At 37.3% G+C, this 126,746-nt stretch overlaps 4 protein-coding genes across 4 annotated transcripts in view; 2 read left to right on the top strand and 2 right to left on the bottom strand.

Annotated features, from left to right (window-relative positions):
* The window catches only part of slc6a16a (solute carrier family 6 member 16a), a 38,724-nt gene extending 37,452 nt beyond the window's left edge, over positions 1-1,272 (bottom strand). Inside the window, exon 1 of the mRNA XM_056453233.1 lies at positions 870-1,272. The gene's annotated coding sequence lies outside the window, so the exon portion shown is untranslated. The remainder of the gene's footprint in view (positions 1-869) is intronic.
* A 4,102-nt stretch (positions 1,273-5,374) lies between these two features.
* On the top strand, positions 5,375-30,204 carry eps8l1a (eps8 like 1a). The gene is made up of 16 exons (XM_056453232.1): positions 5,375-5,473; positions 5,811-5,856; positions 9,995-10,097; positions 12,563-12,621; positions 14,218-14,365; positions 14,455-14,543; positions 15,969-16,043; positions 17,391-17,539; positions 18,427-18,571; positions 18,653-18,696; positions 21,253-21,358; positions 22,634-22,771; positions 23,831-23,954; positions 26,724-26,889; positions 28,166-28,298; positions 29,886-30,204. Exons 3-16 carry the CDS (start codon positions 9,995-9,997, stop codon positions 29,970-29,972), a joined length of 1,566 nt encoding a protein of 521 aa, XP_056309207.1. The 5' UTR covers positions 5,375-5,473; positions 5,811-5,856; the 3' UTR covers positions 29,973-30,204.
* Positions 30,205-60,324: 30,120 nt separating this feature from the next.
* LOC130220951 (kinectin-like) lies at positions 60,325-83,143 on the top strand. Its single transcript, XM_056453231.1, has 14 exons — positions 60,325-60,375; positions 60,483-60,551; positions 60,625-60,714; positions 62,802-62,911; positions 65,605-66,103; positions 69,240-71,582; positions 73,116-73,263; positions 74,300-74,405; positions 76,923-77,082; positions 79,977-80,084; positions 80,332-80,418; positions 82,564-82,669; positions 82,767-82,840; positions 82,926-83,143. The coding sequence occupies exons 1-14, from the start codon at positions 60,349-60,351 to the stop codon at positions 82,995-82,997; spliced, it is 3,999 nt and encodes a 1,332-aa protein (XP_056309206.1). The 5' UTR covers positions 60,325-60,348; the 3' UTR covers positions 82,998-83,143.
* A 17,497-nt stretch (positions 83,144-100,640) lies between these two features.
* kcnj12b (potassium inwardly rectifying channel subfamily J member 12b) lies at positions 100,641-109,590 on the bottom strand. The gene is made up of 2 exons (XM_056453230.1): positions 109,201-109,590; positions 100,641-102,685 (listed from the first exon to the last, which is right to left on the bottom strand). The coding sequence occupies exon 2, from the start codon at positions 102,609-102,611 to the stop codon at positions 101,346-101,348; it is 1,266 nt and encodes a 421-aa protein (XP_056309205.1). The 5' UTR covers positions 102,612-102,685; positions 109,201-109,590; the 3' UTR covers positions 100,641-101,345.
* Between the last annotated feature and the right edge of the window lie 17,156 nt (positions 109,591-126,746).

The raw sequence follows: 126,746 nt of genomic DNA, 5'->3' as shown, positions 1-126,746 counted from the left end.
GATTGCACAGCACTACACGATAAACACTGACTGAATTAAACTCTGACACCATTTGAGATGAGATTTAAATCAATTTCAAAATATTATTCTGTTTTCATTTAAGTGTTTACAGAGTATCAGATATACTGAAAATATAGATTCAGTACTGTATATAAAATCAACGAAGGCAAAACATTAAAAAACAAAGCTTATGCATCATAGAGAATAATAGTTAGACAATTGTAGAGTTGATCTGAATCTTTTATCTCAAATGGTGTCAGAGTTTAATTGACATTTAACATTAAAAGTTATTTTAAAAATATTCTAAAATAAATAAAACAAATTCCAAAACCTTCTCTCTGATAAGTCTTGTGCAATAACCAGGATATATTTGCTACATTGTTTGGTGCATGTTTTTGGTCTGAACATTTTGGTACTATTTTATGTTATAATTTCATATGGTTGAATTGTTTAATTCATTCGTATGGTTATTTTGTAATCGAGAAATTAAGCCTTGTGCAACATAAAGGGCACATATTTATGTCTACCGTTATCTGACATATTTTTGACTATAACAGGAGCAAATAATTCAATTGGTTTGAAACCGAATGTCTAATGAATGTCAAACTAACTTTACACTGCGGCTAAATAATAAGTAGCATGTCACAAGTTGTCACTAAACCAATGTGCGAATGTAAAACCAACCTCAATTTGCATATAATATGCAAGTTAGTTTTGCGTTATGGATACAAACTATTTTTAAAAAGTACCTCTAAGGCAATGTAACAAACCACACATACGCATTGCATTGAAGAGAAACGTACTTTAAAAGTTTACAGTCACGATCACTGAGAAGAAAACTTACAGCGACAAAGTTCTCCGACTCTTACCTCGCAGCTGGTTTCAGGGGGAGATTCCCTGTGGTCGTTTTTGTTTTGTTTAAACCGCTAATCTTCGACTGGCAGGCTCGGTGTTATCGATTCACTTAATAATCCAGTCGTTCAGACCCCCCTTGCAATATTTTTACCCCTCTCTTCGACTCCGCCACGTTGGAGGAGGACCCCGAATGTACAACTTTGGTAAAAGGCAAATGTAAGAACAGCGCTCTGTCATTGGAGAACAACTCGTGGGCTTTTTCACCTCTGCTGTAGTGGGACCCTCCCCTTCTTGACAGTTCTTTGTGTCACATTACAGCCCACTCTCCTCACTGGTTCCTTTTAAGAAATCATTTATTACGTGTATAAAGCGTCTAAAGCTATATTATGTCACACATGGAGCGACGTTGAACTGTAAATCAGTTTGGTAGTACTTGACAATGCATGACTTCTAAGTTCCGCCCCCCGCCACGCCTCTTGTTTATATTTCGAGAAAGCACACTGTATTCACGTGCATAATTAGTTTGCATTGAATGTGGCTAAACATAAGATGTTACATTCTCTTGAATGCTATGAGTGAATGTAATATAGTTATTGAGGGTAGTTCTTATCGTCCTAAACTTCTTGTAAGCATGCTGACATGTTATGTAACATTTCTCATTCCGCCAAGAAGGACAATAGCACTTTCTTAACACACGAGGGCGCCATCGCTTTATCGAAGCTTTCTGATATTCATAGGTTTTAACAGCATGTTAGAGTTCTGTCATACTTATTTTTGCTTAATATCCCCAAAAGGGCTTACTTACAGGTGTACGGATGTGGTAAACATTATTTTGTGTAATTTGGGATGTAAGAGGAGGTTTAAATGTAGAACCGGACCGATGGAGATTTTAAACGATGACTCGATTCATTTGAACCATTCACAGATTCGTTGAGTAACACTCATCTGATCCATTCGAGTAGGACTTAAAGTACGATATCTGTCAGTGAAAGTGCGAGAGGGAAGTTGTAGAGTTGTATTCAGTGCGATCAGGATTGTGTGTTATATTTTTTACTAAGACGTTTTGGGAAATTTGACCTGTGAAAATGTAACACGTACACGACGGCGCCATCGCTTTTATTGATGCTTTCTAATATTCATAGGCTTAAACCACATATTAGTGTTCAGTCATGCTTATTTTCACTGAAATGGTTTACAGACATACGGATATTAGGCATTATTCTGTGTAATTTGGGATGGAAGAGGAGGTTTAAACAATGGGTTTTAAATGTATGACCGATGGAGATTTTAAACAGTGAGTCGATTGCTTTGAATCATTTACAGATTGGTTAAGTAACACTTACTTTATTCATTCGAGTGGGATTTAAAATATAATATATGTCGACGAATTTTTTAGGGGGAAGTTGTAGAGTTGTATGCAATGCGATTAGGATTGTGTATAACATGTTTACTAAGAAGATTTGTGATATTTGACCTGCGAAAATCTAATACACGAGGGCGCCATCGCATTATCGAAGCTTTCTGATATTTATAGATTTAACAGCATATTAGAGTTCTGTCATGATTATTTTTGCTCAATATTACTGAAAGGGGTTACTTACAGGTGTACGGATGTGGTAAACATTATTTTGTGTAATTTGGGGTGTAAGGGGAGGTTTAAACATAGGACCGGACCGATGGAGATTTTAAACGATGAGTCGATTCATTTGAACCATTCACAGATTCGGAGTTGTAGAGTTTTATTTAGTTTAGTTTTATTAAGTTTTATTAAGAGTTTTTTTTTAGAGTTGTATTTAGTGCGATTGGGATTGTGTTTCACATTTTTCACCAAGAAGTTTTTTGAAATCTGACCTGCGAAAATGTATATGAAGAGACTGACGCACTGACTGCACAGATAAAGATGAAGGTTTGTTGAAAATTATAAAAATACAAATTATATCAATATATAAAGAAACAGGGTTACCACATTTTTACTATTATGATACCATTTAAGAAAACAAATGTTTTAAGGACAGTTAGCCCCCAAAAAAGTACATTTTCTGACCATTTACTCAAACTCAAATGGTTGTAAGCATTTAGAAATCTCTTTCTCCTGTTGAACACAAACAAGATATTCTAAATAATGTTGGAAACGAGCAGCCAATCATGACATCCATAGTAGGAACCCAAATTCTCAGTTTCATGCTAATTTTTATATGGTTATGCAAATCTATATTTGAATGCTGAGAAAAATAGATATGGTGCTTCAAGAAAGAGTCAAAACCCTTAAGAGTTTTAAAAATGTTTCATTGTGGGGTTTTTTTTTCAGATAATGAGTAAAATATTATTTGTGGGAAACATGATATGAGGATACTTTACATAAATTAGATAACCCATAACAAAAACATATATTTGTATTAAACAAATAGACAAGAACATATAATAATAATTATTATTATTATGTTGGGCGGCACGGTGGCACAGTGGGTAGCGCTGTTGCCTCACAGCAAGAAGGTCGCTGGTTCGAGCCTTTCTGGGTCAGTCGGCATGTCTCCGGGTGCTCTAGTTTTCCCCACAAGTCTAAAGACATGAGGTATAGGTAAATTGGGTAAGGTAAAATTGTCCGTAGTGTATGAGTGTGTATGTGTGTTTTCCAGTACTGGGTTGCAGCTGGAAGGGCATCCGCTGCATAAAACCTATGCTGGATAAGTTGGTGGTTCATTTCGCTGTGGTGACCCCTGATTTATAAAAGGACTAAGCCGAATAGAAAATGAATGAATTAACTATTATTATTATTAATATTAATATTATTATTATAAGAACATTTATGTCTCAAGTCTGTGCAGATTGTGAATTTTTCACAGTGAATTTTTACTCCATGTTTTGACGTCATCCGTTAATAATTGTATTGCAAATCTTTAAACGTACAAATGCAAGCCGTAGCGTTGCAGTTCTTAAGAGAAAAGGGGTAATTGCAAGATGTAAACTGAGAATTCTGACCTTTGTTCTTGGAATTTTGATTAACCAGCATTTTCATTCCAGGAAGGCAGATCCATGCACAGCGGAAATGCAGGTACATTAGGTGTCATGTTAACTTAATTCACAGTTCCTGGTACTCTACTTGGCAAAGTATCGACAGCAATAGTCACAATTCATATGAAAACGACACAATCACTGCAAGCCACAGATTATGTAAAATAAGATAATATCTCTCTAATTGTATCAGCCGATGTGTAAAGATGTGTAATGTAGCTGTGTGAACATAAACAACATCTCTGAATGTAAGACACTCAAAGTTCAATGCAAAGGGAGACATTGGCTTTTACAGAGTTAGCTTAGCAAAGGCTACGGCGAACATAGTTTGGGAACTACAAAAAAAATACATCCGGGATAGTGAGATCACAAACGCTTCAGGTTACGTGCATTCACCATGCGCATTCACCCCACGCAGCGAACGGGCGTGACCAGAGGTGGTGTAATGTCATAGCAGAGAAAGCTAAATTGGTGTCCAAACGCTGCTAGTTCCACAGAGCTTCTTCTGTTTGTTTATTTGGGCTTCCAATGGACATGACACAGAGAGAGAAGTGCTTACAGTTTAATTTTAATTATGCTCCAGAGAATTATAATAAAGATATAGCTAGCATTTGACAAAGGAGAGCTTCCACAATCTCTCCCAGAGTAGTGCTGGATTCATCTAACAACTTCTCAAAGAAGGAGCAGCTCCTTGCATAATAGAAGAAGCTGTGGATTGTGAGCCACAACCTGTAAGTCTTTTTATTTGTTAAAATGGATCTATTACATGCACAGTTTCTAGCGCTAACAGTATGTTGTAGCAAGGTCCTACACAAGGATGTAAACAATAGGAAATGCTGTTTGGCACCGCTAATAATTTATCTACAAATTCATATTTATCCGTCAAACCCCTGTAAACAGCCACAATCTTCAGCAGTGCTTCAGTGTCTCTATGGGGCCGCTTTCCTTGTGTTCTACATCTCAAATAACAAACTGGCAAAAGATATGTGAACATTTCATATTACTTACACATGCTTATTCCGAATATATGTGAACGACACTTGTCAGATTTTATTTTAGTTTTGTTTTGTTGATCATAAGCACGTGATCCTCTTGAAATTATGTCAATAAATCAACCACACAAACTATATTTTTAATGCCACAATTACCTGCATGTGTGTGTTTGGGGTGTGTGTTGTAGTGTGCAAGTGTGTGCCAGTAGCTTTTGTAGTGAACAATGGTTTTATAACTTGCGGGTTAATAAATTGACCTGAAGGACAGCTTTTGTACCCTAATTATTTACAGCATTCATCAAAATTATGAAAATAGAAAATGATTCTTATTTTTCTATCTAATGTTTGGGTCATTTAAAAAAAGCCACCAAATTTCAAGATTAAAAAACATTTTTAGGGGTGATTCCAGCTGTTAAAATTGTCATTTTTCACCCATAAGTCACCAGGAGGGTTAAAAATCTGAGTGACAGAAAACAGTGATTGAGGGAAAAAAAAATAAAGTGAGGGAGGGAAAGAAGAGAATGACAGATCTAGAAGAACAAGATTAGCCTGAACACACTGAAGCGACACAGCAACCTGCGCAGTTCATCGCTGGAAAGACAATCTGTGCCTCAGTGAGTATTACTGCATATTCATATTTTTATTTACTCATCTTTATGTATAATAATCTATAATGTGCATTGCTTTAAAAGTTTACTCTATATAATAATCTTCTAAAAACTCATAACTGCTCAAAGACCTGTTGTGTTTATTCTCTCTTGCGGTATGTCAGAGGAATGCGGTTGTCGTAGTGGATTAATACGCACTTCCACCCAGGTTTCATTGCTCTTCGTATCCTGAAACTCAGGAATGAGAGAGAGACACTCAGAGAGAAAGAAAGAGAGAGAGAAAGAGATTTCTTGAAGTTAAACAGAACAACTTGTTTTTCTGGTTCTTGCATTTCTCTATTAGGTGTAAACAGAAGATGTGACAGAAGCAGGTGTACACATCTAACACGGTAAGACCAGCCATTTAAAGCTTTACAGTGCTATTGAAGATAGAAAACACTATTTTAATGCTAGCAGATTGGTAAATGGTGTGTAATGATTGTGATGCACATTGATAATGCTGCTTTTACATGACTGGTTGGGAATAATTGAATCAACTACATTGTAAAAAGTGATTAGTTGACTTTATTATTTTTTTTAAGTGAATAAAATTAGCAAAATCATTTAAATTAAATCAACTTAACAGTTCCAAGTTACAACGGCTTTATTTTTAAGTAAAGTCAAGTAACTAATCACTTTTTACAGTGTATAGGAATGTTCAGCTGTAATCTCATGAGCTATATTTTGGGTCTTTGGCTATACAGAATGTGGGGAAATTATTAAAGAGACCTTTGTTAAGAAATCGTTAGAAAATAATAGTATGGTATAATAATTGCATATAGATTCAGCCACTCCTCCTAATCAACAGAACAGAAGAGCGTTTGGTCAACACTGTAATATATTCCTTCATGTCATCCCAACACAATTTGATTAAGTTAACTAAATTGTTTTTACAAATTTAGGTGGATTAAACATAAACAATTATTTTGTCCACCAAAAAAACTTTAAGAATTGTATTGGTTCAACTTATGTAGTTTGAGTAAGCGCAGTAGGTTGTAGTAGCAGCAACAAAAAAAAAAATTGGAGTGAATGTAGTGATTTTAGGTTTTTAACAATGGGTTTTCTGCTTGCAAATATGTGAGAGTTTGTACATAATGGATTGAGTATCCAGTGTAAACCTTAAAAATAAAAAGAAAGGTTTAACTTGTTTTTAAATGTAGGATTATTAAGACACAAAATGAAGAGCAAATCTTTGTCATTCTGTGCTGTTTGTAGGTCAGTAATAAAACAAGTAGATTTGTGACTTTTGTTTGTACTGATATCATCTTTTTTTAGATGCTTTATGAATCTCCATTTCCAAAAGGATGCTCCATATAATTTCCAAAACTGTGTGTCCAATCTGGGGCTACAGGATGCTGTGGCTATCATTTATTCATTTAATTAAATTGTTATTATATTACATTATTCAGTCATTCATTCATTTTCTTTTCGGCGTAGTCCCTTTATTAATCTGGGGTCGCCACAGCGGAATGAACCGCCAACTTATCCAGCATATGTTTTACGCAGCGGATGTCTTTCCAGCTCCAACACATCACTGGGAAACACCCATACACTCTCATTCACACACATACAGTACGGACAATTTAGCTCACCTACAGCACATGTCTTTAGACTGTGGGGAAAACTGGAGCACTTGGAGAAAACCCACTCGAACACGGGGAGAACATGCAAACTCCACATCGAAATGCTAACCGACCCATCCGAGGCTCGAACCAGCGACCTTCTGGCTGTGAGGCAACAGCACTGCCCACTGCGCTACCACGGTGCCCATATTATATGATATTATATTATATTATATTATATTATATTATATTATATTATATTATATTATATTATATTATATTATATTATATTATATTATATGATATTATATTATATTATATTATATTATATTATATTATATTATATTATATTATATTATATTATATTATGTATAATATTTGTTTCATTTGACATTTTTCCCATTCAGGAAAAGAGAATGTTTTACTTACCTCATTATAATACAGGGTGATTCTAAAAGAATACCACAACTTTCGGGTTGGTGTCACCTGAGTATCTGGAGGGGGTCATATTGAACATATATGAACTTGTTTTCTAATGAAAAAAAAACTTCGAGTACTCCTCACATTGATTAATTACCCAAGGTTTCATCATGTTTCTTTGATTTAATACAGAGTTTCAAAATTGTGGTATTCTTTTTGAATTACCCTACATAATATAATATAATATAATATAATATAATATAATATAATATAATATAATATAATATAATATAATATAATATAATATAATATAATATAATATAATATAATATAATATTCATTCATTTTCTTCTCAGCTTAGTCCCTTTTATTAATCCGGGGTTGCCACAGCGGAATGAACCGCCAACTTATCCAGCACATGTTTTATGCAGCTGCAACCCATCTCTGGGAAACATCCACACACACTCATTCACACTCATACACTACGGACAATTTAGCCTACCCAATTCACCTGTACCGCATGTCTTTGGACTGTGGCGGAAACCAGAGCACCCGGAGGAAACCCACGCGAGCACAGGGAGAACATGCAAACTCCACACAGAAATGCCAACCGACCCTGCCGAAGCTCGAACCAGCGACCTTCTTGCTGTAAAAGGACAGCACTACCTACTGCGCCACTGCGTCGCCTATAATATAATATAATATAATATAATATAATATAATATAATATAATATAATATAATATAATATAATATAATATAATATTTATAAATTTTTGTGGTTTTATTCAGCAGTTTTCCCAAGCAAAGGAAATGTTTTTCCATCCCAATATAGAATTAAACATGAAAATCTATCCAAAAATATTATATTATATTATATTATATTATATTATATTATATTATATTATATTATATTATATTATATTATATTATATTACATTACATTACATTACATTATATTATATTATGGTTTTAATATATTATATTTATTTATTTACTCAGAAAAAGAGAATGTTTTATGTGTGAGCCCCATGACCAAGAAACTCATTGGCCACAAAGATGTAAACAGTGTTTATTTGTATGAGTGTCGGCTGGAGGCCGCAGATGTGACTGAACGAGAAACAAATGTGGAGTAATGTATTGGCTATGTGTGGAATGTCAACCTTCTTTATCCCAGAGTCTTAAACAACGAACAAGTGAAACCGGCGAGCATTCATGCCATGAGCAGATCTACAAAAAACCCATTCATTCCATTTGTCTGGCAAAAAAATAAAAAAGTCAGGCGTGTCTTAATTATAGGGAGTTGTGGAAGACTGAGGCCTGAAGCATGTTATATTAAACCAGATAAAGAGTTTCTCTTAAGATGTTTTGTCCCACTCTGTTGAATGAATTCTGCTTAAATTGTCTAATGTTTTTTTTCTTCCAAGTAGTCCCCTAATCCTCTTTGTGGTGGAATAATGCATTTTCTTTAATGAATAGATTGAATGTTTGGACCCACAACGTGGTGAACTAGAAGTATAATTAAAGACGTGACAATGCAGGCAAAAACTCCTTTTATTTCCATGCATCTCTCTGCACTCAAAAATATAGATATGTTTTGCTCGTTCAAACTACTTATTTAAAATGAGCTGAAACAACACAATTCTTGTGATTTCATTGAGACAACTTAATTTTTTTGTACAATCCACATACATTTGTTAAAAGTGTTAAGTTAACTTAATCAATTTGTGTTGGGACAACAGGAATGAATTGTGTGGAACCCTGCATTTTTTACAGTGTGTTTTAGTGTAGTGTATTTTAAGTTTTATGTAAAGAAAATGTCTTACATATAGTTTTAAGATATTTTTCTGTTTGACTTTGTTTAATATAGTCAATTTGTGACTCTAGATTTCAATTCTAATGCATATTTTTCATGTTTTCCTTTTGCACTGAGCCATAAATCTCCACTTCAGCAGCTCTTATTCATCAGAGTCACAGTTTTATTCATAACTATGTTTATTTCTGAAGAATTCATCTCATCGATTTCTTCATATAGCATTGACCAGGTTGTTTACAACATTTTATTCTGCAAAAATGATTTTGTTTCCCTCCCTGCCTGAATTATGAGAAATAAATAGATATTCCCATAAAAAAATGCTGGCCCACACAATTCCTACATGTTGTCCCAACACAAATTATTTAAATTAACTTAATCTGTTTTTACACATTTAAGTGGATTGAACATAAAACAATTAAGCTATCCCCCCCCCCCCCCCAAAAAAAAAACGTAAGAATTGTGTTGTTTAACTCATGTTAAATAAGTAGCATTTTAAACAAGCCATTATTTGAGTGTATTCTCTGCAAAAACCCTTCATGTGTAAAAGATACAATTTTATATTTTGATCCTGACTTCATCCAATATTGATGACCCGATAAAGCCAATAAATGGCAGATATATTTTTAAATATTATATGACGCTGGCTAAATGACCTGATGTTTTTTCTTCTCTTTTCACTTTTTTTTAAGAGATGGCTGCTCCCCCAGTTGTACCCAGGAGTCAGCCAAAGTCTATCAAAGTATTGCCTACAAATGGTACAGCCGCTGATCTCGGTCCCACAGGTGTACATGCAAGTGTGTATATATTTATGCATATTGTACATAATAAGAACAGTGTTTCTCAAACCTGGTCCTCACACCCCACTGTTCTGTATATTGTATATGTATATTTCTCATGTCTCTTTTTTATTTAACACACCAGATTGAGATATTCAGCTTATTCGAAAACTCCATTCACAAACTATTTTCCAAGGTATCATCCAAAGTCGCAAATTAGACTTATGCGCAAAACTACAATTTTGCATGATATTTATTTGCAACAGAAGCACCGTTTCCATCTAATGACTCAAGGAAAACAAAATCATCCTAGTTGCTGATAAACTGGTCCCAAATATCAAAGAGAAAAAAGGTATTTTCTGTGGTAGGAGAAGCCACTGTGTGCCTTTTTGGAAGTGCAGATGCTGAAGAGTCCTGGAGGTATTGCTAGCTATTGACATGTTCCCTACACAATGTTAATTTCACCCTACTCCCTTCTTCTTCACTCTCTACCTGAGAACAGGAAACCTTTATTTCACTTCAGAACGTTTATTTATGGATTTATACAACGGCATTGGGAGCAGTGTCTTCTTACTAGAGAAGCGTGAATGACATGATATACACCGCAAAAAAAGCCATTATTATGCTTTATTTAAAGAAGTTAGTAAATCCATTGCAAAGTGATTAGTTGACTTTACTTATATTGCATTTTTACAATCATTAAATAAAAAAAAATCGAATGCATTTATGAAGTGTGCTTCACACAGGTGAGTGGGCTTGACAAACCACCTGAAGAGGCTCTTTTCTCTTTCTCATTCAAAGGGGAGGGAAAGAGGGAAGGGTTTGCATAAAAATGGGAGTTTTCGGTTCGAGCACGTGCTGATTTTCACAGAGGCAAAACAACACACAGACGCAGGGGAGAAAGACAGTGACTATGTTTACATGGATATCAGTAATCAAAACATTTGACAAATGACTAATTTGTCGACTTTAACTGCAGTTTGGCATTTTCACTTTCATTCAGGAACATTTCATGTATGCATGGACTTTTCAGTCCATAATACTGTAGTGATATTAACGTACTGTAAACTTAGTAACTAAATAATTTTGTCTATGTCTTTAAAAACTGAAAGAGTACTGCTGATGATACTAACTAACTTTGTCTCTGAAAACATAAACTAGGAACACTGATCGCACACTTACCAAATCTGTAGAGACAGGACAATCAACACCAACTGGAACAGTGTCTTTTTTAAAAGAAGACGAGTGGCAAATTCGGGTTTCACTATTTCTAGATGCGAAAAGCTCTCGGGTAAAAAGCATTCCCTACTAACGTATTAATGTTGCGTGTTAGCAAACCACTGTAAGCCACACGTGAGTCCAGCTGTGCTCTCATTGCGGGGAATTGAAAACATAACCTTGCAGCACATTTATAAACGCAACGCTGATGACCCATGTCTCCAAACAATTCTCCATCTTCTTCCACTTGTTTTAATTACGGTTGGCAACACAACGTGGCATCTCTCTGCCATCTGAACACTGTAACTGGTAAAAACAGTCTTCAAAGCTATCATGCATATTAATGAAGTTGCACCTCATACACAATAGATGATTTAAAAAGACTTGGAAGTCTTTCTCTTGAATTAATGATGAAAACTCAAAGACGTCACGTTGTACCCGCCAGTGCAGACATGGAGTCTACATGCTGGAATTCACACAAGGATCTCATCGCCGTGACGTAGCTTTAAAATTTATTTTCAAACCGGAAGAACGAATTTTCTCGAAATAACACAAAAACAACCAATTTTCACTTTTTTATAAAATATATGTGTCCTTATTGTGTTTTTAGCAGCTTGGGACACATATATGACTGTCAACATCTCAAAAAATGTGTTTTGGTGTTTCGTGACCCTTTAATTCTCTGATCACTAACAGTTCCTTTGTATAATTAGCACTTGTGTGTATTGCCTCTTCTTGTTGAATCACTGAATGCCTCCTCAATTGTAAATCGCTTTGGAAAAAAGCATCTGCTAAATGACTAAATGTAATGTAAAGGTACATTTCCATAAATTTTTTAAGTAAATGAATTATGGGCACAATTATAACAATTAAGTCAACTTAACCGTTACAAGTTCAAATGGATTTACTTTTTTAAGTAAGGTCAACTTCTTGTTTTTAAGTCAACGGGTTTACAAACTTTTTTGAATATTAAAGTAACTAATAAATAAAATAAAAATTAAAAAATCATACACTAATATATCATAATGAAACATATATGTTCTCTTAAAACTGAAATCGTGGCTGAATATTCTGTAAACTAATAGGCAGGGCACTAGAGCTCGAATAGAACAAACGTCTGACGTGAAAAGAGAAACATATGAAATGTGCAGAGCTGTGGGCTGCAAGGACCGGAATTGAGAAAAACTGGGCTGGATTGTGGGAAAATATATTTTTCTGACAATATTACTCTTCTGTATTTCATTGCTTTCTGTTGCCTATTTTAGTGAATGGAGGAGACAGAGTGAAAACAGATACACATCTGATTCATGCACAGAGAGAAGTTGTAAGTATGACTTTCATGGGACATTGCCTTAAAGGGATAGTTCGTCTAAAAATTTAAATTTCCTCAGTGTTTACTCACTCTCAAGTGGAACACAAAATAAGTTATTTTGAAGTAACCTGTAACCGTTGACTTCCATAATAAGAAAAACAAACACAATGTAAATCAATAGTGTCCAGCTCTTCTTTTGTGTTCAACAGAAGAAAGAAACTCATGCAGGATCGTAACAAGTGAAGGATTAGTAAATCATGGCAGAATTTTCAGCTTTGGGTGAACTATCCCTTTAAATTGCAAAACAATTCATATTTAATAATTAAAAAGTTAAAAAATAAATGTAAATTAATGGGTTGTATGAATTTACAAACCATAAAACACTTTCCGACCTACTGAAATAAAGTCGGCACACCTCGTTTACAAACAAATACAAATTTTACAGGTAAATCTTACATTGTAAAAAACATTCTTGTTACCTTTATTTTTTTAATTGAATTAAATTAACTTTCCTAGTCGTCTCAACTTAAACTAATCAAATCAAACTAACAAAAAATATTAAGCTAAACATTTTAAAACTTTTAAAAACATTTAGTTGAAATCTGATTAACTTATTAATTTCTGTATGTAAGTTTTTGACTTTTCTAAAGCATAAAAATACCATAATATGTTTGCAGATATTTAAGAAACATGCTAAGTGAACATTCTTGTTTATCTGAAAAACAATGCTGAAGTCAGTTATTCTGCTTTGAAAATGTGTTATGTGCCGGTTTTGGTTATTTTAACCCACCCAATGCCAGTTTAGCTAATTATATTTCAGCACCCCCGGTTGCCTTGTTAGAAAACAGCATATTTCATTCATCCATTCATTTATTCATTCATTCATTCATGCATTCATTCACAAAGGCTCTCAAAGTATGCGTCAGTGACGGAAATGATTAATAAAGGGACTAAGCCGAAAAGAAAATAAATGAATGAATGAATTAATTAATGAATTATGATTGTAAACATTAGGTGAGCAGGTTACATTTAACCCCGTGTACCAACAACATGATACGTGACGAGATTTGCAGTGATAAGCAATTTGGTTGTTTGCACCGAACAAAACATGACAGAAATTTAAATACAGCTATTCAGAAGCACAGAATAGTGCACTTACTGCACTAAGACGAAACGGTAAGGTTTATTATCTAATTAATACATATTAAACCTCTTTAAAATTATTAAATGTATATGCTGAATGCCGTTGCTTTTATATAGAACATGATTTAAATCAGCCTTTAGGCTTGATCATAAGACTCGGTCCTGTTGATCCTCAATCTGGCAACCTGTGCTTGCCTTTGTTTTGATCCAGAAATGCTGTTACTCAGTTCAACCACTGGGTGTCATATTTACACACTACACATTTAAAATAAGTTAAAGGAACATATTTTTTACAGAGTACACAGGTAGTGTGATATTGCTTACCTCTGTAAAATCATGACAAGATGTCCCAGAACTTGCATTAGGAAAACTTGCCATCATAATAGTGATGGCAAGCATCATAAAAAAGGCACTGTGTGTGTACGTATGTAAATCTAATAGTTTTCTCCTTTTGAACTCTGTTAGGAGCTGGTGAATCACTGTTTTGCGGATGTGGAGCGTTTCATGGCCCGTCTGCAGCAGACAGCAGAGGCTAAGAATATTCAGGAGCAGCTGAAGCGATCGAAAAAAAAGAGTCGCAAAAAAAACAAGACCAAGAAGAATAAAAAGGATGGTAAGAAAGATACTCCCGATGATCTCCCTACTTCACAAGCCTCTCCAAAACCTTCGTGAATCATGAATATTAAACATTTATTTTTGTAGACGAGCCTCCCCCACAAAAGGTAACCCCACCATCAGAACAAGAGTTTGTGGATATTTTTCAGAAGATCAAGTATTCTTTCTGTCTGCTGGTAAGATGGTGAATTTGACTGCAGGCTCACCTTTGTCACAAAATGAATGTGCTCACTGGAAAATTTGAACTAAGATACTTAACTGGATATTAATCAAAATCACATTGTTGAGAGAGATAAAAAAAACACATTTTATGATGTTTTAGTTCTGCTGACTTCCGCTGAAATAACTTACATTTAACAGTGTTCAGAACACATTTTTGTACTGTAAATGTCAGGCATAAAAAGGTTTATTGAAAGTAAACTGGCAGCATGTGTGAAATGTGCGTTAAAATAATAGTTCATTAAAAAAAATGAAAATTCTGTCATCAGTTACTCATTTTCTTTCTTTTGTTGAACACAAAATAAGATATTCTGAAGAGTGTGGGAAAAATATGGAGCTAATAATATGCCAAAACAATCTGAATTTGAATTGTGTTCATTTGAATTATTGACAATTGTAATTTAATAAATCTTCATTTTTATATGCTGTTAAAAATAGTTTTGAATTCGAATTTCTTTACTTGAATTAGAATTTCATAACTTGAATACTGAATATGAAATGTAAGACAACTGCATTTCTCACGGCTGAATTTTTTATAGACGCATTTTCATTGTTTGTATTCTGAATTCATAGACTGCAAATACCCGAAAATACATATGAGAAAGCTAAAATATAAATGAGTTTATTTTTAAAGTAGGCGATATGTAGATAAGAAGCATATATTTTTACCTATTTCCAGCCCCCCCCCCCCCCCCCCCCCCCCCCCAATCCCCCACCCTCGTTATTCACACCCTGCGATTCGTCTATAACTATGAATCAAGCAGAGGCAAGTGATTCTTAGTTGACTTTTCGGTGATCGTCTACTCTTCCCTGTTGATCACCCCTGACCTACTTTCTGCTGAATCTGAATTTCACAATCTGAATTTCTGGTTTTTAATTTTAGAACACTGTATTTGATGTTAGAATTTTCTCTTCTCGTAAGCTTGAAACTGTATTTTTATAAACTGGATATCTAAAAAATTCAGCCTTGAAAAATTCAGTTGTCTTGCATTTCAGATGTTCAATATTCAAGTTATGAAATTCTAATTCAAAACAATTTTTAACGGCATATAAAAATTCTGATTTATTAAATTACTATTTTTCGATAATTCAAATGAACACAATTCAAACTCAGATTGTTTTGGCATAGTATTAGCTCCATAGGAAAACAGCCATTAACTTCCATAGTAGTTTTTGGTTTCTACTATGGAAGTCAATAGCTGTTTTTTCCCCCAACATTCTTCAGACAATCTTATTTGGTGCTCAACAGAATAAAGAAATTCATAGTTTAGAAACATTTGTGTATAAGTAAATGTTGAGGAAATTTTCTGTTTTGGGTAAACTATTCCTTTAAGAACTTTTGCGTGTGTGTGTGTATCTGTCTGTGTGTGTGTGTGTTATAGGATCGCCTAAAGATGAAAATCTCCGAGCCCTCTTCTGAAGAACTCTTGCACCATGTCTTTGTCCCTTTGCAACTGGTAAGAGCATTACACACATAGCAGACACACAGATAAAGGTTTTGACGCTGGATCACAAAACCTGTCTTAATGGTCATTTCTTTGAAATTGAAAGGTATACATCTTCTAGAAGTCAAATAATTATGCTTTCAATTGATATATGGTTTGATGGAATAGAAAGATATTTGGCTAAGATACAGCTATTTTAAAATCTGCAATCTGAGGGATCAAAAAAATCTAAATACTGAGAAAATTGCCTTTAACTTGAACAAATTAAGTTCTTAACAATGTATATTACTAATCGACAATTTAGTTTTTATACGTTTACCGTAGGAAATCAAATCAAATCAATGAAAGTTGATATTTGCTTAATACCCTAATGAATTTTGGCATTAGAGGAAAAAATTATATTGACCCATCGAATGTATTTTTGGCTATTGCTCGTTACTTTATCCAATTGTTGAGACAGAGATGTTAGATTTTATGATTTAATTATTGTTGAAATTAAATTAGCCGTATTATTAAAACAAAGTATTTTAGTTGTGCTGACGTCACAAAAAAACTCGCATTTAACATTATAACATTATTCAGGACAGATTTTTTTACTGTAAATGTTGTACTGTTAAAAAAAACAAAAATATACCTGGGAGAATCTGCATCTCTAAGTCCGAGGCCATGGTGCTCCACCAGAAAAAGGTGGTTTGCCATCTCCAGGTTGGAGGAAAGTCCTTACCCCAGGTGGAGGAGTTCAAGTATCTTGAGGTTTTGTTCATGAGTGAGGGAAGGATGGAACGTGAGATTGACAGGTGGAATGGAGCAGCAGTAATGCGGTCGATGTACCGGTCCGTTGTGGTAAAGAAGGAGCTGAGCCGAAAGGCAAAGATCTCGATTTACCAGTCAATCTATGTTCCTACTCTCCCCTATGGTCATGAGCTTTAGGTCATGACCGAAAGGCCAAGATCTCGGATACAAGAGGCCGAAATGAGTTTTCTTCACAGGGTGGCAGGGCGCACCCTTATAGGAGGGTGAGGAACTTGGAGTAGAGCCGCTGCTCCTCCACATCGAGAGAAGTCAGCTGAGGTGGCTTTGGCATCTGTTTCGGATGCTTCCTGGACGCCTACCTAGGGAGTCTTGGGTTCTGCTGCTCTTGTGACCCGGCCCCGGGAAAGTGGTTGAAATTGAATGAATGAATGAATACCTGTGAGACATGAGTTTTGGTCCAGGATCATATTTTACCACTACAATTCTTATGCATAATTAAAAATTATAGGTTATTTGCACTGATTCCATGATTGGTAACATCGGTTTTTAATTTCTGCAAAATAAGGAAATTGTTCTGTAAATGGTCTGTTTCTGTATGTTGGCCAGATGGTGAAGACGACGGGTGGTCCTAAGTTGGCATCATCAGTCTCCAGTCCCGCTCTGACCAGTGGAGCAATCTCTCTACTCCAGCACAATCTCAATGAGCAAGAGAAAACACTATGGACGTCACTCGGACCAAACTGGACCCTGCCATAGTCAGTAGCAAAATTTACATGGGAATAATACTGGAAACATGTACATGCCCAAATGGATATATACTTTAAATTTGAATCAAAGGGATAGTTCACCCAAAAATGCAAATTCATTTACATCATAGGATTCCTGGAGGGCCGCAGCTCTGCACAGTGTTGCTCTAACCCTAATCAGACACAGCTGATCCAACTAATCAAGGTGTTCAAGACTACTAGAGCCTATTACACAGGTGTGAGTTGGAGGTGGTTGGAGGTAAACTGTGCAGATCTGCGGCCCTCCAGGAATTGAGTTTGAGACCATTGATTTACTTCATATACAAATGCATAGCATCATGTTGTTTCAAATGTGTCTGTAGAAAAGAAAAGGAAAGCTAGTTACATTTCCACCATCGGATTTCCATCCTAACATGAGGCGAATATTTTCAAAGTTTGTAAAAAGAAAAAATCCCAAATGTAAATTAGGTGCATCTAAGTTATTATAAGAGCAACTAACTGTAGTATTGGTAACCTAGCAACCAACTGTGTATGATAGGGCCCAATTAGTTTTATCAGGTGTGTTTAATTAAGGTTAAAGCTAAACTGTGCAGAGCTGCGGCCCTCCAGCAACTGGATTTGACACCTGTGCTTTAAGGGCTTTAATTATACTGTAAAACATGTAATGAGAGAAAGTCAAGACAACAAATGTTTATGTTGCATTAACTCATTTTAATAATCAGGTTTCAACTAAATTTTTTAGGTTATACAAAGCGTAACTTAATATTTTTAGTCAGTTTGATTGATATAAGTTGAGATAACTGGAAAAGGCCATTTGATTCAACTAAAAATTTAAGGCAGCAATAATTTTTAGAGTAAGGAGACCTGGTTATTTAACTGCGGTGTGTGTTTGTCAGCTCTCAGCTCAGCGAGACTGTGCCTCAATACACACCTGTCTTTTTGGATGGTTGGCAGCCGATAGCTGTAGGTGCCAATGGACAGCCTATCGAGGACCCCATAGAGTCCCAGCACAAACATGAAGGCCTTTTACAGACCCAGCAAGTATGAAGAGACACACTCGCTGAATAAACACAACCACAATGAAGCAAACACCTTCATCTGCTTTCATTTCTCTTTCCACAGGTAATTGATCAGGCACGTCTAACTGTACACCAGGAGAATGACGGGTTAGTATGGACAGCTTTGTGTGTGTGTGTGTGTGTCATCTTCATCTTTGTTAAGCTACTTTGACACAATCTACATTGTAAAAGCACTATAGAAATAAAGATTAAATGAATTGTATGTTCTATATAGAAGTCTGATATATGACCATATATTAACATATACAGTATATGAAATTATATCTACTATATTTTAACATTTATGTGGCGACACAGTGGCGCAGTAGGTAGTGCAGTCGCCTCACAGCAAAAAGGTCGCTGGTTCGAGCCTCGGCTGGGTCAGTTGGCGTTTCTGTGTGGAGTTTGCATGTTCTCCCTGCGTTTCCCCCACAGTCCAAAGACTTGCGGTTCAGGTGAATTGGGAAGGCTAAATTGTCCATAGTGTATGAGTGTGAGTGAGTGTGTATGGTTGTTTCCCAGAGATGGGTTGCGGCTGGAGAGGCATCCGCTGCGTAAAACATGTGCTGGACAAGTTGGCGGTTCATTCCGCTGTGGCGACCCCGGATTAGTAAAGGGACTAAGCCGAAAAGAAAATGAATGAATGAAAGTTAAAAAAAAAAAATATATATATATATATATATATATATATATATTCCAATGGTTAAAAAATATGTAAATGGTCATTTTTGCAATATTTTGAAATATATGTAAAATATTTACATTTATTTATGTAATATACACTCACAGGCCACTGTTTTAGGTACACCTGTCTAACTGCTCGTTAACGCAAATTTCTAATCAGCCAATCACATAGTAGCAACTCAAAGCATTTATTCATGTAGACATGGCCAAGACGATCTGCTGCAATTTAAACCAAGCATCTGAATGGGGAAGAAAGGTGATTTAAGTGACTTTGAACGACATGGTTGTTGGTGTCAGACAAGCTGGTCTGAGTATTTCAGAAACTGCTGATCTACTGGGATTTTCACGCACAACCATCTCTAGGGTTTACAGAGAATTGTCTGAAAAAGAGAAAGTATCCAGCAAAAATATCTGTGGGCACAAATGCCTTGTTGATGCCAGTGGTCAGAGGAGAATGGCCAGACTGTTTCAAGCTGATAGAAAGGCAACAGTAACTCAAATAACCACTCGTTACAACCGAGGTCTGCAGAAGAGCATCTCTGAATGCACAACATGTCCAACCTTGAGGCAGATGGGCTACAGCAGCAGAAGACCACACCGGCTGCCACTCCTGTCAGCTAAGGACAGGAAACTGAGGCTACAATTCACACAGGCTCACCAAAATTGGACAATAGAAGATTGGAAAAACCTTGCCTGGTCTGATAAGTCTCGATTTCTGCAGTGAATTTGGCATCAACAACATGAAAGCATGGATCCATCCTGCCTTGTATCAACGATTCAGGCTGGTGGTGGTGGTGTAATGGTGTGGGGGATATTTTCTTGGCACACTTTGGGCCTATTAGTACCAATTGAGCATCGTGTCAATGCAGCAGCCTACCTAAGTATTGTTGCCGACCATGTCCATCCCTTTATGACCACAGTGTACCCATCTTTTGATGCCTACTTCCAGCAGGATAACGCACCGTGTCATAAAGCTCAAATCATCTCAGACTGGTTTCTTAAACATGACAATGAGTTCACTGTGTTAAAATGGCCTCCACAGTAACTAGATCTCAGTCCAATAGAGCACCTTTGAAATGTGGTGGAACGGGAGATTCGCATCATGGATGCGCAGCCGACAAATCTGCAGCAACTGCGTGATGCCATCATGTCAATATGGACCAAAATCTCTGAGGAATATTTCCAGTATCTTGTTGAATCTATGCCACGAAGTATTAAGGCAGTTCTGAAGGCAAAAGGGGTTCCAACCTGGTACTAGTAAAGTGTATATATACCTAATAAAGTGGCCAGTGAGTGTATAAATCGAATATATGGCAATATATGCAAATAACTTATATGATATTTTATAAATGCAAAATCCAAAATCCAAACTTGTATGTAATACACAGTGCTCAGCATAAATGTCACCTCTCACAAATCTATTTTTTTAATTTATATTTTCTATAGGAATCTTTACAATATTATATTTGTGAATATACATTAGATGAGTCAGTACTGAAGCCAAATCTGAAGCTAATCTAACTAAATAACTTTTGATGAAGGTTCAAGAATTAGTAGACCTATATGTTAGAGACAATGTTAATTTTTTTTTTAAAAAAAGTGGAAAAATCAAGAGAAATGAAAATTATATCAAATTTAATTGACATTTTGTGGTTTGTCAAATTTTAGTAATATTTCCCTTGATTTTAAATGTACTATCTATTATTTCTATTTCTACATATGTTCAGGGACTAAAATATTATTTTAACAAATATATCTGTTTAAAAAATCTATTTTGTTCAAATAAAAATTGTTCAAATTTTGCACCAATATATGTTACCTATATTTACTGAGAAATGGATACAAATATTCATTTTCAAAATAGGGTGTACTTAATTATGCTGAGCACTGTATGTAATTTGCATAAATTGCTATATATCAGATTTTTGTGTGTGTTTCTGATGGTTTTCTTGTCTCATTGTGTGTGTGATTGTGTTTTAGGATGGAGCCTCTTCCTCCTCATGAAGAAAGGATGTATCGCTGCAGTTATGACTTTGTGGCACGAAACAGCAGTGAACTCTCAGTCCTACATGGTGAAACTCTGGAGGTAATTTGCACAGATATAACCTGTGCAACCCAGGACCTGATGCGTTTTATATTATGTACCATAATCTGCATTTGAAGTGGATTAAAAAGGTTTTTAAAATAGTCCTACTACAACAATAGGTGTTGTTCAATAGTTTTAGATCAACTTTGTTGAAAGATCCACTTCAAATGTTAATACTGTAGTTTATATTCACATATTTGAATTCAGCAAGGGTGAGTTTAATTCATGAAATGGGAATTAAAATAAAACTTTTGTAAAAAGATTTGTATTTAAAATAAATGCAGTACATTTGGACTTTCTTTTAAACAACAACAACAAAAAAGGAATAATGTGAAAAATGTACTCTATATGTATAATATATATTTCCCAAAACAAGTCCCAAGTGCAATATTTTTCCAACACATTTTTTAAACAATAATTTTAGTAACTAATTTCTAATAACCAATTGCCTTGTAGTTGGTGGTTCATTTTACTGTGGCGACTCCTGATAAATCAGCGACAAAGCTGAAAGAAAATGAATGGTCCCATGTCAGTGTTTCCTCTAGGATTTATTCCAGCTGTGGCGGCAGGCCTTTTACACAGATCTACCAACCACCTATGGTGTTATTTCAAGGTTTAAGGGTTGGGTTAAGGTGTAAGTGATGATCAGTAGTGTAATTATAAATGTAATTACAGAAATCAATTACAGATGTAATTACATGCAGGTATTTAATCAAGCATAAGAACAATGTATAAACATGTATTTGCACAATAAGTACATTGTAAGAAATTGTTAGTTTCAGTGTAAGTACATATTAGTTAAGGGCACTTAATATAAAGTAGGAGCAAATAAATGAATGAATAATTGCATAATATGTTACTAGTTATTTTGCAAGATGCTAGCATTTAGCTTAAAGTGCCATTTAAAGACCTAAGTAGGTTAATTAGGCAAGTCAAAATGGAAAACAGTGGTTTGTTCTGTAGCCAATTGGAAAAAAATACTTTCTTAAGGGGGTTATACTGTATATTGACCTTAGATTTTTTTACATTTCTCTTTTTTTCTTAATTCCAGCCAAATTAAAGGACATCAGACTTTCTTCAGAAGGAGAAATATGTTAAACAGCACTTGTGAAATATCTGAAAAAGACAAGTATTTGTGTCCATAGTTGGCTAATGGTGCTTATGGGAAATAATAATGACCTGACTTTTCCTGCTGTTAAAAGACATCAGAGATACACTCACACATATACACGTTCCCAGTTCACTTCATTGACTCTCTTCTGCTCTCTGTCTCAGGTGTTGGAGTCTTCAAAGCGATGGTGGAAGTGTAAGAATAATTATGGCCAAACTGGCTTCGTTCCACACAATATCCTCGAGCCCATCAATCACGCTGAAGTTGACTCTACTAATGTTGTAATGCGCAACCAGTCCACGGTAATAACACACACACACACACAAACACACACACACACACTCACACACAATCTGCAGTCGATAACACACCCGCATGCTTAAAGGGTCATAACCCCCCTCTTTCAGTTCAAGTCTACCTCAGAATTTTTTCGAAAAATGCTCCAAGATGGGCGTGAAGCAGAGGGAGGAGTGGGCGTGGCCAGCAGAGCAGGGAAAAAATGTGAGGAGACCCATGATTTTATAGTTTACAAAGTTAAAATGCAAAGAAACAAACATTAAGTAATTAAATGCCCTGCTACATATACGATAGGTTATTCATAATTTCATATAATATATAAGCTACACATAACCACAATTTGTTATATCATTATAAAGAGAATCATGTTTATATAAACACTAAATGTGGAGGACTTCTCCTGAATCCCCTGGTCTGAATGCAGAAACAATGGATTGCAGTGCAGCAGGTCTCTTGCCTTATCTATTCCAGTCATTAGCCCTGCCGTTAATCTGGAGCATTTTAAACATAGGCGAACACAGTAGCACAGAAAAAGGCGATGTGTCTGAATGGTAACAAACTCAACTGATAAAAGACAAAGTTCGCCATTCTCCAATTCATGCAACAAACAAACTGTGAATGATTGAAACAAATGCATGCGATTCTTCATGAACAGCTAACTACTGCGTGCCATGAGCAGCCGTGTGGTCTCACAGCTTGGCAGGTCTGTCATTAGAAAGCACGTGCTGTCATGAATAATTAAGAAGCAAGGTCTTCTCATAGGATAAGAAAACTCCGCTATGACTAATAATGAAAAACAGACGCATCATCACTCCAATAGCACTATGTCACTGATTTTGATCCTGCCCCAATAATGATTTTAATCCCAGAAGGTATTAGCTAAGAATATCAGATAAGAAATTAGCTGACAAAAGCTTGTTTTCCCCACAATTAAAGCTGACAGGTGCTAACATTGTCTTAATTGATGCTCAATACACACAAATCTGTTCAAATCTTTTTAAAAAAAGAACTCCCGGGTGTCTTGAACCTTTAATCACAAACAAATTTCTGTTATATTTGTGCAGAAAGCTCCCATCTCTCCGCTGAGAGGAGGCAGAATGTCGTACGCTGCACCCAAATCCGAAAATACAGTCCACACTGATCCACGGCCACTCAGCATGTCATCATTTGCAGATGATGGAGAAAAAGGTACTATTTTATATAGTTTAGTTTATTTTAGTGCAGTCAAACTATTAATCATGACCAGTTACACCCAAAATCTGAATTTGTGTTTATGTAATATACAGTTGAAGTCAAAACTATTAGCTCTACTGTGAATTTTTTATTTTTTCAAATATTTCCCAAATGATGTTTAGCAGAGCAAGGAAGTTTTCACAGTATTTCCTCTATTTTTTTTCCTCTGGAGAAAGCCTTATTTGTTTTATTTCTGCTAGAATAAATAAAAAAAAAAACATTTTTTGGTCAAATAATTACCCCCCTTAGCCTATATACAGTTGATTGGCTACAGGATAACGCATTTAAACTAGTTAAGCCTTTAAATGTCACTTTATGCTGAATACTAGTCTCTTGAAAAATCTCTTGTAAAATATTATGTGCTGCAGTGCTTCCCACAGGTTTGAAATATAGTTGCGGTGGTAGCCGGTGTTCTGTCGATTTGTCCTACCATGTCAAATTGTCCTACCTCCCATTCAAAAAGTAGGTAGCACATTTTGATGTCGCAATATACTACCCATCAGATTTTGCTACCAGTGTAAGTTTTAATGCAGTGATATGAAGCTGTAAGATCACCCTAACCTACCTAATCCCTAACCCCAACCTCAGAACCATTTAAAAACAGTGTTGGTAGCATAATCTGATGGGTAGGATGAAATGTCAGGACATCAGATTGAAACACCTTTGGGGACACAGCACATAAATGATCAACTACATGCGACACCAAAAAATAATGGGTTTTTAACTATATTTTTATTTATTATGGCACCTTTTCTTTTCTGTGGGTTAAAGTTATTTTAAAAAGCCTGTTGAAATCAAAGATTTCACTATTTCTCTTAGTTTTATGCTATTTAGGAGTCATGTGTACCCACTGACAGGTAAAGGCTGCTCTCTCTCTCTCTCTCTCTCTCTCTCTCTCTCTCTCTCTCTCTCTCTCTTGCTCGCTCTCTCTCTCGCTCTAAAGTTGATTTATTGACTCGACGTGCAGTACTGCTTAAGCATTTTAGATTTGTATAAAGTATGTAGTATATTAACATCATTAAATTAATAAAATATACAACAAATCAGAAATAAATAACACAAATAAAAAGGACTAAAAACAGACATTTTTGCTACAAAATTTATTATAATAACCACTAGAATAAAAAGTGTAAATTATTTAAATAAGGCAATTTAGTTGATTAACCCTTTCTAATGGTGTATCAATATTTTGCAGTCAGTATATTTTGTTCTCTCCAAGTATATAGTAAAGTTTATTAGTCGTTTATTAAATGATGAATCATTTAATGTTTCTCTCGCGGCTGTGCGCGCGCAGTCAGCTGCGAAAAGGGAATGATAAAACACATTCAAATAACAGCAACTTTAGAAAGCGAAAGTAAAACCTGAATCCCAGACATTTTAGGAGATTCAGAAACTACGTTTTTTGACGCAAAAGGCACATCACTGTGTGTCTGCAGAGCACGTGACTGTCTGTGGAAGGGTTTACAGTTCTCACGCACACAGAACCAGCAGTAGGAAATGTGCAGAGTGAGAGAAGATTTTCCACTAATTAATCTAGTTAATTTTCCACTAGTTAATCGATCACGAATGTTTGGCTTTCTTTAACGGATACAAAAAAAGTGTAAAAGGATGAAAATAATAGTATTATTCATGTGTCACCACAATATACTTGGGTGGATGTTAATATACCTGGGTGGCCTGCCCAAGTATATGTGGGAAGCGCTGTGCTGTCATCATGGCAAAGATAAAAGCAACCCAGGCTCATTCTGAGAACATAGTCTCGTGGACGTTTCTGGAGACCGCGAAATACGTAGCCGGGGGTACGTCCGGCTGCATTTCATTTTTTTAAGCGAACGCTGCGGGGCGGTGTGACGCCGTTCCTTTTGGCGCTTGCCGGCCTGCCGCTCGCCTCCGTGTGGAGGACTTTCCCGCTGCAACCAGTTTGTCCGGTTAGCTCTTCGTGTACTTTGGCGGACTCGAGGTGCAGAAAGGGGCTGAACACGACGACGACCGGGTTCGAGTCTGGGGAAGAGCGGTTCCAGAAATCAGGTAAGAAAACAAAATCCAAAAAATAAAGCGAACCAGTTCGTCACAGGGTGAGAATGTGGTCAAAATCTGAAAACGTGATAAAAATCAGACGAGGGCTTTTCTTTTCTGGACGGCTTTTGTGAATCGTCGTTGGTTGGGTTTAGGGACGGAGGAGGGTGGGTCAGCCGATTGGCCGGTCGCACGGTCAATCATTCTGTCATCCAGGCAGACAGGCGGAAGGTCGTTCGACAGCGGCCTCTAGCGGGTTTACGCGAGGACGGCGCGGGAGAAAGCGCGCACAGCGGCCTCTCGCGGATTCGCAAAAACTGCAAAAATACATACCTCCCGGGACGTATTTCGCGGTCTCCAGAAACGTCCTCGGGACTACGTTCTCAGAATGAGCCTGGGTTGGATAAAAGTTAGAAAAAATAAGTTGTTAGAAATGACTTATTAAAACTATTATGTTTAGAACTCTTCTCTCAATTAAACAGGAATTGGGGAAAAAATAAAAGATACATTTTATTCTAATAAATTAAACTAATAATGGGCTAATATTGCTGACCTCAGCTGTTTGTAAAATCTTTTAATTGTTTCAGTTTTTGTAATTTTAGTACCTCAACATAAATATAAACAGCAAATGTCATGAATGTCCAAATATAACAGATTTGTCATTTATTTAATATCTTACTGTAATATTGTTGTGCTGTGTGTTAATAGTTGTGTTGATGAATGATGAGCTCATACAGCGATTGGCCAATGGGAGGCCAGCATCAGTACGGCCAATGGTGATCAATAAAGCCAATGAGACGACGGCGCCGCTGGATTATCACTCTCCTCAAGCTGAGGTGCAGGAGTGGCTCAAGGCTAAAGGCTTCAATGAGAAGTGAGTGGCACACATATTGATATTGGTGGTTTATGAGCACTCTCCAGAGACGTATTGTATTGCATACAGTACAAAAAAACACTTATTGTGTTGCGTTACCCTACTAACCCTAAACCCTCACAGGAAATCTGTGGCAAAATGTAATGTGAAAAGACCCTGTTAAGGATGACTAGTATGTGTTTTGAATTACGAGGACACAAGGCATGTTCTCATAAACTACTTTAATGGAGTACATACTCATGTCATCATTACGGTGGCAGAGAGAGCTTAATGTGCAATAATTTAAAAAAAAACATATGCAATTACAAAAAACACCAGCAAATTAAGAAAAGATCTTCGTCTGTCTGACAGCACACATGCTGCAAATCATCACAACGCTCGACTAACACATTTAATGAAACACGCTGCATTTCCTCACAACACTTGCAAATAGCTCAGAACACAACATAAATGTTTCAAAAAGACCCTAAAACGTGATGGTCCCGGCAGTTTAGGTTATGGTTATTTAGGCTAATAAAATACAAAAGAATACAGGAATACAAGAGAAATCAGGATGTTAAAATAAACAAACAAAAACTCAGCTTTCAAAGATCGCCTGCAACTTCACTGAGCAACAGTCACAGCACATCGGCATCAGTCAGGTTTATGGGTCCCCTTGAAACATTTCCATTGTGTTCTGTTATTTTTGCAAGTGTTGTGAAAAAATCCAGCTCATTTTATTCATTTGTTTGCGTTGTGTGGAAATGGGCATCACGGTGGCGCAGTGGGTAGCACGTTCACCTCACAGCAAGAAGGTTGCTGGTTCGAGCCTCGACTGGGTCAGTTGTCAGTGTGGAGTTTGCATGTTCTCCCCGTGTTCGTGTGGGTTTCCTCTTTTCTCAAATATTCAAAACAAGTCCAATGACATGTGGTATAGTTGAATTGGGTAAGCTAAAATTGACCGTAGTGTCAGTGAGTGTAAAACATGTGCTGGATAAATTGGCGATTCAATCCGCTGTGGCGACCCCTGATTAATAAAGGGAAAAGAAAATGAATTGTGTGAAAATGCAGCTTGTTTTTTTATGTGTGTGCGTTGTGAAGTTTTGCAGCAGGTGTGCTGTCAAATCGATGAAGATCTTTTCTTAATTTGCTGGTGTTTTCTGTAATTGTATGTTTTCATGAATTGTAGCACATTAAGCTCTCGGCCATCGTACATACACGCAAACATTTACACTTAGACATGCAGTGTGAAGCCGATAAACTTGATGATATACCTCTATCTGTGTGTGTGTGTCAGCACTGTGCACAGTCTGGGGGTCCTGAACGGGGCTCAGCTCTTTTCTCTGAACAAGGAGGAGCTGCGGTCCGTTTGTCCAGAAGAGGGAGCCAGAGTCTACAGCCAGATCACCGTGCAGAAATTACTGCTGGAGGTAGAGATGGGAGAAACCACATTTTTCAAAGCTTCAAATCAATTGAAAAAATTGCTTTTCTCAAATATTCAAAATTCCGCAGGCTGGCGACACCTGCTGGTCAAAACTCTGCAAATGCAACAAAAATTCACCTCAAAATGAAATGTCTTACTGTTTACTCACACACAAAGTAGTCCTAAATTTCTGTGAAACACAATTTCATTTAATTATCTTTCAGCATTTGAGCTCTGTAATATAATATATGTACTGCAGTTTATAGTCACTTTTATTTTGTAAAACAACATACAACATATTAAACTGCAATTGATCTTAATGAAAGTGTATGAGTTAATGGAAATAAATCCCCCCCCAAAAAAATATTTGAAAAAGAGAGGGAAATTCGCAGAATGATGATTGTCTTCATTTATGAGCCTGAACAACAGAACCTTATATTGCAATGGTGACTTACATCAAAATTGGAGTTTTTATGCCAAACATTATAAGAGTATTAAGTAAAGATCATCTTCCATGAAATATTTTGCAAAATTCCTTCTGTAAATATATCAACACTCTTAATAGTAAAAAGCTTCATTTGGTGGCGGTGGCGCAGTGGGTAGTACGATCGCCTCACAGAAAGAAGGTTGCTGGCTCGAGCCCCAGCCGGGTCAGTTGGCCTTTCTGTGTTGTTAATTAATTATAAATTAAGTTGACATGTTTTCCCCATGTTGGCATGGGTTTACTCCGGGTGCTCCGGTTTCCCCCACATGTCCAAAGACATGCGCTATAGGTGGATTGGGTAAGCTAAATTGTCCGTAGCGATGTGAGTGAATGAGTGTGTATAGATGTTTCCCAGTGATGGGTTACAAAACATATGCTGGATAAGTTGGCGGTTCATTCCGCTGTGGCGACCCCAGATTAATAAAGCGACTAAGCCAAAAGAAAATGAATGAATGATTGAATAAACTGGATTTACACATTAATTGCAGCAAGGTTGTAGATTTGCGCTTTTAAAAATCATGAATAAAGTACTTAATCATATAAAATAAACACTTAATAATACATATAACATCACGTCCCATGCTGCAAATTTACATTAGTCAATTTACATGACTTTACTGCAGTCGGGCTTTGAGGAGGTATGATTGTAGAGAAATTTAGAGAGGTGTGTGATGCAATTTAACTGTTTTAAAATCTCATAATAGTCTCATAATCATGCAGGCCAAAACCGAAACCGGATTTCGATTAATTGCACAGCCTTGGTTAATAGTATTACGGTCAACTCGTAGTGAACTTGACGTGGTGCACGTGTAGGTTACTAAGGGTTGACGGAGCTTTGTTTTATTTTGAAGTTGATTAAAGTATTTGTGGGGACATTTCAGTAATTGGTGGATATTGGTGGGGAAACATCCCCTCCGTCCATGCCAATTCTACGACCTTGGATTGCATATATTCAAATTGTGATATTTCAGCCAAATATTGTCTTATCCAAACAAATTAAACATCAATAGAAAGTCTATTTAGTCAACTTGCAATCCAAATGTCCAAAACTTGACACTGATGTCTGGTTTTGTAGTCCAGGTTTACATATTATGCATTGCTGTATTTCAGGATGTAAGAAAAGCCACTGAGCTGGAGGCCATAATGAAGAAACAGAAGATGAAGGCTGATCTGAAATCAGAGGGTGGAGAATTTTAATTTTCTTTTTCACTCCCACAATCAGACAAGCATTTATGTTGATGCTTTTTACAGACAGTGTGGCATGAATCAAGTGTTCGCTAACTGCAGTACAATGATCTCTGTTGTTTTAATGTCATTTGGTAATATATAGATATTTCATCGCCTTAACATATAGAAATCAAACCTTGTATATTCCTCATTGTATTGTATAAATAAAATGAATAAACATATTGATGGTGTTCATATTTTATGAATGCTTGTCATTTTTGTGAAATGTGCTGTATATAGTTTTTAATTCGGCCTTGCAACTGCTGGTTTGATGAATAAAAAGTCATTTTAACATTTAAAGAGCCCCTATTATGGGTTTTTGATGAAAATGAGCTTCCATGCACAGTGTGTGCACTAATGAATGAAAACATCCAGCTGAGGTTTTAAGTCGAATGAATGAGAGTCGAATGAATGAATCGTGTTGTGTTCTTTTGCTTGACCGCGTTGGTGTCTATACGATACATCACCAAATATGAAGTGCCGGTTCTGGTAAAACGTGAACGTGCCTTTCCTTTCAGACACTATCGGAGCGCAAGGGATCACGGGACTGATTATGACTGAAGATGACGATCACTGACAGATGGAGATTCTGCTGCATGGAATAAACGGTTAACGTTTTTTCACAACAATACCACAGTATAGTCAACTGTGTGCTGTGTTTGTTCCTGTCATTTTCCAGATTTTTGATACAATAACCTACGCTGCAACATGGGATTCGCCGGCAGTTTGCTATTAAAGGAAGGTGCTGCAGAGATTATTATGTAAGGGACTTTGTCAGTAACTGTTACAGTTTCTTCTTCCTCCGGATCATAACATGTAAGTGTAATAAACCTGAAAGTTGCCTCGTTTTGTGTAGTTTGCAAAATATGTATTTAATTGTGTGTTGTAATCGCTCCACGCCACTTGTAATCACTTATCTATTAGAGATCAGTGCTTGTACTGTATCTAGACCCCAAAACCAAAATATGACATTTTATAATGCAAAATAGAGGCTCTTTAAGTTAACTGTGTGATCACATTTTAAATTCAGCTCCAATTCAGCTATATTTTAAATTTAGTCAAATATATCACAAACGTTTTAATTTGATAGGACATCACTTGTAAAACCACTGTAAAATTTTAATATTTGACCACATTAATGCATCATAGAAGGAAAAGCAAATAATAAAATAATTGGGCGACATGGTGGCTTAGTGGTTAGTCGCTGGTTCGAGTCCCGGCTGGGTGAGTTGGCATTTCTGTGTTTAGTTTGCATGTTCTCCCGGTGTTGGCGTGTGTTTCCTCCAGGTGCTCCGGTTTTCCCCAGTGTCCACAGACATGCGGTACAGGTGAATTGAATAATCTAAATTGGCCGTAGCATATGTGTGTGTGTTCGAATGAATGTGTATTGGTGTTTCCCAGTGCGGGTTTGCAGCTGGAAGGGCATGTGCTGTGTAAAACAAATGCTGGATAAATTGGCGATTCATTCATTTTCCTTCAGCTTAGTCTATTTATCAGGGGTGATAAATAGACTAAGCTGAAGGAAAATGAATGAATAAATAAAACAATTATAGGACTACTTATTATTTTTTTAATAAAACTGTAGAAAAACATCTAAGTTTAAAAGTTCAAAATCTGCAGAATGGGTCCATTCTGAAAGAATCTTTTCTTTGAACAAGCTCAGAAGAATCGAATCACTGGGATGAATCAAAGCTGATTATAGTACTCATTTGTTGATGTTGTAGATTTATAGAAGAGCTGAAGTTTTCCCCAAAAGTATGCGTGTATCGCTAGGATAAGCCTCATTACATGGCACTCTTGAATTCGTTATTCTGATTGGTCAATCACAACATGCTATGGTTCTGAGCCCTATGGTTCAATAGTTTGGTACTACGGCCATCTAGTGGACACTAATAGAAACATCAACTATTCGCTTTAAATTAAATACAGGTTTATGTTTATTCTCACAAAAATATTTTAAATAAAATAATAATAATTAATATTATAAAATAATATATTATTTAATTGCAGTTAGTCTGCATAAACATGTAAATCTCAATTTGTGTAGGCCTATTACTATCTGTATTGAGCTTAAACACACCAGCGTCAGCGGTTAGAATCAGGTTAGAATCCGTTCGAAATACGTCACATATGGAACAAACGCAAACACTCAGGCTGGCTCCACAACACTTCAGGTCACATTATAAAGAGGAAAAGCCAGCACACAAAAGAAACCTCGATGGAACAGACAAGCTCTGGGTATTGTTACGCTTTATTTGTGTAATCACATACGCACATTTTAAAAGTATTTAGCGTAATTATTAAAAAAGTGAAACTATCAGGCCTAATACAGAAAGCTAAAGAGGGCTGATAGGGGAGACTGTGAATAGTGGTAACAATCTTTACATTTCTCTCTATATCTTGGAGATCTTTTAAGCCATTGTGTTCAACATTTGTCTGAAAGTAGTTACAGGTGCTTGTTATTAAATGACATAGAGATTATCTTTGCAACGCAAACAGAAAATGCTATTCAAAGAGGAGTGAAACGGTACATAACCCATAGTCTGGGTTAGTTGTGACACACTCTCTAACATTATAACAAATAAACGAACAAATCCATCTTTAAATTTGCTTCAAGTTGGTGTTAGCATTACACTAATGTTACTAACCAAGAGATTTGTTGTTACAACTGACCAAGAGTCTCGTAGCCCTGAATTTGCTCGACAGCTAACAACTAAAGCTTTTTCACCAACAACATGCATTAAAAATATCTGCACAGACACACAACTGACATAATTTAACTTTGATAGGTTTCAACTACAAATCAGGCATTGTTATCTCAAAAATTAGGTAAAAAGTATTACTGCTTTTTAGCTCAAATGTAGTACTCAAATGTAGTAGTATACCTTTTCAATTATTTTGTAAAAGTAAAGTAACTGATTACATCCGATTACTTTTTGATTACTAAGTTTCTAATGGATATTTGAAACTAAATAATTTTCAAGCATTTATACCAAGCAGGTATGACCTTACAGTAGCACTATGTTTACTGTTAGAGTTTCAGTATCTTTCATCACTTGAATTAAGATTATATTCATTTAATTTTAAAGTACAGCCACCCCAAAACCAGACCTTATAACAAAATAAATTGTTTACTGTTGTTACAAAATCTAAATTTTGCATAGTGTATATATTTACAACTCTTCATTAATGAATTACACTACATAATGTGTAACTATCATGAACTAATAGTAATTACCATAGAATACTTTAACCTTTACTACTGTAAACTATATATATTTATATCGCACCGACCAGAGCAAGAGGTGGCAGTAATGCACCAAAAAGTTTGTTGTCGACCACCGAAAAACAGGAGGAAGAAGAAATAGTCATTCTCGCCATCATATGAATTTACTTTCATCGGCTAGACACCGGCCTCACAGCTCTGTGAATGTCGGTGCCATCACTTATTGATCTGCGATCTGTATGTGTAGCTTATGTGCCACTGCGCTACTTGACTAATAAAATAGCTTCGCTACTGAAAAGCTATTTGATTTAGAAAGTAGTGACGCTACCACCATGCTGCTGAGAAATGTAGTTAATCTAACAGCATCGCTACAAGTAGTTCTTTGGTCAGAGGAGTCTGGTTTCCTGAGTCATAGAATATCATTTAAAATGAAAGGGTCTGTTTTTATTTCTGTACACTCACGATAACAACAAAACCATTTGATTTTATAAAATAAAGAAAGGCTAGGTTACATACCTGCTGATGCATCCTCGGGTTCGACATTGAAGCCTTTGATGTCGAAAGTATTTTAACAGCTGGCAAACAAATTTTGCCCTGAACAGTTCAATTTGTGCCCTTCTCAGATTTCAGGGTGAAATTATTTTTAAATTTCCAGCAATGAAATTCATTTTTATCACTCGCCATGGGGGCAGCTCTCAGACTGGTTGTAGTAGCTTAATGCTTTCAGTGGCAAAGAGGATTAACGTAATTGGTAGACGTGGTGCGGCGCAACTTTAAACCAGAAAAACAATGAAAAGCTTCAAAATAGCACCTCTTTAATAAATGGCCTTAGCAGAAGGCATCGTGCATATCAAAAACAGGCAAAGCAACAGATTAATATAATTCAACATATTTAGATGTAACCCCATTTGTAATCTTTAACATTTTCATAAGTAACTGTCATTTAACTACACATTTTTTTCTCAGTAACTGTAATGAATTACTGTTACTTTTATTTTGTAATTCAATTACGTAACGCCGTTACACGTAACTAGTTACTCCCCAACACTGATTATAATCCATGCTATATATTATAAACAAACACAAAATACGTATTTATATACAGACCTATGTGCCTTTTGGATAGTTTTCCTGTGGGAAATACATTTGTTTTGCTTTACAGTTGTTGTAAAATTTTAAAAACATGTACTGTATGTTTTATAAATGCGCCTACATATTATTATCATAAGACATATTTAAATAAGTGCATCGCGTTCATGTGTTCAGCCCACTTACCTTAGTGAAAACCTAGCTATGGCTGTCAATTTCAAATCCCATATTCTTTTTCATAGATGACAGAAATGAGTCATGAGGGGCAAGTCTATCAAATGCCTGCAAGTCCCATCATAGATAGAGAACAACATTCTTTTTTGTGACGAAGTGCAGTAAAAAGCAGCCTTTACTGTCACATATGCTATACATTTTAAAAAGGAGTGTAAGTATTTCAGTTATGATGTAGTTAAATGTGTTTAAGTAAAGAAAAAACTACGAAAAATCATTAGAATTATGTTAATGTAAAACAATCATGTTAAAATGTCAGTTAATATTTATGTATTTTTACAAATTTACAGGAATAGGTCTCCTACTGTAGCTTGTGCCTACAGGCCAAACACCGGTGCAGATTACCCAGCCTTCTTTGAGTCCTTGGCAGGGGTGCTGCTGGAAGGGGCTCAGACTGAGGACTTCAATGCCCACATGGATAATGACAGTGATACCTGGAGAGGTGTGATTGGGAGGAACAGCCTCCTTGATCTGAATCTGAGTGGTGTTCTTTTATTGGACATTTGTGATTATCTTAGTTTGTCCATAACAAATACCATGTTCGAGCATAAGGGTGTCCATCAGTGCACATGGCACCAGGACACCCTAGGGCGGAAGTTGATGATCGACTGTGTGGTTCTATCTTCTGATATCTGACCATATGTCTTGGACCCTCTGGTAAAGAGAGGGGCAGAGCTGTCAACTGATCACCACCTGGTGGTGAGTTGGATCCACTGGCAGAGGGGAAAGCTGGACAAACTTGGCAGGCCCAAACATATTGTGAGGGTCCTCTGGGAATAACTGGCAGAACCACAAGTCAGAGGGATTTTCAACTCTCATCTCTGGAAGAGCTTTGACCAGATCCCAAGGGAGAATGGAAATATTGAGGCAGAGTGGTCCCTGTTCTCTGAATCCATTGTTGATGCAGCCATGAGAAGATGCGGCTAAAAGGCCTGTGGTGCCTGTCAAGGTGGCAATCCACGAACCCAGTGGTGGACACCAGAAGGGATGGTGTCAAGCTGAAGAAGGAGTCCTACTAGTCTTGGTTGAGGTCTTGAGTCTTGGAAGAGCAAAAACAGTGGAAAGTTAAATGTGTGTGTGTGTGTGTGTGTGTGTGTGTGTGTGCTGCAAACTTTGTAACATGAATAAATGAATAAACTCCACTACAAATACATCAAAACTTACTTGGTACTTTTGACTAATAAGCTGGATTTCAGCTTTATCTGTGTCGGTCTCTGTCACTGACTGCTGTTTATCTGACTTAAGGCAGGAGAACAATTGTGGGAACAGTGGGCGGGGAGAACCAGCTCATTTGCATTTAAAGGCACAGGCTTTTAAATTCAAAAGCTTGCGTGTAGTGCCAGATGAGCTTTGGTGGTTCAAAAGTTAGTCAACAAACTATTTACAGTGGTGTGAAAAAGTGTGTGCCCCCTTACTGATTTTTTTTAATTATTTTTTTGCATGCTTGTCAGACTTTAATGTTTCAGATCATCAAACAAAAAAAAGATAACACCTGTAAACACATCATGCAGTTTTGAAATAAAGGTTTTTTATTATGAAGGAAAAATAAAATATAAAAACGACATAGCCTTGTGTGAAAATAATACATACCCCACCCACCCCGTTAAAACATAAAAAATATTGTGCATCATTTTATTTTAACGTTTTTAACAAAAGTAATTGATTGCGTTAGCATAAATACCAGGTTAGCTACTGTATACTGTTGGTGTCATAGGCCTATGTTGCATGTTTTGTCTGTGTTGTCTTTGTTTAATGTATCTAAGTTTATCTTGTGCCTGAGCACATGGCTCAACCTGTGTTTGTGTCTGCCATGTGCTTCTCTGTGCCTCCCTCCTTGTTTTCATTTGCCAAGCCCTCGTTTAGCCCTCATCTAGTCCTGGTTTGTGTAAGTGTTATCAGCTGGTCCTCATGTGCTCTCTTTCCTCATGGTGTTCCCAGTTCATTGTTGTTGTTCCAGTTTGTGCTGTGTGTTTGCTGTGCTTTGTTTCTTCATCTGTTGGCATTTCTGTGTGGAGTTTGTATGTTCTCCCCATGTTGATGTGGGTTTCCTCTAGGTGCTCCGGTTTCCCCCACAGTCCATACACATAGCAATTAAATAAGTTTAAATGGCCGTAGTGTATGTGTGAATGCAAGAGTGTATGGGTGTTTCCCAGTGTTGGATTGCGGCTGGAAGGGCATCCGCTGTGTAAAACTATGCTAGGATAGTTGGCGGTTCATTCCGCAGTGGCGACTCCTGATTAATAAAGGGACTAAGCTGAAAAGAAAGGGAATGAATGACTTGTTTGTTTTCGTATCTTTGAGAAGCGTGTAGTTTCTTTTATTGATTTGGTATATTTTATCATTTGCTTCTGTAATTTATTTCTCTTTGCTTTTTATTTCCTTTTTATTTTTTAGTCTAGCGTTTTTCTAGTTTACCGTTTTGTTTCTTAATTTAGTTCCCCCTGTCTGTCTTTGTGTTTGTGTTTCTTGTCACTTTGTTCTTTGTTACTGTCCAGCCCTGCCTGTGAGTTCCCTGGTTGCTGGTTTGCTCTGCCAGGCTGCTACTGGCGAGATGTCGATGACTGCTCTCCAGTAAGTCTGCTCTGCAGTGTCTCTTCCAAGACCTTCACCACCTTCTGCCTGGGCATGCCTACTCAGTCTACTAGCCTCCTGGCATTTTGTGGCTTCTGTCAGCGCCAAAGAGGAATCACCAGCACTACCCCTTTCATCCGTCTCCTCCATCCAGGACTCACCAGCACTCTTCCACCTGTTGGACTATCACCTAACCCATGTTTTCACCCACTATTGTCAAACTCTCCCTTACACTCATTCTGCATTTGGGTCCTCCTTTCTGAATCTTTGACAATAGGTTCACAAAAAACAAAAACAAATACATATTCTTATTATAACCTGGACCAAATAAACAGCATAGATGAAAAAAATCATGCAAAAATGTACTGTGTATTTCATTATTCAAAACATTTTTCTGAGAAATGGGAAAAACCTAGTATAAATTTAAAGTATATATAAATATATATATATAAAGTCTTTTATATCGACAAACTTTGCTTTTTCTAAAAATAATAGATTTATTTATTTATTTATTTACATTCTGCATATATAATTAAACTACACTACCTGACAAAAGTCTTATCACCTATCCAAGTTTTAGGAACTACAAATAACTTGACTTCTAGTTGACCATTTGGTATCAGACGTGGCTTATATGAAAGGCAAAGGCCTCTAAATTACACTTATTTTACAAAAATAAAATATGATCATGCCTTGATTTTTAATTATTTAATTAGGACCGTAAATTCTGACTTTGCTAAGACAAAAGTCTTGTCACTTAACAGAAATAATGTATAGTATAGAATATAAAGTCATGGTGCGGTGGAAAAAGAGTTAATATTGTGTATGACTCCCATGAGCTTGGAGGACTGCATCCATACATCTCTGCAATGACTCAAATCACTTATTAATAAAGTCATCTGGAATGGCAAAGAAAGCGTTCTTGTAGGACTCCCAGAGTTCATCAAGATTCTTTGGATTCTTCTTCAATGCCTCCTCCTCCATCTTACCCAAGACATGCTCAATAATGTTCATGTCTGGTGACTGGGCTGGCCAATCCTGGAGAATCTTGACCTTCTTTGCTTTCAGGAACTTTGATGTGGAGGCTGAATATGAGAAGAAGTGCTATCCTAAATTTGCCCTCTCCTGTGGTTTGTAATGTAATGGTTAGCACAAATGTCTTGATGCAAATCTCTCACACGCCCCCATTATAATGTAACCCCAAACCATGATTTTTCCTTTAAGCTTGACTGATTTCTCTGAGAATCTTGGGTCCATGTGGGTTCCACTAGGTCTTCTGCAGTATTTGTGATGATTGTGATGTAGTTCAACAGATGATTCATAAGAAAAATCGACCTTCTGCCACTTTTCAAAATTATTAACTAGAAGTCAAGTTATTATTTGTTGCTCTTACAACTGGGATTGACGACAAGACTTTTGTCAAGTAGTGTATTGTAACACTAATACACATCCATATATTTATTTACTTGGCACTTTTTTCGTCTTTCTCTTTTGTGGTTTTATGTCTTATTTTTTGCGACTAGTTCCCAAGCTCAGCCGAAATCTTCTCTTTCAGTCTGTCTCATCCCTCTGTTTCTGCTTAAGTGTTATAAGTCAGTAAATCTGAACAAGGCCGATCTAATCCCTTAAGAGTGTAATATAAGGTGTCAAGGAGTCTGGGATTAGCGCGTGCGTGTGTTTCTGTCTGCGTTCAGAACCACAGCTTTAGTTTCTTCAGGGATTGCTCAGCCTTGTGTTTCTGCTGCTCGTAATTCACTGCAACTGGAAGTTTTTAAGTCTAGAAGAGTGATGTCCAGAAAGCAGAAGTAAGTGAAATCTAAATACTGGTTTAAATTTGCAAATGGGTTCTTTTTTAAGAGGGTCTGGTCTATATTTGACTCTGAATGATTGTTTGTTTTCATTTAGGTGGAAGGAAAATCTGATTGTTTACCCTAAAGCTGTTAAGTCAAATCAAAAGAAGAAGAAGGATCCAGCTCAACTAACACAAGTGAGTCTTTAATGGTGTCCCATGCAAACACGTTCTGTTATTGGTAATGCTGGTGTCCTCGTTGCTTTGATATGATATGATATTTGCTCAAATGTGAAGGAAAGAGACGATAAATGTAGTATTTACTTAGAGTTTTTAATTGTTATTTTCTAGATCCCAACACTCAAAAATGACGTTTGCTGTTTGTTCAAATTACTTATTTTCTACTGTGAGTTTTATGTTAATAACATTTTTATGTGTCTATAGCTGTAAGATTTAGATGCGTTTAACATTTTTGCTATTAACACTTTGATTTTGTAAATAATCATGTGGCTCAGTGGTTAGCACTGTTGCCTCACAGCAAGAAGGTTGCTGGTTTGAGTCCAGGCTGGGCCAGTTGGCATTTCTGTGTGGAGTTTGCATGGTCTCCCCATGTTGGCGTGGGTTTTCTCCGGGTGCACCGGTTTCCTCCACAGTCCAAAGACATGCGCTATAGGTGAATTGGGTAAACAAAATTAGCAGTAGTCTACAGTTTTTCATAACATTTTTAAAAACTGACTTTTATCTTTGCCATGATGAAGTACATAATATTTTACTATATATTTTTCAAGACACTTCTATACAGCTTAAAGTGACATTTAAAGGCTTAATTAGGGTAACCAGGCAGGTTAGGGTAATTAGGCAAGTTATTGTATAATGATGGTTTGTTCTATAGACTATCGAAAAAAGAAATAGCTTAGTGGCTAATAATTTTGACCCTAAAATGGCTTTTAAAAAATTCAAAACTGCTTTTATTCTAGCCGAAAAAAACCCCAAATAAGACTTTATCCAGAAGAAAAAATATTATCAGAAATACTGTGAAAATTTCCTTGCTCTGTTAAACATCATTTGGGAAATATTTAAAAAACGGAAAAAAAAAAAAAATCAAAGGGGGGCTAATAATTCTGACTTTAACTGTGTGTGTGTGTGTGTGTGTGTGTGTGTGTGTGTGTGTATATATATATGCACACACACACACACACACACATACTCATATATATATATATATATATATATATATATATATATATATATATATATATATATATATATATATATATATATATATATATAAATTATGCCAATATTTTACCCTCTAAGAAATTTGAATTTTTTTGATTGGCTTCAGAAAAAAACACTGTTGAGTTGTCCAATGACTTGCTTAGTTAACCTAATTAACCTACTTAAGCCTATATATTGCACTGAATACTAATAAGTTGCAAAATATCTAGTAAAATATCATGTACTGTCATCATGGCAAAAACAAATGAAATTAGTTATTAGAAATTAGTTTAATAAAACTATTAAACTATCCAAAGACATGCGCTATAGGCGAATTAGGTACACTAAATTGTCCATAGTGAATGTGTGTGAAAGAGTGCGTATGGATGTTTCCCAGTTCTGGGTGGCAGCTGGTAGGGAATCCGCTGTGTAAAACATATGCTGGATAAGTTGGTGGTTCATTCTGCTGTGGCGACCCCTGATGAATAAAGGGACTAAGCCGAAGGAAAATGAATATTTTATTGTAGTATATTGTTGTATATAATTGTATAATTGTTACACACCAGGCTACTATTAAAAAGAGAGTTTTTTAGGTGTTTACAGTAATTGTTGAGAGAATAATGGTGTTTTGGGGAACTGCTTCTTTAAATGGCCTCCTTCAACCCCCATTCTTTACTTTAATTACATTTGTAAGTGCTGCGCATGTCTTTCTGTCTGGTTGATTTACTAATCCTGCTCGATCTTCCTTCTGCATCTTCTTTCTGCTGACAGCAGTCCAAATTGATCAAGTGTGTGAAAGTGCCATTCCACTGCACTGCAACAATTAACAGCGTGGACATGAAATGCTGTGTTCTTGTGTTTTGTCTGCGTGTGTGTATGTGCAATTTATTTATTTTTTTCACATTTTTTAAAGGTCTATTTCGAAGCGTTAATCAAATGGAAGTTTAACAGAATTAACCTAAGTGATCTGAACAGGATTATTGAGCATCCCTCCTGTGGAGAGTTCACAGAGTAAGAGCAGAGTATGGCAAGCCGTTCTGACTTTGATTCATTTGCATGATATGATTTCTTATATATCATCAAGTCTATTTTCACAAATTTAAATCTTAATTCTCAATATCAGGTTTTGAATTTCTACTTGTAAATATGGCCATTTTAGATATCATCAATTACTTTCCACTAGCAACAATTGCATGTTTCAGATGGCAAATCCCATAGAGGGCGCTGTTTACATTTTTGTGAATTTGAAATATGTTACTTAGGGCAGTGTTTCCCAACTCTGTTCCTGAAGGCACACCAACAGTACACATTTTCAACCTTTCCCTAATCAAACACACCTGAATCAACTTATCATAACATCAGAAGAGACTCTAAAACCTGAAGTTACTGGGTCAGAAAAGGGAGACATCCAAAATCCAAAATATGTACTGTTGGTGTGCCTCCAGGAACAGGGTTGGGAAACACTGACTTAGGGTATGTTTGGTTGTACGTTTAAGATACACGTTCATGAGAAAGAGGGGCTTTTTGTACAGATCACCTAGCAAACCACTGACCTAAAACCTTATGTAAACACAACCAATAACTTTTTTAAAAGCAAACATTAGAAAAAAGTGCACTCTGCAATATTAGAAGAGTTGTCCACATAGAGATAGATAGGTGAGGCAAACCTATTTGTTTACAAATCATAGACACAATTAAGGTGTTTTGTGTGCTTATATGGTGTTGTGCAAAGAACTGCATGAAAATAATGCCCTATAAATAAAATATAAATAAAATATGAATAAATAAATGCACAATAAAATGCCCATATACTATAAATAGTATTAGTGTGAAAAGGAACAAAAGTTGTTGATGTCATACTGCCCATAGCATTCATTTGACCATTTTTCTAATGTCAGGCACTGGAGAGTAATTTCTTATATATCTAAAATGATGTCATGAATTAAATTACTGTGATTGATGACATCATTAATATCCAGAATCAACATTTTTACTAGTAGAAATAATAATGAAAATTGTCATTGTTACACTGTAATATATATCTGTAATAACTTAGCAGGTTTTCCCTATTTTGTGATTCATGCTTTATTTATTTATTTATTTATTTATTTATTTATTTATTTATTTATTTTAATTTATTTTTTTATGCTTTTGAATTGCATTATGGGATCTTGATCTTCCTCCAACATTTGATGGTGAAAAGTTTGATATAGTGACTTTAATTGACATTTGAAGTGATATATTGTGTGTATTGGTGTTGTAAATCATTGTACAAAAACCTGATAATAAACTTCCAGAACTTTTTCTTGTTATTTGACTTATTTGTTTATTTGACTTATTATTCTAATGCAACTTATTGTTTCAAAGTACTAAAATCTCAAGAAAAATCAGCTGCAGAGTTGAATTTTCAACATCAAGACAGAGCAGAGATCAAGGTCCCATAATGGAATTCATAACCATAAATAAACAGAAAAGAACTGTGAATCATGAAATTCAGGACGTGTTAATAAACAGAAATTTATTACAGTGCAGATAAAATTCCTGAGATTGAGAGTTAGCATTTAAACTAGTGCAAAATGAATTGCTGATATAAAGAATTCATGATTAAATTAAAGTCAAAGCGGCTTGCCATAGCAGAGTGCAAAAGACATGTGTTTATTTGTCATCCGTGCCAATTGGATTTAGCTGGCCGAGTGCCTGTGGGCAACCTGTCAGTCTCTGATTTACTCATCTAACACAGCCACTGTAACTGCATGCCAATCGTCAAGTGAAGTTCTCCTCGTGTATTGCTCTCTCGAAGAAAGAAAAGTTAAATTAAGACAGAATTGAATTTTAGAGTAAAACTATGAACATGTTTGTTTACTTGGCAGATTGCACTATTTATCTGCTGTGACACAAATATGTTATATAAACAGTGGTTGGTGTAATTAGTTACTGGCCCGTTTCCACTGAGAGGTACAGTACGGTACAGTACGGTACGAGTCGGTACAGGTCACCTTTATCAGGCTTGCCTTTCCACTGCCAAAAGTGTACCCTTTTGGTGGGCGTGGTGTACGACAAAGATTCAGACGATGTCATTTTTACTCAAGAAAATGTCACAGTAAAGCCGTACGGGTTGTTCAAATATCATATTAGAAGCACTTCTCAAAAAACAGATGCTTTATACACATAAATACTTGTTTATTACTAACCTTACTGTGAACAGGGTTTTATTATAACTGCTGATTAATGATGCAAAATTACCTACTGTAACATCTGCGATTATATAAAATAGATAAATGCAACATATATGAAGACATAAAGTCCCTTACAGTCTCCGATATGTTACCAATTACAGAAAAACTACACACAGCACCAGGGGCAGACTGCCCCCCCCCCCCCCCCCCCCCCCAACCCCCCAACACACTTTTCATAAACATTGCGCTTCTTTGATGTAATGTCTCTGCTGTGTTTTTAAAAATGGCGCTTCCTTTGGGATCTCTTTGTTTGTTGTTTTGTTTTTTTATTGAACAGTAAATGGTCAGTAATTATTACAGTATAACGAAACATTGTGAACTATAGAAGGAACATAGAGGAAGCCAGGGGGATAAAGCAGTAAAGAAGAAAAAAAAGTAAATAAAAAATAAATAAATGAATAACCGGCACAATATTCATAAAATAAAGATAAAATACAGTAAGTTAAACAGAAAATACATATAATGGTGGTTCTTTTGTTTTCATTCTCCTGCTTATTTCTGTAAACCAATAGCGTTCAGCTGCGTGTCTAGCTCTACCTTTTGGTACCCTTTTTTCGTGCTAGGTACCTTTTGCAAAGGGTACCCAAAAAGTGGTATGGTACGGTTTGCTTTTAGGTACCCTTTGACAGTGGAAACGGCCATAAAAGCGAACCGTACTGTACTGCACCACTCAGTGGAAACAGGCCAAAAGTCACTAGTTACTGTAATTAAATAACTTTTTTTACACTGAAAAAGAGATTACTTTTCATTTTTAGGTATTTTAATTAAATGTACTTATAAACGTGCCTTAAATACAGTACACTGTAAAAAATGATTAGTTGATTTAACTTTACTTAAAAAAAAAGAGTAAACTCATTGCTTTATAATTAAGTAAACAAACTATGTGCATAATTATAAAATAGTTAAGTCAATGGGTTGCTATTAAGGCAATGGGTTTACTCACTTCTTTAAAGTAACTAATTGCTTTTTACTGTGTACATAAATTCAGCAGTGCAATATAAATCAATGTAGAGAAGCTGAGCTATATATATACCTTATTTTGCAGAATAATTCTATTTTTAAAGAAGACTTATCATTTATCAGCACTGCAAAAAATCATTTTCTTACTTACATTTTTTTGTCTTGTTTCTAGTCCAAATAACTAAAAAATCTTAAATCAAGAACATTTTTTAGAAAAGCAAAACATATTGTCTTGTTTTAAGAAATAATATGCCAAAATAAGTGAGTTTTTCTTAAAACAAGCAAAATAATTTGCCAATGGGGTATGAAATTAATCTTATGTCAAAAGGAAAAACAAGATTATTTTGCTTACCCCATTGGCAGATTATTTTGCTCGCTTTAAGGAAAAACTTAATTTTGCCATATTATTTCTGAAAACAAGACAATATGTTTTGCTGGTCTAGAAAATTATTCTTGATTTAAGAACTTTTAGATATTCGGACTAGAAACAAGGCAAAAATCTAAGTAAGAAAATAATTTTTTGCAGTGAAGACAGTTGCATATGCTTAAGAAACAATACATTTATGTCAATATAGGGGTTGTATCCAATGTAGTGTCACTAATTTGAAACATTTTGTTTTGATATATCATTTAAAAATATTTTTCTTTTTCATACAAAATAATTAGAAATGTAACTCAAATGCAGTTTTAATGATGTAATCAGAAATAAATGACTTTTTTGATGCGACTTACTCAACACTTTATATAAATATGTTTGAACTTCAAAATAAATTGTTTAACAATTAATCAACAAATTAAATTAACATTTCCAATTCTTCAAAATGAATAAACATAAAAAAAAACTTTTTATAGCAGACTGCAAAAGACATGCGTATCATTTTTCACATAGGTTGTATACAGAAAGAGAGAGGCTTTTCCTTCACTATTCGTGCCAATAGGATTTCGCTGGTCGAGTGCTCGAGGGCGACCTGTCAATCTCTGATTTACTCACCTTTATTCTCTGTCTCTCTCTCTCTCTCTCTCTCTCTCTCTCTCTCTCTCTCTCTGTCTCTCTCTCTCTCTCTCTCTCTCTCTCTCTCTCTTATTCTCTCTCAGCAGACAGCAGAAAACCAAGCCTCTGGCAGTAGCAGTAGTATCAGTAGCAGCAGTAGCAGCAGTGGCAGCGCTAAGAAAAGTTCTTCTGGAAGTAGCATTAGAAGACAAGGCAGTAAGAATAATGGAGGTAAAGCATCTATCACTGACAATGCTGGAACCAGCACTAGCAGTGCCATTAAAGGCAGTGGCAAAAGTAGTAAAGGGGTTAGCAAAATAGACAGAAGTAGAGAGGTGAGTGCGGTGGAGGAGGTACCGCTGATTTCTTCAGAGAAGGAGGAGAAGGAGAAAGAGGAGGAGCCATTAAATGGTGGAGCTGAGGATTCCTCCAGTACGGGTAACACTTCATCACTGGACACCATCACAAGATCCTGTGACTCTCCATCACTCCATCTGTCCACCGGCTGCTCCAACACTGACGGTATGTGGCCACAAGGTGGCCTTATGACTAACTGCATGAACACTCAAAAAATATGTCTGCTGTTTGTTCAAACTACTTACTTAAAATGAGCTGAGACAACACAAGTAACTTAATTGTTTTATGTTCAATACACTTACATTTGTAAAAACAAATATGTTAACTTTGTTTTTGCAAATTTAAGTTGATTAAATATAAAACAATTAAGTTGCCCTAAAAAAACCTTTAGAATTGTGTTGTTTCAGCTCATTTTAATTAAGTAATCTGAACAAGAAGAAAAAGGATTTTTTTGTAAGAGTGCAGTGTACTTGTTTATGGTTTTGCATGACTGACTTTCACATACAAACATAGGTAGTAGCTAAACAAATTAATCTGATGTTAGAAAATGAATTGTTTGGTTAATGATGTGGAAGCTCTGTCAGTGTTTGCTTATTTTAAACCAGTTTAAAGGGACAGTTCATCCAAAAAATGAAAAGTTGCCCACTATTTACAATCCCTTAAGTGGTTCCAAACCTTTACACTCTAAAAAACGTTGAGTTATTTAACCCAATGGTTGAGTTAAAATATTTGTTGATTTGTTGGATTATTTCTAATCTTTATTGAGTTATTTATTTAATAACTCACCCAGTTGGGGTAAAATGTAAAATTTTAACAGTCAGCTGATTCAACTGACACAGAACAGCTATTAATGTGCATACGTAATGTTGTTTTTGCATTGTAAAGTTTATTTAAGCTCTAACGCAATAACATTGTTATTTTGTTTTTACATTTACCTCTCCGTGTTGTGTTTTTTATATCCGTTTCACCAGCATTCTTAATTATTGATGATACAAACATGCGCTTCATTGCTGATTTATATTAAATGATAAAAACCCTTAAGTGTCTGGAACTTTAAATGTAATGAAAATTAAGCATTTTCAATATTTTTGCAAACTGCATGTTATTTATTTTCACAGCCATAATTATAAAATAAATAATAGTACTAGTAAAAGTAGCAATAGTAATACCAGAATGGAAAAAAATAACATTTAATCAAAATAACCCAATGCATTGGGTTAAATATATATATAACCCAATATTATTGGGTTAAAATCACCCATAGTTGGGAAGGTGCTATAATAACCTATAGTTGAGTTATTTGTTGGGGTATTTTTAACCCAACTGTTTTAACAGAGTAGTTTCTTCTGTTGAACACAAAAGACATTATACTAAAGAAAGCTGAAAACATTTAACTATTAAAATTCATAGTAGAAAACGTCTCAGGTTACGTATGTAACCATAGTTCCCCGAGAGGGAACGAGACACTGCGTCTAACCAGAACGCTAGGGGAACACCTCTTTTATACGCGTCTTGAAGCACATGTGAAATCAATCTAATGTAATTAAGCGGTGTCGTCAGACCAGAGAGTATAAAAGCCTGCACTGAGCCTTCAGTGTTAACTTCAAATTTGCTTGAAAGAAGTAACAGGCAGAAGAGAGTATGGCGGAAGACGCAGTGTCTCGTTCCCTCTCGGGGAACTATGGTTACATACGTTACAGACGTTCCCCTTCTAGGGAACTTCAACACTGCGTCTAACCAGAACGCTAGGGGAACGCAATACCCACTAGGCCAGATTCACTGCTGACTGTGAACGCACACTACGCAGTGAGAACAGAGGACCCTGGTGAGGGGTCTACATCGAGCTGATAATGACGCACAAATGTATGTGGCGTCGACCATCCTGCCGCCAAACAAATGTCAGAAAGGGCAGAGCCCGAAATAGAAGCTTTGGAGGCCCCTACAGCCCTTGTGGAGTGGGCCTTAAATTTAGGTGCGGGACGTCCAGCAACCTGATAGGTAACCGAAATAGTCTCAACTATCCAATTACTTATAGTCTGCTTGTTCGCCGGACTCCCCCTCTTTGAGGGTCCGAAGCAGACCAGTAACTGCTCACTCTTTCTCCAGTTGCTAACCCGGTTAACATACGTATCCAGAGCCCTAACTGGGCAGAGTAAATTCAATTTCTCTTGGTCCGACGACTGAAATGGGGGCGGATTAAAGGCCTGCAGCACAGCAGGTCTCGCCACATGAGTGGGCACCTTCGGCACATACCCAGGTCTGGGATAAAGAAAGGCTTTGGACATGCCCGGAGCAAACTCCAGAAATGAAGGTGCAACCGACAGAGCCTGGAGGTCACCAACCCTTTTTAGAGAAGAAATAGCTAATAAAAAAGCTGTTTTTAATGTCAGAAACTTATCTGAAGCCTCCTGCAGTGGCTCAAATGGGGGAACAGAGATGCCCTCGAGCACCAATGTTAAATCCCATGTCGGTACTCTGTGTGTGCTGACAGGCCTTAGCCTTATGGCTCCACGTAGGAAGCGACGAATAAGCGGGTCCTGCCCTAGTGACTCATCATCTAGGGGGGAACGGTAGGCCGCTATAGCTGAAACATACACTCTCAGAGTGGATGCAGCTAACCCAGCAGACAGGCGATCTTGGAGAAATTCCAGCACTGAGGCTACCTGACAGCTGACTGGGTTCAGCTGGTGTTCTCTACACCAAGCTGAAAAGAGAGCCCATTTTAGGGCATAAAGCTTCCTTGTGGAGGGAGCCCTGGAGCTTAGAATGGTCTGAGCAACCTCGGTTGACAGTCCATACTCTATGAGGTGGGCCCCCTCAGAGGCCACACCCACAGTTTCCACAGGTCGGGTTGGGGATGAAGTATCATTCCTCCCGCCTGGGACAGAAGGTCCCTCCTGATGGGGATCTCCCACGGGAGACCCGCCAGCAGGGCTATGAGGTCTGAAAACCAAATTCTCGTAGGCCAAAACGGGGCTACCAGCAGTAACTGAATCCCGTCTTGACGGACCCTCTCCAGGACTCCTGGGAGCAGAGCGACCGGGGGAAAAGCATACAGACGAAGCCTCGGCCACGTCTGCACCATGGCATCCAATCCCAGAGGGGCTGGATGCGAGAGAGAAAACCACAGTATGCAATGCGTGGTCTCTTGGGAAGCAAACAGGTCTACCTGCGCTCTCCCGAATTTTTCCCAAATGGTCTCCACCACCTCGGGGTGAAGTTTCCATTCCCCGGATCTCACCCCCTGCCTCGACAGGAGATCTGCTCCCTTGTTCAGATGGCCCGGGACATACATTGCCCTGATGGACAGAATTTTGTTCTGGGCCCACAGGAGGATCCGATGTGCCAGCTTGCATAGCATTCGAGACCTCAGACCCCCCTGATGATTGATGTAAGCGACCACCGATGTGTTGTCCGTGCGGACTAGAATATGATGGCCCCTTAAATCGGGGAGAAAGTGTTTTAAGGCCAGAAACACGGCCATCATCTCCAGGCAGTTTATGTGCCAAGAACGATGATGTTCTCCCCATTGTCCCGCTGCAGGAAGCCCCCTCAGGGTTGCTCCCCAGCCCGTTAAAGAAGCATCTGTCATAAGCATGACGCGATGACAGACAGCCCCCAACACTGGGCCCTGGGACAGGAACCAGGGCATTTTCCACATACTTAAGGCTCGAAGGCAGCGCCGCGAGACCTTGATCATGTGGAAAGGATTCCCCTTGAGGGAAAACCCCCTGGATTTGAGCCACCACTGCAGGGGTCTCATGTACAGCAGACCAAACGGAATCATGCTGGCTGCTGCTGCCATGAGACCCAACACTCTCTGAAAGTGTTTCACAGTGATGAACTGGCCTAGTTTGACTCTGTGTACGGCTGACTGAATCGAAGCGATTCGTGGCGGGGACAGACGTGCTCGCATCGTCATGGAGTCCCATAGCACACCTAAAAAAATGGTCGTCCTGGCTGGAACAAGCACACTTTTTGCGGTGTTCAACCGAAACCCCAACCTTCTGATATGGGTAAGAACGACATCTCGATGTCGTACTGCCATATCGTGAGTCTGAGCAAGAATTAGCCAATCGTCTATGTAGTTTAGGATACGTATACCCTGCATACGAAGTGGTGCTAGTGCCGCTTCGACTACTTTGGTGAAGGTTCGAGGTGACAGAGCTAGACCGAATGGAAGAACCCGATACTGGAACGCTTCGCCCCCGAAAGCGAACCTCAGGTACTTCCTGTGTTGGGGAAGGATGGATATATGGAAGTATGCGTCTTTCAGGTCTATTGTCACAAACCAGTCCTCGGACTGAATTTGTGACACCACGTTTTTGATGGTTAACATCCTGAACCTGAGGGCCCCGACGGACCGATTTAGATTTCTCAGATCTAATATGGGACGCAGTCCCCCATCCTTTTTGGGAACTATAAAATACCGGCTGTAAAACCCTGATTCTCTGTTGAGTGGGAGAACACGCTCTATCGCGCCTTTTTTTAATAGAGCCAGTACTTCCTGTTCCATAACCAGAGCCTGTTCTGGCTTCACTATGGTGGGTGTAACACCGTTGAAGTGAGGTGGCCGTGCACAAAACTGTATTTTGTAGCCGTGTTCCACCGTGAACAGGACCCACTGAGACACCATCGGCAGGTGTTTCCACGCTGCCAAAAAATGTGCTAGGGGTACCAGCCTCTCGAGACTGGCCTCTGGTTGCTCTTGGACCCTCCGAAGAGGGGGTGGGGTCCCCAATGCCCTCAGACACTGAGGAATGCCCACCCCGGGAGACAAAAATCCCTTTCTCCGCGGACCCTGGTTCAATGAGGGCGCCGAATGGCGCTCTCGATGTCCAGGGGGGGCCCTGGGAAGCCTGACTCCCAACACGTCAGGACTTCCTTTTATCCTTCGCCTTCCTGGAAATTACTATTTTCCTTGTGAGATTTTTTGAGGAAGGCTCAGGCTGAGAGCGTGCTCTCCAGGCCCTCTTTTCCTGAGGGGGAGCCCGAGACGCCACACTCTCCTTTTGTACCGCCCGATATGAGGAGCTGGTTGAGGGCTGGGGCTGTCTTTTAGCAGCCCCCTGACTTTTAGATCTTGGGGGGAGAAAGTCACCGAGGGAGCTAGAGCGTTTTTTCACTCGGTCAAAGGATTCCGCGACGCGATTGACGGCGTCACCAAAAAGCCCTGAGCTTGATATTGGAGCGTCCATAAAAATAGCTCTATCACTTTCTGACACCTCTGCTTGTGTCAGCCAGAGGTGCCGCTCTGTAGCCACCAGGGTTGCCATAGACCGCCCCAAACTAGAGGCCGCCTCTTTAGTAGCTCTTAAAGCTAAATCCGACGCCCGAAGAGCTTCTCGAAGCTGTTCGGGTGTTGCTCCCCCACCATCTAAGCACTCTTTTATTAGGTCAGCCTGATATGCCTGCAACACTGACATAGTGTGCAGGCATCCGACAGACTGACCAGCCGTCATGTATGCTTTGCCAACTAGACCAGATGTGACTCTTAATGGTCTAGATGACAAAGGAGGGACCCTTGCAGATTTTAAATCTGGACGAAGATGACGTGCTAGATCCTCTTCTATTTTTGGCATTTCTGTACATGCTTTTTCCCCCAGCCCACGAACTGCTGAATAAACAACCGTTTTTGGTGTCATTAAACGAGCTGAATACGGATTATTCCATGATTTAGAAACCGCATGATGTAATTCGGGACAGAAGGGGAGGTCCCTCAGTGGAGGATCAACTCTGCTGGGTAATTCTCTCTCATCCAGCATTCCTGTCAGACGCAGCTGCTGCTGCTCACGTGCTGGCTGCCAGTCTATTACATCAAACCTGTCAGCAGCACGTGAAATCACCTCCACTAACTCCTCATATTCTACTGACCGGGGTGGCAGATCCCCCGACCCTCTTTGGCTTTGCTGTAGCGGAGCATCGGTTTCCTCGGAAACGGATGACGCCGCCCTCCCACGAGGCGCAGAAGAAACCGCAGAGCGTGCTTCTGACACTCCCGAGGGAGGATTAGATCTCGCGGATAGAGGAAGAGAAAGGACAGAGTCCGTCTCCATCTCGTCCGCTAAATCTAATTGAGAACCCCATGAACGGAGCCTACGCTCAGCCTCAGCACGAGCGGGACCCGAACCGCGAGGAGCGCGAGCCGCGGGAGTTTTATTAAAGAACTCCCTCCGACTACGCAGCACTTTGCGGGAGAGAGCATCACAGTGCACACAGTCAGCATTCTCAAATGCTGCCAGGGCATGCTCCTCTCCCAAACACTCTAAACACAAATCATGTGAGTCACCAGCCGTGATAAAACGGGGACATGGAGGCACACAGCGTTTAAAGTTTTTTTTCTGCCATATCAAAAACAAAAAAGCTAGTTTGTCAGTTTTTTTGTATTTTGTGTATGCAAAGTCAGTAATGAATGGTCACAGAGAGGGTGTTTTTTCACGTGCGTGCTTCTTGAAAGCAAAGAAGTTAACACTGAAGGCTCAGTGCAGGCTTTTATACTCTCTGGTCTGACGACACCGCTTAATTACATTAGATTGATTTCACATGTGCTTCAAGACGCGTATAAAAGAGGTGTTCCCCTAGCGTTCTGGTTAGACGCAGTGTTGAAGTTCCCTAGAAGGGGAAACAAATATTGTGGATGTCAGTGGTTACAGGTTTTCAGCTTTCTTCTACTATGAATTTTAATAGTTCAATAGAGGAAATAAACTGAAAGGTTTGAAAAAAATAAAGGGCAAGTCAATGATTACAGAATTTACAATTTTGGGTGAACTGTCCCCTTGACTCAAAAATCAGAACTTTTAAATGAATGGATTTCCATCCCATAACTTGATGTGAATCTTTTCAATGCTCTCCAAAAAGATAAACCACCCCAAAAGCAAATGAGATGCATTTCCATCTAGTTGTTTGGCTGAGGGTGTTATTAGTAAACTAGTGACCAAGGAAATGTAAAGATTTTATCAGTGAACAGCCAATTAGTCTTTGTCTGTGTCCAAAATTGCCTATTTCTCAAATATGTACAACAATTGAATTTACTACACGACTGTTCTATATAGTATGAATGTGAGTAGTATGACTGGAATTCGGATGTGCTACATCCACCATTTGTAATTATTACGTGACCTACCCATGTCAGTAGCGCTGCTTCACTCCCATTCATAATTCTCTCCTGTGCCTTCATGGGATAGCATAACGTCCATTGAATGCAAACTTCAGAATCTCTCCAGAACGAAATAGTAGGTCATACGGGTGCTTCTCGCATAGGAATACTTTTTTCGAATACTACTTTCGAATACTACTGACATACTGCTTTTAACATACTATATAGTAGGGAAGTATTTGATTTTGGAAGCAGCCTTAAGTTTATGGTGCATTCCAAACAGGACACATCACCACCCAAAAGGCACATTGAGGGGAAAGTGCTCAAGACTGTCCACTTCAAAAGACCCTTCAGAAATAAGAATTTTAAAATGGTACAACTGATGGACACTTCAGCCCCACTATAATGCAGGGAAGGGCTCATCTATATGCCCTAATCCTTTTCAAAGGGTTTACCCTCCGGAGTGACAGCTTTGAAGGGATTAGGGCATAGGGATGAGCCCTTCTGAAGGTAACGCAGTGTGCGACACTGAACAACTTCCTAAAGATCCAAAGGTTCTGAAGGGTCCTTGGAAGTTTTAAGCAGTTAGGATTGACACTTCAACATGGTGGCTGTGATTGTTTTCATTTCGAAGTGCCCTTTGGCGGGAATTATATTTTGCACCTTTTGATGTACATCATTGATTATGTTGCTCACATGCCCACTACTGGAGCTTATCCAACAATTGGCTGAATTGGCACGTCTGAAACGCGATCACTTGGAATCCATTACAGACTGGAATTTGTTTATGCTCCATTCTGTATATGTTTAGTAATGTCTAGTAATGTCACAGAAACTGCTCGTGCAGAATTCCGCAGATTTTAGCCCATCATTGATTCTGTTTATTTACTTAAATAAATCTATGATTAATGAATTTAAATGTATTCAGTTTTTAAATTATTACAGTAATATTATTGCCTAACATGAAAATATTTATATGATTTATTAACAGTACAGTTTGTAAAGTAATATTTTTCTGTCTTTTAATAGATATTTGAGAGACTTGCTTTGTTTACCAAATAAAGTGGATCTAATTGGATTTGTATTGTAAACATTAAATACAAGTTAAAAAGGTATTACTTTTTATTTTATATATTAAGGTTTTAGTTATGATACTCCCAAAATCATTCCGCATAAATCTGCTGATTTTTACCAAAAAATGTCCGCAGATTCCGTCTGTCCCTACTAATGTCTCAATCATGATGCATTGTGGCCTAAACATATGAAGTAGACACACTTCTTGGGTCACAATCACGAAGTCAGGAGTCTATGTGAACATTTCTTGTCCACTTTAAAAACTGGAACAGAATACATATCATATCAGTCCTCCAGCGAATGAAATGGAGGTTTGCAAGTGCCTTTATAAATCAAGTGGAACGCAGCCATTGTTATTGCATGCTAAAGAGCAGGTTCTGTGGACCACAGAAATGTTCAATTATGGCATATTTTTATTTTGTTATTTTTGAGTGAATGATCTTACTCATTGCAGTTTGATATACTGTGCAGATCGCATATTTGCATACAAATGTTACTGCAATATGATACGCTTTTTTGGGGGAAAATAACCGTTAACTCACTATCCTTCAGCTAAGCAGACAAAGCGGACTGAACTGCCAATTACTCTGGTATAGGACATCAAAATATATAATTTCAGCATTAATATCACTTAGGCTCAATTCTATTTTTGTACCCCTACCCCTTCCCCTTGGCCCTAAACCGAGTGTGAAGGGGAAGGGTTACAAAATTTACCCTAAGAAATGGGACAGCACTACAGCATCTGCACACATCATCATATGTCATCGCGATCTCTTGCTTCATATGAGATTGACGATCGCGACTGCTGTAGTTTTTCCAGTTGCGTTATTTTTTGGTATTTATCTTCTGTAAATCACTGAAGGCATATATTATGTTATCATAATGATGGAATGTGGCTGTAATGTGCTGTGCATATAAGCATTTTAAGCCTTTTTTCAAAGCGTTTTTTTTTAAGGCATGATGGTAAAACACGAACGCGGTTATGAATATGTTAAAACATATTAGATTAGATTAGATTAGATTCAACTTTATTGTCATTACACATGTACAAGTACAAGGCAACGAAATGCAGTTTAGGTCTAACCAGCAGTGCAATAGCAGCAAGTGCAGGATACAGGTATAAGTTATAAAGTGCAGTTATAGAAAAACTATGGTGATATTTACAGATGGATGTACTATGAACATTATATACAGGTTGTATTAGCTATGAACAGATTTACAATAAATGAATATATGTACAGGATACTATTAATAGCAGAAGTGTGCTTACAGATAAACATAATTACAAATGTCCATGTGCAGTGGGTATGTCCAGTTCAAGTAAATGAATCAGTGCAATGAATATGTGCAAACTTTAAATGTGCAAATGTTAAATAGTGCAGTGATTGTGAGGAGTATAAGTTAGAGGAGTGTGGGGGGTGTATTGGGGGGGCAAAAGAGTCAGTGAGGGGCAGAGTTCAGAAGGGAGACAGCTCTGGGGAAAAAGCTGTTTCTCAGTCTGCTGGTTTTTGTCCGGGGGAGCCTGAAGCGCCTGCCGGAAGGCAGGAGAGAAAACAGTCTGTGAGCAGGGTGAGAGGTGTCCTTAAGAATACTGCGTGCTCGGCGCAGACAGTGTTTCTTCTGGATGTCCTCAATGGCTGGCAGTGTAGTCCCTGTGATGCGTTGGGCAGTTTTCACCACCCGCTGCAGTGCCTTACGCTCAGCAACAGAGCAGCTTCCATACCAGACTGTGACGCAGTTGGTCAGGATGCTTTCTATTGTGCAGCGGTAGAAATTCACCAAGACGGCTGATGAAAGCTGGTTCTTCTTAAGTTGCCTCAAGAAGAATAGGCGCTGGTGAGCCTTCTTGACCAGGCTGGAGGTGTTGGTGGTCCAGGAAAGGTCCTTAGAGATGTGGGTCCCCAGGAACTTGAAGGATGAGACAGGCTCAACGGCCATCCCATTAATGTGGATGGGATCATGTGAGCCTGTTCGTCCCTTCCTGAAGTCCACAATGAGCTCCTTGGTCTTGCTGGTGTTAAGGAGCAGATTATTGTCGGTGCACCAAGTGGCCAGATGCTGTATCTCCTCCCTGTAGGCAGTCTCATCATTATTGCTGATTAGACCAATCACTGTGGTGTCATCTGCAAATTTGATGATGGTGTTGGATCTGTTCACAGGCCTACAGTCGATGGTAAAGAGAGAGTAGAGGAAGGGGCTCAGCACGCAGCCCTGTGGTACACCAGTGTTGAGTGTGACGGTGGTGGAGCAGATGTGGCCTGATCTAACATTCTGAGGTCTGTTAGTCAGAAAGTCCATAACCCAGTTGCAGAGAGACGTGTCGATATCCAGGTCTCTGAGTTTGATCAGTAACTTAGAGGGTATGACAGTGTTGAATGCTGAGCTGAAGTCAACAAACAGCATTCGTGCATAAGTGTTTTTATTGTCCAGGTGTGTGAGGACAGAGTGCAGTGCTATGGAGACGGCATCTTCTGTGCTCCTGTTGCCACGGTAGGCAAACTGATGTGGGTCCAGTGTGGATGGCAGAGAGTCTTTCAGATGTGCCAGGACCAACCGCTCGAAGCACTTCATGATGATGGGTGTGAGTGCTACAGGGCGGTAGTCATTCAGGCATGATGGGCTGGAGTGTTTGGGCACTGGCACAATAGAGGTGGTTTTAAAGCATGTTGGCACAGTTGCTAGGTTAAGCGACAGGTTGAAAATGTCTGTGAATACCCCAGTGAGCTGTTCTGCACATGCTTTGAGGACGCGCCCAGGGATACCGTCTGGTCCAGCAGCCTTACGCACATTGATCCGACTCAGTGCGGTGTAGACTTCTGAGGAGGTGAGTGTGATAGGTGAGTGGTCGGTTAAGGTAGTGTTCTTGGTGTAGGGTTCTGTGTTGTCTCTTTCAAAGCGGGCATAAAAGTCATTTAGCTCGTTCAGGAAGGAGACATTTGTGGCTGTGGGTGTGGACTGGCTGGGTTTGTAGTTGCTGATGGCCTGGATGCCCTGCCACATGCGCCGAGGATCAGAGTTGGAAAAGTGCTCCTCTAGCTTTAGCTTGTAGCAGTGCTTGGCCTTTTTGATGCCCCTCTTCAGATTAGCCCTGGAAGTGCTGTAGGACTGTGCATCCCCTGATCTGAATGCAGTGTTGCGTGCCTTCAGCAGGAGGCGCACCTCCTTGTTCATCCATGGCTTTTGATTTGGGTATGTGGTGATCTGTTTCTGGGTTGTAACACTGTCTATGGTGGTGTTGATATATTCCAGAACAGAGGAAGTGTAACTGTCAATGTCTGTGTGAGAGCCACATGTGGCCTGGGAAGCAAACATACTCCAGTCTGTGTGTTCAAACCTGTCCTGGAGTGTGGAGTCCACCCCCGCTGGCCACACTTTGATGGTCCTTACTGATGGCTTCACACGGTTGACGATGGGTGAGTACTTGGGGGTGAGAAACAAACAAAGGTGATCTGATTGACCCAAGTGGGGGAGGGGGGTCACAGCATATGCTTCAGCCATGTTTGTGTAAACTTGGTCTAAAGTTTTGTTTCCCCTTGTGTGGCAGAAAATGTTCTGATGGAATTTGGGGAGCACTGTCTTTAGGTTTGAGTGATTAAAATCCCCCGCAACAATAAAAGCAGCCTCCGGGTGAGCAGTCTGTTGTTTGCTGATGGCTGCATGAAGTTCATTCATAGCAAGCTTGGCATCAGCGTCGGGAGGGATATAAGCAGCAGTTATTATGGTGGAGGTGAACTCCCGTGGCAGATAAAACGGTCTACATTTAACCATTAGAAATTCCAGGTTAACAGAGCAATGTCTCCCAACGACGACAGAGTTTGTGCACCAAGCTTTGTTAATATAAATGCATAATCCTCCGCCTCTGGTCTTACCGGAGTCATCCGCCGTTCTGTCTGCTCGGAATGTTTGATGCTCCGTTAGCGAGATAGCGTTGTCTGGTATCCCGATGTTTAGCCATGTTTCTGTGAAAATCATGACATTACAGTTCCATAATCTTTTGCTGTGGTTGATGCGCAGTCGAATCTCATCCATTTTGTTCACCAGTGACCGTACATTGGCGAGAAAGATGCTGGGTAAAGAGAGCCGGTGTGGTGTTAGCTTTAGCTTAGCTCTTAGCCCGCCGCGCTTCCCCCGTCTTTGTTTACGTTCTCTGCGCCGCCTCCGAGCACTTCCGCCCGGCCGTGTAGGGCTCTGAGGCCCGTGTGTTCTGGCGATCTCAGGGATGAGTCGAAGATTGTTAATAAAACTGTCCGGAATGCACAATCCAATATCCAAGATGTCCTGTCGGGTGTACGATGTAAAGGCACTGCTGTTCTGCACGAACAGACCCGAAATGAGCAGGAATAATACTGCAAAATTGCAGATACTGGAGAGACGCTGAGCCTCGCGAACCGAACGCGCCGCCATCTTGTCTCGTAGTCTAGTGCTAGTATGCTAGTTTGTTTGTAAAAATGACAATAAATACTCATTTGTGGATCTCCTTACCTCCGGGTTCAGCAATACTGCAGTTGTGGCTGGTGTATTCTGGGATATTTTCTTACCCCATAGTTTCAAGTGGGGTCCTGAAAAATCTTGATTCAAAGATCTATCCCCTTAGCCCTACACCTTCAAGCTAAAGGGAATCCCTTCATGAGAACGTGCAAAATGATGGGTAGGAATAAGGGGAAGGGTTAAGGGGTAGAATTGGGATTGGGCCTAAGTGTGAATCTACAATAGTCACATCGCAAGATCTGCAAAGTCATGTTGATGTTAATATAATACCACCTAGTCTGATAGTGTATAAGATTTTAATTTTAATTATTAAGTTTGTTTGCATTCATTTTCTCAGGTACTTCAGATCATTTGGGTGCTGAAAGCAGCTATTCCTGTTTGGAGAAGACAGACCTTCAAGTTGTGGACGCACAAGCACACACTGACTCCAGGTGTGACTGTGATTGTGTGCGCTCACCTGAATGTTTCCTTCCCCAAACTCTGTTAGCCCCACCCCCTTCTCTCCAGAAACCAATCACAATACAGAAGGGGCATGTGGGAGTGATCCTGAAGATGTGGTTGGTCGCTCTTGGAAGACAAGTGTAGAGTCTACTGGGGAAAAAGAATCGCACACATCCGTGACACACACATTCAGACATGAAACCCATCAAACGTCTAGTCCAAGACGAAAAGTACACCGTCTGTCTGGAAATCGCCACAGGTAAGGTTGATTTATTAGCGTTAGAGTTGGTTTTCATCTGTAATGATTGTGACTCATGCTTGTGTTCATGGTTTCATTTTTTTGTTTGTCTTTCAGGAGACAGATTCCCATCTCCATCTGCTTGCATTCCCATTCACCACTGTAGTCCCAACATGTTCTTAATGACATGTTTCTCAATGTCTTTTATTTTTACATTTTTGGTTCTTTTCTGAAGTTGTCTGTGGTGGATTCAAACTGTTTTGTACAGTAGATGAGATTCAGTTGTGTTTTTGTGTGTCAGTGGTATTATTATAATACTCTATATGCAAGCTGAACTCCAGTTGGCCTGGTTTGCGTAATATCACAGTCAATCCTTCTGTCTGTCGTTCTTCTGTATTTATTTCGAGAATGGTTTTGGACAATTTGTTGAACTCAAAGTTTTACATATAAATGATACATCTTCTGTTTAAGAATGTATATTAAATGTGTACATGTTCGATTCTAGGAGATCTCAGGACTGTGATCAGCAGGAGGGATCATCTCAGGATGTGGAGCTTCCACCTTCAACCTTCACTTGCTCCTCTTCTGCTCAAAACGACCACAAGGAAAATGTCAGTACATCTCAGGTACAGTAAAAACACATTCTGGATTTGGAAAAGGTCTTTAAATTGTGGTAGATTCATTAAATGTCAGCTCTGTTATTGTGATATTTCGACTAATTTCTCATTCCCTTTTTGAAATCTATAATATGATGAAAATACCTCAATTTCTGGTTTAGACATCCCATGTGGTATCTGGTTTAAGGTTAGCATCTTGAGCTAAAGTACAAAATGGTGGAAAATGCCAACTCTGTTACTTTCAACTCACTTCAATAAGTTTAACAATACGTTAAACAACAATTAGTAACAGAATTAAATGATCCCTATGTCATATTCAATTATTTTACATTAATAGAGGATTCAGTTGACTGTAAATAACACATTTGTTGTGCTGTGTATCATTCCAGTTTAAGGAAATTTAATAGAAAATGCTTGAATTATTTCCTCATTCTATTACTCTGGTGTTTTGACTCTAAAGGACTCAAAAGATGTGATTCCTGATCACCCACGGCCCTTCACGTCATGCAGCATCCGCTCCAAATCACTGGAACGCCGACAGCATGATCCCACACCCACTGTAATGCACTCAAAAACATCACAGTAGCTTTAATTTGTGTTTTTAACAGGCTGATAAATGGATAAATATAATTGTAATCAGACAATGTATTCATATAAATCACATTTGAAATTGCTAATGCTCTTTTGCCCTCAGCCCGACCTCCTCAATTTCAAAAAGGGATGGATGTCTAGACTGGGAGAAGATGGACAGGTGGTTTTGAAAATTGAAATGTCTCTGATATGCATATATTTGAATTACATCAGTGTTTTTTTGTTCATTTTTATGAGGTGAATTGATCTGATGTTCTGTGTCTCCAGTGGAGGAAGCACTGGTTTGTTTTAACTGACCAGACTTTGCGATTCTATCGTGACCCTGTAGCAGAGGAGGTACAGTTGTGTGTGATAAGTTCATGGGTTTGCCATTTTTCATTTCAGAAATTACTAATTTTTCACATCTTAGGCAGCTGATTTGGATGGTGAGATCAACTTGTCTACTTGTTACGACGTTACTGATTACCCAGTACAAAGGAATTATGGCTTTCAGATACATGTGAGTGTATATTAGTTTAACTGTTTACACTTAAAAATTGCTCTTTGCTGCTTGTTTAAACTATTTTTGTTGTTGAAGCAGCACAATTCTATATAATATCCAGCTGCAGACCCACAGAAGCACACACAATCCAGCACACACGATCTAGGCAAAGCATATATGGTCACGACGGATGTTAATGTTATTAACGTTCTCTTGGACATAGTCATCAATATATTTATTTACACACACACACTATATATATATATATATATATATATATATATATATATATATATATATATATATATATATATATATATATATATATATATATTGTACACTATAAACAATCATGTATATGTATACATATATGTATATATATGTATTTCACAAATATGGCGATCGAGACGGATGGAGAGCATTGTTTCTGATCGCCATTCAATATAATAGACTGAACCGTTTTCTACCAGTCATCATAGATGATCAGTCACTATTTATCTTACATAGTCAATATAATAGATACTCGATTGCTGGCCTTGCTGAAACATTTTTTAGAGATATATTAACGATCTAGATTAGACATGTTTAGTTTAAATAATAGATTCATTTTAATGAAGGAAATAATAGCAAGTTAATATGTATAGGCTATAATACATCTTTATATGTAATACAAATCTTTTACATTTAATAAATGTAAAACAGTATATTAATATTTTACTCCAGTGATTAAATAGTATTGTTTGCTTAATTTTCTAATAACATTATTATTAATGATTTCCCACATTAAATACTATAGTAATTTATAGTAAATAATATATTGTCTTTATATTGTTATATAGTGTTTTTAAACCATAAAGTACTGGTAATTTGTTGTAATTATAGTTGCAACAAATATAGTAATACAAATAAATTAACTGTTAATAATTAAAAAAATATATTTAAATTATATATATATATAAATAAATAACCAACAATTGCTACAGTTTAGTAAAAGATAATGTAGTTTATCAGTTTATAACTACATTAATTTAAAATTATTAACCTTAGTAATTGATTTTAAAGTGACACGTTATTGTTTGTTTTTTACATTTTAGTACAAAACGATTTTAACTAAGTATGACAACATTAAGATCCTGAATTAGTTTATTACACTTAATCCTTCAATTAGACAGTCTACTATGTTTTCTTTGTGTATGTGGATACATAAATAAAGTCATAAGTGTTTAACCAATTATTTTTATTTACATAATATGAGTTCCAAAACTGCATAGATGTTAAAATGATCGTTACGATATAATAATGAAATAATTAATATACTGAATTATTTATAATAATTATTATTTAATTATATAATTATTTATTATTTAATTATATAATAAATATTATTTATTATAATATAATACTGAAATGGGAAACCCTAAACTGTTCACAGTCTAGTTAATGGCAACCATAGCAGGGGCGGTCTCGATCGCCATATTTGTGAAATACAGTAGGTGGCGAGTCTGGCGATAATGCTCCTAAGCAGTTAGTCTTCGTTAAACAAGGACAACTTAATTGTTTTATGTTCAATCCATTTAAATTTGTAAAAGCAATTAAGTTAATCGATTTGTGGCGGCACGGTGTCTCAGTGGTTAGCACTGTCACCTCACAGCAAGAAGGCCGCTGGTTCGAGTTCCGGCTGGGCCAGTTGGTATTTCTGTGTGGAGTTTGCATGTTCTCCCCGTCTTTACATAGGTTTCCTCAGGGTGCTCAGGTTTCCCCTACAATCCAAAGACATGTGCTATAGGTGAATTGAATAAACTAAATTGACAGTAGCGTATGAGTGGGTGTGTGTGTGTGAATGAGAGTGTATAGGTGTTTTCCAGTACTGGGTTACAGCTGGAAGTGCATCAACTGCATAAAACATATGCTGGAAGAGTTGGTGGTTCATTCCGCTGTGGTGACCTCTGAAATAGAGAGTAAACCAAAGGAAAATGAATGATTGAATAATCGTTTTGTGTTGGGACAAGATGAAAGAGTTGTGTGGAATCCAGCATTTTTTACAGTGTACTTACATTTTTGTATCTGTTTTAACACATTTTTTTTTCATCCCTCTTTTTATACAGACAAGAGATGGTGTCTTCACCCTTTGTGCAATGACTTATGGAATACGACGTAACTGGGTCCAGGCAATAATAAAAAATATCCGGCCCTCCATTACACCTGATGTCACATGGTATTAATATCAAAGCTAGCTTTTATTTTTGAAATTATTTATCCGGTTGTTAGAATTATATCACACATCGACTTTCAACACTAATAGCATGGAAGTTAATTTAAGTTAAAATGATTATCCACACTGTGGAATTTTATTCTTTTTCAAATATTTCCCAAGTGATGTTTAAGGAAACCATTCAATTTTCACAAAAATTGCTAAAATATTTTTTTCTTCTGGAGAAAGTCTCATTTATTTTAGTTTGGCTGAAATAAAAGTTACAATTATTTATATTATTTTTAAGGTCAATATTATTGTCACAGCCAGGCCAGGTTTTCCCCACTCACAGTCACCTGATTCACCATGTTCTCCTACACCGCAATCAGCTAGATCCCCTTCACCTGAATTCTAATCACCAAGCACACCTGCATGTCATCCCTGCTCATGTCATCCCCCACGGTCAGTCTATTCCAGTTACTCTATGAGTCATACTTACTAGGGATGTCCAGATCAGGTTTTTTTTTTGCCTGAACCTGATCCGATACTTCTATAATACATAAAAAAAAAGAATTTAAAAAAGCAAAGAAACAGATCCTTATGTTTTATTTAATTATCCTAATTTTAACATTCAACAACTCTGTTAACAAACAGAGCACTCCTGTGAGGTAGCTTGAACAAGCGAGTAATAATTTACATCAATTCTTCGATTTTGGACTTTAGTGCAACAGTAAATATAAAGATAATTGAATATTAAAAACAAATAGCACCTCAACTTAAAATACCCTGCAGGCAATCGCAAGTTTACTTATCTCACAGTTTGCTATGGCAATGTTGTCGTCATCAACTTTATAATACCTCCAGACCACAGACATACTCGTGCTTTTTGCTTCAAGCTGCTTCTGTGTTCTACTTTGCCAGCATTTAACCAATAGCGTCTCTGCAACAAAGTGGTCATCCCATACACGTTGCTGTTTCTGTTTGAAGTAAAGAAAAAGGTCTAACTCTCTGCCACTGCATAACAATAGATGTGTTAAAAAATAATGAAAATATATACATATACATACTGTATATTCGAGTACGGATCTAGAGGTAACGTCCGATTCCGATTGAGTCGTAAACTGCGTGATCAGACCCGATTTCGGATAACGTGATCGTATCTGGACTAATACCTAATACTTACCTGGTCTGTTCGCTGTGTATCTTAGTACCTTCCTAGTGTGAATCCATCCTGGTTGTGTGTCTTTTGATCCTGTTTGTCTTCACCATTGTCATCAGTCACCAGTTCATTCCTTCACTGCTCTCCTTCTGCAAGATTTACCTGTTGACATTTCATCTATTTACTACATCATTGCCAATAAACTGTTTACTTACTCAGTCCTCGTCTATGTCCTCCTGTGACAATTAGTAGCCACCTTAAGCAATATTTTTTTCAATTGGCTACAGAACAAACCATTGTTAATCATCAATAACATTAATGAATACTAGTATCTTGCAAAATAGCTAGTAATATATTGTCTACTGTCATCATGGCAAGGACAAAATAAATTAGTTGTTAAAAAAATGTGTTGAAAATAATTCTCTAATTTAAACAGCACTTGGGGAATATATAAAAATATATCATTACAATTGGCTGATAATTACTGTAAATGGTATTAGGTAGATTACATGTACGTAGTTTTTAAACATGTTAGCAGGTTGACATTGCCCTCATTCTGCCTTTTTTATTTTCCTCAAATGCTAAACAAGGAAAAATCCTGCTACAAAACCCAGGTTTGAATGCATTTTTTCTTTAACCATAAGTTGGTTTTATTTCAGTGAAGTATATTTATAGTTAAACAAAAATATATGTTTGATTTAAGAGCCCCTATTTTGCATTATAAAAGGTCATGTTTTGGGGGACTCCAACAACAGTCTGATATGCATGCATGGTCAAAAAACACTTTCATTGTCTTATAATATGCATTTATTTTTACCTAATTATCCCAGCGACTCCCATATGATTCGTTCATCGATTCATTTGTTGCCTAACACCTGCTTAGCGCAATGCTAATCTGCGCTGATTGGTCTGATGACTGTCTGTTGTGATTGGTCGACTGCATTCAGCACGAGTCAGAGAGAAACAGCCATTACAGCTTATCAACAATTTTGCGCACTGCAGAGTGCATGTGTGAGCATACCTGCCAACACTCCCATTTTTCCCAGGAGTTTCAGACCTATCTCCCACCACCCTACCGTTTTGTTATTTCTCCCGGAAAACTCCGGTCCTCAGTATTTTGGTACGGTCTGTGAAACCCCCAGGTCGCCTACATTGGTATAAGAACCGATCACAGCGGCTGCCCGAAACACTCTTTATATTACAGTTACCAACACTATAGTACCAGTTCTCAACAGTGTTATTCAGACACCTCACCACCGAACCTAACCCCTGGGTCTGTGTGCGCAACAAATGGCCGGGGCTTAAGTTACATTTCAATGTCACGCCATTACAGCTAAAGACTCGTTATTAAGACGATTCATTTGAAGCACTATGAGTTGACTCTTTTATAGATGAATCAATAGTTGGAAAGGCACACTTTCAGATTTAAGCCTTAGCTGGATATTTTCACTTCACTTAGAGCTGTGTTACTCACTACATGGAAGGTCATTTTTAAAAACCCATAATAGGGGCTCTTTAATAGAAAAATCACAACCTACTTCTCCTTTTCTTCCCTCAGTTATATTCCTCAGAAGGTGCCAGTGACAGGTGCACATGCTCGTACAGGCTCATCCCAATACAACACGATTCCCCAGGAGGAGGAGCAAAGAAGTCGAGTCCGAGAGCGCCGTAGAGAGGGACGCTACAAAACCTTTGATTGGGCTGAATTGGGATATAAACGGCACAAGGAAGAGTTTTTAAATGACCTGTCAGGAAGGCAGTGGAATCATAAAGGTCAATGTTCAGTGCCTCCTGCACCTGCGTCATCTCCTGAAGAGCCAATCATACGTTCTGCCTTGGAGAATGAATATCCGCAGAAAATGAGGCTTTTTCAGGGGCGAAGCTTGAACATTATGGCCACTGATTTATCATCTCACTCATTAAATATGGCCGTTTCTAGTCGCACTTCTCCAGAATCAATCAGCCCAGACAGTTTAGAAGTCGATGCAGGGACAATCCGTCTCCTTTGTGACAAATCTGTTGAACTACTGGAATCAAAGGTCAAAGAAAAAAAGCAGGTAACGTCAGAAGCAAATCAGTAGTCCACAAATTGTATTCTTAGCTTATAACTTACTAGGGGTGTAAAAATTCATTGATATGGATTGATAGATTGGTCAACTAACCACCTATCCACTCACTGGTCACTTTATTAGGAACACCTTATTAATACTGGGTTGGACCCACTTTTGGGTTATCATTGGGACATGGCGTATCATTGACACAATGCTCAATTGGTACTAATGGGCCCAAAGTGTGCCAAGAAAATATCCCCCACACCATTACACCACCACCATCAGCCTGAACTGTTGATAAAGGCAGGATGAATCCACGCTTTTATGTTGTTGACTCCAAATTCTGACCCTACCATGCGAATATCGCAGCAGCAATCGAGACTTATTCAATTCATTTCACCTTTATTTGTATAGCGCTTTTACAATGTAAATTTGTGTCAAAGCAGCTTCACACAAAAGATCATAGTAAATAGGAACAGTGTAGTTCAGTTTGTAGTGTTTAAGTTCAGTTCAGCTCAGTTCAGTGTGGTTTAATCATCACTACTGTGAGTCCAAACACTGAAGAGCAAATCCATCGATGCGCAGCTCTACAGATCCCGAACCATGCAGGCTAGTGGTGACAGCGGCGAGGGGAAAGAAAACTTCACCAGTTGGCGAAATTGAAGAAAAAAACCCTCGAGAGAAACCAGACTCAGTCGGGCACGACCATTTCAATTTCTCCGCTGGCCAAACATCTTGTGCAGAGCTGCAGTCTCAGCGGTGGAGGCTGGAAGCTGGCCTCAACGAAGACTCGTCTGTCCCTAGAGCGTCACAGGCATCAGTCTCATGTTCTCCACTCCTCCATGACCCACCAAAGCAGCTGCTCAGGATACGGCCTGGTCCAGGATATGGAAACCTTGGGATCATCTTGTCGTTGGTCTTGAATCGAATCAGTGACACTGCATAGTCTGAGGGCCTCGGGATGAGTATCCCCAAGTGTAAATGGAGAATAAAGAGAATAATTAGCGTAGCTGCTGTTCATAGTGTATACAAACAAGATACAGAAACCTGTGTGGAGCAAATTCATGTATCATATAGCTAAGTTATGCACTAAGTGTATGCTTTACTAAACAGATAGGTCTTTAATCTTGTTTTGAATTGGGAGAGTGTGTCTGTGCCTCGGACGTTATCAGGAAGGCTATTCCAGAGTTTAGGAGCCATACTGTAAATGAGAAGGCTCGGCCTCCTTTACTCGACTTTGCTATTCTAGGTACTACCAGAAGCCCTGAGTTTTGAGATCTTAAAGAGCGAGTTGGATTGTAGCGAGACAGAAGGTTGGTTAGATAAACAGGAGCTAGATTATTTAAAGCTTTATATGTAAGAAGCAATATTTTAAATTCAATACGAAACTTATCTGGCAGCCAGTGTAAGGAGGATAAAATTGGGGTGGTATGATCATGTTTTCTAGACCTGGTAAGAACTCTGGCAGCTGCATTTTGTACTAGCTGAAGTTTGTTAACTCATCAGACCAGGCAACGTTTTTTTAATCTTCTATTGTCCAGTTTTGGTGAGCCTGTGTGAATTGTAGCCTCAGTTTCGTGTTCTTAGCTGACAGGAGTGGCACCCGGTGTGGTCTTCTGCTGCTATAGCCCATCTGCCTCAAGGTTAGACGTGTTGTGCATTCAGAGATGCTGTATACCTCGGTTGTAATAAGTGGTAATTTGAGTTACTATTGCCTTTCTATCAGGGTGACGCAGTGGCGCAGTAGTAAGTGCTGTTGCCTCACAGCAAGAAGGTCACTGGTTCGAGCCTTGGCTGGGTCAGTTGGCGATTCTGTGTGGAGTCCCAGTGCCCAAAATCCCAGTAGATCAGCAGTTTCTGAAATACTCAGACCAGCCCGTCTGGCACCAACAACCATGCCACGTTCAAAGTCACTTAAATCACCTTTCTTCCCCATTCTAATGCTGAGTTTGAACTGCAGAAGATCGTCTTGACAACATCTACATGCCTAATTGCATTGAGTTTCTGATTAGAAATTTGCATTAACGAGCAGTTGGACAGGTGTACCAAATAAAGTGGCCGGAGCACGAATATTGTATCTATCATTTGCTTAAAATAGTCACTTTTTAAAATATTCATTTTTACTTTGCTCCACATGTTTATGTCTATATACATATTTTTACTAAGGGCGTATTCTGAAATTGTTATTTACTCTTTATGCATGCCTCGTGATGCAACGAGAAAGCAGCAGTTTTAGTCAATTTAACGTGTCATTTACATAAGTGCAATTTTGCTTTAAAACAGAGTTTGCATTTCATAACTCTCTCCATCCACTCTATACAGCATAAAACAAATGATAAATTAACTATTCGTGCACACTTGGCATATCCATATTCATACTTACAGTCTACCAGTTGTGCAATGGTCGAATGCGAGGGTCTTGGCTAATCAGGAAACAAAACAAGGAAGATCAATCAGAGAACAATTAGATTATTAGAAAGTTTATATCTACACTGAAACACCAGCATTTCCAAACTAATACAGCATTTTCAAAATGCTCCAATTTTGCTGGTTGAAGATGCCAGAATAGTGTAGTGTGGATGGCAGGTGTAGCCGTAACCAAACGTATGTTTTAAAATTAAAGTGCACTTGTGTAAATGGTGCCGATAACATGTTTAAATATCATGCATTTTAAATTTGTCATGTGTTACTTAATTAAACTATTATTTTTCTTCTTTTTAAAAATAAAACTGAGGTTAATTTTTAGTGGTGGATGAAACAGGACTTGCAAAATAGTTCTGAGTTCAATTTAATGCTCATATTATATATATTGGTCACATGAAAACTGGACTGACAGTTTCAATTTACTAGAACTTCTATGTCAGGCTGTTTTGACACAATCTACATTTTAATAGTGCTATATAAATAAAGGTGATTTAATAAAAATAAGTGTTTTTTCTTTAAATAAGAAACAATGTTTAAATATAAATATTGAGCTTCCCCTTAATCAAATTAATCAAAAAAGTATTGTACTGCTGGCTAACAATATCGTATTGATACCATACTGTACCGTGACATGACCTCTGATTTACACCACCATTGTTTACACATTGTTTCACATATTCAGATCAAGGTTGTAAACAAAGTCTTGCATTTATTACAGGTTGATCGCTCGACCTCTCCGTTACCAGTCACCTTCTCTTCATTCGCAGCACAGACAGAATGGCAGTGGGATGTGGAGCTCCAGAGCCTGCGCAGAGAGATGAAGGCTGAGCATGAGAGGAATCAGACCCAAGAAAAAGAGTTAAAACTTAGTGAAGCCAGACTTCAAGCTGAGCTTAACGATAGCCAGGGATGTCTTCAGAGGGCAGAATTGAGGATTAAAGAGACAGAAACCTATCTAAAGGAGCGCGATGAGGTCACAGAGAGTCTAAATGTACGACTGGAAGAGGTAACAGCTCGTCTAAAAGCAACGGAAGAGGCGCAAGCTTTAAAGGAGGTCCGTCTGCAAAGACATTTACGCCTCTTGCAAGAAAGCCAAGAACGAGAGAGGAGAAGCTTCAGTGATAGTCTTGACCAATCAGAACAGCGAGCAAAGGAACTAGAGGAACGTCTGCGACAAAAAGAGGCAGAGATTCAGAAAAAAACAACAGGAGAAGCTACTGATGATCTTCTCCGAAAGTGCCAGGAGCTACAAAACCAGCTTGATGAGTCAGACAGTGAGGTTGGTCGCCTACAGGCACGCCTTCAAACTGAGGAGACCCTTTATTACGACCTGGAGCATGATTATGAAAGAGCTTGTGAGGAGATACAGAGTGTGCGAGGTGCTCTGCTGGATTGCGAGAGGATAAATGAGGAGCGCTTACAAACCCAGCTGCTGCTACAACAGCAAGAGCTGGAAAAGAAGGAGCGGGAACTTCAGGAAGTGCTTGTTAAGTTGGCCGTACTAGGTAGCAGTTTAGAGGAGACGGAGCTAAGGCTCAAGCAAGCTCAGATGCATTATTCTGAAGCTAATGATATGTTGATGGAGCCATCCAGACAGAAAGGGAAAAGAGATCTGGATCATCACCCTGCTACACAGGGAGGAGAAACGCACAGAGTGATCTCTGTTATCCAGGCGTTAGAACGCAAATTGTGTGACACTGAAGAGCGACTCCAGGAGCTTAATGTGCATCTTCAACAACAGCAACAGATCAGCAGTGGTCCACATGCACTTAATGATTCTCGGTACTCCCACAGTTCCCTCCAAAATCCAGAACTCTCTATAGATGCTTTGCCAAGTTTTACTGGATCTTTGCATAGACCTCAGGAAACTACTTCAGACAGAATTTCAGACAAGGCTAAGTTCTCGCTTCATGACGATGGAAGTCCAGGGAACAGTCTGGCCATGGCCAGCAGAGTGTTGTCAATGGAGGCACTAGTTGTCCAAAGGATTGCGTCTGCACTTGAGCATCCCAGCTCAAATCTTCTTAGCAGATTGTCTGATGTGCATGTCCAAGTGCTGAGGATGACTCAAGTAGGCAGTAATAATGGGACTGTGCAAGCAAGTTTCTCTCGGTTCTTCGTTAACTCTCTTGAGCAAGATCTGCTAGACAATACACTGAGTGAAAGTACAATCCATAGCCTATGTGTAAGAGCAGAGATGGCCTACCTCCTACATACCCTTCACACTCATTCCTTAAAGGAGCAACAGCCTTGGCCAATGACTGACAGTTTCTCATCTGGAACCAAAATTGCAAACGGTTCCAAGCAACTTGCTGATATTTTCCCGCCAGAACTTGCACATTACAGCGAACTGATGGAGGACGAACTAGCGACTGATCTTCTCCTTGAGGACTCTGAAGGACAGCTCGCTTGCAGAAGGAGTCTGGTGGCAGAGCTCCGTGCTCAGGCACAGTCTCTGCAGAACCTCTCATCACAGCTGCAGTCTGATATTGGAGAGGATGACCTGTTATGTGAACTACCTACAGCCGTACTGAGGGCTGCAATGTATCAGGCCACTTTGGCATATATGGTATGCCGTCTGCGTTTGACCCTGCAGCAGGAGATGAGCACCCTACGCAAACAGAGAGAGCAGGCTGAGTGCGAGTGTCGTGCCATGTGCCGTAGCATGGAGACTCTTTTCCAAGAGCAGACAGAGCGCTATGAAGACAAACTGCGCGAGGAGCGTGTTGTTATTGAAAAGGCAGAGCAGGAACGTGTTTCGGCAGAAAGCAATGCTCAGTTGAGAAAGGAAGAAGCAGAAAAGTTGCAGGTGGAGTTTGAGGAGAAGCTCCAGGAGCTCCAGAAAATCCACGAGGAGGAGATGATTCGCCTCCATGAATACTATATTATGAATTCGTCAAAGACAAAAGCTGCAACTCCCTCAGAACTGGAGACAGGAGAAGAAACTGTAACTGTTCTTCAGGGTCGGATCAGAGAGCTTGAAACTGAGGTCACTTGTTTGAGGGGGGAAGTCAGCAACAAGGATGTCAAGAACTATCAGCTTGACCTGGAAACCATTAAGGTGCGCAAGCATTCATACTATAGCATGAGGAAAAATATGAGTTTATACCATGGCACGAATTACGAATTACCCCCCTGAAGGACATCAAAAGTAGATGTGCGGAGGGGTCTGAAAAATAGTTTGCATTGATCTTGTTGGAATATCTAACCAATTCCATGCGTGTTCATTAAAAAAAGATCAGGAGATTTTTCTTCAATATCAAAAATATTAGTAATTTATTAGAAACAAATGAATATAATTCGATGACAGAGCTCTGAGTTACGTTACCCCAATGCAATACAAGAATTACATTCAGGAGGTTCACAACTAACTTACATTTTCCTGACTCCAGCATATACACACAACTGATATTAACAGGTGGAGTTTTGGTGTAACGTCACTTATCAGTCATTATGCACTCCTTTGGCTTTTGCACCCAAACCTACTTCCTCTTTCGGCAACCCTTCTCTGCAAACCAGAACTTTCACAACGTCTACAAGCATCCAGCTCCTTGTGACATGTCTAGACTTCTTGTTAGAGTCTGGAGCAAGGCCCCTGCACTATATTTATCTTTATTCTGCTATTTTCCTTTTGCCAACAGTTCCTTCTAATAAGTATGCAACACAGTAGGAAAGAAGACGTATGTTTGGTTAATAAATGGTATCATACAAAATAAAAAGATTAATTACTCTGTTGTTAGTCTAAACACAAAAAAAATCCTTTTTCACCACAATCTTTATGAAATAATAATAAGTTAATACAGTGCCTGTAGAAAATCATCATATCCTGTGTAAATCTATACCTTTACTCACATTACACCCTGCTTTCAAAAGACCTTCTAGATAAAGTTGTAGAAAGGCACAGGTTAGGGCAAGGCTACAAAAACATTTCCAAGGTTGAAAAGTTATTTGGAAAGTGATTCGATTTCAGGCTGCATGACAAATAAAGAAATTATTTCAAAGGAGTATAGGCACTGTAAAGATATAAATATGACCCCCCTTTAATGGTTCATTGCCAATACATGATCGCACTCAGCAGGTATGCAGGCAAAACAGGCAGTCTGAAAACAGGCTGGTCTAACTAATCGATAGACACTAAGTGTTCAAGACACTTTTTCTAGTGAATTAAGTGTTTGTATCTACATATAGCCCAAAAGTGAAGTCAAAATGATGTATAGTGTGTATATTAATAGACGCCTGTGACCACACAAGGAAGATACATTAACCAGTAGGTTCAGTCTTTTATGATCGTCCATTAATTGGAGCATAAATGTGACAAAGATTTGAGTTTTAAAGATTTAAAGATTTGTTGTAAAATTTGACATTTTACCACCAAAACAGGTTGTCTTTGATAATCACCTGTTGAAATGGGCCATTACGGGTTACTGTTTATTAGAATCCAGTCATTATCCCTATAAACACTGGAAATATGTTTGATTAAGAAATGAGATGTATTTGAATTAAATTTTGGTTACTGAGGAATGCAAATGTAATAAACAAATTACTATACAAAATACTTGATATGTCTGTCTGTCTGTCTGTCTGTCTCTCTTAGGCCACATATGAGAATGGTTTTAGCATTATGGAGGAGAGTCACCAGCGAGTAATTGAGGAGATGCAGAGGCAGCATCAGAGAGAGGTGGAAAGACTGACAGAGGAGAGAGAGAGAGTGCTGCAGGAGGAGACAAACGCCACTATTGCAGGTACTACTTTAAACATTAGCTCCTATATTTATTTACATAACTGTAATGTGAGACAGACGCTGACAACAAAGGTGCGGATCCAAACCCAGGTTTATTTAGCAAAATAGTCAGGCAAGAAGCGGCCAACGCAGGGGCAAACAGATGTATAGTAGTCAAAATAACAGGCGAGTGGTCTGAAGGCAGGCAGCACACAGGCATAAACAATAAAACAAACAAAACAAAGCAAAGGTCAAACACGGAAGGCAAGGAAACCGTGTTGTAATGTACGGATAAACAAGACTCAGCAATGAGAGTGTCAGAGTGAGCTGTATGTGTGTGCAATCAGTCCATAAGCAGCATCAGCTGTGGGAGTGTAATCAATGAAGACTTGGAGCAGGTGTGTGTGTTGCATGTCTGGAACCTGTTGTCCATATACCAGCAGATTTGTAGTTCTATGTTATCTGTGAGTTTACCAATGATCTGTAAGAATTGGATCACTAGTGATTGTGACAATAACGCTACAGACCATACAAATACTTTTGTTTTTATAACAAAGACTATAATACTGTAATTTATAGCAGCATGTTCTAAACTTTTATAATTAAACGTCTGTCATTTAATATTTCACATTTCATTGCAAACCTTCAAAATGAGAAACAGCCGTGGTCCCCATTGATCACTGTTAGAAAAAGAGCAGCTTGAACATTGTGCTAAATAACACTTTTTGTATTCCTCAAAAACAGAAAAAGTCAAAGGAGTTTTCATAATGGTTACATTATAGAAACCACATGGGTATCTGAACATCCTATTAACCACACATTTGCTTTAAACTTTCAAGCTTAAATATTTCAAAATTACTGAAACATTTTTAAAACTGAAGGGTTAGGCTTGCAACTTTTTTTTAAAATATTGTTTTAACTTGATTGCGAATGTGTGATTTTTCTGTAAGTGTTGGCTTTGATTTTTCTAATACTCTCTTGTATTTGGCTATGGATAAAATATTATCTGTCTTGACAGTTCTATCTAATTATTTACTTTATTTTCTGTTACTGTTCAGCCATAGAGGCCATGAGGAAAGCTCATAAAGAGGAATTGGACAAGACCCAAAAGGCACTTCAAAATGGTTCCAGTGTGGACATCTGCCAGCTTCGTACACAGTACAAGTGCGTCTATCATTTATCTAACAACTGTGACAATATATGCCAGTAAAAACATTCAATAACCCAATTTCCCATCCACGCATTGAGCCCAAATATTTGAATGGGGAGAGGTTATTTGTTTTTCTTTCAACTGTTGAGTGCATGTTAGGGCAGTTTGATTCCAAAAACTTTTAGAATGAATTCCAATCTTTATTCCAATTCCTATTTCTAGAATTGATGGACTTGATTTCAAAAAATGGTGTTGTTGTTCTTCACTTTTTCAATTCTTTATACTTTATACCAATAAGCAAGGTAAGTGGCCGCTTAGGGCACCAGGAAATCTGAGGGCCCCCAAATAAATACCTAGAAGTATAAATGATACTTTACATTATATACAACATTGTTTTCTCTCATATTTTGTAAAGTGAGGGTCTAAAAAATTTTATTTTAACGAAATTATTATTATTTTGATAAAATGTAGAAAATGAGATCGAATTATATAAGAATAAAAATTAAAGTACAAAAGGTGCATTTAAAAACTTTTGGGCCCATGGCTGCAATTGTTTAGAGCCCCAAAATCACTAAATCCGCCCTGCTCGTAAGAAAATTGAAATTCCCATAGTATTTCAACACTGAAATAAGAAAGCACAGTTTGTCTGTCAATGCGATGTGTGAGGATGTTTTGTTATAACAACGGCAATCTATCAGCATTATTCAAAGAAAAAAAGCTGAATTTCGTTTACAATACAAATAATATCATGTCATGCATCTGTTTTCTTTTTATTTATTCAGAGTGAAGCTCAAACTGCTGTGGGCTGTAATTCAACATGCTAAAGCTGTTTATAAGGCACCTAAAACAAAAACTATGAGCATCAATGGGCCCTATCGTACACCCGGCACAATAAGGTGCAAGACCTGTTTGCCCCAACGTGTTGCTATTTTCAGATCAATGCAACCTTAATTTTTCCTTTTTCCGCCACGTTGTTTGCATAGCAAATCCATTTGCGCCACTTTGTGGATTCATGGATGTTTCGGTGTAGAAAAGAGGTGTGTTAAGGCGCATTCTGCAACAGACCAGCTGAAAACAGGTCTAAAGTCCAGTGCAGAGCTTGTTAGTTGTGTGCCTCACTTACACATTGCTTGAAACACACAGGATGTACAACAATACGCAAATATCTATTATTACTTTCTACATAAATATAAAAACCATTACCTTTTTGCCCTTATCTCAGGGGGCTTTTTTAGTTTATTCATGACAATTTGCTTTTGTATAATGTTATTATTAGTAGTCGTATTATTTATTATATGCATATTCATATTTGTTTTATTAAAAACAAGCTTAGATTTGTCCACCTGTCAGGTTTTGGGTTTGGGCACCATATGGGCATAGCATGTGTATTTGGATATAACTCAATAGTTTTGAAACAAATCTTTGTGCTTAACAAACAAAATTAAATACGTAGGCTAATGGATGTCTTCAGTGAGTGCGTACAACACCGTTTCCTTATCCACAATAGAGAGAACGTGAAAGTGAAAGTAAAATCTGATAGGAGGAGGCTCGTTCTTTATCCTCTTGCTGCAGATGCTGTTAACTCACTATTGCTGTTTTTCTCACTAGTGAAGTGTTCAGTTTTTCCTCTTACAAAATAAATGTCCTTCACCATGGCGTGACGCAACTGACTCTAAAAGGGAATGGGAATGAGACGATTGATTGATTTATTCGAGATGATTGATTTATTCTCAAAACACACCCATAAGTCATTAAGAGAATAAGCTCAATCCTGTTAGACCATGCGCCGCGGCGCTGAGCATATTTTTTGTCCGTCCTTAAAACAGCAAAAGTGTATTTGGACACACCCTTAATGCTTTTGCACCCTGCGCTTTAGACTTTGCGCCTAGATTGTTAAAATAGAGCCCCATGTGTGCATTAGAATTGAAGTTAAAAACTTAAACAACATTAAAAGGATTATATTTATTCTCCCTAATGTGGTGAGTTTACAAAAGAAAATATTTAGAAAAATGCTGGTTGATGGTTCCCATTGACTTCCATAGTAGGAAAAAAAATACTATGGGTACCATCAACCAGCGTTCTTCAAAATAACTTATTTTAGGTTCAACAACAGAAAGAAACTCAAATTAGTTTTGATCAAGTGAAGGGTGAGTCAATGATGACAGAGATTTCATTTTTGGTAAACTATCCCTTTAACTTAAACAAATGAAAGGTAGAAGTACATTACATTATCTATTACTTGGAGATTTCAGCATGACATTCTATAACCAGCTGTTCGAAATCCCACAATGGTGTAAGCAAACCTTGGATATGGTTACTTGAATCAATATATTGAGGTGAACCATTCAAAAAAGAACAGAATCCATTATTTAATCATTATACAACTAAAAAAGTCTTTAAAAGTCTTAACTCCCTTTATGGAATCAATTCTGAATTTTTAAAATGACTCTCAATACTCAACAACGGAATTGATTCTTTTTGGAATTGACTCTCAGCCTTAGAGCATGTGCATCTCTTTATATTCTCTGCAGTGAGGATCTCGAAACATTGCACAGGGAGCTGGAAGTCTTGTCAGAGCAATATTCTCAGAAATGCCTGGAAAATACTCATTTGACACGGACGATAGATATGGAAAGGGAGGCACTGAGTTCAACCCAGAGAGAGAACCAGGAGCTTCGCACTCACAAGCAGGTGACCCATAAAACCCATTCACAATATATAATATTCACAATTAATTTGCAAATTCTTTACTTTGCTGATTATATCCCGGGTTGTTAACGTTCTGTTGAATTTTCACTTTGACGCATAACAAACATGAATAAAACTAGTATTGACAATGTAAAATGCAGTAAATGGTTAAACATTTCTTTTTTTTTTTACAGGCCTCTTGTTATAAAAACTGTTGTTGTTTTTTTTTTTTTTTTACATTTTTAAAAAAAACATTTTGAGCCAAATCTCAAAACTGTCCTATGGTGTGACTGTCTCAAGCATAGTTCAATAAATTACAACTCTTATATATTACACAGAAAATCAAAAAATTGTTAAGAAATACTTCAGGCCTAATTTTACACAGACCTAATTTGGCTTTTTTAGTCAATAGGAAATCATTTCTTTCTTCAATAAACCATGTCTTCTGGTGTGACACTATATGCTATTTTTATCAGCAGTTCCACTTAACTTTATTTAGTTGAAGGACCAAATTCATGATCATGTTATTGAAGCCCCCTGTGAAGCCCATGATGTGTAATTGTTAGTTTTTCGGAACCGCTATAATTTAAGTTTTGTTGTCTTTGGTGTGACACCCATTTATTGAAAATATCCAACAAGTCATGGACAAAAAAATGTATATAAATAATTTTATATAAGTCTCCAACATCACTGTAAGAATTGATATGACAAAGATCCATGACAGCAAATGTTTTTATATTACTTTAAGTTATTGTAATAAGTTATAACTTGGCTCACACGGAATCTGTGCGCACAGAAATCTGCAGATTTTTAGTATTTACTTGTGTAAATATGTGTAAATTTATATTTATTCAGTTTTTACATAATTTTAATAATACTATTGTGATATGATAATAATATTAAAATGTTCATTTGATTTATTTTAAAGTTTGCAAAGTAAGATTTTCTGTCTTTTAGTAGATATATTATATAAGAGACTTGCTTTGTTGACCAAATAAGTGGATCTAATTGGATTTGCATTGTAAACATTAAATAAAAGTTAAAAATTAATTATTTTTTAAATTCATATATTAAGTTATTAGTTATGATACTCCTAAAAACATTACGTGTAAATCCGCAGATTTTTTACAAAATTCTCAGCAGAAATAGCAAGAAATGTCCGCAGATTCTGTCTGGCCCTAATTATAACGTATTATTTTTAGTCAGTTTGATTAATGCAAGTTGAGATGACTAGAAAATCCCATTTGATTCAACTTAACAATTTAAAGCAGCAAGACATTTCTTTACAGTGAATGAAGAAAAATCATTCTCATGCTACATTTTTACATTATTAGTTGTTGTTCATAATTTTTGCCATCACATCATAGGATATTTTCACAGTACAGTTCAGTAGTAAAGATGAAAACAACCAGTGAAAGAATTGATAAAGTAAGAGACATTTTCTCAGTGTAACTTCAAACTACATCAGCAAACTTTTTCTTCCTCAAACACAGTGTTTTTGAAAAAGCAACATATTTTACTGCCTACACTGTAAAAATCCAGAAATTAGTAGTTTTCCATATTTTGTGGTTCGTGTTTTTATTTTCCCCATTTATTTATGCTTTTGATTCACATTATGAGACCTTGATCTTTCTTCTGACAACTTATAACCATGAAAAGTTGGAAAAAGTGTCTTTCATTAACATCTTTAATAGTTTAAAGTGATATATTGTCTGGGTTGGTGTTGTATATTACGCCAAGGACGTAGATTTGTGTTTGATATTGGTGGGGACCTAATTTGACACATACCCCCCCAATTGTAAAATTGTAATTAAACTTCACATTTAAAATGTAAAGTTAAAGGAATGTCTGACAAAAAGGTTGTTTAATAAATACTTCCGTTTGCTGAGGGCTTATTTGTGCATAATCACTTACCATCACCGCATCTGAACACCTTAAGCTAAAAGATGACTTTACATGTTCATATTCTTTTCCTTCTCCGAGCGTGCAAACAGAACAGCACATGCTCTATTTGCACTTTTAAAAAAAATCTTTAATAAATAAATAAATAAATAAAATGCGATTAGTAATCAAACCTACATTAAGTCAAGCATGCCTTATGGTGCAAAAGGAAATTTACATGATTTTAATTTGACAAGGAATGAATGCAGACTTCTGGAAAGGGGGAGGCATATGACACAATAACCATTTTATCTCGATTGCTGTTTTTTCATAATCATCATGTAGGCCAAAATCAAAATAAATTCTTTATTAATTGCATATCCATGGTTACTATTATGGTGGAATTGTAGTGATCTTGACTTCAAGTGACTGACACTTTTCTTTGAAATGTAGCTGCTTATGTCCATGTCTTGCACAGTAAGCCTGAATGGAAAATTTCGACAAAGCATTATTTTATTCTGGAGATTCAACTGTTGGTGGGGACATTTTAATAATCTCTGGATATTCAATTCAATTCAATTCACCTTTATTTGTATAGCGCTTATACAATGTAGATTGTGTCAAAGCAGCTACACATAGAAGGTCATAGTAAATTGGAACAGTGTAGATCAGTTTAGAGTGTTTATTGGTGGGGACACGCCCATGCTAATTCTACACCCTTGTATCACGCTACAAAACCTTGTAATAAGCTGCCAGTACCTTTTCTGTTATTTTACAGACTGATTTCTCTCTATAAACATTATATTATTTGAAACTACTAAAATGTCAAAAAAGGTCACTTTGTTAAACTGTACAGTTGAATTTTCAACATCAAAAGTTGACAGAGAAGAGATTAACATCCCATAATGCAATTCACAACTGTAAATAAACAAAATAAAAACACAAAATATGTAAACTGTTAATTAACAGATTGTTTTACAGTGTATTTGTCAACTTCTCATGTGTGTTTTTCTAAGGAATTAAACGAGTGTTTGGCAGCCGAATTATCCCGGATGCATTCACGCATGAATGGGGATCTGAAACAATCCCAGGGTCCTCATGAGAAAGACTCGTATCAGCTGGAGGTACAACTCGACAACCTGCTTACACGGCGAAGTGGCCAAATTTCACACACAAGCTACTAAAATTAGCTGGGGATGCTTGACTGAACGCAGATTAAACTGATCTGCACTCTGACTTGAGTACATTTAATCGGCTTCCTCAGAAGAAGCCTTCATGGGGTTTTATCACCACACAGATGAGATTATGTCAAAGTATGTTTCATCAGAGTCTGAATGCATAAACGCACACATCGTTCTTTGTACGCTGCAGGTAAATCTCAGACTGAAGGAATCGGAGATTAAGTGTCTGAAGCAGGAGATCAACTCTCTGAAACTGGAACTTCAGGCAGGAAATACGGTAACAGTTTAGACAAACCAATTTGTGGTTTGAAGCATTAATTCTAGATGTTGACATAATTTGTAGACAATCCACACATAGAATAAATAAGTAGTATGTTAATAAGATATAAATTAAAGTGTATTTGTGAGTCACAGCATACCTTAATACAGTGTTTCTCGACCATATTCCTGGAGGACCACCACTGCACGTTTTGGATGTTTCCTTTGTCTGTCACACCCAATACAGGTCTTTCAGTCTCTGCTGATGAGCTGTTGATCTGAATCAGGTGTGTTTGGTTGAGGAGACACTGGAAAATGGGCAGAGCTGGTGGTCCTCCAGGAATGTGGTTGAGAAACACTGCCTTAATAGGTCACACTTTACAATATGATTTCATTAGTTAATGCATTTGCTACATGAACTAATAATGAACAATACTTGTAGAGCATTTATTAATCATAATTCAACATTTATTGATCTTATATTAAAATCCAAATTCATGCTTGTTAACTTTAGTTAATTCACCGTGAGTTAGCATGAGTTAATGATGAATAACTATGTTTTCGTTAGCTAACGTTAACTAACATGAACAAATACTGTAATAAATGTATCGTTTGTTGTTTGTTCATTAAATGCATTAACTAACATTAATTAATACAGCCTTATTGTATAGTTTTACCAATTAGTAAACTTTCTTTTCAAAAAATATGATCCATTTTTTTCCAGTGAGTATAGACAACTGAATTGAATTTTAATTGTAATTAATTTTGGTGCGTTTAAACAGAACGGTTTTATGAAACAGATATAATCATTAAAATAAGAGTTTGGTCACTTAGAATATCCTTCATAGGAATAGAAAGACAATACATTTAAATTTTAAATGAGGTATTAAAAAACTACTTATACAAACTACAACATTTCAACTAATACTTTGTTGAATACTTCATACTTCATATTTTTTTCCTAACATTTAAGTTGGGGTGTACTAATTTTTGCACCGTGTTCTTGTACATTTTTTTCTTAGATTAGTTAAAATACACAAAAAAGTCCCAGGCTTATTTCCATTGTGGTCCTCGATATTCTTAAAAAATGAATGAGCGAATCATAAATGGAGTGCAAACATCATCAGCTCAGCTACTCAGCACAAGATCTTCAACAAGTTTTGGCTTTGGTACTGACTAAAACACAAATATCTTATTGTAGGATCCTATAGAAAGTATTATTTTAAAAGCTCATTTATGAAGCACACTATATATTCCTATACAGTGTGTATGTAAATGTAATGTGTATGTAAAAGAAATTCAAATAAGTGAATTTCTGTGCTTACATAACAAGTAGACCGTCACTGCAACTTTACAGTATTTTCACTAGTTTTGACTGCTTTCTCTGTCATTATGTTTCAAATTTTGATAACACTTTACTGTAAAATAACATTCATTTTCAAACTTTTTTATGTCTTTTTTAACCATTAACTAAGACTTTAAGCTCAAACTCTTAATTACTTGCATATTAAAAGTTAGTAGTTGGGATTTAGTATTGGGTAGGATTATGGGTGTAGAATAAGATCATGCCGAATATGTATTTTATAAGTACCCAGCAGGCACACACATGTTAATATTAGATTAGATTTAGGTTGTGATGTCAGATGACCAACATTCATTGTCTAGGCGTCTAAGGACAATATTATTTTGATGTCCAATAACAACGTAAAATAACGTTGATATTTGGTTGATTTTAGGTTGTGTTGGAAAGTGACCAAAATCCAACACCAAGCCAACAAATCAACGTCATATTGATGTCAAATATTGGTATTAATTCATCTGCTATGGCAACCAAAATCCAATGTCTGATAGATGTCATAGTGGTAACGTTCACACAACATCAATCTGTAACATCATTAGATGTTGATATTTGGTTGTTTTTTGTTGCGTTGAAAAGTGACCAATTTACATCGGTCTGGCGTTGGGTTCTCACGTCCACCCAATTTTCATTTCCACTTAAAATGCAATGTCCCCACAATGTTGAGGTACAACATCAATCTGACATCATGTTGATGTCCTGTGCATGCTGGTTACTAATAAACAGCCAATATCTTATGCAGGTAATAAACCACCAGTTAAAAGTGAGAAGTGGGACCTTAAACCAAAACTGTATTTATCTGTTTAGCATTTTAAAGAGCTAGATTTTGAGTTGGGTACTGCAGACGTCAAAACTCCAGGTGACTTCAGTCAAGCGAGGATGGTGCAAGGCCGACAGGAAGCTTTGAAATATGGTAAGCTGATCTACCAGAACAGACTTGAACATGTTATCTTGAAAGCAAAGCAATAAGTGCACAGTTTATTTACTAGTTGTAAATGCACGTGTCGTAGATCTGATGAAATCCAGGAGCAACCCGGACTTCCTAAAGGAGCGATCTGCACTTACACAGTCTGTCAGACCCAAGGTGGAGTCATCTGTGCTGTTACTATGGTACAAAATGCTGAAGTTTCTGGAAATTTAAACAATCTCACTTTTCTTTTTCTTTTCAGGGTCTTAAAGATGGACTCAGTGTTCTGGAAACTATGAAGCTCTTTGAAGTACCTGGCACGCAAAAGATTTGAGTGTAAAAGAGAGAAATGTGATGTCTTAAGTGGGTTAAATTAGTAAATAATTTGCATATCTTTATTACACAGTGCTATCGTTAGACATAATGTGAATGCAGCATTTTAAATGTTGTTTCATTTACTGCTTAAGATGATTTTTTTGATATGAGGATGTCTCTTTAAATATTAATATGGTTGTTTGTATTTACATGTTTATGTCTGATTGAAAATCAGTTTGATTAAACTCTAGATTTGTATTTAACTTCTTGTTTTTGTTACATTTCAGCCAACAAATGCAGGCTGTTGCATTGTATTATTATAATTACATTAAATTATTTTGAATCTTTAAGTCAACAGATGTTCTGTGTTTTAGTACCTGAAGTGTGAACTCATATATAGTCCATCGAAAATTGAAAATTTTGTCATCATTTACTCACCCTTCACTTGTCACACACCTGTTAGAGTTTCTTTTTTCTGTGAAACAAGATGGAACATGATGGAAACCGGTAACCATCGACTTTGTATTTATTTTTCCTTCTTTGAAAGCCAAAACTTACAGTTTTCCAGCATTCTTCAAATTATCTCCTTTTGTGTTCAACAGGAGTGCATGTTTGGAACCACTTGAGGGTGATTTAATAGTAAGTCCATTTTCAATTTTGATACCTATACCTAAAAGAATCTTTTAAGAATGTTATTATCTCTTTTCCATAAGAGTGTTCTGACAACAAAACTTAATTAACGTCATTTTTGGTGAACTGTGCTTTTAAAAACAAGACAATAAAGCGAGATCTTCTTAAGAATTGCACTTACAAAGCTTCTTTTAAAAAATGTAAGAAATTTCTTAATGCAATGGTTCAACCATAACTTAACATTTGCTCATAGTTTACTCACCCTCAATTGATTCAAAACCTTTGAGTTTATTCTGTTGAACAGATAATCAGAAATGGATATTTGAACGCTGAAAACCGGTAACCACTGACTTCCATATTAGGAAAAACAAATAATATAGAAGTCCATGGTTACAGGTTTCCAACATTCTTCAAAATATACTTTTTTGTGTTCAACAGAAAAAATCAAACAGGTTTGGAAGAAGTGGAGGATGCATAAATGATAACAGAGTTTTCAGTTTTGTTAATAATTTTTTCCCGGGGTTTTCACCATTAATTAATAGGACAGTAGAGAGTATTGACAGGAAAGTGTGGGGAGCAAAGAGAGGGGAACGGATCGGCATAAGAACACGGGGCGGGAATCAGACTCGGGATGCCGTGAGCACTGGTAACACTGGATGTAACGACGCACTAACCATTACACCACTGGCGCCAACAGAATTTTCGGTTTTGAGTGAACTATCACTTTAACTTAATTCTCATGAATATTTTCCTGACTTAGCCTACCTGAAGGACATAACCAGCCCCTTGCTGGATCCTCTTCTGTTTACCTACAGAGCAGACAGATCTCTGGACGATAAACATGGGACTGCATTACATTCTCCTCCAAGACCTCAGCAGACCTGGGAATTACACAAAGATCTAATTTGTGAACTTAAGTTTGGCCTCCAATGCCTTCATCCCTGATCTTCTCTCAGCCAAACTGAACCAGCTATCTGTGCCTGTCCATCTGTCAGTGCACACCTGAAAAAATACTATAGTACAGCTTGTTATAATAAATATATTAGATTTGCACATTCAAATTCTATCTGTTGATATATGTTCTGTGTTATTCTTCTTATCTGAGACCTGGACCACAAAACCAGTTGGATTTATTAAGAATAGCCCACAATGAAATGGTCAAAAATATTTTTAATGTTTTATGCCAATTATCACTAGAAAATTAATTAAATGCCATGTTCATCATGTAAGACATCATGTTAATTTCATATAGTCAATATATCAAACTTAATTTTAATTTAGTAATAGGCTTTGCTAAGAACTTCATTAGTACATCTTTAAATGTGATTTTCTCAATATTTAGATTTTGTTAACCCTCAGATTTTCAAATACGTGTATTTCAGGCAACTATTGCCCTATCAACCCATACATCAGTTGAAAACTTATTTATTCACCTTTTAGATGCTGTATACATCAAATCTAATTAAATAATAATAATAAAAGCCATTGCAGGGTATGTCTGGTATCTGATCCAGGGTTGCATTTATTTTGTTACAGCTTCTCATAACTGCAACAATACAAAACTGCTCTTGCATACATTTTTATTTCAGAATACAGGGAAAGCAGAACTTAATTAAATAAATGCACCAAACAATTCCATGATGGCCACAAGTAATAGGGCACTGGCGGGGCACTCATGGATAACAGAAGCATTCAACACCAGCAGAACACCTGCCGCAGTGCCCATTTCTGCGAATAGCAAAATACAATTTTTTATAAAATAATGAAATTCTGCCCCCATTCTCAGAAATAAAGGTTCAAAATCTGTCACTGGGGTGGTACCTTTTCAAAAGGTACAGTTTTGTATCGTACAGGTAGACATTAGTACCTTTAGGGCACACTTTTGTATCTATAAGGTTTACCATTGTGCTTTTAAGGTACTGTGAGGTATACATTTGTACTTTTTACACTCTCAGAAGGTTTATGAGCTGTCACTCAGGTGGTACCTTTTCAAAATTTACAAATACAGCAAGGGTACATATTAGTACCTAAAAAGTTAAATGTTTAGGTACTAATAGTTTTGAGGTACCAATATGGACCCTTTAAGTACAAATGTGTACCTTTATTTCTGAGAGTGTAGGTATTATTATGTACATTTACGGACCTGTTAGGAATAACAAAATTATACCTTTTAAAAAGTTACTTCCCCAATAACAGATTTTGTACCTTTATTTCTGAGCGTAGGCCTATACAGAAATAATAGCAGGCACTAAACTCACCCTTCCAACCCAGCATTCCTTATTGGCAATCACTGTGGACAGAAGCCAAGAAAAAGGAAAAAGAAAAGAAGAGATAGTGAATATCTGCACTAAGTTTATTTTTTTATTAACCTAAACTTCGCGTCACCGAGAAAAATAAACACACTTTTGGTTAATCCGCAAGATCCATGGCTCAACTAAAAATCTTCTGTGTACTACTAGAGAAAAAAGTCACTTACATTTTTGGAGGGCGAGTTGAGGGATTGAGATGCCACTACAACTGTGTATTTTCCTTTTTAACCACTAGATGTCGAGCTTCGTTTGGAAACCTGTCGACGCGTTAAGCACAAAGTTGTCAGTAAAAACAAACATGACATACGTTTCTGCTTAATTGTTAATAGTGAGATCTCCCTATCTGTATTTTCATACATTTTCTCGAAGATATAATAAGTCGTATGTGAACTAGGTATGTGATACATTTCGAAATGATCCATTGAGTGTTTTAGAGCGTCGAAAAAGCATTTAGCCAAAAACCAATTAACCGATAGCATCTGAAGACGAGGACGGGCGGCTATAATTCCCTCATGCAACAACGTCTCGATATCGTTTCACATCTTTATGCGTCTTAAAATGTTTTTCTTGGCTGTAAGTGTCTGTACTGCTGTGTTTTCATGTAAGCTAACGTTATAGACACACTGAGAGACTAGCGCGGCAGGTGTGCGCGCTTGCTAATTAAATTTCTGACGGCTCCTTTGTCAGTAATTACCTATGAATAATGCATGTTGCTTTGAAACGACGGTCTCTTCATTGTGTTAAATTTTCACAACACTGATTAATTTTTAAAAATGGCATTCTCTGTCTCTTGTCTGTATGTACAAAGGTCCATGCTGTTCAGCAATTCGTGATATCTGACTAAAACAATCCCCTGACTGCCTCTTCAGTCTCTCCACCTGAAAAGATGTTTTCATCGTTGTGTACAACAGGTAAATTGACATTTTAATTTGAAGGTCATAGGGTTTAAAACTTACCTTTGGAGTTCTGGTCATTGATGATAAATACCATAGTAATTTGTACTAAATGTAGTGTTTTTAAAAACATACTATAGTAAAGCACTTGAATTAACCTGTTGTGATAATTATATAATACAGCAACTCTAGTAATATAAAAAATTACTGAATACCATACAAAGTTTTCTACAAAGATGTATTTTACTACACTAGGGCTGGGCCGATAAACAATATTATATCGAATTGACATAAAATTTATGTCAATAACAATGATAAGCTCTGGACTTTTTACTCTATATCGGTCTAAAGCCAATCACACAGCAGAAATGCACAACAATGGGAATCTTGAAGTGTGTTGATATTAGAGATATGCACAGAATTTTCGGCCACCAAATATTATCACCCACCGAAAATAGGCTTTGTTATTTAATGGACCCTCTAATTTTTGTGGCTTTAGTCATTGTTGGGGTACTCTTTTAAATATGGAAACATTAACAACTGATATCAAAATATATATCATTATTGTTCAATATGGAAAGTAATTAATCCAGATTGCATTTTTGCCATATCACCCAGCCCTATACTATACTACACCACTACTTGCTAAAAACTACAAATAATTATAAAACTATACAAACTAGTTGTAAATACAATATACAGTATAACACTTTACTAGTATGATTCAAAAACACTTTCTTTAAATTGCTATAGTATTTTTTTGATGTGGGTTTTCTTTTTCACTCAGTTTACCTCTTTTTACCTCATTTTAGTCTGGCCAGATTTCAGAGAAAAAACTAAATACTAAATACATTTCACCTCAGACTGAAGCTACGGTCACACCGGGCTTTGTGTGTGCGAAATTCTGTCGTGCGGCGCTGCGAAAAGGGGCGGGATTAAACAAGATGATTAGACATTAAAAAAAGCGAGCGATTGCTCCATGCTTTAAATTTCTGTCCAGAGGGGTCCTGTTTTGTTCCTGGATTGGTCTCATGCAGTCAAATGATGCGATTTCGCAGGTTAGAGTTCACCAAGCTTGAACTTTGCACCGCAGCAACCTGCGAAACTCGACGCATGACCCTGCGTTTCCGGTCTGACGCATTCGCGTGCGTATGAATGGAAGTCTATGGAAGGAAAAGTCAAGTGTGACCGCACCTTAAAAAGTGGAAGCTTTTTTCTCGCGCTTAACAAATTTTACAATAATTTTTACTCTGTAGGCTGTGAACCGTTTAAATATCTGAATATTTTCACCGACCAAGAATCCATTTAGGGAATAATAACCCAAATGTGTGTAAATATCGTCATTGGTGACTTAATAACGCAGGGTTACTCACCAATTGGCTGGTAACTTTTCTTATTTTACTGATATGAATTTTTTTTATTAATTCTAACAATAACTGTGTAAATATACTTACTGTTTCGTGACTGAAATGAATGAATAAATAAAGTCCCTAATTACATGTAAGATGACTAAGGATGGTCAAATTATCAAATTATATAAATAATTTCTAATAGTTTTTGAAACAATTGGATTAACTATTGCCTGAAGGTCGCTGGTTCGAGCCTCAGCTGGGTTAGTTGGCATTACTGTGGTGCATGTTCTCCTCCGGGTGCTCCGGTTTCCCCCACAGTACAAAGACATGCGCTATAGGTGAATTGGGTCGTAACTAAATTGGCCATAGTGTAGGAGTGTGAATGAGTGTGTTAGATGTTTCCCAGTGATGGGTTGCAGCTGGAAGGGCTTCCTCTGCGTAAAAAAACATATGCTGGATAACTGGCGGTTCATTATTGTTCTATAAAGAGACTGGATTAATAAAGAGACTAAGCTGAAAAGAAAACGAATGAATGAATGGATTAACTAATTAAATTAATAAAAAACAGACTAGTGAATTATAGCTTATATAAAGGCATATTGAGCACCGTTTTGGATAGAGCCACTAAATAATGTGTTTAAAGATTATTATAAATTACAGAAAGGTTCAGTTTTGTGTAGCTTATACAATATAAAATATCATAATTTTATTGAAAATCTCTGGTATTATAAGAAAAATAAGTGTGTTTGTGCTATAAAAAGCAAGTAAATCTGCTGTATGTAAATAAAAGAGAGAGAATCATGTGGAGAGTTTGGTTTCAGTAAGACGTCAGTAAACGTCACATGACACACGTGACGTATACACACACACACACACACACACACACAAAGTACAGGAATCATATTAAAAAAGTACAGGAATCATATAATTTAATACATCATAATTTATGACTTCATGCAATTGAAGGTGAGACTTGATACAGGTTTAAAGGTCGTAAAATACTCCTGTTTTGCTTTAACTCAATAGTTTGAATATCCCTTTCACACTGAAACAAATCATATCACTATATGTGAAGCTGCTTTGACACAATCTACATTGTAAAAGCGCTATAGAAATAGAGGTGAATTGAATTGAATTGAATAAAACAGTTCATAATAATAATAATAGTACATTTTCATTTTGAACAGTTGTGCAGTTTTTACCTTACCTCTCTTGTTCTTCTCAATGTCATTTTGCTGAAGATATGCAAAATTATTTTAAAGCTCTGTGTTTATTCATTCATTTATTCATTCATTCATTCATTTTGTCTTAGTCCCTTTATTAATCCAGGGTCGCCACAGTGGATTTTTTTTTTTGCACCCTTCCAGCCGCAACCATCACTGGGAAACACCCATACACACTCATTCACACACACACACACACTGCGGACAATTTAGCCTACCCAATTCACGTATAGCGCATGTCTTTGGACTGTGGAAGAAACCGGAGCACCTGGAGGAAACCCACACGAACACGGGGAGAACATGCAAACTCCACACAGAAACACCAACTGACCCAGCTGAGCCTCGAACCAGCGACCTTCTTGCTGTGAGGTGAACGTGCTACCCATTGCATCACCCTCTGTGTTTATATTTTGTGTTAAAGTGTTAATATTAAACCTTCCGTCACTCTAAATCCTTAAATTGATGCTATTTTCTGAATTACGTAAGCAGGGCTCGAGTAGAGGTGCAAATGCTGAGTCGGCAGTTCCATGTTTTTCTCCCAGTTTAATGTTATATTTGGCGTTAATTACCATTCTTCCCAGAAGGCAAATGAGCATGATCTCTTTGACCTTTATATGTGACATACATTCTCAAAGCTTTTAGACGTGAACCTATAATAGGGCCAACATGCTTCTGCTTTCTCTAGTTGTAATTTACTAAAAAGAAAGACACAATTAGAACCATTTTATTGGATTAAACACAAAGTACACAAATTGAGCGCTGATACTGGGGAGAATGGATTTACTCTAATTCCCGCTCCCCATATAGGAACAGTGTGTAGCTTATACAATTCTCATTTTTAATAATTGTAAAGGTGCTATGCTTAGAATTGGAATAACTACAGATATTTATAGGGATAGTTCACCCCAAAATTCTATGATCATATACCTGTTTGAGTTTCTTTCTTCTGTTGAACACAAAGGGAGATATTATGAAGAATGCTTTTAAAAACATCATTGACTTCCATATTTTTTGCTAATTCTATGGATGTCAATGGTTGCTGGTTTCTAACATTCTTCAGAATATCTTGTTTTGTGTTCGACAGAAGAAAGAAATTCATGAACTATTTGACTGAGCATAAATGCTGAGGATCTTTTCATTTTTGGGTAAATAGAATAAAAGAAATACACCAATAAAAGAAATTGACCTCAGGTGATTCATTCATTCCTTCATTTTACACTACAGCCAATTTAGCTTATTCAATTCACCTACAGCACATGTCTTTGAACTCTGGGGGAAACTGGAGCACCTGGAGGAAACCCACGCCAACACAGGGAGAACATGCAAACTCCACACAGAAAGGCCAACTGACCAAGCGACCTTGCTGTGAGGTGACAGTGCTAACCACTGCGTCGCCCTGTAAATATATATTGCAGCTGAAATCTACAGACACAAATTAATGAAGTGCTTTGAAAAAGCAAACGCTAAAAATGTATTTTAATATTTTCTTTGTTAAACTGAAAAAACAACCACAGCAATAATCCTAAAATCTCAAAAGGTTTTTTTACCTGCACTGTAAACAAACGCTGGGTTCCACACATTCGCTTTGTGTTGGAACAACATGAAGGAACAGAGTTAATTTATTGGTTTTTACTAATTTTTTAAAAACTTCTTAAGACTCACTTTTTAGTATTGCTTTTAACTTAGGAAGACCAATTTGTTAACTTTATTCTATCTTATGGTTCATATTCTTATTGTTTTGTTGCATCTTTTTATTGTGCTGTTTTGCTGCCTTGTATTGTTAGTATTTTACCTTGTATCGCTTTGAGTTTAAGAAAAGCTTATTACAAATAAAATGTATTATTATTATTAATTTAAAGGGATTGAACATAAAAAATTAAGTTGTCCCAAAAAACTCAAGAATTGAGTCGAATTAGCTCAGCTTTAAATATATAGATTGAGCAAACAGCAAAAGTAATTATTTGAGTGTGTAGCGTCTCATCTTAATGAAACTTTTTGAGTTTGTATTCTAAACACTGGATTTACATTCTTATTAACATACATTTTTGGTAAATCAAAGAAACTCTAGTGGGATTGTAAGGTGCATGGTGAAACTGGAAAGAAACCAATCTATAGATAGGCCTGTACATTCAGCGATTATAGATAGACTGTTACCAGGGTTACGTTTTTCACCATGGTTATATCTGTTATGATTCTCTTCCGATGACAGACAGCAAGACACCTGTACCTCAAAATAGCAAGACTTCTCATATAATTTTGTAATATAAGAACTTCACTTCATATTGCACAGATCAGGTTTCATTCTTATTTCTTGCTTTGCGCTGAAATGCTGTTGAACATTAGAGTGCCGAGTGTGGATAATAGATATTAATCATTGAGTACTCACACTTCCCTCCCTCGCAATACAATGACATTTGTTTGATGCTAGATTACACAGCTTCTGGCAGAAAATGATTCATCTGTATTATGTGTGTACTTAGTTGTATCCTCATGTCGTGCCGATGTTGAGTCGTTTCCCTGATCCAACCTGTAATTGAATAACTTCATGCAGCTGTAGCTCAGATTTGATGCTTTAATAGAAATAAAATGCACCTGTTTACCTGGAACTCTTTAGTGTAAATAACATAAGCTCTTACGCTCTCTCACGTTCAGCTCCACGTTCAGGTTTATTGCTTATTTCTGTTTAAACGTTTAAATTGAAATGACTTTATTGAAATCCTGTAGACTAATTTTGATTTGGAGGATATTTTTGGTGGGAAAGTCAAAAGGATGGGACATTTATGTGCACTTTTTAAATCCTTATAATGTTCAAGATAATCCTTTAAAAAGTCATGTAGTGTAATATCAATGTGTCCTGCAAAGACATGCTTTAATATAGTTTACTTAGTGTCTGCATAGTCTATAGTCTAAAACAGGGGTCACCAAACTTGTTCCTGGAGGGCCGGTGTCCTGCAGATTTTAGCTCCAACCCTAATCAAACACACCTGAATGAGCTAATCCAGGTCTTACTAGGTGTACTTGAAACACCCAGCCAGGTGTGTTGAGGCAAGTTGGAGCTAAACCCTGCAGGGACACCGGCCCTCCAGGACCGAGATTGGTGACCCCTGGTCTAAAAAATGCCTTATAATTATCATAAAGGGGCCGTTCACACAGTAACTATAAATATAATGATAAAAACAATCAAAAATAACATCAGTTTTACATTAGGGTTCAAACCACAGCTCTAATAGTGATAAAGATGCAGAGAAATGATATTGTTGGGATCACTTTCCGGACAATTCTTTATTCAGCTAATAAATGATAAAACACAGACAGCCAATCAGAATCCATTGAAATATAATGGGCTTGCGTAATATAAAACTATAGACAAAATTGAGAAGCACACTGCATAATATTAACCCCCCCTTTTCAAAGATTATTTTGAGATAATTAATATCTTGAAAACAGTTGGTTATACCATGGGAGGGAATGATAAAAATTTAGATGAAAATTATGCAAGCCAGGCTAGCAAGTTGAAGTAAAAATAAAAGTACATCAAGTATTGTGCATTGTTTTGGTGTCTTTGTGTTGCCTCTTTTTAAAATGTTGGGGGAAGATATTTTTAATTTATAATTTGTGTTTTTATTCCAGTAAACTTATTGTGATTGCTAAATTTAATGTTGGATTAGATCGATTACATGAGCTGGATTCACTGGTCAAAAACACTCAAATCATAGCATGCTGAGGACATTTGCTGCTTACAAGAGGATAATGCTAAAAGAAATGCATAAACTATAAATAAACCTCATTTGCTGGTGTGAACACAAATGTAGTTATCATTATATTTATAGCTGTCCCTAGTGTGAATGGCCCTTTACAGTACATTTTTAATTACCTCATCTTTCAACATGATTCCAGTACAATCCATAGCAAACATACTCATATCACTATGTTCAAATGCTTTTTAACCACTGTGTTTTCCCTGTTGTCATTGCACATTCTGTTTTTCAGAGGAAAGTGTGCAGGATATATTTCCATAATGATTAAAACAACTGCTTCAACTGACTTGAGCACAGCAGGATGATTATCACACATGATTATTGCCAACATTTAACCATAAATGAAGAGTGATACAGTGAGTGTGCACGCCAATACTCAAAACATCGGACATAATAGCATCATTGTTTATTAATTTAGTTTGATGCTGGCCAATCAATGAGATTTGTGCTTTTGTTCACATGCCTTGAGCTGCTGAAGTTACAGTAAAGCAAGACTTGCTGGCGCTCAAGTGCAAAACGGTCTAACCACATGAATTGTAAATCAAATAGTATTTGGTGGTGACTTTCATTTCATTTCATTTTCTTTCATGACTTGCAACATGAGAGTGACTTCCTCTTTGCAACTAGCGAGTGTCAGAAGCATAAAATTACACAATGCAACCTTGTGTACCAGGGTATTTCTGTAATTTATTAAGCGCCTTCTAATGTCAGGTAATGATTTTGCACTATCACTGAGTTGATCGCCAGTGACAATGACTTGGGTAGGAATTTTAGAAAAACGTCTTGAAAAACGCTTACAATAAGCATGAGAAATTAACAGTTCAGTGTGCATGTGCCAGTTCAATCACTGAAGGCTGATTTATACTTTCGTCTGACGCTGCGTCGCGGACCTCCGCTGCCTGTGCGCACATCTCACGCAACGAACGAGGCTTTTATACTTGTCGCGTTCACCGTGATATTCTTTAAAACGACAGGGGGCGGTCAAAAGAAACTGACCGTAATGAGAAGTCATATCATTAATATCTTTCAAGATTTTTAAACAAATTATTTGTATTTTTATCATTTATTTTAATGATTATAAAGATGTTTTATAACCATTCAAGATTTTTTTTAACAAACTTTGATGCATCACTTGCTTTTGTTCATACCTCGGACAGTTTTACCTATTAAAGTTAAATATCAATGACAACAAAACATGGATTGCTCTACAAATGGAGATTTAAAAAGTCAGTATTTTTTAGTAAGTGTACTTTTTTGGCTTTTGGTCTTGCCATAATAAAAGCCAAAAAAGTACACTTACTAAAAAATACTCACGTTTTTTATAGATTTAACCCACTCCACATTACTTCACATTACTGTCTGGCTAGTTTGTGTCCTCTGCTTTTTATGCCAAGGCAATAATGGCTCAACATTCCTGACTATCAACAATTAAGCCTAGCAAAACAGGGCATCAGAATATTGTAAACCGATAGGTTCAAATATTCCTTTCCAGTTATCAAAGAAATTATTTTGCTACTTAGCTATTAAATTGTTTTAAATTCAAAATTGTAATATATACAGTACATCACTGTAAAACCTATGACTGGTGGAAAAACATACTCTGTAATTGTGTATCTGGGTCGTTACTTTTGCCATGGCCTCTCTTTTTGGTTTTAACAAACTTATCCCTCAAGTTTTTCTAAACTTTTTTACAAAAATGTTCTTCCTTTCCAGTGCTGTTGCAATTTCTAGCTAAGAATTATGGATGGATGGATCATAAAGATGTACAGTCGTACCTGTTTCAGACAAAATCTCTTTAAAGTGATTCATATTCAACTCAAATGAAATGCTGCGCAAACTGTTCGCTCTAGTCTCAAAAAATTTTGTGCGCTTCGCCAGCTCAAATCATGGCGTGCGCATCCAAAGCGAACCTCCACAAACTCCGCGATGACATCACATTCGCCACGTGCACTCAAGCGAACGCCTTTATAGGTATAAGTCAGTATAAGCTGTTGACTGCAGTTTACACGTTGACCACTGTGTCGCTATTAACAAGGTGTTCTGAATTTTAAATATGTTCCTTTTAATTTTAGATGATAATTCCTTTATTAGGCTATTAGCTCAGACTGATCAACATACACTTCTGGATCTTATTGCTAAAATGTTTTATTGCGTTTCAGAAGAAAAGGCTGAAGTAAGTTTTATATTTGTGTAGTATAGCCAACATTTTCTTCTCAACTGGAAAATTCTAATCTGGTTCCAGATGTTTTAATATAGTTTCAAGCTTTCTTTATTGTTCTTTATTGTTGACTTGTCAGATAAATTGATCAAGCGGATTAGTCCTGGTCTGCCTTTTTAAACGAGCACAGAAAGTGCTACCATTTTTCATAAATCGGCTTGAGAACTTTAAACTGGTATGACCTGTTTTTTCTTCCTGCAGGCCTAAGCTCATTTGCAGTAAAGTGGCTCACAATTTTACATCTGTCTTGCCTTCTTTCCTGAAGAGCTGAAATCATGAGCTGACTCACTTTTTACCCTCGGAAACCCAACTGAAGAGGTTATGAGGACGTGACCTGAAAGCAGCCTTGATGCTGCATAAAATAGTGTGAATAATAACTCCATTTTCATTTCACGACCTGACAGCGGTTAAAACAACAAAGTGTACGGCTCGGGGTCATCTGATGGTTTTGTGATGTAGTTTTGCTGTATTTTTAGAGACTAGATGATCTGAAGGAGATCATCTCATTCCTCCTTGTGATAGAGTTTGACTTTAGCTATAATAATCTACCTTGATGAAACGTTTAATTTATTTAAGTCATCTTATATAATGCCTTCTTCATTTAATCAGGGGCTCTTATTTGCCCCCACAGAGTGGAGTGATGGATGAGGTGAGTGGGTGAACGCCCTCTCCTTTGTTCCTTCTTTGTCTCCGGCTCTCGTTCGCACCTCTCCCATTCTCCCTGCTCTGATTTTCAAAAGGAGGGAGATTGTCGCTATCACTAATTATCATGTAAGATACTCGAGGTGGGTGGTTAGTGTTGGTTTGTTGTCAGTTGCCTGTTGAAATTCGTACAGGCTCTTAGGTAGGTGTGCGAGTGGAAATCTCCTTGCATAATTAAATGGACCTGTCATATTACGTCATATTTATTTTTACCATGTGGAATATATAAAGCATGGATTTGCACTGCAAAATTTATATTTTATCAATCAGTATTTGTTTTATTTACCTGTAGTTTTTTAAAAGGAACTAAATAGTTTGTTTAAAATGTAAAAAACGTTTAACCACATTGTAAAAAAATCCATTAATAAACTATCATTCATTAATTTACCTTCGGCTTAGTCCCTTTATTCATCAGGGGTTGCCACAGTGGAAGGAACCGCCAACTTATCCACAATATGTTTTACTCAGCGGATGCCCTTCCAGCTGCAACCCAATACTAGGAAACACACATACACACCCAGACATACATATACACTACGGGCAATTAAATTGATTCAATTCACCTATCCCGCATGTCTTTGGACTGTGGGGGAAACTGGAGCACCCGGAGAAAACCCACGCCAACACGGGGAGAACTTACAAACTCCACACAGAAATGCCAACTGGCCCAGCCGGTACTCGAACCAGTGACTTTCTTGCTGTGAGGTGACAGCAACAGTGCTAACCACTGAACCACCGTGTCGCCCGTCCATTAATTAACAGCTTACATATTTTTAGAGTTTTTTTTTTATTTATTTACGGTTATGAATTGCATTATTGGAGCTTGATGTCTGCTCTGTCGAATTTTGATGATCTCTGGAGTAAACTCTATTAAAGTAATTATTGGAGTAAACTAGTAATTTAAAACAAAATTTTGTAAAAAACAATATATAATTAATTATGTATTCTAAAAGTCACTTTCTCAAAATTTTCAACATGTGGGCTCTATTTCAACGATGTAAGGGCAAAGTCTAAAGCACATGGTGCAAAAGCATTAAGCGTGTCCGAATCCACTTTTGCTATTTTAAGGACGGAAAAATATGATTTGCGCTGCAGAGCATGGTCTAACAGGGTTGTGCTTATTCTCTTAATGAGTTATGGGTGTGTTTTGAGCATAACGTGTATTAAACCAATCAGAATCTCATCTCCCAGTCCCTTTAAGAGTCAGTTGCATTGCACCATGGCACATTTGCTATTTACTTGGCGGACTTCGTAAATGGAAGAACTGAGCTCTTCACTAGTGAGAAAACAGTTAAACAGATCATCTGCAGCGCGAGGATAAAGAATGAGCCTCCAGCATTTGACCTCGTTACTCTCTCTTTACTTTTACTCTTTACTCCTTTACTTTCGTGGATAAGGAAACGGTGTTATATGCACTCCACTGAAGACATCCATTAGCCTTCATATTTAATTTTGTTTATTAAGCGCAAATATTTGATTCAAAACTATTTCTCAATTCAGTTCTAATTTCCAGCAAACAAATAAATGAACAATAGAAACAAAATGTGGTCAAAAAACTGAGTTATATCTAAACAGATCCTATGGTCCAAAACCCCACAGGTGGACAAATCTAAGCTTGTTTTTTATTAAAACAAAGACAAATATGCATATAATAAATAATACTACTAATATAAATAACATACAAAAGCAAGTTGCCATGAATAAACTGAAAAAGCCCACAGAGGTGAAGAAGGCATGAATTTTATATTTATGTTGAAAAAATTTATAATTTTTTACATATGTTAATCCTTTAACTCTTTTTCATTTGTAAAGATATTTGTGTATTGCTGTACATCCTATGTATATTAAGCAATGTGTAAGCGTTTAAGGCGCATAACTAATGCACTCTGCGCTGGACTTTAGACCTGCTTTCAGCTGATCAATTGCGCAGTCTATTTTAGTTCCTCAAAATAGCAACACGCCAACAATGTGCCTTAACACACCTCCTTTCTAGACCAGCACACCCATGAGTTCACAAAGTGGCGCAAATGGATTTGCTATTTAAACAATGTGGAAACTGGACAATTACGGTTGCGTTGGCCTGAAAATAGCAACACATGGTGGCAAACACGTCTTGCGCCAGGTGTATGAGAGGGCCCCATAAGTTGTCAGAGGAAAGGTCAAGGTCTCATATTGCAGTTCAAAAGCATAAATAAATAGAAAAATAACAAAATACGAAATCAGTGCGATGATGCAAGAACAATAAATGTGCGTAAATATATAATCAATGCTTTTCATGTCAAATTAAACAGTTCAAAGGATTTTTATAAGTACTTTTGTTGAAAATATTAATGAAGAATTTGCAGTGTGCCTTTAATCCAACACTGACTTTAACTCTTTGGCATCTACAATAGAAGTAGCTTTTAGTATTGATCATTTCCTTTGACATTCGCAAGTGGCCAGCTGTTTTGAGGAAAGAAACACCAATAAAGAAAGGTCATATTGAAGGTCATACTTCATAAAGCACACACACACTAGCACAATCTAACTGTTTCTTTAGCACAACATGTAATGCTGTAAATATCTTGGTTTAAAGCTTATAAATCTTGTGAAAGGCTTCAACACATAGAAAACATAGACATTTTAATATAACTAAATCCACTCAGAATGATGTTTCTCTCTGGCTGTTATTGTGAGTGTACAGGTGGTTTTATACAAGGATGCTGTCCTGAGCATGAGTGTGAATGGTGGTACTCTATATTGTGCGAAAATGTTGTTTACTTCTATCCCATCATGCATTCCACTCACCTGCTTGTTTATTTATATACTCACTTTCTAATACTGAATAAATTGTCTCTCCTATTTGCTAGCCTGGGAACCATCTTGCTCATTGTTAGGAGAAACTCAGCATCTATTTAGGTGTTAATTATCTTTCACACACCTCTAAAGTAGTACCTCATTACAGGGTAAAAATAAAACCATCCGACATCACAGTCCTCGCTCTGACGTAGTGGAAAAAATAAATAAAACAGTGGAATATGGAGAGCATGGATAAATGTCTTCAAGTCACTTTATTGCTGTAAATCACACCAAACAAAAAGTGCATCATGTTCTACTCGATATCCAAGCAAAAAAACATACTAGTGGTTGACAACCTATTTTGTGCAAATCTTGTTTACAAGAAGAGAGGTTCAGACAATATGGCACCCAGGCTAGCTTAGTATTGCATAATGATACTACTTAAAGCTATCACTTCAAACTACAGTATGAAACAGATAATCAGATTTCAAGTTTTCCTACAGGAAGGCCTCCGACATCTACAAAAAGCACTTTCTTTTCCTGACCTGCCCTCGACTACAGCATGGCTATAGGACAGTGGGTCAAGGTTTCATATGGCACTTGCATTGCTCTGTATCTATCAGACACTAAAACAAATGACACTAAAGGGCTTTTCACACTTGAAACTGTTAACCCTGGGTCATCCTAAACCCCGGATACACTGAGGCCCCGTTTACACTAATACGTTTTAGTTTTAAAATGGCGTTTTAGAATGAAAACAATCCGCGTCCACACTGGCGTTTCACTCAGCGTTTCTGAACAACTCTCCGTCCACACTACACTGCTGAAAACGTACATCACGTGACCACACACACACTCTGGCATGCACTGTAGCAATGAGATTGGTGCATGTCGGACTGTTCATCAAGGATCTACTGCTGGATCTAATCTCACTATATTTGTTAAACATGATATTTAATTCATCTTGTTGTTTCCATCTAAAGACATATTCCCCGACTTTGGTCTTTTGAATCTATTACTTGTTCTTAGGTAACATGTTTTGGCTGGGCCCAAAGATAAGTTAGGTTAATATATTAATTAATGTAACCACATACACTGATTCTGCACATTGACTGATTGCTTGCATTTATTTCCTATATTGTATAAACTTATTGTAAGTCATACTTTTATAATGGCCATTAGTGATTTTTAAAACTGATATTCATCAAAAGAGAGGGTGTGTTTCGTATTTTCAATGAAAATGAATAGAGGCAGTTATGTTATATAGGCTGTGTTTTGTTATAAATATGCATACACTGAAGATGACAGTCATTTAAATATGTAGCTACACAATGCCTCAACATTTTTGGTGTCTGTAAGTTAATATCAAAATGAAGGCAGTTTCTGTTTTCATTTTATGGTTAAGAAAGTGAATCAACGTAGCCAGGTTGATGTGAATGTCGTCATAAAGTAGCCTACACTGTTCTTTTCGAAGATTCCCCCGACGTGTCTTTTGGAATTTGTTTTCCGTATCAAACTTGTGAAGTCTGAACTTCAGGAAAGGATGCAAGAATGAACTTTGTCTACTTAATATCGAGGAAAAATCTCCAATCAGATTGCGAATGTCTGCAGCCACGCCTCCATTTTCAGATGTCTCCGTTTTCCCCCATTCACACTGACACGGAGCAGCTGCATTTTAAAATGAAAACAGCCTTTTCAGCATTTTCAGAAAGCTCTGTTTTCGATGCTCAAAAACTGGGATCATGTGGACGGAAGGCATAACTTTATGCGTTTTAAAAATAATTCATATTAGTGTAAACGGGGCCTCACACTGCTCATACCAAACCTGTGGTTAACAAATAATCCTGGGTATTCATTAACAAACGATTCACGCTGTACATTAAACTCCAGTTTAACGTTCTTATTTGCATATTTGCAGTGTCACTGTCGCTAGTTGGCTGACCAGCAGGTACTTTTTACACAGCATTTCCACATCTTCTTGTCAGTTATATGTCACCGGGTAGGTCTTTAGTTATTTTAAGCCTTGTGAGATGCGCAAAAGCAAAAAAACAAAGACTAAAGTACAAAATAATGAAAACAAAGAGCAAAGTTTGTCATCTTACCATCTCCTGTTCACAAATTTTCTCACTTTTCTCTCGCTTACTACTGTTTATGGTACATGCTGCGTCTATAACTAACATGACTTGAGCCTTACTAATCAGTTTCTGATCGGCTGTCTGTTGCCAAGAATCCAGCAGCAACAAACAAAAACCACTTCATTTCACAATGAACAAATTTAGCACCGCGATCCAGGATTAACACCTCAAATGTTGTGCTAAACTTCGGAGCAGGGTTTCATAACACTGGTGCTAAAACTGCTTTTAAATTACAGGTGTGAAACATGTCGTTACCCAGGGATAGGGTAGTGTTTAGTAGGACGATGAACCAGGGTTAAGCGCAGTGTGAAAAGCCCTTAAAAGAATAGGCTAAAGAGTCTACAATAAAGCAAAGATTTAGATTTTGGGTCAAATTTCAGACTCTTTGTGATACGACCTCTGATCAAAGTTCAGATTGGCTGAAAGGGTCTCTAGCTCAGTACCCCTCTCACCCCTGTCCTCCTCTGGCTCCTCTTCATCCCTGCTAATAAAAGCTAACTCATTCTCATAGCAGAAGTTGGCACCGGACTCCAAGGATTTGTTGTCTTCCAGGTCTTTGGCGCTGCAGCGTGGAGTCGAGGGAACCTCGTAGGTTTTATGAAAGTGCGAATAGTCCACCTTATACTGGTTACGCTCCTCAAATACCACAGGCTCAAAGCGATGGCCCCATAAGATCTCACTGGACAGGTAGGAGCTGCGCACCTGAGCCGTCATGGCGGTCGCCTCCACCATTCCTTCCAGTATGACAACAATCTCAAAATCAGATGTTTCCAGATCCTGCTGGTTGATTCCAAACAGCGGACTCTCCTCATTTATCTCATGGAGGATGGTGAGGGGAGCAACCAAGAAGATGCGGTCCAGACCTTGGTCGTACCCAACGTTGATGTCAATTTGATCCAAAGGTATGTACTCGCCCTCTTCTGTGATTCGGGGTTTAATAAGTTGCGCCCGCACATGAGCCTCAACAATGTGACTCTTCCTCAAGTTCCCTACCCGCCACATGAGGCACAGCTTCCCATCGCGCATTGAGATGACGGCGTTATGTGAGAACAGTATCGTTTCTGCACGTTTTTTAGGTCGCGCCATTTTGGCCATGATTGCACCAATCATGAAAGAGTCAATAATGCAGCCCACAATGGACTGGAAGACGACCATGAACACCGCTAAAGGACACTCCTCAGTCACGCAGCGAAATCCGTAGCCAATTGTTGTTTGCGTCTCAACTGAGAACAAAAACGCTGCGACAAAGCTGTTGACCTGCATGACGCATGGCGTGAAGTTTTCTTGAGGTTTCTCTAGATCACCATGGACAAGAGCGATAAGCCAGAACGCAAATCCGAACGCTAGCCAGGAGATGACAAATGCGAGGGAGAAAAGTAGAAACATCCAGCGCCAGCGAATGTCCACGCAGGTGGTGAAGATGTCGGCGAGGTATCGCTGGGATTGCTCGTCCATGTGAGCGAAGCTAACGTTGCATTGGCCGGTTTTGTTAACAAAGCGGCTCCGCAGCTTTCGCCGGGTCTGAATCTTGCCATTTCCGAAGCCATTGCCGAGGGCGGGCATGGTGCCGTGGCGGCCCACGTCCTCCTCCGACGATGACACGATGTTGTAGCGGTGTGGCTTGCCCACACTCATGCCACTATGCCTGACTGTGAGCAGTCCGTAAGCAGGAGAGAGTACCAATGCAGCTCTGGATCAGTTCGTGTTGCCTGAGGATGAAGCAAAACATTACATCAGTCATGCAAGCTTTGTTTGACAGACAGTTGTGCTCATGCTTTCACATATCCCTTGCACAATCTGTATGAAAGATGTTAGTGTCCTAAAAAGCCTGCAGGACACATTAAAGTATCATTCACATGTTTTTAAATACTTTTATTTTATAAAGGGCCTGATAACTTTAGACATCCATTTAAAATCGAATAGTCTTGTTAAAAATATAAGAAGGTTAAGCCAAGTCTAAACTGTTTTTGTTTTATTATAAGATTTTTAACATATCAAACAGCAAAATTATACATGCACACAATGATATGCTCTCACTTGTCATATTGCATTACATTGCGGTCACAAGCTTCTTTAACTATATTGAAGCCTGTTGACTAGATATATAATCGATATAAAATTATGGACTTAAAGCCTATGCGATGGCATCATTTGATATAGTTTTGATGGCATAGTTTTGATAGTTTTATTCAAATTAATTATCTTAAATTGGTTTTTAAATGTTTAAATAATCATATTCCAATTGTGTTTTCAGATTTAATCAGCAGGCATCAAACCTCTCACAGAGTCACAAGAACAGCTGCTAATGGTGACTGTCTAGTGCCAAAGTGTAAGACCTCATTTGGTCAATCTGTTTTCTCTGTTAAAGGAACCAGATTGTGGACTGATTTACCTGTTAGCCTAAAATTAGAAAGTAATATAAATATTTTTAGTAGTGTTCTTAAAAAGTGGTTTAAAATAAAACAGCAGTGTTTGCACAAATAGTCTACTATTAGTTTGTTTGATCGTGCCGCCTTTGCTTTTACCTTCAGTAATTTTATGTAAAGAATTATAATGTTGTGTATATGTATCTATTTTATTTTCATTTTGTCAAGCCTCCTGTGGATAGGTGTTGAGAATTAGCAAGTCTGCTAAAACACTTAAACAAATGCATTTGGTTGTCCAGTGTAAATGTGATGTCCATGTCAAATAAATAAATAAATAAAAATTCACAAACAGGGTTAACTTAGGCTGAAAAAAATGATTCATCGAATTTACTAAAAAATTTTAAGGTAAGTGGTTCCAAAAAATTTTTATGCGCTGAATTTAAACAAGCAAATTAAGTTGAACATTACTAAATTGTATTTGATTGTTTAATTTCAGCCCATATAAATTCCTATAAAATCTTTTTCTATAAAATCTTTTTTTTTTTTTAGTGTAGGTCTTATTTAATTTCGTGGATTTAAACAACTTTAAATAGAAATGATTTAGAAGAAAAATACATTTAAAGCCCTGAGTAATTGGAACAAACTACAAAACCAAACAATTCCTACAAAAGAGTCTAAATCAAGTTCTCCTAATTCCTAATTTAGTTAATAATTTTTATAAATATTAATATTTCCACCGGAAAAAGGTGGTTTGCCATCTCCATGTTGGAGGAAAGTCCTTACATCATGTGGAGGAGTTCAAGTATCTTACGGTTTTGTTCATGAGTGAGGGAAGGATGGAACGTGAGATTGACAGGCGGATTGGTGCAGCGGCAGCAGTAATGCGGTCAATGTACCGGTCCGTTGTAGTGAAGAAGGAGCTGAGCCGAAAGGCAAAGCTCTCGATTTACCGGTCAATCTGCGTTCCTACTCTCACCTATGGTCATGAGCTTTAGGTCAGGACCGAAAGGACAAGATCTCGGATACAAGCGGCCGAAATGAGTTTCCTTCGTAGGGTAGCAGGGCGCACTCTTATGGATAGGGTGAGGAGCTCTGACACCCGGGAGGAGCTCGGAGTAGAGCCGCTGCTTCTCCACATCAAGAGAAGTCAGCTGAGGTGGCTCGGGCATCTGTTTCGGATGCCTCCTGGACGCCTACCTAGGGAGGTGTTCCAGGCATGTCCCACCAGAAGGAGGCCTCGGGGAAGACCCCGGACACGCTGGAGGGACTATGTCTCTCGGCTGGCCTGGGAACGTCTCGGGATCCCCCCGGAGGAGCTGGAGGAAGTGTCTGGGGAGAGGGAGGTCTGGGGTTCTCTCCTATGACTGCTGGCCCCGTGACCCGGCCCCGTAAAATCGGCAGAAAATGAATGAATGAATGAATTAATGTTTAAAAATGACTAGAAAACATTGCTTTATATTTACCAGCACAGTAATTTTTATAATAAACTTACTACAGTAAAATCAAAACGATCTAATTTATAACAGAATTACACTAGTTGTTGCTTTGGTTTGGGGCGCATGGTGGCACAGTGAGTAGCACGATCGCCTCACAGCAAGAAGGTCGCTGGTTGGAGTCTCGGCGGGGTCAGTTGGCATTACTGTGTGGAGTTTGCATGTTCACCCCGTGTTCGCGTGGGTTCCCTCCGGGTGCTCCGGTTTCCCCCACAGTCCAAAGACATGCGCTACAGGTGAATTGGGTAGGCTAAATTGTCTGTAGTGTATGAGTGTGTATAGATGTTTCCCAGAGATGGGTTGCGGCTGGAAGGGCATCTGCTGCATGAAAAATGTGCTGGTTAAATTGGCGGTTCATTCCGCTGTGTTAAATGTTTCTCAAAATAAAATATATTGTGTTTAAATGGGGGGAAAGTTCTTTATCTAGACATTTAAAAAGCATATATTTTAGAACAGTAATCACAATACTGTGATATTTTTATCCAAGGTTATCATACTGTCAGAATCTTATACCGGCCCATGCCTAATCAGTACATCCCTAATTAAAGCGCTTCAAAATGTTTAGCTAAAAAAAGGAAACGGGAAACCTGACGGATACAGGCCAAAATAGTGCCAAAAATAAATCTCACAAATCGTCATTGGAGCTAAAAAAGTGTGTTACTCCAATGTGAGCCTGTGTGCGCAAAAGTGCTACTCTGTGAGTGTGAGTGAGGAAGGAGCAGATGTGCAGATCTGTCGTCTGCCTGTTTCACAGCAGATGTAGCTAATTAAAGAAATTTCCCACTTCTCCTGTGAAACTCTGCACCTTTCTGCACAGTGAAGCGCTCAAGTCCACACTCCTCATAGCTGTACTGCAGTGCTTATTGCTATCATTATCATCATCATCATCATGCCAATTTGCTGTTTTTTTTTTTCTTTTGACAGAGCTCTGAGCCGAGAGCTGCCGGTGGGGTCCAGATTTAGGCGTCTAGCCAGTGCCTGAGTCAAGTGATCTGTCTTTCTAATAATAGACGCCTGTCTCAGTGAGTCTACTGCACGCACACACTTACAAGAATCTGCGCTCCAAGACATACTGTACTGACAAGAGACACGTCAAAACACACATGCATGCACACATACACACACACACACACATGGGGCTGGGCAGTGTCAGGTGCTGCTGTGCTGGTGAGTGTGAATAACTAAGAAGCCTCAGAATCAATGAGAGTGATAATGAGAAAAACATATTTCCTTGATGCCTTATGAAGAAAAGCAGGATAGATCTTACAGTACATGGAAATACAAGCATCGCATGAAAAGCTGAAGGGATATAGAGGTTTCCATGGAAACCTGTCTGGTAGAAATTGTGTGTGTGTGTGTAGGTGTGTGTGTGTTTGTTTGAGGGGTGACTGTCGGCTTCATGTGGTGGTATTTTAGTCATCATCCAGGTGGCCAATCACTCAAAATTGACAGAAGAGAGAGACAGTTGAGCACTTAATAAGTTTTTCAGTGATAGCCGTGAGAATAGATTTGCAGTCGAAGGCGTCTTCACTTCTTCCTGATGTGATGTCAGCTAATTCCTATCTAAATGTCAGCAGATCCTGTGACCATTTAGTGGTTTGATAGCAGTACTGCTGGGATGAGGAAAGATGGAGTAATCCGTGTTCTGTGATGGCTGAAGGTCTTACAAATATTGTTTTAAGATTTAAAATTTTGTTAATTCTCAAGAGTTCCCACTTAGATATGCTTGGCATTAATAGTAGGTTTGGCATGCCGCCCCGGGAGAGAACCATGAGCTCGGAGATAATTGAGCCCAAGGCTCCCACCTGGTCAATAAGCATATAAGGAGTCTGAGATCAGGTAGGTCTTGAGAGCTCCCCTTAGAAAAGGGAGGAAAAGGAGGAGATGGGGTGGAGGGGGGGATTGTTCCAAAAGGAAGATAGAGCAGTGGGGGAAAATTGGTCCATTTATTGTAAGCTTGGATCATTCTGATTGGATTATTATTGATCATATCACATGCTCCTCTCAAAATTAGTTTATGAAACTTCACTTAAAATCACTCATTACTGTTATTTGTACTGTTTATGTGTAAAAAGAGTAAAGTTTCTGTTATTATTGTAGCTCATTTTATCAGATCTTTCTCTTTTCTCAGTTTGAAAACACCAATCTACTGAATTTTTTTTTTACGTTTTTCATCATTAGTGAATGCTGAAATGTGTGGTGATATTTTCAATTACAATATAATATCGCATATAAAATAAAACATTATATAAGTTAAAAACTATTTAATCCATTTTCCTTATACATTTAAAATATTATAACTAAGAATGAAATACATTGCAAAGTGATCCTTAAAATCACTGAGATGCATCTTTGCTCTTACAGTTGAAGTCAGCATTATTAGTCCCCCTGTTAATTTTTTCCCCAATTTCTGCTTAACAGATGGTTTGTCAACACATTTCTAAACATAATAGTTTTAATAATTAATTTCTAATAGCGTATTTCTTTTATCTTTGCCATGATGACAGTAAATAATATTTTTCAAGACACTTCTATACAGCTTAAAGTGACATTTAAAGGCTTAACTAGGTTAATTAGGTTAACTAGGCATGTTAGAGTATTTAGGCAAGTTATTGTATAATGATGGTTTGTTCTGTAGACTATTGAAAAAAATACAGCTTGAAGGGGCTAATAATATTGACCTTAAAATGTTTTTTAAAAAATTAAAAACTGCTTTTATTCTAGCCGAAATAAAACAAACAAGACTTTCTCCAGAAGAAAAAATATTATCAGACATACTGTGAAAATTTCCTTGCTCTGTTAAACATCATTTGGGAAATATTCAAAAAAGAAAAGAAATTCAAAGGGGGTTTAATAATTTTGACTTCAACTGCATATAAAATAAAATATTGCTAATTCAAATTATTTATTTGTTTATTGTATGCCTTTTGTATTATTGTATAAGTGTTTTGCACTAAATAAAAAACAAATACTTCATGCCATCAAAAATGCATTATATGTCATCAATTTCTTTTAAATATGAACCATTTTACACTAAAATAAATGTAGAAATCGTCTACTCTGACCTGAAATATGCTCTAAACAAATTAAATTAGATTTAGATCTACCGCAGTGGGTAGCACAATCGCCTCACAGCAAGAAGGTCGCTGGTTCAGGCCTCGGCTGGGTCAGTTGGCATTTCTGTGTGGAGTTTGCATGTTCTCCCCGTGTTCGCGTGCCGGATTCTCCCACAAGTCCAAAGACATGCACTATTGGTGAATTGGGTAAGCTAAATTGGCCGTAGTGCATGTATGTGGATGGGAGTGTATGGATGTTTCCCAGTGATGGGTTGCTGCTGGAAGGGCATCCGCTATGTAAAACATATGCTCAATAAGTTGGTGGTTCATTCCACTGTGGCGACCCCTAATTAATAAAGGGACTAAGCCAAAAAGAAAATGAGTGAAATCAGCTATAATAATAAAAACAGCAATTATAATTAATAATTACATTTTAAATTAGGTGCATTTGCATGAAAATGATACATCTGATGCACTTCTTTGTTGCTTTGCAAATTAATTGTGGGTAAAGATGCTCTTCTGATATGCATAAGATGGTTCTGGGTGTCAGAGGAAGATAACTGTACCCTGTGGTGGTGCTCGACAGAAACTTCATCTGAACAGAACATTCTGTTTTCTTTTTTCTGCTTTCCATGCACACAGAATCAAAAGGGACACACGTCGGTTTAATTCTCAAGCGCATTTAACACATTCCACCCTTCCAACTGCTCCTCCGGTCCCGAAATGGCAAATACGCCGAGGAATCAAAGTGATGACAGATTGTGAGAAGTTTGACAGGCAGTTGACAGACTTCAGATATTCCTCCTCGTCGCTCCTCCCTCCAAACCTTTTCCACAGCCTCTGAAGAGCCGCATCGGTCTCCATTAATAAACTTTATGAACTCTTATCACCCTCGTCATATGCGCCAGCGCTAACCTGAAGTTTGAATTTCTGATTCAGATTTTTCACATTTGGTTTGGTTTGTCACACTGTGTCCGTGCAAAACAGGTGCCCCTGTTTGCACAACCAGGATTTGAATTACCTCTGACCCGTTCTAAATATAGACTTTTCATACGACTTTTAAGATCAGCGACATTTTCCAGCATATTCCAGGAACGCTGCGACAGCCTCTCATTGATTTGATGATACATGGTGAAAATGACAGGGCATGCGGTGTTGATGAGCATCACCTGCGGCAGATGAAACGCTCACAGACATCAAAAAAAAAAAAAACGCCTACAGGTTGCAGAAAATACCTGTAGGACTGTCCTTGTGAGACAGAAACCGATGAACATGCATACTCAACAACACCAAAACACCTTCTGCTTACCTTTTCTCTTCCCCTCGTGTGCATCGAAATACCTAACAACTGAAGTTGAACTAAAGCATTTTTCCGCAGAGTTTCTCACAGCTCCCCCACCAATAACATGCTTCCCTCAGAGGAAGAAAAGGGATCCTGACTGTCCAGCGAGGTCCTCATCTTTAGCGTCGCACACACACAGATGGAAAGGCGCGCACATGTACGCATATATTGGAAGGAGGGTCTTATCTGTGTGCTAACAGGTTCCAGAGATCTTCAGCTCAGTCATGGTCATCCTGAGGCTTATGCATGCATGGCTAGAAATTTCCTAATGTTTCCGTGCAACACCTCGCAAACGATTCTCTCTTTGAACATTTAAAACACTGCTCTCTCTCTCTTCTCTCTCTTCTCTCTCACCCTTGTCTGTTATCTGATCTTTGCTGCAGTTTTTCACACCCGCTCTCTCTCTCTTTCTCTTTCTCTCTCTCTCTCTCTCTCTCTCTCTCTCTCTCTCTCTCTCTCGTTTGCGCTCTCTCTCTCTCTCTCTCTCTCTCTCCCTCTCTGAAGTTGGCATTTGCAGAGACCACAGTCTCACCGATGCTCCCTCAATAGCAGAGCTTTTGAAAAGCAGCTCCAAACCAAAAGAAGTACGTTTTACTGCCTTCCATGTTGGCTGAATACATTGCCGTTTCTGGGAAATTAGCTGTACATGTGTATGATTTTTTGTTGGGGGTTGGGGGTTGCATGCTCTGTTTGAATGAGGTTGGTGTATGTATGTACTTATTATGGTGGGTTATGAGAACAAAAATTTGTGTAATGACATTTATGATCTAGGTATAACAGTGCTGAGGTGGCTTGTGAGGACATGCCCTGTGTCCTTGTAATTCAAATCTGTTACAAATCAGGTAACACTTTATAGTAACCATGTACTATGAATCATTTATTGAGAAATAGCAAATAGTTCATTCGATATCTGTTAAGCTTTAACTCTACATTGACAGATGTTAGTAGGCAGTTTGTAGCCGCAGAGACAAGTGCTCCATTCTTGACTTTTAAGTGCATATATACAGTTGAAGTCAGAATTAGTAAACCCCCAGAATTATTAGTCCCCCTGTTTATGTTTTTTCCCCAATTTCTGTTTACGGAGAGAAGATTTTTTCAACACATTTCTAAACATAATAGTTTTAATAACTGATTTATGTTATCTTTGCCATGATGACAGTAAATAATATTTGACTAGATATTTTTCAAGACACTTCTATACAGCTTAAAGTGACATTTAAAGGCTTAATTAGGTTAATTAGGTTAACTAGGCAGGTTAGGGTAATTAGGCAAATTGTTTTTAAAAAACTTAAAACTGCTTTTATTCTAGCCGAAATAAAACAAATAAGACTTTCTCCAGAAGAAAAAATATTATCAGACATACCGTGAAAATTTCCTTGCTCTGTTTAACATAATTTGGGAAATATGAAAAAAGAAAATGTTTTCATACTTTGTGAATTATTATTTTTTCATTACTAAATTAAGTATTGCATCATTTACTAAGCAGTTATTTGAGAGCAGTTGCTGGTTTTTAAGATCATTCATGAGTAAATAAATGTTTAATAAACTATTCAAATGAACATTTATATATCTTATTATTCAGGCATATATTAATAGTTCATTTGTATGTTAATAAATGCTTTATTAGCTTAACTTTATTCAGTTTTGTGACTAACCTAAAATGAGGACTAATTTTGCTTTATAAATCCCTTATAAATTACAATGAAAGGGTCTTAAGCTTATTAAAGCTCTTAGAGTTATATTCTAAACAGAAAAAAAGAAAATAAACGACAATATTCATTTCAATTCATTTAAAGATACACAAATGAAACAGCATCAAATGAAAAATAAATCTTTGCAATCTTAACTAAAATAAAATCACTGGGCAGTTTAAACATCGCTTAATAACAATGAGATGTATCATAATATATTGTTAAATTATTATATTGTTGTTGTTTTACCCAATTTATGATACATTTTGATGCGCCTATTATTCAGCAATTTTTACATTTTACAGTATTTTACTTTTTAGATCAGACTGCAAATATGTATTGTTCATTTGATACTGAGCCTTTAATTGTCATTTATTAGGGATTCATAAAGCATAAATAGTTGGGATGACGATCATGTGATCGGAAATCGGGCCTGATCACACTGTTTCAGATTTGATCGGAATCGGATGTTAACTTCCAATCATGACTTGAATATATATATATATATATATATATATATATATATATATATATATATATATATATATATATATATATATATATATATATATATATATATTCTCATTACTTTTTAACACATCTGTAGGCACAGAGTTAGACCTCTTTCTCTTGCGGCATGACATCACTTTGTTGCAGAGACACTATTGGTTAAATGCCGGCAAAGTAGAACACAGAAGCAGCTTGAAGCAGAAAGCATGAGTATGTCTGCCGTCTGGAGGTATTATAAATTTGATGACAACAACATTGCCATAACAAAGTATGAGATATGTAAACTTGGGATTGCCTGCCAGGTGTTTTAAGTTGAGGTGTTATTTGTTTTTCATATAACATTATTTTTATATTTACTATTGCACTAAAGTCCAAAAGGAAAGAATTTATGTTTTTTATTACTTGATTGTTCAGGCTACCTCACAGAAGTGCTCTGTTCATTTAACAGAGTTGTTGAATGTTTAAATAAGGTGAATTTTTCGGGTATCGGGTTTCGGTATCGAATCAAATGACTTGGACTCTGACTTGAGAAATTGTCCTCACTTTAGATTAGGTCACAAAACTGGATGAAGTTGAGTTAATAAAGCATTTATTAACATACATAGTAACTATTACTATACGCCTGAATAATAAGATATGAATGCTATGAATCATTTACTAACTCATTCTGAATGATCTTAAAAAAAACAACTACTTTAAAATATAAAAGATTTGTAAAAAATGCAATACTTAATTTAGTTATGAAACGTTAATCAGTAACAAAGTATGAAAGAAATATTATTATATACATTTTAAATGTGCTTATAAGTCAAGAATACAGCATTTGTATGTGCAGTTATAGACTGCTTATTAACGTCTATTAATATAGAGTTAATTCTTAACAAATAATGAATTAACTATTTGCTAATGCTTAATTGATGATTCATAGCATGTAGTGTTACCAAAAATCATACTTATCGTGGTCTTGTCACAAAATTTTGTTTATTAATTTTGTTAGTTGTGTTTATGGAAGGATAAGATGACATAATAAGTGCTTTTGTGGTTTAAAATATATTGTTTTATAGAACAGAACACAATACAGAGTCCTCATAAAGCACCAAAACCAACATGCATGTGTGTGTGTGTCTACCTGGTATTCCTTATGTAGTGTTGATACCAGTGAATTATGACCTTGTGGGGACATTTTGTTTGAAAGTAGCTCATAAATCACAGAATTTCTTTTGAATGTGTACAAATAGTTGAAGTTTTGGGCCAGGGCGATAGAATACGCAGTTTTTACAGTATACAAATCATCACATCTATGGGAAGTGCCCATAAATATTGCTGTACAAGTGTGCATATGTGTGTGTGAACATGTTCTCGGTTGAATAATCGTTTTAAAGAGGCTGGCTCTTTGGTTTGGGTTGCACACACACAAGGATGGTGACAGAACCAGGACATTTGCCTCTACAAATAATCGCAAAGGAACACACGCATACGCTCATCTGTCATGCATGGTCACGCCGGCTAATTAATCCGACTCCTACCTGTGTGTAAGAGTGCATATGATAGATACCGCCAACTATTGCAATAGGTCGATGGATAGATCCATGTGTTGAGCGCTCATCGTGGTAAACACAGACACTCTGGCTGTGATGTCAGCTTGGGTTGCACTGATGGCTTGTCGGTTTCATGTTGTGCGCTTGCTATGTTTGGAACTGTGCTACAGGGACTGCTATTGATCTGTTATTGAAAGAAGGGCTGAGAAGTTTACTGTAAACAACAAGCGCAGCTCGAGTGGACCCGTGTTGAGTTGCCTGCTTGCTAGTGTGTTTATACTACTGTTCAAATATAAGATTTGATTTCATGTTTTTAAAAGTTTGTTATGCTCACCATACTGTATATGATTTTATCAGAAATTAAATTTAATTTATTTAGTTATATGATTAAATGTTAATTTATATGAAAATATTTCAGAATATTCAAAATATTTTAAAAATCTATATGAACTCAGTGGTCTAATCGAAGTCTGTTCGATTTCTGATTTACATGAGTAACAGACTCAAAGCCTTTATTCATATTAACATCGATTATCAAAGCTAAAGCATCAGAATAAACCTCATTGGTTCTTGTGGAAGCTTATACATGTCACATGACACTCAACAATGAGTTAAAAACTAATTTATGAGTACTGTGAACTTACCTCATTTAAGTTGAAGTAATGAGGTATTTAATTAAGTCATTACCTTCAACACTAAGTTTAAAACTCAAATGAGTAGAATTAACTTTCAGTCAATTTTGAGTTAACGACACGCATTTCATTTGATAAAGTTGACTGTTGTGTTTTACAGCGTAGTAATGATGATATTTACAATGATATGTTGAATTTGATGGTTGTCAGTTACTATTTCTGAGAAGTAACTAGTAACTATAACTAATTACTCTTTTAAAGGAACATGCCCAACATTGCTCATTGGTTCTTGCACATAAGGCAAGCACGTTTGAGCATTCATGACAAAATATGAGTGCTGCAAAATTTGTTCTCTGATTCATATTTTTATGCAAATATATCTTATAGCCTAGATTTGTCCATCATATAGACGCTACCACACATATTAAACCACTCAGGAATATTTGGGTGAACAGACTTTCAGAGTAGTGATGGAAATATCTCAGATTTCATTCAAATATTTTAGTTTGACCTCTGATCGATACTTCTTTATGCGGCTCTGCAATGACTTAAATGCATTTTTAACCCAAATATTTAAATTTACTTACTTTTTATTCATCCATAAGTGGTTCATAACCTTTATCTATTTCTCTCTTCTGTTAAATAAAAAAGAAGATATTTTGAAGAAAGCTGAAAACCGGAAACCATTGACATCCATTGTTAGAAAAAAATGGATGCCAGTGGTTTCAGCTTTCTTTAAAATATTTTCTTTTGTGTTCAACAAAAGAAATAAAGTTAAACAGGATTGGAACAAATGAATGATAAGTAAGTGTTAACCTAATTTTCAGTTGTGGTGAACTATCCCTTTAATTGTAAGTAAATAATGATATTATTTTCATTTGGCTGATTCAAGATTCTGTGACATCATAATGTTATTAACTCAAGTATTTGAGTACCATTTGTTTAGAGTGACTGCCTCTTAATTATTTTTGTGTGTATAATTGAATCCCAATAATTAGAGCTAATGGTTTTGGACAGCGAAAGCCTCATGTGTACTCTTTGTATTTCATTTGCGTCATAAATTGGAAAAGTTCCCCACAGGTTTTCATTTCTTTCTTAAATTTGTTCAGACGTTGACTGCCAGAGTCCCTCAGGTTTGGCTTAGTGTGATTAATAAGAAACAGTGTCATTATTTACGAACTCCTCAAGCCTTTCTAAGCCCAATGTTTGAGGAATGCCAAAATTGAGCTTTTAAATTGAAAGTCAAAAAGAAGTAGAGATATCACACACCAAACATTCATTCATTCATTTTCCTTCAGCTTAGTCCCTTTATTCATAAGGGGTCGCCACAGCGGAATGAACCGCCAACTTTTCCAACATATGTTTCACACAGCGGATGCCCTTCCAGTTGCCACCCAGTACTGGGAAACACCCATACACACTCATTCACACACATACACTACGGCCAATTTAGTTTATTCAATTCACCAAAAGCGCATGTCTTTGGACTGTGGGGGGAAACTGGAGAACCCGGAGGAAACACACGCCAACACGGGGAGAACATGCAAACTTCACAGAGAAATGCCAACTGACCCAGCTGGGACTCGAACCAGTGACTTTCTTGCTGAGGCGACAATGCTAACCACTGAGCCAATAATATTATGTATTTTTAATAAAATTATTATTTTTAAACTTCTTTTCTTTATCTATTTTAAGCTGCTTAGACCCAATCTACATTGTAAAAAGCACTATCAAAATAAAGATGATTTCATGCGCCTTTTTCTATACAATAAAAAATATTGTACACAGACAATCAGATGAAGCAAGAATATGAACACAACACCCTAAACTGCACAATTATCCTCCTAAAAAATCATTAAATGTGGATTATGATAATGATAATGCATAATGCAATAATTATTTTTATTGTTTTCATAGGATAAAATGTGCACTTTAAGCATGAAATTTACATACTGTACTCATATTCTGTGTCATCTGATTTCCTGAATGCAGAAAATAACAATCTATGATTGTTATAAAAAATAATAAATAAAATTTAAATGAACTGAATTGAATGTAATAAAGGTTTAAAAATCTTGTGCCCCATTTCTAAACCAGTACAATAGGCAAGGCAAGGCAAGTTTATTTTTATAGCAAATTTCAATTTAAAGAGCTTTACATAAATAAGAATAAAAGAGACAAGTGTAAGAAAATAAAAGCAAATAATAAACGTGATTAAAAACAGATTAAAATGTTTTAAAACAGGTTATTAAATAATGAAAAAGAAAAGAAAGACGATCTGATGGACGTAGCACAGTGCTCATTTAGTAAAGGCACAACTAAACAGATGTGTTTTCAGTCTTGATTTAAATGTGGCTAATGTTGGAGCACATCTGATCATTTCTGGAAGCTGATTTCAGCAGTGAGGGGCGTAGTAGCTGAAAGCCGATTCACCCTGCTTTGACTGAACTCTTGGAATTTTTAGTTTAGTTGATCCTAAAGATCTGAGTGATCTTTTTGGTTTGTATTCAGTCAGCATATCTGTAACGTATTGAGGTCCTATGCCATTTAGAGATTTATAGACCAGAATTAATACTTTAAAATCTATTCTGAATGTAACGGGGAGCCAGTGTAAAGACCTGAGGACTGGTGTGATGTGCTCTGATTTTCTGGTTCTGGTCAGAATCCTGGCCGCAGTGTTCTGAATGAGCTGCCCCTGTCTGCGTTTTTAAGAAGGCCAATGAGGAGTCTATTACAGTAATCCACCCTGCTGGTGATAAAAGCATGAACAAGTTTCTCTAAGTACTCACTGGAAACAAAGCATCTAATTCTTTTTCCTTTTATGTTTTTGAGATGATAGTAAGCTGATTTACTTACTGCTTTGACATGACTACTTAAACTCATATCTGACTCTAGAATCACACCAAGATTCTTGACTGTTTTGTTGTTCAACCCTTAGAGCCAAGGTACGCATTCACCTTGAGAACCTCATCTCTGTTCCCAAATGCTATGACTTCAGTTTATCAATAGCTTTATGTGGGGAACAGACCAAAAGTTCAGTTATTAAAATTGTCATCGTAGAAGAAACACACTTTTTTAACACAGAGAATGGTATAGATAAATCATCTCAGCTCTCATAGAGACTGAATTATATATCATTTCTTACTCCACTTACACCAGCATACATGCCAGTGGAATCAATATCTAAGTGGGATACGTTAGAGCACTTCTAATTTGGTCTAAATCAGCCATAGCATGATCGATCGCTCTTTTAAAGACTTTTGTCGTCCCAGGATGTCATGTGTTTATGTGCATGTGCTTTTGTTGTAATATTTATTAGGAAATATGTCTGCGTGTTGGCCCCGAGGCAGAGGAACAGATGTCTGTTGTGAAAATCCAAGGGTCCATATGGACTAGAGTTTAATTATTACTGTAGAGACTTCAATCACGCACACACACACATGCGCGCACAGACTCAATCTTGTCAGTGTCTTTTTTTGTCAATGAAGTGACAGTGTGAATGTTTTCTCCGCTGTGAAGATAATCTTGATCTTCTGCAGATATGAAAGAAGTTTTGTGTCCTCCTTAAACTCTGCGCCGCTAAACACCGACCGTTTTTAATCAAACTGACGGGGTGTGTGTGTGTGTCCCTTTTTCTAACTTAATGCCATATGGGGCATGAAAATAAGATGAGTGGAAAAATAGGCTGATCGAAAGAGTGGAAGGAAATGAACAAAACTGTGCACATAGATATGTAGTATAGAACAGAATTACATTTTAACTTTTGCTATTTAAATCTGTGCAAGGTGTGTTTGGATATGTTGTAATTTTAAGAGGAATTAATGAACAATATGCTTAAATGTGATAGAAACTATATTTTTTTGTGAAATACCATATTACCATTCAAGATCACTGAGAAGACCAACACTATCTCCAAACTAAATTAAAGTGAAGTCATTTACCTTTTAATTCAGGTCACTGCACTAATGTTGTTGCTATTAAAGAAGACATTTGCCATTAAAAGTCATAACCTTTAATGCTTAAATTTTACTTCTCAACCTCCTCTGTTTTAGCATGTTATTACATAATACATCAGTACTTTTACAGAACAATAGCAGATATCGAAGCTTAACAACCTCACACTTAATTCCAACCTACAGAGGAACATCTATTACTTTTGCAAAACTTTACTCGTTAAACAATAGCATAGAAATGATTTACACAGTAATATTTTCTTCTTCTTCTTCTTCTTTTTCTTCTTCTTCTTCTTATTATTATTGTTATTATAAAACTTGCTCCAGTAATTGTTGTTTTATTTAGGTCAGGGCTGTTCAGTTAGCTCATATTACATTTAAGGTGGGCAAAAGGTCCTGATCTCTTTCTAGGCCTCCTAGAAATTACACTGAAAGACACATTTAGCATTAAAATTGAAATTAAAAATAACATCTATAAAAAGTCAGCACTTAATTTCTGTCCTAACGTGCCCTATGCGATTAATATTAGGGGTTGCGCTTGAGTTTTGGGGATCTTCCATTCAAAATAACTGAAACAAATCATTTCAAATGATATGGCTGTGCTCCACATAATCGTCATATGTAGTGAAAACTAAATAAAAGAGATTATTTTTTAGTAGTCGTGAAAAATAATGTGGAAGTTCATTCTGCGGTGGTTACCCATGATTAATAAAGGGACTAAGCCTAAAAGAAAATGAATGAATGAAAAAGAATCAAAATAATAGAATAAAAAATTGAATAAAATAGAATAAAAAATATTTTATGAGTACCGTATTATAAGGATGTCTGTGGCAAGGGCTCTTTTGACTGTATTTTCTATGATACACACTAAAATTGTGATCACTACAAAGCATAGCAACAACTTTTCCATTCATCTATCCATCCATCCATTGTCTGCTGCTATCCAGGGCTGGGTCGTGAGATCAGCAGCCCCAGGAGAGAAACCCAGACTTCCCACTCCCTAGACACATTCTCCATGTCCTCCGGGGGGATCCCGAGGCGTTCACAGGCAAGCTGAGAGACATAGTCCCTCCAGCATGTCCTGGGTCTTCCCCGGGGCCTCCTCCCTATGGGACAGGCCCGGAAAACCTCCCTAGGTGTCCAGGAGGGATCTGAAACAGATGCCCAACTCACCTCAACTGGCTTCAATCAATGTGAAGGAGCAGCGGATAAGGATGCGCCATGCCACTCTGCGAAGGACAATGATTTTAGTCGCTTGAATCCGAACCTTTCAGTCATGATCCAAATTTTGTGTTGTGTTTTGTGACTGAAGGCATTCGTGTGTTCTTTGTGGCATCCTATAGAGGGTGCTCTGGGAGTAAGGGGCCAGAGGCGCTCTCTTAAGGGCTGTCTGGTCCCTGTATGAACAGAGCAGGAGATTCGGTTCGCATTGCCAGCAGTAAGTCAGACTTGTTCCAGGTACATGTTGGACTCCAGCAGGGCTGCCCTTTGTCAGCGGTTCTGTTCATTATTTTTATGGACAGAATTTCTAGATGCAGCCTAGGGCTGGAGGGGGTCTGGTTCAGGGACCACAGGATTTCATCTCTGCTATCAACAGCAGTGGTTCTCAACCATCCACCATGCACTTTGTTTGTCATAAAGTGCTCTTTGTTGCGAGTAACAGCATCCTTTATTTTGACTTTCGCTTGTTCGGTGACTCTGACTTGTCAAAACACCTATCAAATTGCTTTCAGATGTGGAAAATGGAAAAAATAAAAACTGATCCAAATTGAGTGTGCAATGAACTTTACGCTGCTTCATACTTCTATGATAATAAGTTTCTTTAGCTCATCCATGAAATTGATTTCTGCAGGAGTCCCGTAGGATGTAACGAAGACCACAGCTCCCATGATTCCACACTTCTATTAAATTCAATTCACCTTTATTTGTATAACGCTTTTACAATGTAGATTGTGTCAAAGCAGCTTCACATAGAAGATTATAGTAAACTGAAACAGTGTCAGTTCAGTTTTCAGTGTTTAAGTTCAGTTCAGTTTAGCTCAGTTCAGTGTGGTTTAATATTCACTACTGAGAGTCCAAACACTGAAGAGCAAATCCATCGATGCGCAGCTCTACAGATCCCGAATCATGCAAGCCAGTGGCGACAGCGGAGAGGAAAAAACTTCACCAACTGGCGAAAGTAACGAATTAAAAAACCTTGAGAGAAATCCGGCTCAGTTGGGCATGACCATTTCTCCTATGGCCAAACGTCTGGTGCAGAGCTGCAGTCTAGGCGCTGGAGAAGTTGGACGTCAGCGAGACTCGTCTGTCCCTGGAGCGTCACAGGAATCAGTCTCATGCTCCCCACTCCTCCATGACCACCACAGCAGCAACTCAGGATACGGCCTGGTCCAGGATTATGGAAACCTTGGGATCATCTCGTCACTGGTCTTGGATCGCATCAGTGGCTCTGCATAGTCTCTGGGGGCCTCAGGATTAGTATCTCCTGGTGGAAATAGAGAATAAAGAGAATAAATAGCGTAGCTGCTGTTCATAGTATATATAAACGAGATGCAAAAACCTGCGTGGAGCACATTCATGTATCATCCGTTATGTGATGCATTGAGTGTATGCTTTACTAAAAAGATAGGTCTTTAATCTAATTTTGAACTGCAAGAGTGTGTCTGAGCCTCGGACATTATCAGGAAGGCTATTCCAGTGTTTAGGAGCTATAAATGAGAAGGCTCGACCTCCTTTACTCGACTTTGCTATTCTAGGTACTACCAGAAGCCCTGAGTTTTGAGATCTTAAAGAGCGAGTTGGATTGTAGCGAGACAGAAGGTTGGTTAGATAAACAGGAGCTAGATTATTTAAGGCTTTATATGTAAGAAGCAATATTTTAAATTCAATAAGAAACTTAACAGGCAGCCAGTGTAAGGAGAATAAAATTAGGGTGATGTGATCATGTTTTCTAGACCTGGTAAGAACTCTGGCAGCTCCATTTTGTACTAGCTGGAGTTTGTTAATAGAGGATGCTGGGCAGCCAGCAAACAGAGCATAACAGTAATCCAGCCTTTTGAGTGAACTTTATGAACTTTAAAGGGAAAGTTTACCCAAAATGGAAATTGTCATCATTTCTTCTCTTGTTCAAACCTTCATGAGTTTTTTTTCTGTTGAACGTTCAACAGAAGAAACTCAGAGAGGTTTGTAATCACTTGAGGGAGTGTAAATAGTGACAAAATTTTTATTTGTGGGTGAACTATATCTTTAACCGATGTTAATAAGCACAACTTTTAATTTTAATAATGCATTAATAAATATTACATTAACATAACATTTATAAATATTGATCATTTTTAGTTTGTTAACTAATGAAACCTTAAGGCTGGTTTATACTTCTGTGTCGATCGATCATCATCACCCACAGCGCATGCCTTGCGCATTAATTAAGACGTGCTGTTTGTGTTACTCTGCAATAGGCATGGGCCTGTATAAGATTCTGACGGTATGATAACCTTGGATAAAAATATCAAGGTTTCGCGGTATTGTGAATAATGCTCTAAAATATATACTTTTTAAATGTCTGGGTAAAAAACAACAACTTTTTTTCTCTTTTGAACACATTATATTTTATTTTGAGAAACATTTAAAATATTTTGGAACAGTAAACATGTCAGGCTAAATGAATTATTGTCTTCTGCTGTCCTCATTTGTTTCAAACACAGATTTTTTTACAATTTTAAACAACACACCTTTGGAGATCTTTTCTGCTTGAGATGCTGTTGTTCTAAAAAACAAACAAAAAAAGTGTAAATAAAACGTTTTTTTTTTTTTGTATAAGGTATTGCAGAAAATTTTGACGGTTTTAAAATCTTGACTTTTTCCAAACCGCGATATACCTTGAAAACGGTTATCATGCCATGCCTACTCTGGAATAATCCTTCTGAAACGCTAGCTGGCAGTAGGTTGTGTTTCTCTGATTTGAGTTTGTTTTGTTTTTTCTGAATGCTACATTAATGTACAGGTAGCTAAAACTCCCTCATAAGCAAACTTAATCATAAGGTAAACACAGAACATCAGGAGCTCCTCCACGGGACTTGATATTTGATACAGTGCTTAATTTGAGCCGGATCTTGCCAGGTCCTGTTCTGGGAAAGGTCAGATATTCGCGGTATTTATTTTAACAGATCCAGCATATGAATACCTGCATGTGTGTGTGAGAGAGTCCAAATGAAAAACACACATAAAGTTAGTCACTTTCGACCAATCATCTTTCTCACGTTAACAATCACTTTCATTGGATGGTGATTATTGTTTCGTGCGCAGTGATGGCATAGTGACCAACCTAAATAATATTTGTATTCTCAAAATGCCAAAGGCAGTCAAGCAAATATATATATATATATATATATATATATATATATATATATATATATATATATATATATATATATATATATATATATATATATATATATATATTTTAAACCACAAGTAAATCTTATAAAGTCTGATCAAGAGAAGATGGAAATGCACCCCTAGATCAGGATAGCGGGAGGCAGAAGCAAAGCGATCTCAAGTCTGCCAGAAAGCATGATGGAAGAGGTAAATGTGGGCTCTTCTTGAAGATTGGACTGAGTGAGTCATTTTCGCTTGACACATAATAGTGAAGTGAACTGAATGTCAGTGGTGTTAGTAAACTGTATATTGATGTTTCATACGATTTATGTTTGTAGCTTCATGTTTGTTTAGTTTGTTTTTTTACCCATTGTTGACCCATAATGTTAAATTGCAAAACAAAATTCAGAAATGTGATGCCCTTTTTTTCGCTATCACCGTTTAATGACGTCATGTTCCGAGAAAACAGAAATTTGGTGGTGGACGTCAGTCACAGTAACTTTTATTTCCTGGGTTTGTTCCAGAAATTATTCATTTACAAATTAAGCACTGCTTGTAAACACCTGCCCCATCGGGCTCGTGGCTCTCAGCACCGCCCACACTCGGCATAGCTACCAAGCCGACCAATCACAGAGCTTGCGCTACGCAATGTTGCGACATGTAGTTAAATTTTTTGATAGGTGCACGTCAGCATCAGCCACGGTGAGAGCTATGCGACTGCGCAAAGCCTCCGCTCGACCATACATGTGCACTTGATGCAGCAGTATAATTAATCAGTCTTAATTGGTATTTAGTTAGTGATAGCAAACGAACAATAGAAGGGTTGATTGAATTAGCTGTTTGCTTGTTTATAAGTGCACGGAAACTTGTGGCACTTGACTCAAACTTGTGGCACTTGACACAAACACACGTTAGTTCTCTTTCCAGCTGATTCCCACACGCAGCCATACAGACTCACAAAGGGCATATTTATCATGTCGAATTTAGGCCACAGACTCTCTAATGTGTTGCCACTTTTTAATTAATTCTAATCTTTGTTTGCTGTGTGTTTCATCAGCGCAGCCCCGCTGGAGAAGTTCTTACACGTTTCATAATAAAGATAAATGGAGTACAGTAAGGATGCATCACATAGGGAATGATACCAAATTTAAAGAGCACACAGACCCATTTATACAATATGAATTTGATGAATATCACAAACACACACACACAGTGGTGCGCTGAGCATGATCTACTTAGAGAAGTGTGTGAGTGTGTGACCTCAAAAATGCTGCGCTGTTTCTCCACCTTTCTGTAAACTAGTTTCTCACCTTGTTTGCCATTCATCTTTCTCTCCATCTTTCTCACAGTTCATCCGGCTTAATCAGAAGTAAAATATTACACCTGCAAAAATAACGACCCAAAATGTGCAACAAATGCAAAACAATAAGTGTTACAAAGTCTCTGACTCTGTCTATTTCTGTCTGCTTAAAATGAAGGGCATTGTTTTAGTGCTGTCGCTTGATATAAATACAGTATATGATACTTTAAGGAAGGTTGGGCATGGTGAGCCTTCATTTTTTTCTGTATTTTTTGCTCACTGAGGCTGGATTTGAGGAGGAATTACGTGAAAACAGAAGCATTGTAAAATAATATTTCAATTTTGTGTTTATATAGATTATATAGATATAAACAATAATATATATTATATAGATATAGATATTCAATTTAATTCTGTTCAATTTTATTTATTTTTTTATAGATTGTCATTTTCTAGGCGCCATGGTGGCTCAGTGGTTAGCTCTGTCGCCTCACAGCACAAAGGTCACTGGTTCGAGTCCCAACTGTGCCAGTTGGAGTTTCTGTGTAGGAGTTTGCATGTTCTTCTCATGTTGTCGTGAGTTTCCTCTGGGTTCTTCAAAAGTTTACCCCACAGTCCAAAGACATGCGGTATAAGTGAATTGGGTAAGCTAAATTGTCCGTAGTGTATGAGTGTGTGTGTGACTGAGTGTGTATGGGTGGTTCAAAGTACTGGGTTGCGGCTGAAAGGGCATCCGCTGTGTAAAACATATGCTGAAATAGTTGGCGATTCATTCTGCTGTGACAACCTCTGAAATAGAGACTAAGCTGAAGGAAAATGTGTGTGTGTGTGTGTGTGCGTGCGTGCGTGCGTGCATGCGTGCGCGTGTGTGTGTGTGTGATCAAACAAAAAATTTGTCATCAGTGTCAAATGATTTTTATTAAATCATTTTAATATGATGATTTGGCACTCATGAAATATCTTTCAATGTGTTGACTGATCTAACAACGTTTATATGAAATAGAAATTATTTAGAAACATTACGAATGCCATTGTCACCTGATCAGTTTAAAGGATCTCTAATGATTTATAATTAATATATGTTTATAATAATATTTTATATGAATAAACAGTCGACAACAAACTTATTATTTATTTAAAATATTTCCCAAGTGCTGTTTAATGGAGAGAAGATTTTTTAACACATTTTTAAACTAAAAAGTTTTAATAGCTAATTTTTATTAGTCTTTGCTATGATGTACAGTATATAATCATTTGCCAGTCTCTTTACAGGATACTAGAATTCAAGAGCTTAGCTAGATCAAGTAGGTTAACTAGGCAAGTTGGTTAATTAGGCAAGAGAAAAATAATATTTTATAATAATATACAAATAATATTGGCCCCCTTTATTTTAAAACTGCTTTTTATTCCAGGAAAACTAGCCAAAACTTCCAGCCAAAGACAGATATAATACTGTATCCATATGAAAAAATATAACAGATAATACTGTTAAAAATGTCCTTTCTATGTTAAACAGCACTGGGGAAATATATGAAAAAGAATTACAATTTTACAGTAAGGCTATTAATTTTGTCTGTATAGTCATTCATTCATTTTCCTTCAGCTTCGTCCCTTTATTCATCATGAGAGAACAGCAGAATGAATGATGTCCTTCCAGCTGCAACCCAGTACTGGGAAAGACCCATACACTCTCACATTCACACACATACACTATGGCCAATTTAGTTTATTCAATTCACCTGTACAGCATGTCTTTGGACTGTGGGGGAAACCGGACCACCCAGAGGAAACCCACGCCAACACGGGGAGAACATGCCAACTCCACACAGAAATTACAACAGACCCAGCCAGGATTCGAACCCGCGACCTTCTTGCTGTAAGGCGACAGTGTTAACCACTGAGCCACCTTGCCGCAACAAAAAAATTTGATGCAATCTGCATATGTTTCATGCAATCCTTCATTTACTTTTAAAAGCATTTCTTCAAACTTGTTTTCTGGACACCTGTTCGGAAACAGTATTTTTTTGCACTTCTGTTTGATATTGCAAGTAAAATATAGTCAAATATAAACACAAAATACCTTATTTAACACCTGAGTTTTACAAAAGAATTGAATAACAAGCATTAATTAAGCCTGAGCCTCTTGTAGTATTTCCATTATGAAAATAGAGTTGACGAGTATTTTCTGTTTATATATGTGTGTCTCTTCTGTCACATGATTTTTTCTTAAATCATTTTAATATCATGATTTGGTACTCATGAAATATTTGTGAATGTGTTTAGTGTGTATACAGAACCAACAGCATTAAATGAAATATAAATATATTTTTAGAAAAACAATAAATGCATTTCTTCAAACTGGTTTTCTGGTCACCTGTTTGGAAACAGTATTTTTTTTGCACTTCAGTTTGAATTTGCTTGTAAAAATATAGTAAAATAGCTACATATAATGCCTTATTTAGCACCTGAGTTTTACAAAATAATTAAATACCGAGAATTAATTAAGACTCTTGTTGTGTTTCCATTATGTAAATAGAGTTGATGAGTATTTTGTGTTTATTTATTTATATATATATATATATATTTATTTATTTTTTTTTTTTTTATTTTTTTTTTTTTTGCACTTCAGTTTGATTTTGTTAGTAAAATATAGTAAAATGCACACATATAATGCAATATTTAACACATGAGTTTTACAAAAGAATTGAATAACAAGCATTAATTGAGCCTCTTGTTGTGTTTCCATTATGTAAATAGAGTTGATGAGCTCTTCTGCTATTCTTCCCTCTCAAGAGTCTCATCAACTACAGCACAAGACCAACTGCTGCTTAACAGGTGTGTGTGTATGTGTGTGTGTCCAGTAATCGACTCAAGACATAAACAGTCAATCCTGATGCAGTAGATGTAGTGAGGTCTAATTATAGCCTCTAATATGCCTAATGTTAGAGATGAGGATGCGCCAACAGAACAGACCGAAGCAACAGAAAATGAACATGTAACTGCAGAGGACCAGATGCGTTGGATCCAGAAGAGAACAGGGGGATTGCGCACTGGGGAAAGTGTGTCGTTTATTTTCGCCGCTGCCCAGGTGTGCTGATCAAAATGAGTAATGAGAGAGTTAGTAGAGCAGCACCTCAGAGAATACACACTCACATGGAGTGCATACATGCAAACACAAAACTCCCAAAAAGAGAATCAGAGAATAAAATATTATACAGACAGCATCGGCAGTCTACAGTGTCACGAAGCATTCAGAAATCTGTTTTGTTTGGTGATTGGGTGATTCTCTTGTTATTAGCAATACTAAAAACCATTGTTCTGCTTAATGGTTTTGTAATCTGAGGTACTTTTTTAGGATTCAGGAAAACCCAAACTATAAAAATAAAACAAAATCTGAAAAAGTATGTGTATTTTCAACACAGTGTAAAAATCTTGATGATTCTGTGAATCTCATCTATCAAATCTAATCTTTATTTTGTATTTCCAACCCAGGCTCATTCTGAAAACGTATC

The sequence above is a fragment of the Danio aesculapii genome, chromosome 3 (assembly GCF_903798145.1).
Source record: "Danio aesculapii chromosome 3, fDanAes4.1, whole genome shotgun sequence".
In the NCBI taxonomy this organism is placed as follows: domain Eukaryota; kingdom Metazoa; phylum Chordata; class Actinopteri; order Cypriniformes; family Danionidae; genus Danio; species Danio aesculapii.
Note: the sequence above shows the minus strand (reverse complement) of the source record. Positions and strands in the feature narration are given on the sequence as shown.

Bases quoted from the DNA above. Each gene is read 5' to 3' on its own strand.
- kcnj12b (XM_056453230.1), bottom strand. From the start codon at position 102,611: ATGAGTGTGGGCAAGCCACACCGCTACAACATCGTGTCATCGTCGGAG.
- eps8l1a (XM_056453232.1), top strand. From the start codon at position 9,995: ATGGCTGCTCCCCCAGTTGTACCCAGGAGTCAGCCAAAGTCTATCAAA. The intron at 16,044-17,390 runs GTAAGAGCATTA...TATGTTGGCCAG, and splicing joins TCTTTGTCCCTTTGCAACTG to ATGGTGAAGACGACGGGTGG. The intron at 17,540-18,426 runs GTCAGTAGCAAA...TGTGTTTGTCAG, and splicing joins CCAAACTGGACCCTGCCATA to CTCTCAGCTCAGCGAGACTG.
- LOC130220951 (XM_056453231.1), top strand. From the start codon at position 60,349: ATGTCTAGACTGGGAGAAGATGGACAG. The intron at 60,376-60,482 runs GTGGTTTTGAAA...CTGTGTCTCCAG, and splicing joins GACTGGGAGAAGATGGACAG to TGGAGGAAGCACTGGTTTGT. The intron at 73,264-74,299 runs GTACTACTTTAA...GTTACTGTTCAG, and splicing joins GACAAACGCCACTATTGCAG to CCATAGAGGCCATGAGGAAA.